General features: G+C 36.0%; 3 protein-coding genes across 5 annotated transcripts; 2 read left to right on the forward strand and 1 right to left on the reverse strand.

Moving 5' to 3' along the window:
* Nucleotides 1–7,710: 7,710 nt before the first annotated feature.
* LOC131145146 (protein ACCELERATED CELL DEATH 6-like) lies at nt 7,711–15,268 on the forward strand. Its single transcript, XM_058094252.1, has 3 exons — nt 7,711–8,417; nt 12,932–13,476; nt 14,349–15,268. Exons 1-3 carry the CDS (start codon nt 7,790–7,792, stop codon nt 14,994–14,996), a joined length of 1,821 nt encoding a protein of 606 aa, XP_057950235.1. The 5' UTR covers nt 7,711–7,789; the 3' UTR covers nt 14,997–15,268.
* A 16,226-nt stretch (nt 15,269–31,494) lies between these two features.
* On the forward strand, nt 31,495–79,655 carry LOC131145155 (uncharacterized). Of its 2 annotated transcripts, XM_058094261.1 has the most exons (20): nt 31,495–31,950; nt 32,070–32,158; nt 32,692–32,801; nt 32,929–32,983; nt 33,600–33,688; nt 38,795–38,861; nt 38,956–39,018; nt 39,640–39,810; nt 39,938–40,031; nt 40,167–40,246; nt 40,355–40,430; nt 40,635–40,678; nt 40,946–41,013; nt 51,753–51,838; nt 51,931–52,088; nt 52,179–53,517; nt 53,632–53,918; nt 56,259–56,465; nt 56,547–56,703; nt 79,161–79,655. In XM_058094261.1, the coding sequence occupies exons 1-20, from the start codon at nt 31,839–31,841 to the stop codon at nt 79,457–79,459; spliced, it is 3,651 nt and encodes a 1,216-aa protein (XP_057950244.1). In that variant the 5' UTR covers nt 31,495–31,838; the 3' UTR covers nt 79,460–79,655. The 2 variants fall into 2 exon arrangements, with proteins under 2 accessions (XP_057950244.1, XP_057950254.1); XM_058094271.1 differs by lacking the exon at nt 31,495–31,950 and having other exon boundaries at nt 32,070–32,180.
* A 1,877-nt stretch (nt 79,656–81,532) lies between these two features.
* On the reverse strand, nt 81,533–87,487 carry LOC131145166 (polycomb group protein FIE1). 2 transcript variants are annotated; one of them, XM_058094283.1, is made up of 13 exons: nt 87,187–87,487; nt 86,175–86,240; nt 85,908–86,030; nt 85,182–85,262; nt 85,000–85,092; nt 84,782–84,857; nt 84,170–84,249; nt 84,024–84,095; nt 82,791–82,850; nt 82,514–82,610; nt 82,235–82,298; nt 82,074–82,133; nt 81,533–81,958 (listed from the first exon to the last, which is right to left on the reverse strand). In XM_058094283.1, the coding sequence occupies exons 1-13, from the start codon at nt 87,361–87,363 to the stop codon at nt 81,895–81,897; spliced, it is 1,113 nt and encodes a 370-aa protein (XP_057950266.1). In that variant the 5' UTR covers nt 87,364–87,487; the 3' UTR covers nt 81,533–81,894. The 2 variants fall into 2 exon arrangements, with proteins under 2 accessions (XP_057950266.1, XP_057950275.1); XM_058094292.1 differs by lacking the exon at nt 82,514–82,610.
* Nucleotides 87,488–144,179: the final 56,692 nt, after the last annotated feature.

Here is a 144,179-nt window from a genome sequence, read left to right on the forward strand (position 1 = left end):
CGCATATGATGTTTTGGATGAGAACTAGTATCAATATATGCAATGGCAGATAAGATTTATCATATTTCTCGGTGAGAAGCTAGATTTTGACATGAGCAAAACTTGAACATTAGAAATCTCTTCAGAATCAGACTCTTCTAAATCTCTACAAGGATAAGGATAGTTTCCTCAGTCGTTTCTTCTTGTTCTATAGGATAGATTCAACATCAGCCTCAAGATCTTCTAATTGCAGTTATTGGGCCAATTTTGCAGATTTCGCTCTATTTTCAAATTTAAGATCTTTTCCCAACATAGAGTTAGGATTGTTTGGATCTAGAATTTTATTTGAGAAAAGAAACAGAAAAAAAAAAAAAGAAGGAAAATTATTTTCCATTATATTCTCTCTCAAAATTATACGCTATTAAAAATTTTAATTTATTCTAATATGATTAAAAATTCAGAAGAAAAAAAAATGCTAATGATGTGTAAAAATTAAACTTTCAAATTTTACTATAATTATAATTTTTTAATTGCATTTTCAATTTCATTATATTTATGAATATAATATGTAATCATTGTGCTCACTATATTATATATTTCTAACCGAAGATACTGAATTGGAGTTGAAGTGGGTAAGAATCAATCTCTTTAAAGTTAATTTTGTGCATAGGAAGAACGTATTTTTGTACAACTAGTTACTTGTGTGTGACCTCTATAATTACTCAACAAGATTAGTTTTGTGCGTACTTACAAAAGTAAAATTTACAAGAACCAGAGTTTAGTTACACAATATAGGTGTGAGGAGATAATTCTACACACAAGCGGTTAAAAGGGTGCCGCTATACAATCTCAAGTAACTAAAACACTAGCTACTAATAGAGCAAAAGAGAGAGGCAAATCATATGAATGTTGCATAAACACCCAAGAGGATAATGTTATGATAGACTAGAGGCGAGGAGAGTGGGAAGAAGATAATGTTTGTAGTTATGTTGTGGGGGTACGAGGTACAACAAGTCCTTTAATTTTATGAGAAAATATTAGGTATATCGGGGTTGGTTGGTACAACCGGCCAATAAAAAATGAATGCTTGTGTCAGGAGCGGACTGAACTATTAGAAAGTTAAATATTAAACCAAGAGAAATCCCTCAACGTGGCCACGGACGATTGGGAGATTTAACACAAATTTAAAATTTTGATTGTTTTTAAACATAATAGCTGGAAAAAAAATAGGGTTAAAGTCAAAAAATTTAATTTTATTGTTATTTTTTTGGGCTTCTTTAACTCAAGAATTAAAATTTAGATTTTAACTTTCTTTCCTTGTTTCTTATGATCTTTTCTTTCTTGTCTTTTTTTTTTATTATATTTTTTGTTGATTTTTTTTTCTTGTATACCCCTTGTATGCTTAATAGAATTATTACTTTTCAAAAAAAATATATTATTAATAAAGCTGAAAAATTGTTACGTCTTCAAAAAATTTAAGAATGAAACATGAAGGTGGACTTAATTCATGCATGCAAGTCATGTTGTGAGGTACGCATATGTCTTATGGGTTAGGCTAAGTGAGAGAAACCCTCTACAAATTAATTTTTTGACTTGGATGGATGAAAGCAAAGTTCAATTTGCAATTAAATGTTTATATCGATCACTAAATACTAATATTAGAGTAATATACACTTTCTATCTTAGCAGAATATACTTTCCATTTTTTCATTCTCTCATGTATATATATACACCCTTGTAATATTCAATAATCAATAGAGAACAAATTTCCTTTCTCCAAATTTAACATGGTATCAAAGCTTTAGGTTTTCTTAACCTAATTTTTTTTTTTCTTTCACCTTCTTTGATGTCGCCGCCGTCGTCCACTCAAAGCCTCCATCTCCAGCTATATCATTCCCTACAAACCCATCACTGTTACTTCTTCATCATCTCCCTCAACACTCACACACGGCTATAGGGGGGGTCTCCAAATCCACGTGTTGCCTCTCTTATTCCTTCACTCTCATCATCTCTCTCTTTTTCCTCCATCTCCCCCTCACTCTTACTCTGTCTCCAGCTACCCAGAACCACAACCTTTTCCTCCTCACCAGCGTCAAGCCAAACCAGCAAATCCTTACCATCTCCCTTGCAACCCTGCAACCCTCCACGACTCCCTCTACGAATATGCCTCAGCCTAGCGTTGCCGACCCTCTCAACCTCCAATGCATGGCCACTCCCTGCAACTTCGAGCATCATCTTCCGGCAACAACAACACCACATCATGACCTCACGCAGTTCTCCACCTTCATCTCTAGCTAGAGCATCCTTGGGTCATCACACCATCCTCGCCATCGTCGTCGCCGGAGTTCATACGGAGACCAGCCACGGTACAGCTCTCCTCCGGCGAACACTCTCTGCCATGTTTGTCAAACCTAGCACTCTTCGGCATCGCTCATCCACGGCAAGATGACTCTCTCTCTGGTCTTTCTGTCTCAACCGCAGCACTCTCCGGCAATAGTAGACAGTAGACAACGATGACGCCCCCCTGCTACTAGCAACGACAGCCACCCTACGTAGGAATATTTTTTTCTCCCTGACTCCCTCGCCTCCAACTTCAAAACCTCCCGGCAAATAGCTCCGGTGTTGTTGTAACGCCCCAACACGGGTCTGTTATGGAGCACTGCATATCTCCTCCTCCACCTGGACCAAACAAAAGGGGGGCGGGCCTTATCGGACTAATGACTGGCCCCACAGATCAACATGTGTCATTTTCAGTGTGTTTTGTCCTCACTCACACACTTCCTGAGAAAACTTCCCAGGAGATCACCCATCCCAAAATTGTTCCAAGCTAAGCACGCTTAACTATGGAGTTCTTATGGAAAAGCTCTCGAAAAGAAAGGTGCACCTTGTTGATATGGGTAGTAACATCTAATCTTTTAAGTCTTTCATCCATGGGGTATCACAGTTGTCTCCATTATTTGCAGATCTCCTAGTCTCTCCTGTTTTTTTTTTTTCGACCATTTGGTTGACCATCCCTTCTCCAGTGCCCATATTCTTCGGCATTTTTTCGGTTGATCGTCTCTGGGTATCCCTCAAGCCTTCGGTCGTCTTCTCCAGCATCTATTCAGTTCTCAATCGTCGGCAGTATTCCTTGTCTCAGTTTTGGCTCACCTTAGTGGTCTCAACACTCCGACGGCACCTTCAGCTTCTCTAATTAAACTCGAAGATTATCAAATCAAAGGTTTATAGTTTTGGTCGTTGCAAAGATCGGATTTAACCCGATTCGATGGTTTGATTCATCTGAACTGATTTGACGTTATGGAAGCATATGATTTTTCAATGGCTACAAATATTGTCATAGGCTGTAACGACCTCAAAATTCTTATCATTTATATATATATATATATATACAATAAACAGTCCTACGCAGCAGAAATACAAATCATAAAACCATTTATACATAAACTGTACAATACCAGATTCCAGAATATACAGACCATACAAAATGCCCCTCCAGTATCATCTACTCAAAAAGATATACAACTCTGATAAAAACTCACCCTATAACCAGGGTGATCTGAGTTACACTCTACTCGCGAGCCTGATCTGCTCGCCTCACTGGCTCACCTGAAAAATGTTAGAGTAATGGGATGAGTCGACGCTCAGTAAATGGAAATATGTTATTGCTAGTATGTGACAACTAAGTTAAGAATACTTAAAAATAGCAACTGATCTGCAAAGCAATAAATAATTTGTAAAACATATCTTTCTTTCTCAATTTAAAATGTACTGTATCGTCTATATTTTCTACTTTTCATACTGATAATATCATACTATACTTATCATATACTGTAAAATTGTATACATATAGATATAACTGTACTTATTCCCTGGTACTCTGTACGTCATGATTTGACCCCTCATGACAAGGTTGTGTGGCCCGTAGGCGGGACTCTATCTGGTCAGCCCTCCAGATAAGTCATCATACTCTACACTACCTCAGCCCGGCCAAACTGTGTCCTCTCCTAAGCTCGGGACTAGCTACTACCTCGTCAAACTGACCCCCTCAAACCAGTGTACTAGGGAGCTACATACTCTCCGAGCGCGGCTGACGGTACCCACATACTATCTGAGATATGTGGTTGCACTCTATCTGTATCTAGCAACGATACCGTGCTCTGTAATCTGTATCTGTTTGTGTATCTTTCCTCAGGGATCTGATACTATATACATATATACTCTTTTACTATTTTCATCATGTTTCTAAAATTACGATAACTCTATCTTTCTATGTACTGTGTCTGTAGCATCTTGATGCTACCTCTGTATATCTATCTATGTATTCTATAGACGTACTCTGTCTGTATGTTCTGTATGCTATGGTAATAGGAAAATGTGGCATGCTATAACACTGTATATATATATATATATTGTTTTGAGTATCTGTATACATGTATATGGATATATGTATATATCTGTTTCATGAAACCATTCATATAAAAGCTGTATAAGCATGTACATTTCTCTGTAAATATAAATCTATATCTATATATTTTGTGTAAACCCATATACTAGAAAAACTATGTAAATTGTATGTACTGTCAATAACTGTGTATTCAGTATAGTATGATACATCACAAAACTATATAAATTCTTTATCTCATGAAAATCTACTCAGGCCACACAAGCATTTAACCCATATTCTGTATAAACTGTATAATAAACTGATATGAATATATGTTTATAAATTCTCTAATAACTTTATAAAAATTTCTAACATAACATATTTCCCTTACCTTAACTTTGAAAAGCCCCTATAAAAATCTGACTTTACACCCGCAGGATTCCTAACTCAACATCCTGAAAATACAATGTCCCAGAACAAAACATCAGTATTTCATTGCCTACGTCATTTCTTATAACTATCATAAGGCCAAAAACTGGATAAAAGACCTTACCCTGAATTTGTGATGAAATCTAACTTCGTTTTTTCAACGATCTGCTCCAACAAACTTGTAAAGAATTCCACCAGGAGCGTTGTCGTAGCTTCAGATCGTCGATCCGACGACTAGTGGGGCCGGAAACGAAGAGAGAAGGGAGAGAGAGGAGAGAGAGAGATTTCTTAAAAATGAGCATTTTTTAATTAAGTTCTTAATTTACTTTAGTTTTAAAAATATTAATCAAACAGGTTGCTGGTTTCTGATTTTTAATTTCTATTTTCTAGTTTTTAGCTTTCATTTCTACAATTTTTGATAGTGATACTAAATGAGCCTTGAATTATTTATCTTTTTTTATCAGAAAAATAACTTTGAAAATTTTCTAATGTCATTTTTGCTACCCATTGAAAGCATGATTTGGGCAATACTCCCTCCAAAACGGTATGAGAAAAAGAGCAAGAAAGTGAGAGCAAATAGGAAGAAAAAAAAGAAACAAATGGCGTGAGAAACATTGGGTGGGAAGTAAAAAAAAAAAAATCAATTTTCATCTTATTGAATTAATATTAATAGTAGTCATGATGGAACAAATTGCTATTAATTCTACATTCAATCTAGTTAAATACTTCTCATAATAATTAATTAGCCAAAATGTAATTTTTTAAGATCGGACAAACTATTTGAAATTGGTCTATCACCAGTTCACTTGGACTACCATCAAATTGTTTTAAAACATTTTTTGAAAAATTTGAATAAGGATAGAGTACATCCAATTAAGGTAAAAAATTTATAGAACCATTTTATAGTGTGGATAGTAATTATTCATTCTTAATACATACTAGTAAAATCAACTCGCGCTTCGCACTGGGTATATATATGTATGTCAATAATTAATTTTAACAATAATATTGAAATTTAATATATTATTTTACATCATTTGTTCAACGAAATTGTCAAATATTTATAAATTTATCTGAATAATATATTATTTATAAAAATTACATGTAGTACATAAAATTTTAAAAATGTTATGGACATATTTGCAGCAAAGCATATTTAAATGCAAAATTAATTGAGAAAAATAAAATACAAATATCGACCATATTAATATTGAATGAGAATTTAAAATGCAAAATTTAAGTAAAATTTAAATATTTTATTTTATGACGTATGGGAAGTGGAACTTATTAAATATACATGCATTTATATATTTATATGTATAAATATATATATTAAAATATAATTTTAATATTTTTTTATTAGAAAATGTTGGTAAGAAAAATTGTGTTGTATTGTAACATCATATTGAATATTGTAAAAATAATTTCAATCACTTATTCTAACTTTAATATATATAATTTATGTAAAGACGAATGTAATACGGTATATATATATATATATATATATATATATATTTCTATATTTTTGAATAATATAAATTTAAAAATTGTTCTATAATTTTTGTGCAAAAAATTGCATTGTGTTGTACATATTGTGTTGAATAATTTAAAAATAATTTCAATCACTTATTCTAATTTTAATGTACATCATGTATATAAATAGAAATATAATATGATATATATATATATATATATATCTATAATTTTGAAAATATAAATTAAAATTAATTCTATTATTTTAATTAATGTAAATATAAATCAAAGATAAAGAAAGTATCAACTAATAATTTAAATTAATTTTATAATATAAATTTATTGAGAAATAAAGTGATAAAAAAATTTTAAGTTGGGACCCATTTAAAAAAATTATTTTAGTAGAATTGATTCATGTTGAATTTTTTAAATTTTGTCTAATAAAGAAGAGAAATGAGTTTAAAGAATAAAAAAAGATTAATGGGCCCCATATGCAGGAAGAGAAAGATAGGAGTTAAAAAAATAAATTTAAAAAAATTTAGTTGCGTGAGGTCTCTCACATAGAGAAGTTTTACAAATAAATTAAAAATAATTAAAAAATTTTTATTGCTGAGCCTACATGGGGCCCCTTTACTAGAGAGAAGGAAAAAGAAAATATGAAAATAAAAAAATATATAGTTAGGATTGTGGGGCCTTTAATTATTTAATAAAATAATTAAATATTTTATTTGATAGGAATAAATAAATAAACTTAATGAATTAATTATACTTAATAAGTTAACTATTTTATTATTATCATTTAGTGTCACAATCAAATGTCTTGAAATTTTTCAAAACATAAAAAATTATTTTGTTTTTGTAATAAAAAGTTTCGTATTTGAATTATGTTAAGGTTTCAAATACCATAACAATGTAGTAGTAGTGTGTACTGTACAGTATCATTTTGGAAAATATATGTATAGAGCATTGCGTGCATGCGCCAACCAATGGATCCCACCTGGGAATTAACAGGGAATAAAGACCACCTTATTATACTTGCAATATTCCAAACACAGCTTGCATTCGGAAGTGGTAAATGAGGAATTAACAATTCATCCTCTCTCTCTCTCTCTCTCCCTCTCTTTCTCTCTAAAAAAAAGATAGAAAAGAAGGAGATTTTAAAGAACACGGCGGAGAGGGAGGATGCAAGGAAGAAGATAGACTACTCTGTAAATTGAAGCTACCTAGAGATCGAAAAACATGAAAGAGAAGAAAGACAGATGTCAAGAGAGGAGAATAATTTAACAATTCTTTTCTTACAACTTAATCCATGCATATATGCATAAGCCAACGCATATGCATATATAATCGAATTGAAAGTACACAAAAGATTATTCCACGCAGTGCTGTGTGGAAGGAAGCAATCCAGGTGCTTTACTGCTCTATATATAATCTCGTGTCCCTGTTCTCCCATGCAGTGCGGTGCAGTGTATACATGTTCTGTACAGACACGGAGAGATTTGAATTAGCCAGAGAGGAGAGGAGATGAGGCAGCAAAAACTGGCCGTGAACGAACTTTACACGGCGGCAGTGAGTGGCGACGAGAAGTTTCTCGATGCCAATAGCGAACATGATTTGCTGAGTTGCCAGACGCCTCTGGGAAACAACATCATTCACCTTGCGGCGGAAGGTGGCAAAACGTCCTTCATTAAGAAAGCTGTAGGGCTGCGCCCTTTTCTTATAACCCAGCAAAACCAGAAAGGAGATACTCCTCTCCATGTGGCCGCCAGGTTTGGGCACACTGATGCGGTCGAACTTCTCTTGCAGGACGGTACTACGACTGCTCCTCCTGATTCTGTGTCGATTAACATTGAAAAGGATGAAGGTGATTTAATATTGGATAGGCGTCCTTGGAGGATGAGGAACTTGGAGGGTTCCATGGCCCTCCACGATGCTATGAGGAATGGTCATGAGAAGGTGGCGCTGCTTTTATTGCAACGAGACCCTCACTTGGCCTCCGTTGTCACCGACGCCGGCGAGAGTCCGCTTTATCTTGCTGCTGAACAGAGGTGGTACCGGAATGTTGTGGAGAAGATTTTAACATCGGGAGCTCCATACAGCACCCAGGGCCCCTGGAGACAGAATCTCTTGCATGCCATGGCGCTTAATATTTGTGAGTTTCCTCCCTAGTCTCCATAAAATTCTAAATGTGTTTTTTATGTTCTCCAAAGAAAAGAAATATGGAAACAGTAAAATTTGAAGATATGAGAATGATTAGATGCATGAGTGATATAATTAATATTATAAAATAAATTAAAGAAGGAAGATATTTGCATTACATAGGTCAAATAATGTGTTGGTTAAAAAGGAGTGGTCTACTTATTGTGTAGGGCAATAAAAATAAGAGTACACTAAAGTAAGTTTAAATGAAATATTAAAGATTTAATATTTCTGAATTTTTTAAAGGAAATTGTACATGATTGCATGCATTGACGAAAAAAAATTATATAATTAATCTCATTTAGTGAGACTTAATATTTGCTTTGTTATTATTGTTACTGATATCTTATTTTATCCGAGTATCATACAGTGAGTCTCACTATTTTTGTAAGTAGTCTTGATTTCATAAAAACAAAAAATTAAATTTCAAAGGGTCTTGGTTCATTCTCTATTTTATTTTATTTTTTTCAAAATAAAAAAAAATCAAAATTTAAAATTAGAGGACTTTCCTTCAAAAATGCAAATTACCCGCCGGGGGTGCCTTTATTTAAGGTCTTTGCCTAACAAGTTGCCGGTGTTTTAATTTTCTCATCCTCATCGCTCTGAAATAACTACCCATTCACTAGGATTGCATCATTATATCCTCTCTTTAAAAATAAAAAATAAAAAATAAATAAATAAAAGGAAAGGAGTCTCGAGCCTCCTTGCGTATTCAAGCCACCCGAATTCCCTTAAGCTGCATCCACCTGCACACACAAGAGACCAATTTCAAGCCAGCGTCAACCCAAAGAAGAAGCCCAAATTTTAGGTCTTAGTTTTTAAATTTGAGGCCCACTGTGGGATTTAAAATCCAACTTGGACTTATTTTAAGTTTGAGGCCCACAATGGGTCTGTGATTTTTTTAAGGCCTACTTGGGCTTATTTCTTTAAAAATTTGAAGCCCAAGCATGTCCAATCTAGCACCTTGGGAATCAAGTGAGTATACCTGTCTGAGGGAGGCGATCCAAGTTTAGGATTGGAAGTAGACTGGCAGAGAACTCGAAGCTGTCTGCCCTGCTTCTGAATCGTAACTGCAGATCGAGAGAGAGAGAGAGAGTGCGAATAAGAGAGTACTAAGACGAGAGAAGATGAGATTTGAGAGAGACACACAACTTGAGAGATGAAAGAAAAAGAAGATGATAGATGAGAGAGAGAGAAAAGGAGAGAGGTCTTTACTCGAGCTGGTGGTGGAGTGAACCAAATATGGCCATGGTGGCAGCCATTGCGAAATTTCTCAAAAATAAAAAAGAAACAAAAAAATCTAATAATTAATTAGTGGTCATGTGTCACCACGAATGGATGACACGTGGTAGGCCTGGGCACTTCCTGCCTTTTCTCTCCCGTTTGAGCCGGGTCAACTTGAGTTGCTCTAGTCGACCTGGTCAAACGAGTTGGATCAGTTCGACCGGGTTGAGCTACTTGAACCGCTCCCTTATTTTAATTTTAATTTAATTCTAAAATTTATGTTTGATTTATTAAAAAAAAAAAAAAAAATAGAAAAAATGCAAAAAAATATCATGAAAATAATGGGAAAAAATCTCTGAATCTTTTGACTTAGAAAGCTCAAAAAAATAAAAAATAAAAAATCACAAAGATAAATAAAATTTGAAAAAATTCCTTAAAAATATTTTAAAATTGTAGTAAAGAAAAATTCTAAAAGAAAATCCTAGGACCCTTTTTGCTTGATGTTAGGTCATTTTCTTTTGTTTTTTGTTTTTTTTCCTTCCCTAGCTTAATGTTTATTGCATGATTTTGTGTCGCCTAAATGTGTGTTTGCCCTTTTCTTTTATATATGTGTGTGGTTGCATGCTTGTGTGTGTGCATACCCCCATGAAGAGGAATATGATAAATTAGGGTTATGTATTCCCCAATTATTGTGTGAGAGGTAAGGATGGGTCGAAACCTGACGGGTGACTTATGACCCACCCATTTAAATCAGATTCAAGTTTAGTAAAAGGTGACCCAGTTATAAATGGGTCAACCCGAACTCAACCTGTTTAATTAACGAGTTTGATGGGTTTGGGTTAGGTACCCATCAGGTGAATCGTTTAATTTGATATATTTATTACATTAAAAAAATATTAATTAAAGAGATGCATTATTTTCTATATTTTCTATTTTTTGTTAAGATATTAATAAATAAAATAAAAGAGTGTTGTTTTAAAAAAATATATATGTCACTTTATATAAATATTTTTAAAAAAATTAAAATAAATTAATTTATATTTTTAAACGGGTTCTTAATAGGTACCTATTCACTAAACGAGAGAGTTTGAATTTATATGTTAGTCACACATTAGTAAACGGGTAAATTCGATCCTGAACCCATTTAACCCCTACCTGTTTATGACCTCACCCAAACCTAATCTGCTAACCCTTTTTGTCACCCCTGTTTTGAACTTAGGGGTTATGCTTTTGCATGCCCTCTAGAAATCAAAGGTGTGGGGGGTTTTATTTTTCACTTCCAATATTTAAAGGTCAGGTAAAGAAAATCCTTAATTTGAAATAAACTCAATAAGCAACTAATCCTCATAGGGATTGTTGGGGCATAGTTTTGATCGGTTAACTTTAGAGGTAATCTTAGGCTAATCAAGTGTCATACTTCTAATGAATGTAAAGAGGTGCTGGTACCTCCTCTTTCCATAATTATATTCTCGAATCTAACCTGATAGTGCAAACTATTAACTATCGGTTTTCCTAGATCTAAGTATGACTTAAAGACTAATGTACTGTTAGTATATTAAATAGGTCTTCTAACCTTAGAGTTAAAAATATATTAGTGGTGATTCCATTGGATTATATTTTGATTTATTTATCACCACACATATTACTCCTTTTGCAGTGCATTTTGTCTAAATCCAAATAAATCTAATCCAAAACATGAAATCCAAACCCTTAAATGTTGATAGTTCATGTTTCTAATTAACTATTGAGATTTTCCAAGAAAACATCATAAAAGAAGTACATGCTATGAATAGTCAGCCAAGTTCACTTTTTAAAACTCGAAAGAATGTGTTTGACTAGAACTTAACACTAGCTTAATTTAAAACAAGAGTATTGATTTTATGAATGCTCTGATATATTCACTAGTACTTAATTAAGTCACAAGTGCTTGACTGGACTAGAAAAGCATCCAATTGTCCAAAAGCACTTGACTAAAAGAGCATCCAACTATCAAAGAGAGAAATTAACTTGAACAATTGAAAGATATTTTTGTTGAAGATAAACATAAAATGTTAATAGTCATGGAGATTAGGATAGGTTTACTTGTAAGAAATACACATATAATTTGTCTACTGTAAATTATGTCTTTATCACTTGAAGCCTTATATCTATATTTTGACATAATATTAAGAGTCTCCTTAGTGGACTTCAATAGCATTGTTTGGGTTCTAATTAATTAATTATCATTTCCTATAAATAAGTCCTATAAATAGGATTGATGCAGTGTTAGTGTCATCAATTCTTAAAAATCACAATAAAATATCACAAGTAATGTGCCATTTCATCATTTCTTAGAACAATATAAATGTATAAAAACAAAACCTAAAGTGATTTAATTATATATATTTTCTAATCTTACTAATTGTTTGATTAACACCTTACTAATAAAGAGTTCAAGTTTAAATTTTCAAAGATATAAAAATCTAAGCATCTAATTCATAACTGATCATTGTTTTTTATAGTAAACAATATCATCCAAATTTATAATTGATGCAAGACAAATGCAAGAAGAATTCAGGATATGTTTAAAAAAAATTAAAATGAAGGGTTCCTTAACTTTACTAGAACACATCTTTGAAATTTACATCCACAGACTAAAATAGCATATACAAATCATTTCTTAATGAGGACATCAATAGCTAAAACTTTGGATTAAGTTAAACTTCAAATCATCTAAATCTATAAAGTGCAAGATACTTGGACCAATAACTAATAGAATTTTGAAACGTTCATATACGATATCACTATTCTTAACATATAAGAACATGAAAGCAAAAATATGTAATTTTGTGTTTTATAATTTTTGGAACAATTTTTTGGTTATTATTATTTTATTCATATCTTAAATCATCAAGGCTTCAAGTTTGATCTCCAAATATACATGTTAGGATATCCAATAGAAAATGTATGTAAGTGTGATAGTTTATGTCAATAATGTCATTGAAATTTCATATTTGGAGCAAGTCAAAAATAAGAAAAACCTACGGCACATTTCCTAAAATAATTATTAAAGAAAAATGTAAATACATAAAAGTTGGGCAACCAAGTACATTCTCTAGTCCAAAAAAAAAACCCAAGATATGCTATACCATCAAATGAAGAAACAAACTTACTCAAGAATCATATGTGTTATAGATGTAACATACTACATTATTAATTTTCTCTTAATCATTAATTTTTTACTTTTCTCTCATTAATTTCTAGACGTATGGGATGGCAAGTGTGTAGAAACTGTAGTGGATGAACATCCGGATCTTGTAAAGCAGAAAGATGAATTTGGAAGGACAGCTCTACACTATGCCGCAATTAGTCGTTGGTCATCAAGCTTTGCTAGTTGGCTATTAAGGAAAGATGTGAGCGCAGCATACGAACATGATGCAAATGGCCTCACGCCTTTGCTTTTAGCTGCAAGTGTGGGTGGAAGGGCTATTATAGAAGAAATATTGAAATATTGTCCAGATTCTATGGAGTTGCTTGATAGAAAAGATCGGCATATCCTTCACGCTGTCATTGAATCAAATAGTTATCGTACCTTTCAAGTGTTATTGAAAAATCCACAGATGCAAAAGCTTATTAATAAGCCTGATAAAGAAGGAAACACGCCTTTACATCTGGCAATTCAAAAGAAAGATTATCCGGTACTTAAGGAACTCTTGACAAACAAAAATGTTGATATTATGCCAGAAATCAAAGTTACTATTCGCGATCATTTGCGAAGTGACCCAGAATTTCAGATTTTTTATGAGAAGGTATGCTATTAACAAATGATGAGCAAATAAATTAATTATGATGATATTGTTCATGTATAATTCTTAAAATATAAATTTAACACTTTTCTTCCTAAATATTTTCTCTTTTGCCTTTTTCTCTGTAAATATTCCTGCTTGTGAATAAAATTCATCATTTACCTATAATAAATTTTTTGCTTGCTTCCATTTTATTGGGACTTTCATCTATCTCTTGTAACTAAATTACTTAAATTCATTAAAAATGTACGTTGACAAAATAGTAATTGAGTAATTAACTATTTTTTTTAGTAAATTTTTTGAAAGGGACTAAACTTAAGTGGACGTTTTATTTAAGGTATCAGTTTTTTTCCACGTGGCAAGAAAATAAAAATAAAATCTCTCACTTAAAATCTTATTTATTTTCAAGTTAATTAACTAGCCGAATTAGTTAATCCTAGTTATGCCTTATAGAGAAACTATAATTCATGTATCCTAAATCTTAAAAAGAAAAAAATCAAAGAGGTCTAATATAACCTATTGAATTTTGGGAAGAGTAGAAAGGGGCTATGAGATGAGAAATAAATTATCTCCTGTTGTTTAGCCTATTTTTACTGTAGATCACCAATTATCCTAAAAAAAAAAAAATTAAATTACCTCTTCTTGCTGCAAAAAACTTTTGAACGAGATACAGAAATTCACAACTTAGGTTAAAGTAGCCTACCATGATAATTTCTTGTGATTAAATATTGTTTATGTATCTTGCAGATTTCATGTCAATATTTGAACAACTGAAATATATATGACAAGAACTTTGAAAACTAAATTTTACGTTTAACATTTTAATTATACCATTGATTTGGATGGATTTGCACGCATGGGGGACTGGGCTGCAGAACGATCTAGTTGACGAGCTCTGGCGACCAAATGAACGCAGCCAGCTGCGAGTCGGGAAGGACTCGAAGGATCCGTTGTCGCAGAAAATTTTATCCATGAAGGAAATGGAATTGTTCAAATCCAGATACTTCAGCAGCGACCCCAGGCCCTTCGGTGAGCTTCTAAAAGAAACATCCGACAATTTGTCGGTGGTCGCCACCCTCCTCACCACCCTGACATTCGCGGCAGCGTTCACCATTCCCGGCGGCTACAACAACAACCCTCCCAGGGAGGGCATGGCGGTGCTCGGAAAGAAGGCAGCGTTTCACGCGTTCATATTGTCGGACACAGTCGCCGTGTGCTCTTCCGTAATCGTGGTGTTCCTCCTGATCTGGCAACAAAGAGACTTCGTGACCTTGAAGCGCCGGATCACCTACAGCATCAGGTTGCTCATCGTTGCTATTGGCGGCACGCTGGTGGCTTTCATGAGCGGTCTGTACGCCGTCATATCCGGTGAAGTGTTGTGGCTCGCCGTCCTCGTCTGCGTCGCCAGCTCCGTCTTCCTGCTCATTTTTGTCATTTTGATCCTCGCGGCTGCTTTTGGCTCTTTCAAGAAAATGTTTAACTTCGTGTTCCTAATTGCAGAAGATATTTTCCTTGAATGGTGAGGCAAGATTTGTAACAATGTGACAGTGATTGGGAAAGTGATAATTTATCAAATCTGTATTCTGGAGTAGGTCCAACTCCCTTTTGTTTCATTTGGATTGGGAAGACTTTTCATATGTTGTTGGGGATTTTTCCTACCTCTCCTCTCTTTGTTCTTCTTTATTGTTGGGGGAGATTTTAAAAAGAAAGGTTTGTGGTCTTGTAATTTGGTTGAATTTATATTTGTATAAATTTAAATCAAAATTTATATTTTATTTAATTAAATTTATTTAAATTTAAATTTAAATACTGAAATTTATTTCTCGCAGTTTAAGTATATATATATATATATTAAGACTTAAATTTGAATTTATATAAATGTAAATAAATTTTGATATAATTTTGTACTATTTTTTATCAAGTTCATGGGAATTTAAATTAGGAGTCCAAAATTCATATTTTTTGATTTAGGATTATTTTGTTTTCTGGAGTGTTTAAAAAACAAAAATTAAAGAGGGGAGGAGGTTAATAATTTATATGACCTTTCTAAAAATTTTACTAGTAGTGAGTTTATTTTTGTATTAACATGGCTAGCTCGGATTTGGATGTATTGCATAGTATCATGGACCCCCAAAATAGGACTCAATTAAAGGCCGCACGTCACTCATTGTGAACTCTCCCCCAACGAGTCAGTCAAATAATCACGCGTTCAAACCTGCAAACACAAACACTAGATAAGTCTCAAGATCCATGAGAAACTAGGAACAACAGGATATCACACGAACAAGATATTCCTATACAAGGAATATTAAGAAAGCAATAAGACACATCCCAATCCAAGGCAACAAAGCACCATAATGAAAGGTACTTGTTTTATTCACATCCAGGAGGATAACCATACAAACATAACACAAGCAAACAAAGATTTATTATAATAAATCCCTGGAGAATACAATTAGAGCAGTCTCTCTCTCCCCATTTACCTCATTACATTGTCATTCCCTAACATCCTCCCCTACTCATTTTATTGACATCCTCGTCGAATTGCTGTAGAAGGATTCTTCAATATTTTGATGTTGGTGTCGTCTTCGAGTTTCTGAACTCTTGAATCTTGTGGCGTGTTGGAGGTTTTCTACTTTTTCCCAACTGTTCTCTTCTTCTCCCAGTCCTATCCACTTAACCAAATATTATTGTTGTTGACGACCTTCTTCATTGACGACTCTGTCTGCAAGGATCTCCTAGACATCTCTGTTAATTTATAGTCTACCTTCTGGAATTGTCGATTGCCTTAACGTCTGTCAGTGTGGATGTAAAGACTCGAAAAATATAATAATAAAAGAAATTGGGAAAAGAGGATTTTTTGCTAGAGGATGAGAAAATCGACGACAGTTTTTTGGAGTAATGAGAAAACCATCAACACTTTTGTAGTTACTACGGGTCGATTACAGGTAAAATAGTAAAAAGGAGCGGGCGAAAACCCAAACCGTCACCGATTTTGTGAGAGTTACATGAAATTAAAATAGTTTTCCCAAGAAGAGGGGTGAATTGGATTAATTAAAAATTTAACCTCTTTTCAACTTCTTACTTGTTTTAATGCAACAACGAGAAAGTAAATCAATCAGCTTATAATCACAACCAAATTACACCACAAAGTATTGAAAAATTAAAAACACAATCCAACCAATCAAAGTATGAAAATCAATCAATCATTCAAAAATGTTATGCTTTTTGGTAGCAGCCCTGTAGTTGTTTGCAAACCTTGCTTTGAATGGAATTTTATTGCGCTTCTCGTAATCAAGATTTCTGCAAATTAATTAACGTACTCCCTTGTGGGTTTCTGCAAACGGTTAATGAAAACGTACTTTCTAAAATCAAGAATCTTCTTTGAATATGGATTTTAAGCCCTACAACCTGCACTTAGCATACACAAGTATATATAGTGCAGAAAAAAAAAAAAAAAGTATGGATGAGAAGAACATCGAGATTTACGAGGTTCGGTTTATCCCCAGTGTAACGACCCAAAGAATAATATTATTTAAATTATGATAAAAAAAAAGAGAAATGAAAATTGGAAACAGAAGAAAGTAGTCAACTTCGTCGACGAATACAGGGGATTCGTCGACGAAGGCTTAATAAAATTCGTCGACGAAGAAATACCGAAAGAGGTTTCTGAGCCGCCTTAATTTCGTCGACGAGGAATGAATTTCGTCAACGAAATTAATGAAGGATTTGTCGACGAAGGACGTGGCTCGTCGACGAATCCAGTTCTATATATATATATATGTGTAAAAATTCGATTTTTTTAACTTACAAAAGAAGCCATTTCTCTTTTCTCTCTCTCCCCCTCAGTTCTCTCTCTTTATTTCGTCGATTTTGGGCCAGAATTATGCCGGATCGACAGTCTGAAGTCACCATGACGCTCCCAGGGAAGTTCTTTCCAAACCTGCAGGAGCAGATCGTTGGTGAAAGCGAGTTGGAAATTATCCCTGAGTTGAGGTAAGGCTTTTTAAGCCGTATTTAGTCTTGCGATAGTTATAGGAAATGATGTACGCATGGAAATACTAAAGTTTAATACTGGAAATTTTCAGTTTCAGGGTATTGGTCAGGAAATCCTACGAGAGTTAGACTAGATTGTTTTGGGGGCTTTCTCAGTAGTCAGGTAAGGGAATAAACTAAAACAGTTGTTTTCTATGCAAATTATTATTAATTATGAGTAAATCTATTTTTAGAAAAGCATATGATATATTTGTTTATTATGAATGAAATGTACGATTGGGAAAATACTGCTATGTTGATTAAAATGTAAATGTATGTATGAGATGTCAGAAAATCATGATTTTAGAATATGAAGTATGACTTTTAACAGCACATGTGTGGCATGAATATTATTTTACATGAAATCTATTATGATATGAAATATTTTACGAGCAAAACATGTTTTTAAGTATTATGAAAAGATGAGTTATGTTGTGATGAATTTGATGAATATATGATAAATGATTTATTTTCAGAATGTATATACCTGAAACGATCCTAGCACGAGGTCATGTATTTATGTTATCGGCACGATGCCGTATTTTTGTTATCGGCACGAAGTCGTATTTATGTTATCAGCACAAGGTCGTATTTATGTTATCGGCACGAGGTTGTATTTATGTTATCGGCACAAGGCCGTATTTATAATAACGGTGCGAGGCCGTATTTATGTATGATTTCGGCACGAGGCCGTACTTATGATATTATGAAAGATACTATATTACCATGTACTATATGTTATCGGAACTCAGATGTTAGTTTAGTTCAGTTCAGGAGCTCGGTACCCTAGCTATATGTAGATCAGATATCTACGTTCAAATAAGTGCTAACCATGCCACGAGGGGATGAGAGATGGATAGTCGATGTGACTTTCAATAGAGTGTGGACGTCCACCTGGCAATCCGGACCAGGGTGTGGTGGGTCCATCGTACTTACAGACATATTTGACTTGGCAGTGGTCTGCCAACCATTGTCGGGTCTCGCCTTCGGGCTGCATAACCCGTCATGGGGGGTAATACATGACACCAGCTAGCTATTCATCCTGGGTATATTTTTAGTATTACAGTTTTAGCAGATGTTTTATGTATGTTATGATTTATTAACAAATATGAAATTATATGATTATCCAGTATGATATGATGAATGTTTACAGAGTTATGAAATATACTATATACGTATAAGTGCCTTAAATATTCATATCACCACATAACTGTATTTAGTTTATTTTCCCTTACTGAGAAGTGTCTCACCCCCGAATATTATATGATTTTCTGGAAACCCAAAGGGACCGGCGGGTCAGGGTCGCCATTAAATGGGTTTAGCTTCCTTACTAAAAGGGTAAGCATTGAACTAGGATCAAGAGATTTTTGTTGTACGATCCTAGTGTTATTTTGACTTTTTGGAAGATTGTAAATAAATACAGTATTTTGGGAATGTAAATAACTCTGGTATTATGTTTCATGGTTGAATGATTGAGATTTTATTTTACTGCTGCTTAGGTTTCTGCTGTGATTGACAAAAGTCCCCGTTACACACGAGTTCGGGTTGACTTTTCCATTTGTTATGTTATATTTATTATTTAGAAAATTGAGCTCGCTACACCCAGCCTATGTCCTTGCCTTTGGTCAATTCCACCAAAGGATTCCACTAAATATGCTCCTTTCCAGGCAGAGCAAGTCTTTTACAATATTTTCTCTTTTTTAGGAAGAGAAACCTTTCCAAGCGATCAATCCCCACTTGGTATAATGATCCAAACAAGCTTTGAACCGTCAATGATACAATGAGAAGGCTACAATAAACTGAGTACAAAGAAACTCTCAAAACAAAGTAGAGTTGTACAAGTTAGAGCACAAATTATACTTCAATCAAATAATAATAAAGAAAGTATGAAGCTCAAGTATAGAGATCACCAAAGGTTCGTTGATTGAGAAAACTTAGAGTAAGAACCGTGGTTTGATGATTCAGTAGTGATTTCAGAACTTTTCTCCCAGATGGAGTGTGAGCAATAGAGAAATTTAAGAGAGATTGTAAGCTTTGAATGCAAAAGTGCTGAGAGATTACTTGGTTTATTGAATTATTGGGATTAAATAAGTATTTATAGGCATTTTAGGATTAGTTTCCTTGTTCCCCAAGCGACTTTGAGTGTCCACCAAATTTTTACAACGTTTATATTTGAAAAACCAAAATTTGAAATTTTCCCATTAGAGTTTAAAAAATCAAAACCCGTGGAGTCAATAGGCTGACCAGGCAACTGGGTAGTGTATTTCCACAGGGTCAGTTGGCTAGACAGGCTGCTGACACCCTTTTGTCTGCTAGAAATTAAAATTAGGAAATTGTCAGTCGGCTGGCATGACACAGTTCAAAATGTGTTAGTCTGTTACGACCCGAGTAATAATGGTATTTAAATAATAAAGAGGGAGGGAAATGGAATCAGTAACAGAAGAAGGCAGTCGACTTGGTCGACGACATTGCATTTTGGACGTGATAATTCCAATAAATTTCCCTAGGCCTCTTCGATAAACACATGGGTCTCATTGATGAGGGTTCTTCAGGACCTCGTCGACGAGGTCCCGTCTCGTCGACGAGAAGATGCTGAGAGAGGAATTTTGGGAAGTCTGAAATTCATCGATGAGGGTTCAGATTCGTCAACGAACTTTCTATAGGACTCGTCGACAAGGTGACGTGGCTCGTTGACGAATCCTACAGTATAAATAGTGCAAAACTTCATATTAATTCAGAAATACAGTGCCGTTCTCTCTCCTCTCTCTCTCTCTCTCCTACTACCCCTATTCTATCTTTCTTCAATTTCAGTCCCGTCAATAGCCGAATCGACAATCTGATGCCACCACGACGCTCTTGGCGAAGTTCTCTTCAAGTCTACCGGAGCGGATCGTCGATGGAACGAAGTTGAAATCCATCCCAAATCTAGGGTAAGGTCTTTTATTTGGAATTTGAGTTTCCAACAGTTGTAAGAAATGTAATAGACGTAGAAATAGTAATGTTTTATTCTGAAATTTATGGTTTTCAGGGTATTGAGTGGAGAACCCTGCGGGTGTAGGACTCGTTACGGTAGAAGGGTTTTAACAGAAATCAGGTAAGGGAAATATGCTATGCTAGGTTATTTGAGTATGATTTCAGTATAAAATTATAAATGTTCCACCAGAGTATTATTCACAGTAGAGACTTGTACAGTTTATCAAGTATGATTTATATGTTTTCAAATTACTATGTGACTTGAGAATATAGATATAGTATAGAAACATACTTTACAGTATTTTTCAGAGATGTGTTTTATAGAATATACAGACAATGAATGTATTTTACAACAATTATAGAAATACCATAATTATATAGTTTTACAGTACCATGACATACAGATTTACAGTTAATTACAGAAACACAGTTGATATAGATACAGTTTTCTATAGCGTCATGGTTTATATAGTTATTACAAAATCATGGTAAAACTAATAGTTGTATATAGAGATGTATTATATAGTATTAGACCTTGTTGGACCATACAGTTACAGAGCACAGTATCGTAGCTACATATAGTATATATAGTGCAACCACCTATTTAGATAATACGTGGTATAAAGGTCGATCGCATAGAACCCATGAGTGGACAGACTCCCCATCAGATATGGGTTGAGGAGGGTTGATCAGACTATAGAGTATAGTGATTTATTCCTGGTTGGCCAACCAGGGTAAATCCCGCCTACGGGCCGCACAATCCTGTCATGAGGGGTTAAATCATGATACACAGTTATCCATAGGAAAGTTTACATTTATTACTATGTTTATACATGTTTACAGAAACAGAAAATATATATATTAGCAGTATTTTGAGTAGAAACCTAAAGTACAGAAATGTTAAACAACAGGTAAAAGATGAAGATTTATATTACTGGTATTGTACTTTACAGATTCAATGATACATGACTATATAGTAATAGATTTTCACAGTATTGTAACTCATTTGCCACACACTAGTAATAGCATATTTCGTCTTACTTAGCGTTGGCTCATCCCAATTACTTTAACATTTTCCAAGTGATCCAGGTAGGCGAGCAGATCAGGCTCGCAGATAGAGGGGCATCGGTATTGCCCTGACAATAGTGTGAGTATATTTTGGGAGTATTTTTGTACAACCCTAGCCAGTTGAGGATATTCTGGAAAACAGACATATATATATATTTTGGAAAACACTTTAGCACTCTGGTATTGTATATAACTACGTATGGTTATGTTTATTTGATTTCTGCTTCTTGTTGCTTAGGTTGATGGTTGGGTTTAATCCAGTTTGGTATCAAAGTATTATAAATGTTATAGTATATATATATATGAAAAAAAAAACCCAGTTAAATAGCAGGTTGTTACACAGTCAGCTGGGTACTGTCAATCGGCTGGGTGTTATTAGTTCATTGAATCAATCGGCTAGACAATTAATTTTCCTGTTGTTTCTCTGTTAGTTGGCTGACTAAACCCAGAGTATTTTTAGTCAATCGGCTGACCAGTCTTCTTACTGATTTTTCATTTTTGGTTTTCAAATTTAGTTTTGCTCTCTTGTTTTGATCTTTCATAAAACATTTTCCGAAATTTTAAAATAGGTCTCTAAGTCAATGTATTTCCCTTAAAGAGCTTCATATTTTCTAAATTATATTTGATACAACTTACTTACAAACAACTTTTCTAAATATGACATTTGAGTACTAAATCTTCAAGTCTCTTGATGATCCTCTTGACTTCAAGTCTCTTTTGGTCTTTAAGCCTTTTCATTTGTCTTTAAATACTCAATGAAGCTTTCTTTTGATTTGTCTTTGATTTCTAGCTTGCTTCCATGATAAATGTAAGTGTTGAGCTATGTATACCTGAAATAAAGTCACTCAACAACACATGTTAAAATATTTTCATTTGTTATCATCAAAACAGGGTTGAAAAGCCTAATTAGGCCAACAGTACAGAAAACCGTCAACGATTTTCTTTGCAGTGAAGGTATTAAGGAAGTCCCGTGAGCATTTGTAATTAAAACAGAAAAATTTCTCTCTCTCTCTCTCTCTCTCGGAAACCCTATGACTCTCTCTCCCTTCTCTCTATGTTTTCGCTCCCACCATAGCTCAGTTTGACGATCCAGAACCACCACGAGATTCGTGGGAGAATTCTTTACAACTTAGGCGGAGCAAATTTTTAATTTGGGGTTCCGGAGTACCATTCTAAAATTAGGGTAAGTGGGGTATTTTAGAGTTTTAATGTTAAATTGGAGTAATTAGGGCCTAGGGAATACTAAATAGTAATATTTTGAAGGTTGCATTGAATAATTTGGGGGAAAATGAATTTCAAACTTTTGAGCTGCGAATGCCATGAAGGGTAGGAATTTGGGTATTTTAGCGAGATCTTAGTAAGCCAGGTAAGGGGAATAAATTATAATAGTATTGTCACGACCTGCTTATTTTCCACCTTTTTTTTTTTTATAATATCAACGTTATACATTCCGGCTTAGCAAGTCACCATCCACCTGAACCCGTGGGTACCAGGGATATAACAGAATATACTCAGCAAAAGCCTAAGCAGCAGAAAGCATATAATCATATACATCTCATCATAACATGCATTACAATATACCAGAGTCACTATACTACTGTATTTTTTTATATATACACCCCAAAATCATATCTAGGGACATTTCCCACAAAATCTAACTGTCCCTATAAAAACTTACCCTTTGCAGAGGGCAGATAAACAACACTAGCTCAGCGGGGCTTTTCCCGCTCTCCTATCTGGGGCTCCTAAAAAATTTATAAGATTTAGGGGTGAGACACCTCTCAGTAAGGGAAATAAACTAATACCAGTGGGTGGCAGCATGAATATTCTATGTTCTACATATATCATGTATAACATATTCAATACTGTTTATCAAATCTAGGAAAACATATGTATATCAAAACATGGCAGAACATACTGCATTTCATAAGCATATCTCATCTCATATAATAATAATAATAATATAAAAACAATCCTGATAGGTTAGCTGATTGTTGTCATGTATTACCCCCATATGACTGGGTTGTGTGACCCGAAGGCGGGACTTGACAATGGTTGGCCAACCACTGCCAAGTTAAACAGTAGTCTATAGGTCCGATGGTTCTGCTAGACCTGGTCCGTACACCAGGGGCGATCACAGCACACTTCTTTAATAACCACATCGACCATTCAATCCACACCACTCCGTACAGTGGCATTAACACAAATATCATGATCACGAGGACCATGGACACATAGCAACGGTACCATGCAAGTGCTAACCTAGACCAAGCCAACCAGGTTCTGATATCATATAGCATATACTAAAACTGTGATACATAGATATTTCATATCATTTATTCTCACATCAATCATAACATTTTGCATATATACGTGTATCATGAAAATCATCGGTCCATATACTGGTATTACACATTTTATCATAACTCGGCCCGTACGCTGGCAAAACATAGCACAGCCCGTACGCTGGCAAATCACAGTCACATAGCACGGCCCGTACGCCGACAAACATAGCATAGCCCGTACACTAGTAAATCACAGTCACATAGCACGGCCCGTACGCCGGCAAACATAGCACAACCCATACGCTGGCAAATCACAGTCACATAGCACGACCCGTATGCTGGCAAATATATCATAAAAATCTCAGCTCGTACGCCGGTTTTTCCATCATAAAAATCCATATCATTCACATTCCCAAAAAGCAGTATTTCATAACATTTATACTCATGCCACACGAATAGGTTTTTCACATATTCAATATACCATCATTTTAACAATATTTTCCAAAACATAAATCATACATATAAATATATTTATTTTATTGAAACCAAATGATACATATATATATATACATGCGTTTTCTCAAAATGAACTAGCTTAGTTTATCCCCTTACCTGATTCCTGAAAAGCCCATAAGAAAATCTTCCCCGCACCCGTAAGGTTCCCGACTCAACACCCTGAAAATGAAAACTCCTAGTATTAAAGTTCAGTATTTTCGTACGTACAACCTTTTCTATAACTATCACTAAGTCAAATTCGGCTTAAAAGTCTTACCTCAACTTAGGGATGATTCCCTACGTTCCCAATTCAACACCCCTGGAAACAACATTGCCTAGAATTAAAGTTCAATATATCTAAGTGTATAACACTTTTTACAACTGTCACAAATCCAAATATTAAGTAAAAAGTCTTACCCTAGATTTGGAATGGTTTCTGCCTAACTTTCACCAACGATCCGTTCCAGCAAATTTGGAGAGAACTTCCCTAGGAGCGTCATGGTGACTTCGGCTTGTCGATCCGGTGAAGATCTGGCCCAAAATCGACAAAAGAAAGAGAGAGAACCGAAGAGGAGAGAGAGAGAGAGAGAGAGAGAGAGAAGGAAACTTGCTTAATAGTGAAGATAAAATCCGGATTTTTCTATTTATAGACAGAGGATTTCGTCGACGAGACACATCACCTCGTCGACGAGTCCTTCATTAAATTCGTCGACGAGACCCTGTATTCGTCGACGAAATTCAGGTTGCCTTAGAACCTCTCTCGGTATTTTCTCGTCGACGAAGCCCTATGTTCGTCGATGAATTTTCTTATGCACTCGTCGATGAGGCCCTGTATTCGTCGATAAGTCCTGGAAATTTCCTTGAAATTATGGTTATACCCCAAAATGCAATGTCGTTGATGAACGCTCCGCGTTTGTCGATGAAGTCTACGACCTCCTTCTGTTTATGTTTCTATTTCTCTCCCTCTTATTGTTAAAATCATATTATTCTTCGGGTCACTACAAGTATTTTCTGAAATTACTCATTGAATGAATATGTGAAAAGGGAAATATGATATTTTACCCGCGAATATTATGATATGAATATTAGACGAAATTGTGTGGCATATGACTTATATCGAAACATGTTTGAAACTGGGTTGTGTAATTTGCACGGAGAATGATGAGACGATGATAAAAACATATATGGAAATGTTTTATACAATAATGAATATAAGAGAAACCCAGTGATGTTTATATACTGAACTGTAAAGATATGAGAATTTGTTTTATTGAGAAACATTGAAAAGTGATATGCACTGAAGAGTACCTTCTGAGGAATGATGAAAAATGAAATATAGAAATGCTTTATCTAGAAATGTGGAAAATTGCAATATGAATGTGAAATGTGAATAGTGGAATTGTGAATATAGAGAAATGTGGAAAATTGCAATGTGATATTGCAATTGTGAATACTGGAATATGAATGAGAAATGTGAATGATGAAATGTGTAAATGAGAACCCTGATGGATGACTATTGATATTGAGTATGGTACCGATGCTAGCGAATGAAAAGTGCAACCACATGATCTCGTGGAGAGTGTGGCGTGGTAGTCGAATGAGCTAGTGAAAAGGGTAGTTTTGCCCCCTAGAGTCCGAACCAGGGTTAGGCAGGTCATTCATTCTATAGATGAGTATATGGATTGTTTATTTTGATCTAACCGGGTAGGTCAACTGCGGTTTAGATCCAACCTTCGGGCCGCACAACCTCGACCATGGGGGGAAACATGGCGTGGAGAATATTATCAAGCAGCATAACCTCGACCATGGGGTGAAGTATGGCGTGGAGATTATCCTCAGGGTAGCCATAAGTTACAAATGTGCATGTATTGGTTATCGAAGACACTTATGAGCTAGATATGAAATGGAAATGAGAATGAGAATGGAAAAATAGAAATGAAAAATGGAAATGAAATATGAAAGAGCGTAAGTTTTTAGGGCGAAGTAAAACTCTCCACCTAAGGGCTTACCGAGTAAGGTGAGTGCCCTGATAAGTATCAGTTGTAGTCGTATGTGAGTTATTCAGGCAGGGTTACAAATGATATCAGAACAGAAGGAAGTTACATGTATGGACGTGTAATCTCTTCTATCCTCGGGAACCTTCGCTGATAAACATAGGCTGCATGTGAATGAATTTGAAAAATGCAATAAAGCTTATAAAAGCTTATGTTGGAATTGGTGTATTCCCAAGAGGGGGGATGAATTGGTATTTAAAAAATTTTCTCCCTTAGGTCAATTATCCAACAGCAGTATTACACAACTTAGGGTCAATCTAAAGCAGATAATGAAATGAATTTACAAATGCAGCTAAAATTTAAATTGCGCAAGTTGTAGTGATCGTAAAAAAAATTAAAATTTTTAAAAATAATAAAAATTATTATTAAAAAAAATTTTAAAAATTAAAATAAAACAAAAAAAATAAATTTAAAAAATTAATTAATTAATTAATTAAATCATTATTATTAATTAAATAATATAATATAATAATAATATAATATTATAATGATATATATATATATTACATAACCTGAAGGATTTGAGGATCCTTCAGGCACAAGACATACAGAGCCCCCCTCTTGTCTCTACATCTTCTCTCTCCCACTCTTCTCCATCTCGTCTCTGATATTCGGCTGATCAGAAATCCGAAAATACCATTGGGCTCTGCTCATCGTCACCGACATTTCTACTAGAGTGGATATGTCGTGGGAGCGGCGTAGGCATATCTTCTGGGGTAAGACTAAATCTCAAACTTACCTCAATTTCTCTAAAACCATAAGCCTAATTAATGAATGAAAATTATTAGGGGACTCATGGGAAGATTCTCTACAATCTAGTCGGAGTGAGTTTTCGAATTGGAGCTCCGAGGTACCAATCCTAAATCGGGGGTAAGTTTAATAATTTAGACTTTTGTTAGGCTATTTAGGGTATTCAGAACCTAGGGAAATTTTAGGAAAAGTTACTTTAGGGATTATGATAAATGATATGGTGAAATTTGAATTTCATGGCTCAAGGGTTTTTGAACACCTAGAGCATAGGCCGGGGTGTTATTGGGCTTTTTCAGGAATCAGGTAAGGGTATTAAGTTAAGTTAGTAATTTTATGAAATTTAAATTAATTTAATTATTATATTTAAATTAATATATTTATTTATTTATTCATTCACTTGGAAATCTAAAGACTATTTTGAAAACTAACCGTTTGAAATGGATTTTACAAACTTACGATATATGGTATGATATTTTTGAATAAAACGAACGGTGGAAAGTTTGTTTGTTTATATGGATTTGTTAAAATGTGGAAAATCGTGTGGTAGATGATTTAATTTATATGGATTATTGTATATTTGGATTTGGAATTTTGAAATACTGAATTGTCTGTGAAATACTAAATTGGTCAATAAATACTGGAAATGCTTGTGAAAATATTGGAACTGTTTATGAAATGCAAGTATTTGAATTAACAACGAAACTTATAAATATATTTAAAGTATGTTTTTATAATCAAAGTAAATAAGGTCTTAAAAGAAGAAGGTTTTTTTTTTTCTTAAAGAATATAAAGTAAAACTAAACAGCGAGGCGACTGCCTACATGTGGCAGGCGACTGTCCAATTTATAAAAGAATTTTTAAAGAAGGCAGTACGGTCCCAGGCGACTGGCTGAGCACAGCCAGGCCCCTGGGTGGTCAAGTCAGGCGACTGCTAGTATTTTGGATCGTTTAGTTTCTTTTATGGCAGGCGACAGCCACTCGAACAGATTTTTAAAATTCTCAACGGGAAGATTTTTTAAATGGATTTCTTGGACACTACTCTTTTGAAAAACTTGAGGATTACTCCAAGTAAACTTGGGGGGCAAGGAATTACTTTTAAACATCTATAAATACCCCAAACTTCAAAAAAGTTTACACTAAGAAATTTTCCAGCAATCAAAGTTCTCTAAAAGCTCTCAATCTCTCTTGTGTTCGTCCTACTTCAATTACTGAATTGCTGCTGATACAAATTCCGAAGTAGAGCCTTCAAAGTCTAAATCTTTCAATACTTTAAAGAAATATTTGGTGATCTAAATTCAATTTGAGCTTCAATATTTTTATATTGATTTACTTTGAAGTATATTTGTATTGAATCTTGTACTAATCAACTCTACTGTGAGAGTGTTTCTTGCACACAAATCTTTCTTTATCTTGTTTCTTATTTATAGACGATTCAAGGCTGTAGAATCGTTGGATCAAATAAGGGAATATCGTTTGGAGAGGCGAACTCTAGCCTAAAGGAAGGAGTGGTTGTAATCGATAACTGAACTAGTGAACCCTTTGGTGGTTTGTCAAAGGCGAGGACGTAGGCTGGGTATAAGCCAAACCTCGTAAAACCTTGTGCCTCTCTCTTTCTTCCTTACTCTTTATTTTTCAGAAAAATTTACAATCTGCGTGGATGCTTTAAAATTGATAAATTATGAGTGTTTGGTTGTTAAATAGATTGGAAGTTAATTGGTTTTAACTCGATCAACATTGATTGGATTATAGTTGACTCTAGTATTATGTATTTTGTGGTTATGAGAATGATGATTTACATTTACTGCTGCTTAGGTTCCGCTGTGTATGACAGGTGTTCCCATTACTCATGGGTTTTGGATTGACTATTTTATTTATTTTATTTATTATGTTTTATTATATGATAAGATAAGCAGGTCGTTACACATTAGGTGTAGAAGTGTGGACTCCCCGTACTTACAAACTGAAAAGAAAGGAAATAACTATTTCGATGAATTCTGGTCCTGATTCAATGGGTGATGTCCTGTTATGTGTGTCCGTGTCATCAAGCGCTTATGTTATATATGTTATATATTACAATTGTTGTGTAAAATGTAAGATTATAATAAGGAATTTTTCACTTTTAACTTATTGGATCTCGTGATTTTGCCTTTTAAAAAGTGCCTTTTAAGATTAAAATCAACTTAAATCTTTGTTATGTAATCAAGATCTCTCTCCTAGTACATGCCTAATGTGGAAACAAGGATTGTGATATATTTGCTTATTCTAGCTCCCTCGATTGCTAGAAGAGCTCACATTTTTGTATGAGAGCCATCCATATGACATTACTTTAGGATGCTCTAATCCAATAAATTAAAAAAAGAAAGAAATATAAAGTATAAAATTAACTTGTTTGTTTAATATATATTTAATGCTTGGTGAGACCTTATCTATTTTGGCCCCGCTTACAATTTCAAAAGCACCTCGTAAGCTTAAAACTTAAACTATAATCTTCAAGATGTTCCTAATTTATACATTTTTAATGTAGGATTGAGTCACACTTACAATGCATGTACGGGAGGTAACCCAACCAATTCACCACTAGACTTTTCTATTACTAAAAGACAGTATATGTATGTAATCTCCTGTACTCCAGTTTCTTCCAATTACTCTTGAGGGTTACTACCAACTGTAAACTAATAGGATTTTAGCATCTGTTTGTTTAAGGATCCATAAAGTTGTATCTGCATCTTTGTTTTTTAAGACAAAAATAGAAAATTATATTATAAGTGTTTTGTATTCAAAAAAGTGTTTGGATGTAAAATTGGATTCAAGTTTAATTTTCTATAATGAAAACACAAAATGTGTTTTTTGTAGTAGCTAGATGGATTGGGGTGGCTAGTGATGCATCTTTTGGTGGTTAATTGGTAGCGGTAGCTTTTGTTTATTAGTGTCGATTAGTGGTGAGATGGTTGTTAAGCGATGGAGGTGATGGTAAGGGGTGGTGGGAAGCGGAGATGAGTAGTGATTGGTTTTGGAAAGTTCGTTCAATGGTGGTCCATAGTTATATAACGTGGTTGATGGTCGGTGGCAGTGACTCATCCTTTTATATAATGTGGACCAATTAATTAAGTTAAATATCAAGAGACAAGAGTTGTAGTTAAAAGAAACAAAAAGTTATCATTATTGAAGAGCCATAGTTATAATCTTTAAAGAAGTAGAATTACAATTTTGAAAGAACTAGAATTAGAATTAATTATTAATGGCAAAATTATAATAATTCTACTAATTTCAGACGATGTTATAAATATATTATTATGCAACAACTTTGTAGTATGGTATGAGGGTGCTGTGCTCTTGAGTTTGAAGCAACACTCCATAATTTCAATAGTTTAAAATTGATGTGACCAATCAAATTTTGGGAATGAGTGTGAAATTCGATTAATAGCTTAGAGTTATAAACTTTCAAATATAAGGGCTGCTAATACAAACTTTTTTTTTCAAAATCTTTCTGACAACAAATCAATGGCTAATGGGTGGGACGATATGAAATTTAATCAATATTAATTTATGAACTATTAGTTTAATTACCCTACAAAGTAAAAAAAAGAATTAGTTGGGAGAAAGACATAAATAAATTACCAAAACTTCAGCCAACTCGCAAAAATATTTAAAAAATAATATAATTGTGCTTCCAACCTTTAGATGTGGGAAGATTTTGATGTGAGTGGACCCTAAAAGATATATCGCGTATGTAGCAAATTGACTTATAGCGTCAAAATTAGGAAAGTAAAAACTGAAGACGAGAGAGTGAGGAGGTTTTACTAGTTGTTTGCTTGTGATATATAACAACAAAAAAGGGAATATATAATGGAATGAAAGGAGAATTTAATCAAATAAAGTTAATTGAGTTTGATTCATAATTTGTTTAATAATATAAATAGTAGTATTTTGAAAGTATGAGTGACATATGAGAAGGTTCACATATAAGTTAGTTTTTAAAAAAAAAAAAAAAAATCAAAAGAAACCAATGGACGAACGACACATAATCAGCCTCAAAGCAAATTCTTCTTTGTCCAATATGGATTTGAAAAAATTTTTGATTTTTCTTTCAGGCCAGTGGCCTTTAATTTTTGATTTTCTTATAGTAGCATATTTGTTTTCAATTTTTACTGTAGATGTATAGTTTAAAGAAAGGCATCTACATCACAATTTTGTTTTATTTTTTTTATAAAGGAGAAAAAGAGAAATTACTAAATAAAAAGAATACACATAACATTTTGAAATGATAGTTTTTTTTTTTTTTTTTTTTTTTTTTTTTTTTTTTTAATTTTTTAATTTAAATATTTTAAAATATAAAGCAGGCGGCGTTTGTTTCCGTCACAGAGGCTGGAGCCTTCCTCCCTCTCATGCTCTCACAACCTCACACCTCCCAAACACGGTGCGCCGACATGCTCTCCTGAGTTGGCGAGATCCAATGCCTTCTCCCACTCACACGCACAACACACTTTACCTGCTGTCTGCTGGCACGTGCCAAGCCACGGCTCGCAGCTCTTCAATTCCCCCGCCCCCAGATGCCAAAACCACCCATTCCCACCTGAAATTCCCAAGAACTCCGGCCTCCGTACCGGCGATGCTCCCACCTCTCCGGTCTTCGTCTAGGGCTTATCTTCAGATCTAGAGCGTTCCGTAACAATCCAGAAAGTGTTAGATTCCTCGAAAGTTCCTCATGGAGTCGATACTGGCTCGGGCTTTGGAGTACACACTCAAGTACTGGCTTAAATCGTTCACCAGAGATCAGTTCAGGCTTCAGGGACGCACCGTACAGCTCTCCAATTTGGGTAATCGTCGTCGTCGTTTTTGCGCTTGATTAGCTTTAAATTTGGTGATTAGATGTCTGATTAGGGAATCATGCGTGATTTGGTCGGTAAATGGTGTTGATGTCGTTGGAACTTGACAGATATAAATGGAGATGCTCTGCATTCCAGCATGGGACTGCCGCCGGCGCTGAATGTGACGACGGCAAAAGTCGGAAAATTGGAGATTCTGGTTGGTAATTAACTTCTTATGGGTATGATTGAATTTTGGGATTTTTGATAGTTTTGTTGATTATTTTTCACTATGCGAGTATGTTATCATTCTGTAAAGAGAAGACTTAGGGCATTGCTTCAATAGAACACTGTTGTTGTTGTTATTTTACAAGTCACATATTTCGAAAGGAAGACGTTAATGCATTTGATTTTAGCTGTCTAAATCTGGAAAGGCTCTTTCAAAATGCTTTGAACGTTGTTAATATTTTGAATCCAAGAGGTTGCATTATTGGGGCTTGGTAAAACAACCGTGCAATTAAAACTGCCTAATGCAATTAAACCATATAATTTTGTTGGGGTGAACTTTCCAGTTCTAGAAACCAAAACTAACATTAAATGTATGATTTGGAACATTCTATGCTTGTTAATTTTAAAATTTTTTTGTAATTCAATGTTTTTTTTGTTTTTGTTTATTGTTGTTTATAAATTGAAATTGATTTATTGATTGTTTTTCAATTAACTTTTTCATATTTGTTGGTGTTCTTTTGTTAGCTGCCGTATGTAAGTAATGTACAAATAGAGCCGATTGTTGTTCAAATTGATAGGCTTGACTTGGTTCTGGAGGAGAACAGGGACTATGATGCATCTGGGAGCTCTAGCAGGCAATGCTACTCAACTCTTGCTTTTATTTATGTTTGAGATTGGAATAAATTTTTGCGGATCTCTGTTAGAGATTGATGTTTGTATTAGTAATTAAGACAGCTCACTCTCCTATTCTATCACATGCAGTGCCCAGTCATCCACTAGCTCAGGGAAGGGCAGTGGTTATGGATTTGCTGATAAGGTTTGTCTCTGTCTCTCGTCGGGTCAGCTTATCTAATTTGGTATCGAGAAAGTTGAAGTACAAGTTTTTATTTTTTGATCAGCTGAAAGTCCAAGTATTGTCCAACATGAAAAGAAATATGAGATTTTTCCTTACCTTCCTCCTATATTTGATGGGTTGAATGCATGCATGTCAACATTGGCATGTAAACCCCCATACCTTTAGAAGAAATACAAGACTCCATTTGTGCTTTGTTTGCCTTCGCTCTATCCCTTTTATTACCTATTGTTTATGCAGTCACCTTCTCAATTGCATTGCCGTTACTCTGCGATATACTTTTAGATTTGTGTGTGCGTGTCTGTGTTTGGGGGGGGGGGGGGTTGGGTAAGTGAGGAGGAGGGCTAGTGAGGTTTGAACTATGCTAAAATATAAGGCAGGATGGGCCCTTGACGCTGCTACTCACTTTGTCCTCAGAATCTTATGAATCAATTCATGTGTATTTGGTGAAGGTCTTATGTTAGGTGCAAGGTTGAGCCAACTCTTCTTCATGTGGGCTCAGGAGTTGGGGCTCCCCCCATATGCAGACATGCTCACATCACAATTTAAGCTAAATTCACTGACCCTTTATGCCTATCAGATTGCAGATGGAATGACTATAGAGGTACACACTGTCAACCTTCTACTTGAAACTCGTGGTGGCTCTCAACACCAAGGAGGAGCAGCTTGGTAATTTCTTGTTGCCTTGACCTCTTATTATATTTATATGTTTAATTATCTTTGTGTTTGTATATGGTCCGTTGTTGTATTCTGTGCCTTGTGAATTCACTGCTACCTCATACCCCTAACTGTTCTTTTTTCCTTTGAATTTTGTTCTTGGTTAATGTTACTATGAATGTTGTTATTTAAGAGAGTAAAATGGTGATGTGTCTGATGTGTGTATATCAAATTATGGAGAAAATTTTCACTGTATGCTCGATGATGCCACACTGCTACTACCATATGAGGGTTTTTAAGTATAAGCAATGCTTAAGTGCAGTTTCAGCTTTTGCTGTTTCTGATTTTTAAAAAACACATTAGCTGCAATTTACAGAGTTATTGTAAAAATATTAGTTACTAATAAGAAGATACCTCTTTTGTTTCCTTTTTTCTTCCTTTTTTTTTTAAAGAACTTATAACAATATTTTCAAAATTATTGTTAATTAATTGTTGCTAATAATTTTAATCTAATTTGATTGCTTTTGAAATATCTAAAATAAAAAAGATCAGTTCTTATGCTGGGATTTGTTTTCTCTCCCAACCAGGGCTTTTGGGGGGGGGGGGGGGGGGGGGTTGTGGTGAAGATATTAGGTTGGAGTTTGCTAAGAGCAGGGACAAAAATGGTCTAGGAGAAATAAACAAGTGCTCCATATCTATGACAACAAGGGTTATGAAGAAGGGCCTCTTCAATCTTGGATAAATTGTTTTAGATTCTTTATTTATTCTTTTCTTTTCTCTTTATTTTATTTTCATTTTTTAGTATTGAAGACTTTTTGTGCTCCTGTAGCTTGTTCCTTTTTCCTCTATATCTTAACAAAGTTTCTTTGCAATACAAATGTTTTGTATATTAAGCTCCTCACAAAATGCTGTTAGAAACCTTTTCCCTACTGATTTACCAAGAGTTCATGTTTTCTCTGTTTCTGCATAGCTGATAGAGTTATAATTTGCACTTGCTGCTGTTGATGGCAATCAAGGTTTTAAATTTATATTTCAACTAAAATTTCACGCTTCGAAAATATGGAAATTTTGATGTCGACATCAATTTCAATTATGAATTTTAAAAATGATGGGCATATTCGTAAAACATGAGATTTTTTAAACAAAAAATTTAGTAGACATAATAATGCAAGATTGAGAACTAAAATCTTGCAAATGAATGACAGTTATGTGGTGCATAGGGTGCAATATATGTGATACAGTAATCATATTAACATTTTCAATTTATAAAAATGAAATTAAAATATCAGTTAAGTGCATAGGGTGGAAGGAGCATTCTTCACTTTAGGTAGTCATATTACCCTTGTAAATGCCTGTCTATCTTCTATCCCTTTGTACTACCTTTCTCTCTTTAGAATCTTTGTGAGATTAGTGAGGAGGCTTGAGAAATTAATGAGTGATTTCTTTAGTGTTGGAGAAGGGTAGTAGTGATCATCTTGTAGGTTGTAAGGCTACTTGTAAGCCTAAAAGGGTGGGAGGCTTGGGTCTTGGTAACTTGGTGTCCAAAAACATCTCTTTGGTGGGGAAATGGTTATGGCACTTCCCTTTAGAACCTATTCTCTTTGGCATAAGGTAATTTGCAGTAAATTTGGAATGCTACAAAATGGATGGGGTGTTAAAGTGGGAATTAACATTACTTATCTAAGTCCTTGGAAGTTTGTATCTTAGATTTATGATTATTTCCTTCCTAAAGTGCATTATGTAGTTATTCACTTTTGGGAGGATCGTTGGGTGGGGGAGATGAGTTTGGCTAGTACTTTTCCTTGTCTTTTTCATTTGTCAAATCTTCATGACACCCCGATTTCTGCTTTTCTTCTTTTGCAAGAAGATGGGCATTCTTGGAACTTCCATTTTGGGAGATATCTAAATGAGGGAGAGATTAATGAGATGGTTCTTTTGACCAGGCTGCTCAATTCTTTCATGTTCATTTGGGTAGTGATAATAGAATTTGAAGTTTAGATCTTTTTGGGGAGTTCTCTTGTATATCTTTTTTCTCCTTCTTGACTTGTGATTCTAACTTTCTGAGGAGGATTCTTTTGCTTTGCATCCGTTGATTTGGAAATCTAAAACTCCCTCAGAAATAAATTCTTTCATTTGGACTGTGATACTTGAAAGAGTTAATACCAATGATTTGATTCAGAAGAAGAAGACCTCATAACGCCGTCCCCTGACATTTGCGCCCTTTGCATAAGGAGTGAAGAGACTTGTGCACATCTCTTTTGTCGTTGCCCTTTCACATAGGCTATTTGGAATAAGTTATTTGGTATATTTGGTGAAAATTGACTCTGTCCATACACTTTGAAGGCTGCCTTTTATACCATAACTTTTAGGGGTTTGGCAAAGGAAAGGATAGGAAAGCTCTATGGCATTGCACCGTTATGGTTATTATTTATTGTGTTTGGTTGGAAAGGGACACTAGCATATTCAAAGGTGTGGCTACTACTAACAATTTTCTCCGGAGTAGAGTGGTATATCTTGCGTCGCTGTGGGTGTCGGCAAATGGTTTATTTTTTTAATCATGTTTTTTTGGAAGACTTGCAACGGGATTGGTTGGTCCTATTACATTGAGTTTAATTCTCTATTTAGGTTGCATTCTTTGTAACTAGTTTTAATTGATGTAAAGGGAGGTTTTCTTATTCTCCTTGTCTTTTCTTTTTTCTTTTCCTTTCTCTTTCTAAATTTCTGATGTACATTCTCATCTCTAAAAAAATTATGTGTAAATGCAACTATTACTTATTTGCAGTAAATACGGACTTCTCCAAAACAGGTGGGATGCTAAAGTTAAGGTTCTAATATTACATATTTGAGTCCATCAAAATTTGTGTCTGAGGTTTTTCACTCTTTTCCTCATCTTTGGTACACTGTTTGCAATGGGGAGAGAAGCTGCCCTTGGGAGGATCATTGGATAGGGGAGGTTCCTTTGGCTGTTGGGTGTCTTTGTCTCTATTGAGTATCTTTCCCCTATCTCTGCTTTCTTTCACTTGCAAGAGAGTGGACATTTCTGGGATTTCATTTTGTGAGGAACCTTAATGAGAGAGAGACCAGCAAGCTTGCTCCTTTGCTTGACGGACTTCGTACTTTTGGCTCAATTGGGGAGTGACAAAAGAGTTTGGGGTTTAGATTCCTCTGGGGATTTTTCTTGTAAATCTTTCTTTCCTTATTTGATTCACATTCCTACTGCTACTCCTTTTGCCCCTCAATCTTTCGTTTGGAAAGCCAAAGCCCTCCTGGATGGAAGGTTTCATGTATAGTTTTCTGTATCCGGAAACACAACATGCAATGAATAGAATTCACCTTTCGTTAAGGTGTTTTCAAAAAACCTTGTTTTTAGAAACATATCAGAAAACACCCATAAAAAATACAGGTGTCAGGAAACAATTTAAAGGTATTTCCATGTTTTTGAGTACAATTTCCCAGATGCAATAAAAACAAGGGTATGGGGGTATAACCCATTTTTTAATAATAATAGTAATAAATTAATAATGATAATAATACTAATAATGATAACTATTACTATTAATTTATTAACAAATTGGTACTTGGATCCAACCTTAACCATACACAGTCCACTGGTTTTTCGTTTTTGGGAACAATTTCAAAAGCAGCTAAACAAACGCAGTTTTGATTGAGTGTAAAAAATACATGATAATTCTGTTGCTTTCATTATACAGAAACTCATTTTTGAATCCTTAACCAAAAGTGCCCTTAAGAACTTGGATACTCCTCTTTAACTTGCTTTGGAATAGAGTGTGGTGTTTCTCATGTTGCTGTGGGTTTTGGAGAATGGTTTCATACACTTTTGGCTGATCTACAGTGGGACTGGGTTGCTTTGCTTGAGTAGAACTTTTTTGTAATTTTGTTTTCTGGCTTTCAAGTTTGTCCTTTTTACTATTGTTTTGGGAGGATATCTATCCTATCTATTTTCTTTTATTTCTTTGCCTTGTTATACTCTTTCTGTCTCTCTCTCATAAATTTCTTTGTTTCCCTAAAAACAAATTGTAGCTGTTGGATTACCACTTCACCTAAAAGCATAAACTATTAGATTGTGGGCCAACAATGTATACCAAGCCTTAACACTCTCCCGTACGTGCTGCCTGATTGCATGTGAAGAGATAAAAAATGATAAACAACAGCAATTTAAGGGAGTAAGGTAATTTTTATCAAACAAACCATAAATGTGGATAACAAGACTAACACCCAGGACCTCTTGGCAACCGTGGCTTTGATACCATGTTATACTGCTTTACCTAAAAACTAAAGCTATTAGGTTGTGGGCCAACCATATATATCAAGTTTTAACAGTTGCTAATATCTAAGTTTAATTTTGCTTAAAATTTCAAAAATCTGAAAGTCATTATTCATATCCTTCTAATAATCTTCATAAGAAAATAGAAGATTTGTTAAAGAGAAATTCAATTTTGGGTTTTGAATCTCAAATTTCAAAATCATGGAAATTTTTATTTCACAAACAAATTTCTGAAAAATTTATCTAAATTTCGAGATTTTGAAAAATTTTGGATGTTGTGGAAATTTTGTAAGACAAAACTTAACTATCATTTCAATTTTGTGGGTGGTGGAAAGCAGAAATTTCCAAGAGAAATTCATGGAAATTTAAAACCATGATTCCATGGAGACATGTTGGCTGGTCAAACTTTTGCAGATGTGTCATGTGAGCAATTCTTGGTTTATTTGCTTCTAGTCTGTCTGGCTTATTAAGCTCCTCGCAAAATGCTGATAGATTCCCTAGTGGCTTGCCAAGAGTTTATGAGTTGTGTGCACTTGGAAATTTGCAATATTTGATGACATGTGTCTTTGTGTTGGTTATATTTTTGCAAATGTGTCATGTGATCAATTCTTAGTTTATGTACCTATAGTCTTACTTGCTTCGCTGGTTCATATTTAATATCTAATGTATGATGCCAAGCAATGCTGTTTACACTATAACTAACTGACTATAGTTTGAGTAATTTTATGACAGAGCCTTGTGCATAAATCTTATGAACTTGCAATTTAGGCTATGTTTGAATTTTAAAATTCTCAATTTTAACAATTTTATGTTGTTCTTTTTCCTGTCACAAGGGCATCACCTCTGGCATCTGTCACTATACGCAACCTTTTACTGTACACCACTAATGAAAATTGGCAGGTGACTACTGCTGCTTTTGCCCATGGCCCATGCAATAATTTGTTAGCTTCTTTCTTATGTGGAATTCCATAAGTGATCAATTTTCCTGCAACAGGTTGTAAGTCTCAAAGAAGCGAGGGACTTCTCCAATAGCAAAACGTACATATACGTGTTTAAGGTAATTATACTACTTCTCTCTCTTTTCTCATGGGCAACGCATGTGGGCCCTGGGATATTTCTTTTATACTAAACATTTTGTGTTATTATTGTGCCGCTCCCTTCAGTTTGGTCACTATATGAATTTGCTTTCTGGTTTTTTAAATCAGTCAATTCGGCCCCTGAACTTCTTCTATGTATCAAATAGGACCTTCCATTCAACGATATTGTAAAGTTAGAGGAGGACAAGCATCAGAGTCCACACCTGTAGACTAATAAGCGACTTGACTAATTATATAAAGATGGATTTGCTTTCATGTTTTCTCTTAAAATCTGCAATATTCTTTATTTTATCTACTGTTCAAATTAATCAAAGAAACTCAAATAAAGGACATATTAGGTTTCATGAGGAAAGATGAGGGCGAATGTACCTTTTCATAGATAGTCAAGTCAACTGTGATTTGCAGATGTGGTATGCCTGTAATCTACAATTTAATAATTTTGTTGGATGAAGGGTCTTGTTTGATATGTAGAAAAAGTTTGGATCCTCATCCATCAATTTAAAACCTTAGGGGCAAATTGATTTAGCGACCAAAATGGGGTACAGTAAGAAATATGCTGAACTTTATTGGGGTGTCTACAGAAACTTGAATGGGAATCTTTATCTATCGACCTTCTGCCTCATCCTGATATGTTTGTGGATCCTCATTTAGCGTCTTCTCAAGAGGGAGCAAATAGGAGAGATGAGGATGGTGCAAAGCGTGTTTTCTTTGGTGGAGAGCGGTTTATAGAAGGAATATCAGGACAGGCTTATGTAATGCAAATCTGACACCATCAGTGACTTTGCTTCTTTTTAAAGAGGATTTTTTGACATGGAACATTGTATTCTTTATGGATTTATATGGGATGTGCATATCTCCTGACATTGTGCTCATGGTCAGATTACAGTCCAGAGGACAGAACTGAATAGCCCTGTAGGGCTTGAGGTTCAATTGCATATTCCAGAAGTTGTTTGTCCTGCTTTAAGTGAACCTGGTAAGTAAAATGCTTCCCGTTTCTAAACCTGTTTATTTATTTATTTAATATCCTGCTTCTTTTTTTGCGTTTGAAGTACCCATGTTTAATTGGTATTATATGGAACGTGGAATTGAGGTACCATCATGTGAGCAGGTCTGCGTGCTCTTCTTCGCTTCTTGACAGGATTATATATTTGTCTAAACAGAGGGGACATGGATCCAAAGGCTCAGCAGGTTTAAGTTGCCACTGTTGTTGATTGAACAATTTTATAACTGAAAAAAATCTACCATTCTGACTTGTCAAGCCTTCCCCTCCCTACACCTCTCTTTTTCTCCACACAGCGATCAACAGAAGCAGCAGGGCGTTCCTTAGTCTCCCTTGTTGTGGACCACATATTTCTCTGCATCAAAGATGCTGGTTAGTTTTGCTTCCCGCTTGAATTATTTTTAAGCTTCTGGCTTACCATAACAAAATATATCTTGACACAAATTAGAATATTAAGCTCATCTTTTTTTAATGCTATTCTAATATGCTTGTTTGTTGCTAGTACATAATATTCTCATCCAGGCTACATTTGTTTACTTTACCAAACACTGTCCAACAGTTACATTTTGCTTGCAGAGTTCCAGCTTGAACTTTTGATGCAATCACTTTTATTTTCTCGGGTATTATTCCATTTCACTTTAATTTTATTTAATTTTCAACTGACAGCATCTTTGCTTCATGGTGGGTAACCATCAATCCTGTCTTAAGCCAACATTGTCAATAAGCATTTTCTGTCCAGTTTATTATCTATCCTCTTAAAGCTCAGTAGATCACTGGATTTGTTTTATGTCTTCTATTGCTTCTGCAGCTTTTTGGCACGATCGTAGATTTTTATTTTATTTTTAAATTTTCCATTTTGCAATTTCACGTGTGGAGTTGTTTTGCAGGCTAGTGTTTCTGATGGAGAAAATTCCAACAACTTGACTAAGATTATGGTTGGTGGGCTATTTTTAAGGTATACTGTGATGTCTTTCTACTCCTAATAATTTCTTGCCTCCCAATACTGGAGTTAGAATTAAGTTAAACTTAATTTAAATTTAAAATTTTGATACATGTATCACAATCATATCGCATCATATCGTGTGAGCAACCGGTATCTTAATTGTTAAATATGTATTAAAATTTTCTTCCTCATTGTTGGTATCAAATGAAAATTTATTTATTTATTATTTTTTTTAAGGGGACCTTTTAGTAAAGTAAATAGAAAAGTCTAGGGAAAATAAGAGAGACTTGCATATGGTTTTTTTGATTTAGGGATCTTCTGGAACCATATGTAGAAGTGCTTTTAGAAAAAGTGCTGAACTAGAAAAGTGCTGAAAGTTATAAGTTGTTTGGTTGTGTTTAAAATAAGTGGTGTTTGGATAGTTACTTTTATTATAGGGTACTATATGATTATTTTTAAACATATTTTAAATTACAAATATTAACATTTTTTAGGGTAAAAGATACCTCCCTTGAGGTTTGGCAAAAATATAGAGACCTCCCTTGAAGTTTCAAAAATGCCACAAACCTCCCCCGAGGTTTCAAAAATGTTATAGACCGCCCTTGAGGTTTGCCAAAAAGACACAAACCTCCCCTAAAAGAGCTTGTCTTTTTGCAAAATACGAAGGGAGGTTTATGTCTTTTTAACAAACCTTAGGGGAGGTCCTTGGGAATTTTAAAACCTCAGGGGAGGTCTCTGAAATTTTTGAAACCTCAGGGGAGGTCATTGTCTTTTTGACAAATCTCAAGGAAGGTTAGTGCTTTTTGCCCTATTTTTTAATTAAAAATTTCATTAATAATTATTTTAATTATTTATAATTAAAATTTAATATTTTCTATTAAAAAATAATAGAAGATTATTATTTTTAGTTAACAATAATTTTGTTATTAATTTATATTTACAACCTATTACTATCGTATTAAATTATGATAAAAATAATATTATTAATTAAATTCAAAATTTTAATTTATTTGATGTTAATTTAAATTAATAAATATCTCTTGTTTAATTTAGAATTGAATTGTAATAACTAATATGTCATAATACATAGTAAAATAATATAGAGTTGTTTTAAAATATATTTTGGATAAAAATATCAATATTTTATCAGTAAAAATTTAAATGATAATTATATTAATTTTATAATTAAAATTTAAATATTTATATAAACTAAAATAATATAATATTTTTTATTAATTAACAATAATGTTGTTATTAATGTATATTTATAACATATGATCATCTCATTAATTTATAAATAGTACTAATAATTAAATTAAAAATTTTAGTATATTTAATGTTAATTTAAATTTATAGATGGTTTTTTATTCATTCCAGAATTTAATTATATTTTATTAATAATTAACAGTTTATAATGCATAAAAAATAATATATGGTCAATTTTTAATTAAAAATTTAATTAATAATTATGTTAACTGTTATTTTAATTAATATTTAAATATTTTTATTAAAAAAATAATATAATATTAGTTTTTGATTAAAAATAATATTATTCTTGATTTATATTTTTAACATATGATTATCATATTAATTTATGTTACAATAATATTATTAAGTATTTTAATTTTTAATAATAATTTAAATTAATAGATGGTTCTTCTTCATTCCAGAATTGAATTTTGTTTTAGTAACAATTAATATATTATAACACATAGTAAAATAGTATATGATAATCTTTTAATGTATTTCTATATTTATAAAATAGCCACTAGATTTTAAAATTGATCCTGACTATGAATAGTGCTACTTATAAGTGGCCAAAAAGCTATCTTAGATTGCTTCTCAAAATTCACTTAAATAGTTATCAAAAAAATGGTTTTGGAAAAAGCACTTTTTTGAATAAGTGTTTGTTGTAGTACAAACCAAACGCTAGTTTTTGTAAAAGTGCTTATTTAAGTGATAAGTGCTATAAAAATTTTTCGTTTTTTTTAAAAGTGCTCCCAAATGGGGGTTTAGAAGAGAGGCTATTATAGGGCACCTAGGGAAGTTCTATAGTAGTTTTTAGGGAAAAGGGTATATGTAGTAGGTATACTGATGGTATTTTGGATATGTATGATAGAACAATGACTAGGGTGAGGACTAGAGGTGAATATTGGGAATATCCAATCACTGTAGGTGTATCTCAAGGATATGCTTTGAGTCTTTATCTTTTTGTCCTAGTGATGGATGAACTTATGAGTATCCAAAATGAGTTTCCATGGTTTATGTTGTTTGTAGATGATATTGTATTGATTGATGAAACTAAGGATGAAGTATAATCTCTTAGTTAGAATTATGGAAAGAAGCTTTAGAATCTAGAGGTTTTAGGATTAGCTGAAATAAGATAGAATGTATTAAATCTAATTTCTATGGTAGGAGGAATGTTGGAGGAAATATTTAATTTGATGGTCAAGAAATTATTATTATTATTTTTGATAGCAATGATCAAGAAATTAATAGCAATATGAGTTCTTGACATCTTGGATTTATTGTGCACGCTCATGGAGAAATCGAGGATGTCTACATAAGAGTTAAAAGCTTGGAGGGTAAAATGGAGAGGTGCTTCAAGCATGTTGTGTGATCATGGAATACCCTTAAAATTAAAAGAAAAAGCTTATAGGACGGCTATAAGAACAATTATACTATATGGATCGAAATGTTGTGCAACAAAAGAAACAACATATACTAAAAGTAAAAGTTGTCGAAATGTGAATACTGTTGAATATTTGGCTAAAATGGAATACCTTATCACAATGATTGGACTCTCCCTCTATTTATAATATATGTCAAAGTACATACAAATAACCGTAATGCTATTATTACTAATTCTCAATTGTTAACATAACACACAAACTAATAGTGCTAAATAACTAATATAATAATCAAGACTCTTCCTCAAACTGATATATCATGCACCTAGCTTGTTACAAATGAATTTAACGCGAGCCTTACTCCCCCCTCCCTCCCCCTCTAAAAAAAAGACTAATAAATAAATTAGCAAGCTGCAAATTAAACTTCACATGAGTGGTGGTAATAAGTTTCTACACAAGTTTCTTCCGAACAACTGGTAATCAACTTCAATGTGTTTTGTCCATTCATGGAAGATTGGGTTGGAGGTATGAATGGCAACTTGATTATCACACATCAGATCCATAGACTGAGAATGTGGAAGACCTAGATCTTCCAACATGTTCTTTAACCAAACAAGTTTTTCACATGTAGTATGATCCATGACCCTATACTCTGACTCAGCACTTGACCTGGACACCGTAGTTTGTTTCTTAGTTGTCCAAGTAACCAAATTTCCACCTACAAAGATACAATATACGGTTTTGGATCTTCTGTCGAAAGCTGACCCAACCCAATCTCTATAAATATATCCTTGAATGTGTGTGATCTCAATCTTAATATAAGAAACCTCTCCCAGGCGCACCTTTGAGATACCTCAAGATGTGAATTATTGCATCCTAGCAGCTTGTTTTTGGAGAATAAAAAAATTGAGTCACTGCACTTGTTGCAAAAGATATATCCTGCGAAGTGAACGTGAGATAATTTTGCGTTCCAACAAATCTCCATTATCGTCCTGGGTTGGGCAACAATTCATCTATATGTGGCACTAGATTGTTGTTATGATCCATAGGTGTATCAACGAGTTTGGATCCCAATAGTCCAGTCTCATCTAAAAGATCAAGAACATATTTTCTATTTGACAAGATGGTTGTGGTACGACCATACGAGATCTCAGTACGACCATACGAGATCTCGATACTTCTATGTCCAAGAAGTACTTCAATGGTCCCAAATCCTTTGTCTAAAAATTAGTTTGTAGGAAATGCTTTAGTCTTTGAATACCTTGATCATCATCACTAGTAATCACAATATCGTTCATGTACACAATAATTAGAATCTTTTTGGTTAGAGTATGACGATAAAATAAAAAATGATCTATTGTACACCGTTGAAGGCCAAACTTAAGTACTATAGTATTGAAGTGACCAAACCATGCCCTTGAAGACTATTTTAAATCATATAGTGGCTTCTTGAGCCAACACACTAAGCCTGACACCCCCTTAACAACAAATCCAGGTGGTTGCTTCATATAGACCTCCTCCTGAAGATCACCATTGAGGCCAATGGCAGGCGGTGTCTAAGGAGATGAATAAATGCATTGAGGCAAGTGTGGCAACAAGGGAGAATCTGTTCGAATAGTCCAAGCCATACATTTGAGTATTTGCCTTGGGGCCTTTTTGGTATCGTTGTTGTTTTTTGTTTTTTGTTTCTATTTCTCCATAGTGAAGAAACAAATTATAAAAATATGTTTGTTTATGTTGTCAGCAATTTGTTTTTGTTGTCGATTTTCAATTGTTTGCCAAATTATTGAAAACCAGATTTTATGGTTTTCAGTTAGTTTGGCAACTTGTTGCCAGAAATTTTAATATCCAAAAATTGTTTTTGGATTTATTTATTTGTTTTATACACTTTTAAATTGGAATCAAAATTATGATCATATGAAGTTAAATATAATCAAAATAAAAATATACGTAAATTTCAAAAAATAACAATAAAATCAATTACAAAATGTTTATTCTATTTTTCAATTATCATGTCTAAAATTTTTATTGTAAAGTGAATTTTGAAAGTAGAACAATTGAGCAAAATAATTATAATAAATTTTATTTTTATTGTACTAATTTTTTAATGTGTATTATTTGTAATTTTATTATTTTAATCGTATTTTTAAATTATTATTTGATTTAAAGATGAAAATGAGATTTTTTAATTAAGTTGTAAATTTGTATTAGTTTTATAAATGTTAACCTAACAGGTTGTTGGTTTCTAGTTTTTAGTTTTTGTTTCTAGTTTTTGGTTTTTATTTCTCTAATTTCTGATAGTTATACGAAACGACGCCTTAGCAACAAGGCATGCCTTCAATCGAGCTGTGGAACCATTTGGATTAACTTTCATAGTGTACACCCAACGAAAACAAACCATAGACTTATAAAGAGGAAGACATACCAATTGCCAAGTATCATTATCCTATAAAGCGTGCATCTCTTTTATCATTGCATTCCTTCACTTAAAATGGGTAGGGCTTTAGAAATAAACTTGGGAAGAGTAATAAAAGACAAAATACTAACAAAACAGTATGAGGGTGACAGGAAATTATAAAAAACAAAATTAGAGATTGGTTGTTGGGTACAAGCGTGTTTACCTTTTTGAACAACAATAGGGGGATCAACCACTTAGGGAAGAGGATCATCTGTTGAGGGAACTGGAGACGTAGAAGTGGAAGCTGGAGGAGGCTTTCCTCCCTTGAGTTGTCGTGTGTAAACTTGCAGATTGGGATGATCAAAGCAACGAGGACTCAAATTGGATGAAGATGAAGGAATACAGGACGAAGGAAATAAGTTAGGATTGGGAAGGCTAGGCAGAGGAAGGGACTCATCAAGGTCAACAAAACTCAAGGAATTAGAATAGTACAGTGTAGACTCAAAAAATGTGATATTAAAAGAGAAAAAGAGTCGATGTAAAGTGGGATATATTTTTTGAGTTAGGAATAATCCAAAAAATACATTTGATAGCACGAGGATCCAATGTATCGTTTCTTGGATTTAACTAATGAACAAAAACACAACCAAAAATACAAAGAGAGGAAGGGTAAACAAAGGAGCCTCAGGAAGATAATTGAATATGGGATTTTAGCACCAAGAACAGAAGATGACATTTTATTGATGAGAGAACAATTGGTGAACACAACATCACCCTAAAAAACTAAGGGGACTTTTATTTGATACAATGGGTTGGAGTGACTTCAAGAATATGTCTGTTTTTCTGCTTTGCAACTCCACTTTGTTGTGGAGTGTGGGCACAAGATAATTGATGGATCATGCTAGAGTTTGTCATATAGGTAGTGAATTGAGTACGGAAGTACTCCTTAGCATTTTCACTACGAAGTATCCGAATTGATATATCAAATTAAGTCGTTATTGGAGATAGAAGGCAAAAAAAATATTAAAAAACTTAGAACAATCTTTCATTAAATATAACCAAGTCATTTTGGAGTAGTTAGTGACAATAGTAACAAAGTATTGATACCCCAACTTTGACATGACATGACATGACTAGGACCCCAAACATTGGAATGGACTAACATAAAAGGGCTAATGGCTCTTTTTTTTTTTTTTTGACTCGGGAGGCAAAGGGAACATGATGATGCTTTCCTAATTGACGAGATTCATAGTCGAGGTTAGACATGGAACTCAAATTAGGAACTAACTGTTTTAACTTGTCCAATGATGGATGACTAAGGTGAAATGGATTTGATGTGGTGTGGCAGTGGCACTGCAGATAAATGAGAGCAGAGTGACTCGAAGTAGTAAAGTCCACCAGCCTCACGTCTTGTGCCAATTGTCTTCCTTGTTTTCAGATCTTGAATGAGAATAGAATCAGGAAAGAAGGTTATAGAGCAATTTAGTGAATTTGTAATACTAACAAACTTGATATTAAAGGGGGATTTAGGAATGTAGAGAATAGAAGAAAGAGGGATGGAGGGAGTAGGATTTACCATGCCTATTCTCTTAGCAGCAATAGTGGGCCCATCAGCAAGGGTAACTTGAGGTAAATTTGTAGAATACTGGAGAGTAGAGGAGAAGTTGGTGACACCTGTTATATGGTCAGTAGCAGCAGAGTCAATAATCTAGGGACTAGTGGGAGGGATACTGGATGATAGACAGATGGCATGGTTACTTTTTGAGCAAAAGTTGCAATGTGATGAGATGCTTGTTGGGATGACTGATACTGCGGGAACCTTGAATAGTTTTCCTCTGAGACAACTATAGTATGCTGCTCACTCAAACAAGTAACTTACGTGGGACACACTTTTGGGATTTGGGAACTCCATCCCAACACACATACAACCTTGATAGAGCAGTAGAATAAAAAAACAAAGAGGACAACATGTTTTTTGAATTCACCAACTTGATCCCAACATACACAACCTTCAACAACTGATGCAAACCACAAGCTCACAACGTATGAATAAAAAACACAGAAAATACCACTATTTGAGCCCAATAAACTCAATAAACATTGACAACAGCTTTGAGAAGCATCAAACAACCATTCCATGGATGTTTTAAATGAGCAACTAAAAAAGGTGAGATTTTGGACAAGAAACATCATGAAGCACTTCAATAATATGTTTATATAGGGGATTTGGGCACCGCTGGAAGAATTCAGGCCAGAAACATTCCTTAAATTGGCTTCAAGTGCTGGCGTGTGGGGCCGGCCCTGGCAGCCTTCGACTGGCACATGAGGGCGCGTGGGGAAGTGTCTGGAGATTGGATTTCAGTGGGGGGCAGATCAGCGGTGTCTGTGGGTGACTATGGTGTTGTTTTTTGCAAAATCTATACTGGATTTTGTGTTCTTGAACTGGAATCGTCATCCAGGAATTTTCTGGCGACAGCTCTGGCTTCCGGCAGCTGCTGACTGTCTTTTAGGGTTATAGTGTTGCTGGAAATTCTTCTATGATGGTAGACATGCAGCGGATTTAGCATTTTATGCTTCAGTTTTGATGGTGACTTTGAAAATTAGGGTTTAGGTCTTAGAATCATGCTCCGATACCATGTTGAATAATTGGGTAAAATGGAAGACCTCATCACAATGATAGGTCTCTTCCACTATTTATAATATATGTCAAAGTACATTCCAATGACCACAATACCCTTTACTAACTCTCACTTGTTAGCTTAACACTCACTAATAATGCTAAATGACTAAGGTAACCATGAACAAGTGCTAAGGCAGCTGAGTGGTATTATGTTAAAAGATAAATTAAGGAATGGAGATGTTCATGGTAGGTTAGGCGTAGCATCTGTAGAAAGATTAGATGGGGAGGGACGACTTAGATGGTTTGCATATGTGCAACATAGGCCAAACAATATACCAAGTGAGGATGAGTGAGCTTGTTACTGTTAGTGGCAATAGAAGGGGTAGGGATAGACTTAAAATAACTTGGAATGAGATTGTAAAGTTTTAACTGCCCGTTCGGTTTGTGGAATGAAATTAAAATAGGAAAGGAATCGAGAGAGGAATGGAATCAAGGTAGGAATGGAATTACTTTTGGAATGTAATTACTGCATTTTGATTACTAAACATTGAATGACCATAGGAGTCCTATTTCAATTTCTTTCCAACATTTGGTATTCTTCAATGACTTTTATAATGGGATGAAAAATACATTATTTTTTATTTAAAATCATGAATACATAATTATTTAATTTTGTATTATTATTTTTTATTTTATAATAGTGACTTTTATTAGTTTTAATATTATTTTTATTGTTATTATTATTATTATTATTTTATTTTTATACTAATTATCATCCTTGAAAGAAAATTAATTATTATTGTTTCTTTTTCTTATTATTATTATGTCCTTTTTGATATTATTATTTTATAGTAATAATTATTATTGCCACAGTAATTATTATTAGTTGTTATTATTATTTATTATTTTTGTAATAAATACTGTCCTTAAAATAGTAGTAATTATTATTATTTTTGCACTTTTATTATAATTGTCGTTGTTGTTATTATTATTTTAATAGTAATAAATATTAATATTAGTTGTGATTATTGTTATTTAATATTAGATGTGATTATTGTTATTTTGTAATTACTATTAGTTGTTATTTTGTTGCAATAATAATATCAATTAGTATTATAGTTAATTCATTGTTGTTTTTGTTTGATAATTATTTTTTTATTATTTTCATAATGTGATTTTTATTAATGTAATTATTATTTTTTATTGTTGTTATTACTTTTTTTTATTATTTTTATAATAATTAGTATCCTTAAAATAATAATAATAATTTTTTCCTTTTTTATTATTATCAACTTATCATTCTTATTGTTATTATTATTTTACAATAATAAATGTTTTTTTTTAATGGTAGTTGTTAGTAGTTTTTATTATTTATATAATAATTGTCATCCTTAAAATAATAATTATTATCATTTTGGCCTTTTTTAGTATTAATATTGTTCTTGTTATTATTATTATTATTATTATTATTATTTTAATAGCAATAAGTATTATTATTAGTTATTATTGTTATTGTAATTATTATTAGTTTTTATTGTTTTTATTATAATGTTAACAATTAGTTTTATAATTATTTGTTGTTTTTGTTTGATTATCATTATTTTATTATTTTCATAATAGTGATTATTATTAGTGCAATTATTATTTTTTATTGTTGTTACTACTATTTTTATTACTTTTATAATAATTATTATCCTTAAAATAATAATAATAATAATAATAATTTTTTCCTTTTTTATTATTATTTCTCTTGTTATTATTATTTTACAATAAATAAATTATTTATTGTTGTTATTATTAGTTGTTTTTATTTTTATAATAATTTTTACCTATAAAATAACAATAATTATTATTTTGGCTTATTATTCATATTGTTGTTGTTGTTATTATTATTTTTATAATAATAAATATTATTATTATTGCAATTATCATTAGTTGTTATTATTTTTATTATAATAGTAGTGTTTTAAAAGGCGAAGGTGTAAGGCGAGGTGTTTTAACCCTTAAGAGGCGAGGCATAAGCGTAAGCCTTCTAAGAATTTTTTAAAAGATAAAAATATGTAAATAAATTTTAGATATTTTAAAATTAGGAAAAATTAAGAAAATCACAAATATAATGGAAGAAAGAAAAATTATATATACTTTGCAAACTGTTTTGCCATTCAAAAATTGCTAACTTGAATACATGACATGAATCATGACAAGAGGTAGCTATACTATTATAATGTTCAAACTATTTTCATGATCTAAGATACAATTCTCAGTTATTTAGGAAAAATTTAGGTGCAAGAGTTCTAGAAATTAACTCATATTATGACATTCCTTTTATTAGAAAATTTTGACCAATTTTTACTAGAGAATGACATACCCAAAATGCGTAAGCCTCAACTTGTAATGCGTTATCTTTTTTTGGAAATTGGTATTTTAGATTGAGTCTCAAGGCGGTTTAGCATACTGTGCCTTAAGGCGAGCCTCGATTGATCCTTTTAAAATACTGTATAATAGTAATAATAATTAGTATTATTAGAATTACTTGTTGTTTATAGAATTTTTTTTTTTATTATAAATTGAGTTTGATTTCATGGAATGAAATCGATTCCAGCCTATTTAGGCTGGGTCATGATTCACCCATTCCTGTCCTTGATTCTGCAAACCAACCGCAGGACTGGGATTCCATTCTTGAGATTTAATTTCATTTGAGGCCTGATTCGGCAAACCAAATGGAGGGTAATAGCCCTCAAGTTGTTGGAGAAACTGCCCACGATCGTGCAAATTGGCAGAGAAGGATTCCTGTAGCATGATATCACTTAGTGGGACTTAAGGCTTGGTTTATTATTTTATGTTGTTTTCGTTTTTGTTTTTTTTTTTTTTGGGGTGGCGGGGTGCGGGGAATATAATTTGATATAGCTCCTGTGAGCTATCAACTTATAACTCATTAGAAGTACTTGCAAATATTCCTTAAATAAAGATTTTTTTTTCACAAAAAAAATTATATTAAGGAGGTGGTTCATGCCTTAAAAGAAGGTTTTTTCTTTTTTCTTTTTAAATTTTCATAACGTATTATTAATTTCACCCATTTTATAACTGGATGGTCTGGATGCAGAGATACCTTTTCACATCCACCATGCACCTTAGTCCAACCATCAATGCAGGCTGTCACAAAAGACTTTCTACGGGCCCCTGATTTTGGTACAACTAATATCAGTAGTTTATAATCTCTCAAGGCTTTTAACTTTCTCAGTACAGGGTATGTCATTTGTTTCACATGTTTGTTCGCATAGGTGAGAATTTTTGCCCTCCAATATATCCCCTGGGTGAACTGAACAGCCTATTGAATGAGGGTGTTCCTCTGCTCTGCCTCCATTCACTTCAGGTCAAGCCATCCCCGACCCCGCCATCTTTTGCTTCACAAACAGTCATTGACTGTCAGCCTCTTGTGGTATGCATTTATTTATTTATAGAAATCCTATTTGAAAAAGTCCATGCAGTTATTTCTAAAAGCTAAATATAATTTCCATTCACTGTACAGATTCATCTTCAGGAGGAATCCTGTTTGAGGATATGTTCCTTCTTGGCTGATGGAATTGTAGTCAATCCTGGTGTTATTTTACCTGATTTCTCTGTTAATTCCCTCGTGTTCAATCTCAAAGAATTAGATCTTACGGTTCCTCTCACCACAACAAAGATAAATAATCAAACTGGCAACAAAAACACTATTTCTCAGTGCTGTTTCGCTGGAGCAAGGCTTCATATTGAGAACCTGTTCTTCTCAGAGTCTCCTATGCTGAAACTCAGGCTACTGAACTTGGAGAAGGATCCTGCCTGTTTCTGTCTCTGGGAAGATCAACCAGTTGATGCCAGCCAGAAGAAATGGACTACTAAAGCTTCACACCTTAGTTTGTCCCTAGAGACGTGCAGTGGCTTAAATGTACTTCAAAATCCTCTTGACTGGTCATCAGGTTTGTGGAGATGTGTGGAGATGAGAGATGCTTGTATTGAGGTAGCAATGGCTACTGCTGATGGGTGCCCATTAATAAATGTTCCTCCTCCCGGGGGTGTTGTGAGAGTAGGGGTTTCTTTTGAACAGTATCTGTCAAATACTTCAGTTGAGCAGTTATTTTTTGTTTTGGATCTTTATGCCTACTTTGGTGAAGTCAGTGAGAAGATAGCTAAAGTTGGAAAGAACAACAGCCGAAAAAAAAGTAGAAATGAGTCCTTGGGTGGAAGGTTCATGGAAAAGGTTCCTAGTGATACTGCTGTAAGCTTAGCGGTGAAGTACATCCAACTTAGATTTCTGGAGGCTTCGTCCTTGAATATCCAGGGAATGCCTTTGGTCCAATTTGTTGGGGAAGACCTATTTATCAAAGTTAGTCATAGGACTCTTGGTGGTGCAATTGCCGTTTCCTCCTCATTGCATTGGGAGAGTATTGAGGTGGATTGTGTAGACGCAGAAAAAAATTTGGCACTTGAGAGTGGCACAGCATTAACATCTGCTGAAAATGGTCTATTGATGGTTGGGGATGGGTATCCTCAGTTAAGGGCTGTCTTTTGGGTACATAACAATAGGAAGCATCAATCCAATAGCAGTGCTCATGCGGTTCCATTTTTGGACATAAGCATGGTGCATGTGATTCCATACTGTGCGCAAGATGTAGAGTGTCATAGTCTGACTGTATCAGCTTGTATTGCTGGGGTTCGCCTTGGTGGTGGAATGAGTTATACTGAAGCATTATTGCATCGGTTTGGAATACTTGGGCCTGATGGTGGTCCTGGGGAGGAGCTCTCTAAGGGATTGGATAATTTATCTGCAGGGCCACTTGCAAAACTTTTCAGAACAGCTCCCGTCATTGATGATGATCTGAAAGAGGGTAAGAAATACTGACTTGGGAAATTTTGTTTTGTAAATCGCACCACTGATTTTGTTTATCATTTATTTTCTTTCCTGCTACTCTTATCTGAAAGCTATCTTTCTCCCTCTCCAGATGGAAGTTCAAGGAATGAGGATGGTTCTAGTTTGCTGCACATGAGGAGACCAGATGATGTAGATGTATCTGTGGAATTGAAGGATTGGTTATTTGCTCTTGAAGGTGCACAAGAGATGGCAGAAAGCTGGTGGTTTTGCGATCAAAAAGATGTAAGCAGAGAAGAGAGGTGTTGGCAAACAACCTTCCAGAGTCTGCAAGTGAAAGCAAAAAGTAATCCAAACCATTTACTAAATGGTGAAGGAAAATCACAAGGAATGCAGAAGTATCCTGTGGAATTGATCACGGTGAGGATTAGTTCATTTTCTGCCATATTGAATAGTTGTTTTTTCTTTTGGTACAAGAATGGCACAGAAACAAATGGAAATTGATTTCATTTTTAGCTTGCTTAAATGAAACATTGTCCTTAAATGCTCCTGTGCTGTTTTTCCTAGACCAACCTATAAAAATGACTTAGGACGTAGGATATTATCTGATCTAGAAAATAGTAGGTGCAATGGTTGGATGATATGCTTCCCAATTAGCAATATTTTCTGATTTCTATTGATCGCCAATCATCATGATTATCAATCCTTGAAGGGGGACCTTCTCAAAGTTACAAATTTTACAGGTCTTGGGACTTGTTAAAAAAGGGGGACTTGTTAAAAATTTTAAGAATTTTACTGACAATAAACCCTGATCACTAGCTCTATTCAAGACTCTGTATTTGGTTTTGTTTAAATCAGAATTATTCTTCTTATTGTTTGCATCTTTAAACTGAGAGAATTGTCTTGATTTTCACTTCCCTTATGAAAAGAAGAGGAAAAGAATAACCGATAAAGGAGAGTAATTTGTAGCTTGAGAGACAAAAGAGATACATTCAAGCAATTTGTCTCTAAAAAGGGTAAAGAATGAGGAAAAACATGGAGGGAAGGAAACTAAATTAGGTCTTACATAAGAAGAACAAAAATTGAAGGGAGACGCTGTAAAACAATATATTTGTAAAAGTGAAAAAGAACGCCCAAAACTGCATAGATTCTCAAGATGATTACCGTCCAACTTGTGAGAACCTGCTGGAAGTCTATAAAATGTTTCATTCTGGAAGCATATGAAATGTTTGGAATGGAAAAAAAAGAAGAGTTGATTTGTGTTATCTATGTTTCCAGGAGCATTTAGGGAGTACACGGCAAGGGGTCAAGTTGGGACTGTCTAAATAACCATGAATAAAATGTGAGAAGCAGAATCTAAAAAGGGGCTTAATTAGTTAAAAGACTGGAAATTTTAATGAATGAAGATCTGTTGTTTTTACAGTTGGATGATCTGGTTGACTTGAATTCAAAAAACAGTACAGTTTTAAACATGCATTGGCTTGATGATTTGTTTTAAAGCTAACTAGTGGACAATCTAGGCTGCTGTCTTCCCTTATTAAGTCCATTTTTTGACATCTCTAGTAGGGGATGTTGTTGATAAGTTTAATTAGAGGTGTAACTTACAAAACCCAGCCAAAACTTTGGTGTGTTTTGATTTGGATACCCAAATTGTGCTCTTCTAGGTTGTCACTGTGATACACCATACTTGTATATGTGAATGGCTCCCACTAACACCTAGGTGTTATTTAGTTTGGTTCTTTTTTTCTGGTGCCCACATGGCATTACGAATATATATATATATATTTTTTTTTTCGGCCATTGGAATGAAAGTTCTTCTTATTCCTAACTTGCTAATCATATTTGGGTCCCATCTGATAACAAGTAGATCCTCATCAGTAGAGTCAAGATTTTACTTCATTTTGAGATTTTGAAATATTTTTTATCATGCTTTAAGTTTGAGCGCATTGATTGAGACCATCCAATGTTGATTGGAGCACAAATTTGACAAGCAAGCTAGGCATGAGATGCATTTTCAGTTTAATATTCAACATAATTTTTTGTGGCTTCATGTGGGCCCTACAGAAAGGTTATCACCAAAATTGGTGACACCTTGGTGTTAGTGGAGCTCTACCATACGCACAGACATGCAAAAGACATGCATATATGGCACATTTGAATCTGAAATTTTTTTATTGTCATCAGGAAATGTTGGTTCAGTGCTGAGACAACGTAAATGTTGGGTTGGGTACATCCATATGCTACTTTTGGGCCCCATGTGTGTTGTTTTTCTTGTTAATGCTCTAGACTTGAGAATTGGGCTATACTATGTAGTCAACCCAACCAGAGCATATGTGTGCTCCTATATTGGTACTTGGATAGTTGTATTTTATGTCAGAAGAAATTGCTCATAACTGTAATCACCTTCACATTTCTGTTCTATGTTTGTAATTTTATATATCTTAAAACACATACTTATATGTATGTATGTATGTATATATTATTTTTTGAGTATAGACCCATTGTGGTCTGCCCCTTCCCTGGAACCTGCATATGTATCTTCTGCTTTGTGCACCTGGCTGCTTTTTTTTTTTTTTTTTTTTGTATCTTTAATGCATACATACATACATAAACATACATTCATACAGACATACATATACATACATACATATACATACATACATATATATATATATATATATATGTATGTATGTATATATATTATTTTTTTGAGTATATATATCTTCTATATATTATCCTTTACATTGCGAAAAATTGCAGGTTGGCGTGGAAGGCTTGCAGATCTTGAAGCCCCAGGCCCAAAAAAGCACCCTTCAATCTGGCTTAAATGTAAAAGGGATCAGAGAAACTGTTGGGACCTCTGGGGGCATAAGTATTGAAGCTGAAATGATGATTGCTGAGGACCAGATTGATGATGAAATGGCCAAATGGATGGTTGAGAATTTAAAGTTTTCAGTTAAACAACCGGTAACAAGTTGTTTCTATAGTTATTTTTCTCTGATTATCTAAGTCGCAAGGGGTTATATTTATGATAATGTTCATATGCAGATTGAGGTAGTTGTTACCAAGGATGAGCTACAGCACCTGGCTTTTCTGTGCAAATCTGAAATCGACTCAGTGGGTCGAATAGTTGCTGGAGTGCTAAGGGTACTTAAGCTGGAAGGGTCCATTGGCCAGGCAGCCATGGATCAACTAAGCAACCTCGGTATTTTTAACAATCTTCAGATTTTCTTTTTTTATCAGTTATTATGAATTCTAATTGGCGGCAAGTGTTCCACAAATTAAATCTCTGGATTTCAAGTGCAGGTATGGAACTTGAAAATGACCAGAGGTGGTTGTTATGGTGAGGGTGATTGATTTGGTTGATGAGCAGTGTTCAAGATCATATCAGGATTCATAACATATTGAAATGGAGATAGTAATCCGAAAAGAGCCCCTAAGAGCAGGCCTAGAACGACTGTAGATAGAGGGAACCCACCATTGACCCCTATCTCAAATTTCTAGCAAGATAGAAAGAGAGAAAAACCCATTAAAGTATCCACTCTGGTAATAGACTGAGTATTCCTCAACATGAGCATGCCACCTGCAGGTCCCCAAGAGGGTACAAAAACCCAATCTTTGCACAGCCGTTCCCAAATCCCTCTAACAACCTCCCTTCAATTAAACCAAGCTTAGTCTCCTGGATTAAGACAATATCGGGAGAATTCCTTTGGAGAACCTCCCTAATCAAAGACCTCTTTCCTAACATCCCCTAGACCCCTAACATTTCAACTAATAATCTTCATAATCTAACACGTTTACCCCCTTTTGAGGTACACTTTTTGCCCCTATAGTTGACGGAAGAAACCAAATTCTTTATATCTTTTTGCACCTTTTTTTTTTAACTCTCTCATATGTTTTTGGACTCATCCGCAACTTAACCTCAACTCCAGAAAGACTCACTAATTTCAACCCCATGCCATTTAAGAGCTTGTTTGGGTCTCTATATGATAGAATGGTTCGAATTGTCCTCTCTTTTGAGAAGGTCTTTCATTATATAGGCAAGACTTCCAGTTATACAAGGAAACTTAAATCTTTATATGCTATTTACACAGAGTGATCTTAGGAAGCTATATATGGTAAACCAACTAATTTACATAGAGAGATTTTAGGAAGCTATACATGGTAGGCTAAATCTCCTCTCCTATGTATGAAAGTTTATACAACCTCGATTAATAGCTATTAACAAGGCATAATTTATGGCCTTCTAACCATTGATTTAAAAAAAAAAGCACATTCCTTGAAACACAAACCTGATTAGAGTTTGAATCATAGCATAAAAAACCCTTGTCTGACACTATATCCCAAGAAGGCACAACAGATGGATTGGGCAGAAAACTTGTTTATGTCTGGTAGGGGAAGATGCATAAAGCATACACACCCAAAAATGTGAAGATTTGTATAGGTAGGATTGTGATGATAAAGCCTGAAATGTGGAGACTCAAAGTCCAAAATTTGGGAAGGAAGTCTTGCTGTGGTAAGTGCTTCTACCCAAAACGTAGGAGGAACCAAAGACTCAATGAGCATGGTCTGGACAACATCTAAAAGATGACGATTCTTTCATTCAGCTACTCCATTTTGTTGTGGAGTATATGGACAAGAATGTTGAGAGACAATACCTTTAGATTGCAAGAAAGATTGGAACTCATGAGACATATATTCCCCACCCAAGTCGGACGGAAGAATTTTAATAGCAGCTGAAAATTGAGTGTCAACAAGAGCTAATAAGAAGTTTGAACATATGAAAAACTTCTGATTTGTGCCACAAGAAATACACCCATGTATATCTGCTGTAGTCATCGATAAATGTCACAAAATATTTTTATTGGGGATGAGAAATAATAGGACTAATACCCCAGACATCACTATTAATGATCTCAAAACTGTGGGTGGCTCTACTTCCTTCAAAAGGAAAGGGTAAAGTCTTACTTTTGCCAAGTTTACAAGTTGCACAATCAGGAAACACAGTGGTAGAAGAATGCTCTTTATTATTCAATAGACCAGATTTCAACAAATAAGATAGAATCCTAGAATTAGGATGACCAAGGCGCTTATGCCAGACTTCATTTGACACTCTAGACTTATTACAAAGTATAGACAGTACAGAGAAAGAAGGTAAGCTTCGTGGAACAGGTAGTTGTAGAGAAAAGAGACGTCCATGCTTAGGCCCCTTCCCTATCAACTGCATTGACATCTGATCCTACACAACACAACCACCATGAGTAAAATGTACATCATAATTTTGGTCCACAAGCTTGCCAACAGAAACTAAATTCACAGAGAGACTAGGTGATACAAGAACATCCTTAAAGGAAGAAGATACATCACCAACTGCCACAATGGGTAGAGCACTACCATTGGCTGTTTGAATATGTGAAGAGCCACAATATTCTCTGACATTAGTTAAACCATGGAGAGAATTAGTCATATGATTAGAAGCACCTGAGTCTAAGATCCAAGAGGGAGATGAAGAACCAGTACCGTGATGACCCAATGCTGAAAATGCACTCGCAATCATTTCTTGCACCGTTTCTTGAGTTAGAAAAGGTGATGGAGGCTGTAAAGCAACAGCAGAAGTTGCAGCAATAGAAGCAGGCATAGCTGGCTGTAAGTCACCAGTAATAACAGCATGATAGACCTTGTTGGAGCGTGAAGGACAAATAGTACAGTCCTTAATAATGTGCCCTGGATGCTTGCAGTAAATTACAAAATTTCTGAGGACAGTTAGGGGCAATATGGCCATATTTCTTGCATCTATAGCACTGTGTGGTGCTCATGTCACAACCCTTCCTCTTGCCATAAGCAGCATGGGCAACTGAGACAGCATTAGAAGCAACACGAGACTGCTCCATAATATTCTGAGTATTGAGGCGTTGTTCCTCAAGCAAGAGTTCTCCAAAACAGGCCTCTAAAGTCGGAACAGAATCTCTATTTACTAGAGAGGCACAAATAGATTCAAAGTCAGGCCTCAATTTCATTAGAAATCGGTCTCTTTGGCTGGTTTTATGTACGTGTTGTACTGTTGCCAATCCTGCCTCCAATCCTTCTGCAAAGACCATGGCTGTAACAAGGTCAGAATAATCATTCCGCAAAATCAGAAAACCAGAGTAGTAGTCTTGAACTGATAGATCCCCTTGAGTATGGTTAGCAATGGCCAACTCAAGCTGGAGGCACCTAGCATTGTTGTCTTGGTTATAAACTTGCTTGAGATAATTCCACATAGCCTTTGTAGACCTATGAGGATGCAGATAAAGAATCAGATGTGGCTTCATAGGATCAAGAATCCAGGACTTGATTTGATTATCTTTGGCATCCCAAGCTGCCTTGTTGGCCACAGGCCTTTCTGCAGTAGATCCCCCTTTGCTGCTGCCATCTATATGTCCCCACGGCTCTTTACCCTTGAAAAAGGTCTCCAATTGAAACTCCCAAGCAGCATAATTTTTGCTAGTGAATCTGACACGAAGATTATTTGACTTCTCCATAAGTACTGAGGCTATGACTGAGAAAACTAGGACTGAGATTTCTTAGAGAATAGCTCTGATACGATAACAGAATGGTTCGAATTGTCCTCTCTTTTGAGAAGGTCTTTCATTTTATAGGCAAGATTGTCAGTCATACAAGGAAACTTAAATCTGTACAAGCTAATTACACAGAGTGATCTTAGGAAGCTATATATGGTAAGCCAGCTAATTTACATAGAGTGATTTTAGGAAGCTATACATGGTAAGCTAAATATCCTCTCCTATTTATGAAATTATATACAACCTAGATTAATAGCTATTAACAAGGCATAATTTATGGCCTTCTATTGACACTAGAGTCCCTCCCACTAGCCCTTAGGCCAACACCAGAGGCACTTCCCCTATCAGTTCCTTCAATGTGACATAAAGAATCAGAAGAAAAAAAGGACTAAACAGAAAGAGGAAGAATACCTTTTCCAAGTTTCGAAGAATTCAGATCGCCCACTAGGCTTGATGGGAATGGGGGATACTAATTTGGGTTCTAGATATTCTTTGGAAGGTCCGTGGGAAGCTATTTCCCCCTAGATTTACCCTTCCTTTATTCCACATACTGAATTTGTGTTGGGTAAGGGCTGTAATATCCGTTTTTGGGAAGACCTCTGGTTGGGGAATGTTGTTTTCTCCACCTCTTTTCCTCACCTGTTTCTCTTATGCTTAGGGTAGAATGATCTCATTTTTCTTCTTTTTAGTGTAGATCCAGGCAGTCCTTTACCTTCTTGGGGTTTTCACTTCATGAAATCCTTGAATGATAGGAAAACAATTGAGTTATCTTCTTTGTTGGTCATTATAGGGTATCTTCAGAAGATGATTGTGGATCCTGGTTGTTAGATCCTTGAGGGTTTTATTCTTGTAAATCTTTTTGTGATTTCTTGGTTGGCACCTGTTTCTCCTTTCTACTTTACAAAATTATTTAGAAGGTCAAAATCCCCCTAAAACTCAAAGTGTTTCTTTGGTTGGTTGTGCTTAATATAAATACTAATAACTTGCTACAGATTAGGAGACCTTCAAGGGCTCTCTCTCCAAATATATGCATGCTTTGTTTTGATTGCTCAGACTCTGCTCCACATCTTTTTTTGCATTGCGATCTTGCATGGAGAGTTTGGAACATGGTATTCAATTATTTTGGAGAAAGTTGGGTTTGTACAAGGACAGTGGAAGAGTTTTTGGCAATATCTTTTGTTAGGTTTGGTATGAAGAAGGATGGAATTGCATTATGGAATTGTGCTTTATTTGCAATGTTTTGGGGTTTGAAGAAGGAACATAGCTTGCGTATATTTTCAGGGAAGAAGTTATCACATTTGCTGGTGTGGGAAAAGGTTCATATTCTGGCTTCTTTATGGTGTGTGGGCAATGGAAACTTCAAGGGGATGTGCTTTCTAGATGTTCAACTCGATTGACATTCTCTTCTTAGAGCGTGCTGATTTTCTTTTGTTGTCCTTCACACTGTGTTTCTTTATATGTTTTCTTTGGGGGTTCTCAGATTTCGTTAAGGAGATGTCTTTGCTCTTGATTGTACATTCTTTCTCTATCTAATGAACTCCTTTATATATATATATATATATAAAAGATGATAGGTTGTTTTTATATATTTTTATAATCGAATGCTTGTATAGGGAGTAGTTATGTAGATATGCCCCCATTTTAGACTTAGGGTGGCTGTTTGGCATTGCAATTGTTGTTGGTTGCTGTTTTTGTGATTGGTAGTTGCATTTGCTATTGCAATTGGCCGATTTTGTTTCTAGTTGTGGTTTGCTAAAGCCCCTGTTGGTTTGTTTTTGGATGGTTTTGAGGGCTTCAAGAGCTTTTGGTGCAATACCACAGTTAAAAAAGCACTTAACCTTAAGCTAAGCACTTAACCAATACCTGGGATATCAATGGTTAGCCATTGATCAACTGCAACCTCAAAATTTTCTACTCACAATGTTGTATTGTAAACATTACATGGTTCCCCCTCTCCTATGCATGCATGTGTGCATACATATAAGTTCAATTAAAATGTCCTTTTTTAAAAAAAAAAAAGAATGTTGAAGACGGTAAACATGAATACGTAGAGGATATATGTTTGGGCCTAGTAACAAATTTGGATTTTTTGTGAAAAAATTATGTAACCCCATCAAGGGGTGTCATAGGCCGAACACTTTACACCTTGTGAAGGGCTGTGCTGTTATAATACTTTGGTTAACTAGTCAGCCGAAAATATGCCTTGGTTTCACCACATGAACAAACTCTTAACCATTGCATACAAAGTTAAGTGGAAGCAGTTAACAAGCATGAAAATACACAAAAGTTATGCGGTAAGCTTTGAAGCAATGTAATTCATTATTAACACCTTCATAGGGAACGTGTGTTTAGCGAGGAAGACAAGTAGGCTAAACATGTTCACAAAAGCTAGTGAGTTTTACAATCACTGATGAACATTCACCCTCCCCTACGGAGCATTTTACACTATTCTTGCTCTAACACTAGAAACATCAAACTAATCAATGAGCCATACTCCCATATTACCCTAAGGATTATCATACTTAAAAAATAAAACCTACATTGCTATTTACATGATGGTTAATCATTCCATGTAAACAAGACAAGTAGTTTGCAAGCATGATGCCCTGAACTAGCTTAGCTTATGACATATTTCCCCACTTATGTGGTTGATGTTCTCATTTACTTTGATGTTAGGTACTCTTTAACTTTGTTCACAAATGGTTCCATGTCTTTCATTGACATCCAGCTAATTTATTTGTCTTTAAAGCCTTCCCACTTCATCAAGAACGCATATTGCTTCCTTCACATGTGAATTTTTTGTTTGCAAGGATGATTTTAACTTCTCTTTTGTTAGGTGACAATATCTTTAGTGGTTCTTTGGTTGGCCAACTTCTACTTGGATCTTTAGTGTTAGCGATGAATGGCTCAAGGTAGTTAACATGAAACACAAGATGTACCTTTATCCAAGCCAGTGGATCAATCTTGTAAGAGGCCTTCTTGATTTTAACCAAGATAGGGGCTGATCCTTCATCTTTGCGAAATAGTCTCCTACGTTGACCTCATAGTGACTTGATCTATTTTGTGTGGAGTTTAACAAGCACCAAGTCAACCACATTGAGGTGCAATGGTCTTTTTCCTTGAATTGCCCACTTGTTCATTTACTTACAATATTTCTCCAAGTAAGCTCGGGAAATCTCCTTGTTTTGTCTCTATTACTTGGCGAAGATTTATGTACGACTCATCTACTGTGTGAGGTAACAAAAGTTGCTAGCTTGTTGCATTCTCAAAAGGACATTTGTTGGTTGTTGAGCTCTTCTGGGCATTAAAACAAAGCCACGACGAGTAGATTCACCTAGTTCTTTTTTGTTGACCATGACGAAATTGAGTAAGTAATCCTCTAATAGCTCATTGAATCTCTCTGTCTGTTCATCTTTCTATGTGTTGGTAGCTCAAAGGGATGTCAAACTGTGAATATAGAATTCTAAAAAGTTTTGTCTAGAAGTTTACTGTGAATCTTGTGTCACAGTCACTGACAATGTCTTCAAGAACATCCTAGTACACATGTTTGAAAAGCAAGTGGGCTATCTCTTGTGCTACATAGTACTTGGTGTGGGCATGAAAGTATCATACTTCGAAAAATGCCTATAATCATGAGTATAGACCTTGCGCCCCGACTCTCGAAAAGTTGGTGATGAAGTCAATTGAGACACTCTCCCACGGTCTTGTTGGTACTTGAAGAGTCTCCAATAGCTCTACATTCGTTTTTTGCTTGATCTTGTCTTGCTGGTAGGTGAGAGTAGTTAGGGTATACTCAACCATCTCATCATGCATGTGTAGTCAACAATACTTTGCTTCAACAATGCCAATGTGCGATGCTATCCTCGGTGGCCTATCCACATGGGTGTCATAACATAGTCCTAGCGATATCTTCCTCGAGTCTCTAGCTTGGGTCACAAAGAGTGAGTCCCAATTTGTCCACAACAATCCATCCTCTATCTAGAACTTGCCTACTTTGCGGTCTTCAACCAACTTCATTAGGTTTCTAACAACTAGATCTTTGACAAGGTTCTCCTTAATATGCTTTTGTATTGTTGAGGTAACCTTACTTACTGTTAAGTGTGTTACTAGTTATAAGACGCAAGTTCGGCCTTCTTGCTTAGTGCATCTATGACTTGGTTCATTTACCTTGTCTTATGCTAGAAATAGAAATCAAACTCTTACCATAAATTCTTGCCCATTGGTTTTCTTGATGGATAACTTAAAGTTGAGTAAAGAAATGACTAACAAACATGTTATTAATTTTCACTATAAACTTTGACCCAAATCGGTTGTGTGCCCACATGTAAATATTGTGTATTACCACTGGCATTTCCTTCTCTTGAGTTGTGTATTTTGTTTAGTTGCACTAAGTTTATAGCTCTTATACACAATAGAATACCTATCTTGTAATAAGACTCCACCAAGTATATAGTTTGATGCATCTATTTGTATCTTGAAGAGTTTTATGATGTCCAAAAGAGCAAGTAGTGGAACTCACATCATAGCTTCTTTCAAGTTGTCAAAGGTTCTCTAACACACCTCCATCTAGTTCCACCTATGACCCTTCTTTAACAGTTCGATCAACAAGGTACTCCTCGAATATTTGTCCATGAACTTGCGATGGTAATTGGTGAGTCTAAGAAAGGAAAGCCACTTCTTTACTAACATTGGGGTCTTCCAATCTTGAATAGCTCTCACCTTCTCTATATCCATCCAAATATGACCTTATTCAACCACATGACCAAGAAATTTGATGCTCCGAGTGAAAGAGCAATTTTCCTTTTTCATGTAAAGGTTGTTCTCCTTTGGCCTATCAAACACCTTACATAAATGCTTTTCATGTTCCTTTAGATTAAAACTGTAGAAAACAATGTCATCTAGGTACACCACGACAAACTTGTCGAGGTAGTTATGAAACACCAATTCATCAGCGTACAAAAAGTTACTAGAAAATTCGTCAACCTATAGAGTATCATCAAGAATCTATAGGCCCCGTACTGTGTTACACAAGTAGTCCTTACCATTTGCTATCCTCACCTGATAGCAGCCTAACTGTGTGTCAAGTGTGGTGAAGTACTTGGCTTGACTTAGCTGATCAAACAAATCAACAATCAATGGAGTGGCATAGTGGTAGTCAACACGCACCCGTATGCTCCGATAATGTTTCCCCTAAAACAGCACTAGTGCTCTGAGTGGTGCTCCAAAGGGACATATATAACATGCTTCCAGTAACTCATCAAGTTGCTTCCTCAATTCTGCGTACTCTAGAGGAACCATCTAGTATGGTCCTTTAGAAAGATGCGTCACCCTTGGTAACAACTTGGTCTTGTGCTTCACACCTTATTGTGGAGGTAAGTTGTGTGCTAGCTTGTCCAACATCACATTTTGTATTCACCGAAGACATTGGATGCAATAAGCACTAGATCTTGACCTACCTCTTCATTCACCATTGTGGCTAGGTATGTGTGCTCATCCCTTCTCAATCTCTTCTTAAGTTGTGTGGCTGAGAGGAACTTCTTATCATCTCCTTTATTTGCAATGGTTTGCACCATATAAAGGTGATCTCTTGTCATACAAAGGAAACTAGCCAACGACATTTGTATCACCTTAGTTTCCCATAAGAATTCCATCCTCAACATCATTTGGAAATCATCAATCGGCATGACTGTGTCGCATATCTTGCCTATTGTCCAAGATTTATAATCACTTGCTTGGCTACTCCTGGAGTAGGTTGAGTAGTGGAGTTAACTGCTTTTACTCATTCTAAATCCTTCTCCAAGCTTATGTCGAATCTTTGTGTATTTGCTTGTGAGACAAAGTTATTGGTAGCTTGGTATCTATAATAGCACGGGTCTCTTCTATTTGATCAAACACTAATCCTTTAGCTTGGGTAGCTTTTAGTTATTTTGCGTACCTCTCCAATGCATTGAGTAACTATATGGCACCCATTCTTGAGGTTTCCTTCTCATCCTCATATTGTCTTTGTGCTCACTTTGCAATGGAAGCTTGCAAAGTACTGAGTGATGTGCGGGCAATCAACAACTCTATGAGGGATTCGACATAAAAGGCATGCCAGCTTATTTTTACCACCAATTGTGTTCAAAGACCGAGATGATGAAACTTCTTTTAAAGTGGATGCCTTGGTGTCAGTTCCTCCACTTTGCCCATTTTGAAGGACTTTTTTCTATTTCCACTTAACATGCCACTATCTTTGGACATTATGGAACTCTCTTTTTGAAAGTAATGGTGTAGTCCCAAGAGGGGGGTGAATTGGGTATTTTAAAATTTTAATGTGCAGAAGCTTGATTAATTTTAAAACTTAATTACCACGTGCCCTCATTATTTTAATCACAACGAAAAACTAAGCAGCAAACGGCTATACCAATGAGCAATCCTAAATATATGTAATCAAACCACAAGGCTTATTTTATTTCCAGCAAATTAATATAGGTGACAAGATATTTAACCATACACATATTAATCTTGTGTTTAATCAATGAATATGTCAATATCAAACAATCCCAACAAATTTAACCAAGAAAATACTCTTCATGTGTTTAACAATTAATCAACCAAAATCAAATTATCTCAGCCGATTAAATCAATTCAGAATTTACAATTTCAGCAGCGTTTGATTTACAATGGAAATTTAAATCATTCAAGATATCCACAAATTTACCCCAGCATTCATACAATTCCCAAATCAATTTTAATTCATTCACAGCAGATAATAATCAATTTATAAGTGCAAGAAAGTAAAGAGATTAAGGCAAAGAAGAACATTAAGATTTTTACAAGGTTCGGTGGCATGCCTATGTCATTGCCTCAAGCAACCCGCTGTGAGGATTTCCTTTACTCTCTCTGTTCAATAGGTGGAGTTCGCTCTCTCTTTTCAGTAGGTAGAGACACCTCTCAAGCAAAAAAACCCTCTTGCTTGTTCGATTCTATCCCCGAATCGAAAGTTCAAAAGCAATATAGCAGATTTTTGTACAAGTAGAAAACTCTTTAAGAAGAGCAGATTTTCATAAGATGTAATGAAGCTCAGGAGAATCTAGGGTTTTCTGGAATGAGAAATATGAAAACGAAGAGCAAAAACCAGATTTTGAATTTCAGCAGAGAAGCACGGCGCACAGCAGCTATGAAAGTTTGAAATTAATGAATAATGTGTGCGATTCGTTGCCCTAATGCGTTTAGGGTTACCCTTAAGTAGTGGGTTTTGAAATCTGACCATTTCCCCAAAGTTTGGAAACAATATATTCTGAAAACAGTAAGAAACCGCGCTGTTTATAACTTATGCCATGATACTTTGGTCGCCCGAACTCTTAAGAAATAGGAATTTCAAAACAGGCAGTAGCACTTCGGTCGCTCGAGCCTATGCCTTCGGTTGCTCGAACATGTTCGGTCGACTGAACTTATTAGTTCGGTCACTCGAACCTATACTGTTTGGGTTATTTCAATGGCAGTACCAATTCGGTCGCCCGACCCAAGAGTCCGGTCGCCCGAACCTACTGATTCCAGACCAGTTAGTTGAATTTCTTGTGAAATTCAATGTTCTTTATTTCAAAACTCATTTGTAATCTTTTTGAAAAGATATTTAAACTTTGAAAAGACATTTTCCGAGTTTTTGAAATAGGTCTTTAAGTCCAATTTTATTCTAAGAGCTTCATAAACATTGAGAATAAAAATTGGGAATTACTTACATGAGACTTCTAATGCATTACATATCAAATAAAAATTAAGTCTTCATGTCTTGAAGCTTTAACTTTATCCAAGCTTCAGCCAATCTTCATTTAGATTTTGTTCTTCATGGTTTTTAAGCTTTAAGTATGATCCATTGTGCTTGTGAATCAAGATACCTGTGAATTCACTTGAAACACAATTAGATTCCTTAGTTTGTTAGCATCAAAACAGAGATGAAGCCTTGTTAGGCCAACAATCTTCTCCTTTTTGATGATAACAAATAAGGTGCAAAATAAGGTAGCCTTGAAAAGGCTCCCCCTCACAATAAGCATAATCATCATACAAATAAGAATTTCAGTATTCTCCCCCTTAGGAAAATACAAGGATGTTTTCAATACAAACATATTTTCAGTAAGAGTATATTTTCAATACAATCAGCATATTTTCAATTTGCTTTCAGTTCATTTAGCTTGTTCTCTCAGTTCATAGTACTCACATCAAGTCCATTTTTCCCAGTATAGTATACACAACAAGTACACACAAGTACACATCACATATGGTATATTTTGCTTTATTCTCCCCTTTTTGACATCAGCAAAAAGGATATTCAAGAACACATGCATATCAAACATGAGTTTGTCAAATATCTAGCATGCAGTTCACAATTATGACATCATTCAATATTCAGCATGCAGATCTCAAAGATGACATCATTCAATAATCAGCATGCAATTCACAAAGATGACATATTCAGTATTTCTCAACAACTATATATTCAGATAAAATAGATAGCAATATATACATACATTATGAAGCTGTTTTCAAAACAAAAACGAACAAATAATTACAATCATAGTTATAATGTCTCAAAGAACTGTTCTTAACAACAAACAACAAATCAACCAACAACTCTCATCTAATCTTCCTCAGTAGCATCGTCACCGGATGAGCTTCCGTCCCTTCTCATCATCTTCTTCCTCTTCATTAGAACTTGCTACAATGGGAGCTTTCCCTCTAGATGAGGAACCACTACCTGTGTTGCTTTCAATGCGGGCGAGTCGTTGATCAAAGGAGCTAAAGCTGGATTGGAAGGTCTGCTGAAGTGCATTATACTTAGTTTCTATATCAGCATGAATTGCACTATACTGCGCATCCATATCTTGAAGATAAGCAAAAAACCAAGCAGGAGCATCATTAGAAGCACCAGACTGAGCAGGTGGTACTTCTTGGGGTGGATCATTTCGTTGTTCAGGTTCATTTCTTGCCTCCATTTGTACATTTGCATTTTCTCTCGGAGATGGACGGTATTTGGGAATCCAACCAAGTACATTGCCATACTCATATCCCGTTAGCTTAACAGTAGTCGATGAGAATTGATCTGTGGTTTTTCTTTTGACAAAAAGAGTTGTAGAACATGCTAGATTTAGTGCTCAAAAATGAGGTTCAAAATCCCTCCATAAGGGAGTATGACCCGTCTAGTCTCTTCTTTGGTGATCATCCATTTTAATATTAGGGTAGGAAGATTGAAACGCTTGCCTTTGTAAATACACCACATAATGAAACAATCTAAATAAGAGATATGGTCTCTGGATCCACTCTTAGGTAGAATGTTGTACGTTATAAGCAAGTGTATAATCTTTGCTTCTAAAGTCAATTGCCTATACAAAGGTGGATGACCAAACTGAGTTGGTGGATTGTTAAGATTAACGGCAAAAATTCTTGAGGGGTAAACCCTTGATCCATAATCCAAGTTTGTTCAAGGTTTGGACATTCCAATGCCCTAAATTGAATACGAAATCTTTGAGCTACTGTTTGCGAGGTTAGGGCAATAGCTTTGTCCATGATTTGGGTCGTGTACATATCACCTTGTCTTCCTAACTTTGCGTAAAATAAACGGACAAGGTTCGGATAAACCCATTTGGGTTGATAAGAAACGAAATGATCCCAACCTAAAACAACAAACATCCTAAGAATATTGGGAAAATGTGTTTCCATAGAAGGCATATCTAAAACCTTACCGAGAATAGGTTCTATGGTACGAAGGTGTTCGTTGTAAATTTTCTTTGCTCCTGGAGTCAAGAGCCATTGTGTGATATGCTCCAAGTCATCTTGGCCTGAAGATTTGTTTTTGTTAGCAGTTTGTTTCGTCTTGGGCATGATTTCTAAGGTGAAGACGAGAAAATTGAGAAATCCAAGTGTAAACAACAATATCTAGGTCTGAAGAATTGGAGCAAAATTGAGTGGGAGAAGGCTCGAAGATGGAAGGACGCAGCTTCGGGTGAGAGTGAATGAGGGTTCGGGCGGCTAGAGTTCTGAAAAGTTAGGGTTTTTTCGCGAAAAACACCTTTTATATCTGCGAAGTTTGGTCGCTTGGACGTTTTGTTCAGTCACTCGAACGGATTCTAGAAATCAGAAACTCGAACACAATAGGCGTTCGGTCGCCCGACCAAATAACCTTCGGTCACTCGAAGTCTTCTGAACCTCTCAATGATCACTTTAATGAGGGTTCGGTCGACCGACTTATACCCTTTAGTTGGCCAAAGCCCTGAAATTTTTGAGTCACTTAAGATTTTGTCCAAAAACACTCAAATTAATGAACACTTTCTTCTCAAATTATTTCCTGAGCATGCAATAAGCCTAATTCACGTCTTATTGAAATAAAACGGTCCTTTTGAAGAGGTTTCGTGAATATATCAGCTCATTGTTCATTTATGCTTACAAATTCAATAGTGATATCTTCCTTTTGTACATGATCTCTAAGGAAATGGTGTCTTATGTCAATATGCTTAGTCCTTGAGTGAGATATTGGATTTTTGGAAATGTTAATGGCGTTAGTGTCATCACACTTTATAGGTACAACCTCATATTTCAAATTGTAATATTTGAGTTGTTGCTTCATATACAATGCTTGTGCACAACAGCTACTTGCTGCAACATACTCAGCCTCAGCAGTAGATAATGCCACTGAATTTTGTTTCTTCGAAAACCAAGATACCAAATATCATCCTAAGAAGTGACATGCACCACTTGTACTCTTGTGGTTAATTTTGCACCCGGCATAGTTCGCATCAAAGTAGCTGATCATTTCAAAAGATGTATTCTTAGGATACCATAAGCCTAAGTCTATAATACCTATCAAATACCTTAAAATTCTTTTTATAGAAATTTGATGTGATTCTTTAGGTGATGCTTGAAATCTAGCACACATGCAAACGCTGAATATAATGTCTGGTCTACTGGCTGTTAACTAGAGCAAACTACCAATCATACCTCGATAGTATTTTACATCTACTGGTTTTCCTTGCTCATCTCTAAGACTAATAGAGGTGCTCATTGGGGTTCCCAATGCCTTGCCACCTTCTATGTCAAACTTCTTGAGCAGGTCTTTTATATACTTAGATTGGTTTATGAATGTTTCATTTTTGGTTTGTTTTATTTGAAGTTCAAGAAAGTATGTCAGTTCGCCCATCACGCTCATCTCAAATTCGTCTTTCATGCATGTAACGATTTTTTTGCATAAATTCTCATTTGTAGTGCCGAATATGATATCATCCACATATATTTGAATAGCATATCATTGGTTTGGGTTTTGATGAAAATAGTACTATCCATTTTTCTTCTTGAAAATCCACTTTCTAGTAGAAAGCCACTCAATCTCTCATACCAAGCTCTAGGAGCTTGCCTTAATCCATATAAGGCTTTCATCAATCTAAACACGTGGTTTGGAAAATGGAAGTCTTCAAAACCAAGGGGTTGTGCTACATATACTTCTTCATAAATGTAGCCATTTAGGAATGCACTTTTCACATCCATTTGATATAGTTTGAAGTTTTTATGGGATACGTAGGCAAGTAGCATACGAATATCTTCCATTCTAGCTAAAGGAGCATAGGTTTCCTCAAAATCAATACCTTCTTCTTGATTATAATTTATAACCTTGTGCTACCGATCTAGCCTTGTTACGGACAACAATGCTGTTTTCATCCTTTTTATACCTATAAATCCATTTAGTGCCTATCACCAAATGACCATCGGGTCTAGGAACTAACTTCCAAACTTTATTTCTCTCAAATTGATTTAATTATTCTTGCATGGCTAATACCCATGAATCATCGTTGATTGCTTCATTAATGTTCTTAGGTTCCTCTTGAGACAGGAACGCACAATGATCACACAGGTTCTTAAGTGAAGATCTAGTGGACACCCCTCGTGATGGTTCACCAATGATTTGGTCCTTAGGGTGGTTCTTCACAAATTTCCATTCTTTAGGCAACTCAGCTTGTTCTAGAGAGTCATTATTAGAAGGTTCTTTGGTTTCAATGCTCTCATCTTTGATTTCATGAATTACTAGGTCTTCTAAACCCTTTCTTATATCTAGATCATCATTATCAGTAGTTTTAGAAGAAAATGGATTTGCTTCATCAAATACGTGGATGGATTCTACAATAGATAATGTTCTTTTGTTGTAGACTCTAAATGCTTTGCTATTTAGAGCATATCCTAGAAAGGTTCCTTCATCTGATTTTGCATCGAATTTTCCTAGATCCCTTTTATCATTTAAGACAAAACATTTACATCCAAATACATGGTAGTATGAAATGTTTGCTCTTTTTCCTTTCCAAAATTTGTAGGGGGTTTTATTTAGGTTAGCCCTAACGGAGACTCTGTTAATTACATGACAGACGGTGTTTAGCGCTTTAGCCCAAAAGTATTTAGGCAAGTTATGCTCATTTAACATAGTTCTAATCATTTCTCGTAGGGATCTATTTTTTCTTTCAACAACTCCATTTTGTTGAGGTGTTCGTGGTGTTGAAAAGTTGTGTGATATTCCATTTTCATCACAAAAGTTTTCAATGTCTTCATTTTTGAACTCTCCACCTCTATCACTTCTTATGTATAAAACACCATACCCTTTTTCATTTTGAAGTTTCTTACATAGGTTGGTGAGCATTTTACACACTTCGTCTTTGGAGGATAAGAATAACACCCAGGTGAACCTGGAGTAGTCATCAACTATGACGAATGCATATTGCTTTCCTCCTAGACTTTGTGTTTTAGTGGGGCCAAATAAATTTAGATGAATTAATTTCAATGGCCTTCCAGTGGAAATCAATTGCTTCTTTTTAAAGCTTGTCTTGATTTTCTTCCCAAGTTGGCAAGCATTACAGACTTTGTCTTTTGTGAACTTTGTGCTGGGTAAGCCCTTAACTAAGTTCTTCCTAGCTAACTTGAATAAGAGGTCCATGCTAGCGTGTCCTAATCTCCTATGCCATAGCCAACTAGATTCATTTAGGGTTGTAAAGAATTTTACATCTTGTGATACCAAGTTTTCAAAGTTTATACAATATACGTTCTCAACCTAATTTGCAATGAATAGTGTTTCATGTTTTTCCATATTTCAACTATGCATTTTTCCTTTTTAAATGTTTTGTCAAATCTTTTATCACTGAGTTGACTAATGCTAAGCAGGTTATGCTTTAACCCTTCAACTAACAACACATTTTTAATTATTAAAGAGGGTTCCTTACTGACTTTGCCGATGCCGATAATTTTACCTTTAACATTGTCTCCAAAAGTGATGTGTCTCCCTTGCTTTAAGGTTAACAATGTGAACTTGGACTCATCTCCCGTCGTGTGCCTTGAGCATTTACTGTCCAAGTACCACTCGTCTTTTGAAGGGTGGACCTAAAACACACCTACGAAAGGATTCAAGTTGTTACTTTAGGTACCCAAACCTTCTTAGGTCCTTTTAGGTTAGTTTTAGAGGTTTCTTTGACTCTCCACACCTTTTTGGTTTTGACATGTTTTCTTTTAAATGGATAATCAAATTTTATGTCCCTTTTTTCTTACACAAGAAACATGTTGTGTGCATATGCATTGGTTGAGGAGGTGCTAGCATAGTTTTTAGAAGCTTTTACAATACCCGATGTAGAGATTCTTTTTCCTCCTATTTTCCATTCCATTAAATCCAATGCATTCTTTGTCTAAAGACATCCTTTGAGATCCAACTAGTTTGTCAAAAATTTCCTTTCCTCTTGTGAAGTTGTAGATTATTTTAGTCTGATCTTCTATCTTTCTTTCTAGACTTGTTATCTTTAAATCTTTCTCACTTTCACTAGTGGCTTGTAATTTCAAGTTCTCTAATTCTTTTGACATCTTGTTGATTTTACTTTCTAGTTCAACAATATATGAGTCCTTTTCTTTTTCAAGTAAGTGAGCTGACTCCAATTTGTTCATTAACATGTCATTCTCGCTTTTTAGTGTGTTGTTTCTTTTAGACACTCTAACAAAGCTTTTATGCAATTTAAATAGTTCGATTTGTATTTCGGTGTATGATGGCATGCTTTAGCAAGATTCATTACAAGATTCATCACTAGAGTCATTGAATGAATTTGAATAAGAATTTACCTCATTATTCAATGCTATGAAGCAGAGATTTGCCATCTCCTGATCACTCGAGTCGCTTTTCGAGCTGCTTGAGCTGGAGTCATCCCAAGTCGTGGCCTTCATTGCCTTCTTCTTCTTCTTCTTCTTCTTCCTAGACTCCTTGAGCTGTGAACAATCATGTTTAATGTGTCCTACCTTTTGCAATTATAACATGTTGGAGGTTCTAATTTAGTTTCGTTTTTGCTAGTTTCTCCTTTGTCCATTTTAGATCCTCTAAATCTTCTAGTTAACTTTATATTCTTCATAAAGAATCCACCTAGTCGTCTGGTAATTAAAGCTAGGTCTTCATCTTCCATCTCTTCATCTTCCTCGTCATTCGAGTTTTCATTTGAAGCTTTGAGTGCTATGGATTTCTTGGTTTTGCCAACTTCATTTGTTCTTTCATTAATGGCCATCTCGTACGTGAGAAGTGACCCAATAAGTTCATCTAAGGTTATATAGCTTTTAGATTCCTACCTTCAGTTATGGCTGTGGCCTTGGGTTCCCAAACAGGTGGAAGTCCTCTAAGGATTTTCCTAATAATTTTGTAAGTTGGGTAGCTTTTCCCAAGTGCATTTAGGGAGTTTATTATGTGGGTGAACCTAATATACATACTTGATATAGATTCTTCTGGGTTCATCTTGAAGGCTTCATACTCACTAGTGAGCATGTCTAATCTACTATCCCTAACATCTACGGTTCCCTCATATGTTATCTCTAGCTTTTCCTAGATTTCCTTGGCTGTCTTACAGCCCATTATCCTATTAAACTTGTTTGTGTCTAACGCACAATATAGGGCATTCATTGCACTAGAGTTTATCTATAATTGTTTCATTTCAGCTTCATTCATTTCGTTTTCTTCCTTAGGAATTTCCTTATTTTCGCTAATCTTAGAAGGAACAAAGTTTCGTTGGACTACAACTCTCCAAATTCTCCAATCCATCATGTTGAAGCTTGATATACATTGTTTGCCCACAACCTAAGAGCTTAAGCTTTTAGGTAAATTGGTAATCTAACATGGTATCAGAGTTGTGGTTATCCGGGGGTCTTGGGTTCTAGTCTTGTTGCCCGCTTTTATTCTGTGGTGTTATTTATCATTTGTTTATCTCTCCACGTGCTATTGGGCTGCACGTGCGGGGGATTGTTAAAACTTGATATATTGTTGGCTCATAACTTAAGAGCTTAAACTTTTAGGTAAAGCGGTAATCTAACACATCGTTTGTAAGAATATTCTCATTCTTTGTTTCCAGATAGTGTAATTTACACCGCAAAAGATGGGGGTCTAGTGGAGGATTGTCCTTCACCGAATGGGGATACACCTAGGTTGGCCATTGTGATCTTTGTGCAACTACCTATTTGGATATGTTACAACCTATGCTCTAATACCAATTGAAAGTAATGGTGTAGTCCTAAGAGGGGGGTGAATTGGATATTTTAAAATTTTAATGCGTGGAAGCTTGATTAATTTTAAACCTTAATTACCATGTGCCCTCACTATTTTAATCACAACGAAAAACTAAGCAGCGAACGGCTATACCAATGAGCAATCCTAAATATATATAATCAAACCACAAGGCTTATTTTATTTCTAGTAAATTAATATAGGTGACAAGATATTTAACCATACAAATATTAATCTTGTGTTTAATTAATGAATATGTCAATATCAAACAATCCCAACAAATTTAACCAAGCAAATACTCTTCTTGTATTTAACAATTAATCAACCAAAATCAAATTATCTCATCCAATTAAATCAATTCAGAATTTACAATTTCAGCAGCATTTGATTTACAATGGAAATTTAAATCATTCAAGATATCCACAAATTTACCTCAGCATTCATACAATTCCCCAATCAATTTTAATTCATTCACAGCTGATAATAATCAATTTATAAGTGCAAGAAAGTAAAGAGATTAAGGGAAAGAAGAACACCAAGATTTTTTACAAGGTTCGGCGGCCTGCGTATGTCCTTGCCTCAAGCAACCCGCTGTGAGGACTTCCTTTACTCTCTCCGTTCAATAGGTGGAGTTCCCTCTCTTTTCAGTAGGTAGAGACACCTCTCAAGTGAGAACACCCTCTTGCATGTTCGATTCTATCCCCGAATTGAAAGTTCAAAAGCAATACAGCAGATTTTCGTACAAGTAGAAAACTCTCCAAGAAGAGCAGATTTGTACAATATAAAACTCAAATAACCTCTCAATAATAAGATGTAATGAAGCTCAGGAGAAATCTAGGGTTTTGTGGAATGAGAAATATGAAAATGAAGAGCAAAAACCAGATTTTGAATTTCAGCAGAGAAGCACGGCGCACAGCAGCTATGAAAGTTTGAAATCAATGAATAATGCGTGCGATTCGTTGCCCTAATGTGTTTAGGGTTACCATTAAATAGTGGGTCTTGAAATATGACTGTTTCTCCCAAGTTTGGAAACAATATATTCTGACAACGGTAAGAAATCGCGCTGTTTATAACTTATGCCGCGATACTTAGGTCGCCCAAGCTTATGCCTTGGTTGCCCGAACTGTTAAGAAATAGGAATTTCAAAATAGGCATAGGCACTTCAGTTGCCTGAGCCTATGCATTTGGTCGCCCGAACATGTTTAGTTGACTGAACTTATTAGTCCGGTCGCCTAAACCTACATTGTCTGGGTTATTTCAATGACAGTACTAGTTCGGTCGCCTGACCTAAGAGTCTGGTCGCCTGAACATGTTCGGTCGATTGAACTTATTAGTCCGGTCTCCTAAACCTACACTGTCTGGGTTATTTCAATGACAATACCAGTTCGATCGCTTGACCTCAGAGTACGGTCGCCCGAACCTATTGATTTCAGTCCAGTTAGTTCAGTTTCCTGTGAAATTCAATGTTCTTTATTTCAAAACTCATTTGTAATCTTTTTGAAAAGATATTTAAACTTTGAAAAGACATTTTCCGATTTTTGAAATGGGTCTTTAAGTCCAATTTTATCCTAAGAGCTTCATAAACATACTTAACATTGAGAATTACTTACATGAGACTTCTAATGCATTACATATCAAATAAAAATTAAGTCCTCATGTCTTGAAGCTTTAACTTCATTCAAGCTTCAGCCAATCTTCATTTAGCTTTTGTTCTTCATGGCTTTTAAGCTTTAAGTATGATCCATTGTGCTTGTGAATTAAGATACTTGTGAATTCACTTGAAACACAATTAGATTCCTTAGTTTGTTATCATCAAAACAGAGATGAAGCCTTGTTAGGCCAACACTTTTGTGTTGTCAGTCAAGTGTTCCACGGCAGCCTATGCAATAGGCAAGTCTTGAACTCTTGGTCGATGAGGATTTGCCCTTGCCCACGGTTTCAATCCTTTTAAGAAATGGAACAATTTGTCTTTCTTTAACATGTCTTAGATATTCAACATCAAAGTAAAGAATTATTTCACATCCTTCCTAACTCTACCGGTGTAGTTAAGATCTTGCAATTTGCACTGAGCATTGTACTTAACATCTTTAGGAAAGAATTTGGCCTTGAGCTCTCTTTTCAAGTTTGCCTGACTATTAAAAACACATCATTTAATTTGAATTTCATCATACATTATGTGCATCCTTATATGCTTGGGGTTCTGATACCCTTGTCCTTCCATACTCTTGGGTTGTAGAGTTAGGAGTGTTTAGCAGCACAAACCATCAGGTTCATCTTGGTGGTAAGATTCCTCATCTGGATGTGTAAAGGTTCTACTATACTGCGGATGTCCTCTGACAATCCATGACAGTACCTTGTTGATGTTCTTGTAATCTCTTTAATGCATCAATACGTTTAGCAAATGTAGCTATCGCCACAACAACATGGTTGGCTGTCTTAGCTCGAGCTTCTAGCAACTCCAATCTCGTGGTATTGATTGGCATGGTCTCTTACCAATGTTTCACACAATCCAATAATTCGGGGGCAACCAAATTCACAAAGTAATTAACCAAAACTCTGATACCATTGTCACGGACCAAACTCTTGCAGTCTTGCTTAACTAGTCAACCAATCACCACATGAACAAACTCTTAACCATTGAATACAAAGTTGAATAGAAGTAGGTAACAAGCATGAAAGTAGACGAGTCATGTGGTAAACTATAAAGCAATTTGTTGTTAGCTCCGCCATAGGTAACTTGTGTTTGGCGAGGGGAGGCAAATAAACTAAACATGTTTGCAAAAAGTAGTGTACAATGACTGATGAACACTCACTCTGCCTTAAGAGAGTTTTTTATACTATTCCAGCTTTGACACTAGGAAACATCAAATTGACAAGGGAGTAATACTCTCATTTTACATTAAGGCATTATCATACTGAAAGAATAACACCTACACTATTATTTAAATGATGGTTATGCATCCCATGTACATAAGACAATCAGTCACGGACAAGCATAATGCCCTAAGCACGCTTGGCTTGTGACTAGGGGCTATAAAGGGGGGCAGCTCGGTGCACAAAGCTCCCGTGTATGCTGGGTCCGGGGAAGGAGCGGACCACAATGGGTCTATAGTACGCTGTCTTACCTTACATTTTTTGCAAGAGACTGTTTCCACGCCTCGAACCCATGACCTCCAGGTTACATTTAATATATGAAACACGTTTTTAAATTTTAAAAATTCACAGAGTTGAAATAAAAAGTTAAAATTTGCTAATAAATTAGATTTCATGTTTTAGCCCATAAAATAAAACCCATTTGACTGCTACAAGAACTTGAATCTAAAAATGAAATAAATGTTTTTCTTTTTATGGGAAGGGATATATTCAATTTAAAATATAACTTAAATGGGAGGATACAAAAATAACATGGCCACAGGATCAAATGAATCAACTGTCTTTTTGTAGTTTGACAATTAAAATTTTGCTTTCTTATTAGGTCTCACTTTGTTATCAATGTCACTATTCTGACTTTTGTGCTGCTAGAATCTTTTGTCTTGAAAGGTAGTCAGAATTTATGAAATTGATTATTTGCAGGAAGCGAGGGGTTTGAGAAGATTTTCTCCCCTGATAAGCTCAGCAGGGGTAGTAGTGTTGGCAGTATGGGGTTCCCTCCCTCTTCAAATATGATCAATGAAAGTACACACCCCACCTTTGAAACAACAGTGGCTTCGCTTGAGGAATCAGTCTTGGATTCACAAGTTAAGTGTACTGCTCTTATTGCCGACTTAAGAATTTCAGATTCTTCGGCACAGCATCTTGCTAATATTAAACAGCTGAATCACAAGCTAGAGAAAATGCAGAGTTTGTTGGCTCAATTGCGGACTCAGATTTAACTGGCCTTTTCCTTGCCAATTATTATTGTTCGCTTTTGGGACAAATGCATCCCAATGGTATAGGTTTTTCCTTTTTTTTCTTTTTTCTTATTTCCTTTTGTAATTGTACATATTATACATATGGACGTTGAGTGTATGTACCATTCAGGCGAAAGTAACACAAGTTTGTTTATCCAATTGAAAAAAATTTTGTATCCGTTTCTTGGTACAGGGGAATTTTGTTTCTTAAAGCTGACTCGGCAGTTTGTAAGCATTATTTTTATCTTATTGTGAGGAAATACATTTTGGGCTGTGTTTGGGAAACTAGATTTTCAAGGCATATGATACATGTCAGAATAAATATAGCTGCTATTGTTTTTCATGTTCTTATGCTTGGTGTTTTATTGTTTCAGGCACTTCGTCATTTGTACCAAACTGTAGCACCATCAGGGCCATCACGGGTGGGGCTTTCCTTGCATTTCCCTGTTGAATTGCTCACCCGTGGAGCACTCTCTTTTAACCCCACGTGTTTAAAAAAAAATGTGAATGTGAAAGGAGCTGTTAACTTTGGAGAAAATAATGAATTATGACCACATGAATGAATTTGTGAGGCCATCATTTGCGTGAGATAATGAGTTGAAAGAGGGATTGCACTAGGGTTCTTACTATTCCTTTGTTGGCTGGCCCAAGGGATCTCCCGTTCAGCCATCTTTCTTTAAGTTCAATTCTTTTCTTTGAAGAAAGTCACTTTCTTGTCTCTCATTTCATTGTTCTACGCATGCTTTAGATACCCGTGACAATTTGTGCTTCCTTCAAAGCTTGGGCGTCATTACGGTTGAATTGGAACATCCTTTGCTCTCATTTTTCTTACTCATGTTGATGGTGGCAAAGAAGGCGGATGAACCAGATGATTTTTCCTTATTAAAGGTTTTCTCACAGAAATATCAGTTTTGATTATTAAGTGATTTATAACATAAGAAACAGGGAGGATTCTGTGTATAGAAAGCAAAACTTTGAAGACAATAGATCAACCCATCTCTCCGCTTGCCTTGCACACACATGCTCTAATGTTTCCAAAATTTGATGCGGGTTGACAAAGCTACGACATCCTCTGTTATCATGTTATGCCCCGATTAAAATTGACAGGCATTGTAAAAAGGAGATTATGTATACTTCTGATACTATTTGATAGAAAATTTATAATAAAAAATCAATTTCCTTCTTTATTTTCATTGTTACAAATGGAGCCTTCACCATTTTTTAGGCCGCTGCCAACCTCTTCTTTTCAGTAATTTGAAAACCAAACATGTAGTTGTAAGGATCAACTGCATATTTAACCCAGACCATAACTCAGTTTAATCACACGGATAATTGTCCATCTGTACTGCTTACAGTTTGGCATCATTTGCAAGGATCAACTGCATTTAATCCAGATTATAACTCATTTTAATCGCACGGATAGTTTTTCATCTGCAGGCAGTTCAGCATAATTCTCCTATGGTGAAATTAGTGATTAGTCATTAATAATGCTCCATTAAATCTTAGGTATGACTCTATGACAAACATGCGGCAGTAGCACACAAGCTACATTATTAGCCAACTGGAAAAATTGCTAACAAAATACCATCATGACTTGATTATCAAAATCCCGGATCAGCTTCACTGCTTCACAGTACCCCTTCAGCACATTGTCAAGAGTCTGTACAGTACTCCTGCACATTGTCAGTCAATGTGTATAGGTGGATCTTGGGCTTATAAACCCGTACAATTAATGGGTCAAAGCGGATAATATCATACATGAGTTGCACCCAAGATTATCACATTCAGTATCAGAGCCACTCTAGAGGTACTATCATTTCAGTAGATCCTACTACAAGGGCATCAGAAATAGAACAGGAAAGCAAGTTATAGTCCCACGTCAAATGTGTATTAAGGGGATCTCGAGCTTAGAGAGGATGGTTTAAATTTCAACTATGTGAGGCACCTTTTATTGGATAAGTCCGCGTCATCAGTAAGTCAAAACAGATAATACCTCATCAAAATTGTGCCCAACATGCATGTATGCTGTGACTGAACATTCCCTAAGCAAGGATCTGATCAAGTGAGTAGAATTAACAGAAAGGAGTATTCAAGCAGAATTCACTGGCCAAAAGAAAAGAAAGAATGGATACATCATAACAAAATACAGCAGCCCGTAGGCAACAAATGTACAAAAAGGCTTCTGGCATACAAAACTACAACTCATCACATTTAAAGTACTTGGGTTAGCTGAAGTAAATGTCAATAGAGCAAAGATAAAAATTCATAATATAAGGACCAGATAAGAACAAGGTCACCAGCCGGCCAGCCCACCCCCTTTTCAACAAGCTTAATCAGCACAAGATATTTTCTGGGCAGAAACTGCATGCTTCAGGGAATCATATAAAATCCTACAGATGGATGATTTAAATAAAGCTTTAAGACGCTGCAACTGCATCCCAGCGCCATATTGTGCCATCCTCGCAGCAGCTGAGAATAGTGCTGAAACATGTACAAACAGTGGGAATGTGCAGACTTGTAACATAAGCTTACTATTGGTTTCCAACATCGAGTTTTACACATGCATACAAAAAGTCTAATGAGCTATGAGAGGTACCTTCCATCAAAGGACATGGCAGTCTGTCTGATTGGAGATTTTGATTGAACGTGGGACAACCTGAAGAGAATAAAAGCTCAGTTACAAAGTATACTTGTGTTGCAGAATCTTGACTTCCTATAACAAAGATTTTAACAAAGATAAACTAAAACACAATAAACCTTGCAATGAGAGCAGGTGGGCTGGATTGCAGCTCCCAAACATATATCTTCCCTTCCCTATTCCCTGATAGGCAACAAAATTTTGGCCAACTATAACACAGAATACTGAAAATGAAAATATATATGGATGCAGTCTTTCTAGTTGAATTTGGAGTCTACAAAAATTGTAATAGCAATGTCTGCTGGATGTAAGCACAAAAGTAATTCAACACGTGAAACCACTAAAATAAAATAAATGATGAAATAAAGTAGGGCAGTTAAATTTCACCCCCTCATTACCTATAGCTGCTGCATTGAAATGGAAATCACACGAAAACTTGATGAACCAAATATCACACTCAGGAACAGGATATTTTTGAAGGATGTCTACGGAACCCTAAACAGAATATGTTGCACAATTTCAATAGTGACAACATGAAGACTTAAGACTTTTACAGAGTCAATAAAAATTAATGATTGGAGTAAAGGGAAAAAAAGATTCACAAAATGTAACTGAAATCACAAACATAGATATTGTCATTTTGGAAGCGAAGTGCGAGAAAAAGGAAATTCTAACCTCACCAGGTGACTGTTCCTTCATTTTTGGTTCCCACAATACAATTTCATTATCAACACTCTGACAGTTATACCAAAAAACAAACTTACATGAGCATAATGATTTCCCAGCTTGATGACAAAATTACTAATGCATCAGAAAGAAATTTTTTAAAGAAAAAAAAATTCATGCTTTGCAAAACAATGCAGCATGCAACCAAGGGCTGTTTTAATTGTCTAATTTTTACTGAATTTTCTTTTTTTAATTATGAGGATTTTTATTATGATCAATTCTTCAAGATTCTGGGATATTATTATGTAGGAAACAAGATAGTAGGGTATTATTTTTTAGGAAACCAGTATTTTATTTTATTTCGATTTCCTAAATTAGTTTTACTATTCTACAAGGCATTATAAGCCCATAAAAGGCCTTCTATGTTTTATTCAGATTGGAATCAATAGAATTGAGAATTAAGATTGCCGGAAGTTGGTCCTGCATAAAAGAATTTCCCAAAGTGTATGCTACAATATTCTAGTTGAATATCATTAAGCAATTCTCAAACAATTTAGCTCCTAAGGAAAAAATGTGCAAAACTAGGCCATTGTTGCATCATTCTAGTAATTATCTGAAATCAAGCTTCACTGAAATTTCTTCCACGTGGACCATGGCAATCCTAGAAAATAAAGATCAAAGGCTTAAGGTTCAGACAACTGATATAATTGACTTCTTGAACAAAACTTATCAAACTGAAGTCAGTTCCCTAATTCAAATGCAGCGACAATTATCAGAACAAAATATTACCAAACTGATTGTTACCTAATTCAAATTGTAATGTCGATAGGTACTAAAGCCAAATATTGCTTACCATGCATTTAGTGGGAGTGAACAAGGAAGGAGAAGGCAAGTGGAAAATCCTTTTTCCTTTGTTTGCCAGGGTGGAAAGTCAATCCAGGAAACGGAAACGTGACTTTCTTATCCTTCCAAAATAGTTCCCTCCAGCATGGGGAAGAAAATGGGCAAAAGAAATCTCAGTTGACTGATAATCATTTTCATTCCTTCAATTTTCCTTCATTCAACCAAACAATAGGGAAAGGAAAAAATACAGTCTTTCCTTCCCTATTGCTTCCCGTGTACTATTCCGTTCTTAGCACACCCAATGTAACTGTTCCCCCCCCAAAAAAAATAAAAAATAAAACATGAGCTTGATTTTTATACTCTATTCACAGACCAACTCTAGATAAACAGATACTTCACCTTTGAAAGGACAAAATCACCAAGCCACCTATTACAGTCAACATAGTTCGAATGCACAGAAGCTATGAACACCTGAAACAATAGAAGTAACCTCAGATACAATGAGAACAACTACTCATCTGTATAATAAAAGCAAAGCTACTCACAGGAAACTGAACATATTTTGTTGGGAATTTTGATGGAAGATCAGTCCATGTGAAAGATTTCTCCACATATGTCCAGAATTCTGCAGCAAGCTCAATAGCATTAAAAATGAATCAAGCAACTAAATGAACATGCATTTGGCACTAATACATGCACCAAGCCATCAAACACACGCCCAGTCATTTAATCGAGTAGGCCATGTCTTAAATGACTTATATGATATAACCAATGGATCAAAAAGAAATGACACAAGCAAAAGTTAGAAGGTAATAGCCATCCAAAATTGTTTGAGGAAAGAATTAGAGTGATAGAAACATTAAAAAAAAAAAAAAAAGAGAAAAATATAGCATAAGCCATATGGTTATTCAGTGCAATTCGGAAGAAGAGAATGGAACAGTTATTTAACTAATATTCTTCTCAAAATTTTATGCATATATATTTTTTTTTTCCAAAAGCATTCAAATTATCATTATTTCTCTCTTTTTAGATTGTTAACAATGTATATTTAAAATGTACGAGTTGGATTGAACAAGATTATCCCCTTTCCCTACAGTCCAATTCTCTAGTCTTTGTTTCATATAATATTGGCAAATAAGAATGGGTATCTGTTCTACCTTTCATTGACCAAATCTTAACAGTGTTATCCATGCCACAGCTTGCGATGCGATATATGTCAGAGGGATGAAAGTCCTGGAAGAGCCAAGAAAATATTCTTGGAGTTTAAACTCCACAGTTCTAACTCCAATTATAACCCATAGAATAAAAAATTAAGGCCTACGTCACTCTTTAAAATACAGGGAAATAGTGACAATTCTCTGTAGATAACACCTACCACACTCAAAACTTCATTACGATGACCCCCAGCTCCAGCAAATATCAAAATGCATATTCCTGTATGAACATTCCATAGCCGGACTGACTCATCCTAGTCCAATTTCAAATATTAATAATATATATCAAATAACATTTGAAATAAATTGTTATATATATATATATTTTAAATAAGAAGCATACTTTGCTTGCAGAGACGACAAGTGCTGGTTTCAATGCCTGAGTTCTAATTTCATTTATTGAGTCCCCATGGCCAACAAAGCTCTGTGTACATGAGCATGCCAGGGAATGAAAAATATTAATAGAGAAAGCCAAATATATTAATGATTACATTACATGAAATGCATATATCACATTATTATACAAAATTCCAGTGATGTCAAAGATTTGATAGACAGATAATTGCATGTGAAATAGCAATAATACCAAGTGGCACAGGTCAAACCCTAGAGATTTTGATGTCAGATTATGGATTTATTTTCCAGACAATAACAGAGAAAGAATAAGAAAGCAAGTTTCTTCTTGAAACTTGCAATGTTCCTCTCCATTGGTGCTTGCACCATTTAATAAATGGGTGAATGTCAAAATATAGAAAGATAAAATGATGAAGATGTGCTTCATATAGCTGTCCACCACTAGTCAAGTAGTTCTTTCAGGTATGTTCCACTCCAGGGGAATAAAGCTATGCACTTAGCCAGCTTCTTCTATCACCAAATCTACTCCTACCAATTACCGCACTTGCTCTTACTTTAGACATGCTGCTGTTACTATTGATACCACAACTCCTGCAACCTTTACTAATACCCGTGGAGTTGCTAACTGGTGGTGCTACTACTTCTACTACTACTGCCATTACTCTATTTCTTCTTTAAAACCACTGCAAAATAAAATCCAAACTGAAATGCATACCTTGTGTATCTTCTCATTGCCGGCATCAATAACGCGAAGTATACCATTGATTCCTCCAGCCACTATAAATGGGGTCCCATCAATATTACATGCCCAGCTCAAAGTGTAAAATGATTCATCCTTCTGGTCTACAAAGCACATGGAAATCCCAAATGTTCTTCAAGAACACTAAAAATGTTTCTTCCTTTTATTTTTTATTTTTTATTTTTTATTGAAAAAGCAGTAGAAACAAGAAGAAATTATTTGGTTAAAGGACTCTATTCTTACGTCTTCATCAATGTAAGACTGCAATACAGCAATGACACCCCCCTCTAGGCATTGGTAGACAGTCACCTGAGAGAACATTAAGAATCAAGTATTGTCATCACACAATTATTGAAGGGGAAAATGAAACATAGGGAAACACACATACACATGTAGCCACCATGTTAAACTCGTGAAAAAAGAAGCAGCAATAATCCCACAAGAAACAAAGGGGAGAGGAATCAAAAAACCAACTATTTTCATTTTGGAAAATTTATACCTTCAATTACCACAAAAGATCAAAACAAAAGGTATTTTTTACACACGTTTCTGCCATCTAGCTTTCTCCAATCACAGCACAAGGGATTTAACATTTGATAAAAATAAAGGTGCATTAAACGTGCAAAAACAAAACCCAAAAAAATGCCTGAAACAATTTGCTTTTATGCTTTTGTTTTGTTTTTATTTTTTTCCCTCATAGGTGAAGCATGAAGACCAGTATTATCCAATGGGAAGTGGCCAATTAGTTGCTAACAATGGAAAAGACTGAACAAATCATTCTAGTGATGGGCGAGATACCTGCACATCTGCGAATTCACTTCAATTAAATGCGCCGATGATGCTACGACTGCAGATAGAAAAAGGGTGTTTCTCCTAAGACCTGCTTGTTTAAACAGGCCAACGAGGTTGATCGTGCCAATTGACAAGACATGGTCGAGCTATTAATCAGCAGTTCGTTTCCTTAGGATTCCTAATTCGCTCCAATATACAAAACCCTATTCATCACCAATGCGAAAACTGAAATTCTGTTCGGTGTAAGAAACCCTAGATCATAAGTTACAAATATATAGATAAATGGTTCGTTTGGCTGGTTATTCAAAGAAGAAGGAGATAGAACAGGGAATCGAAAAGGTGATAGGGAGGTGGGTGGCCCTTGGTAGTGGGGACATTCCAAGTTATTTTTGTTATATCAATTATATTTCCAGCGGTTTCTCGGGAACCAAACAAGGGAAGAGAGGGAGGTGGAGGGAATTACCCGATTGCCGCCAACTGTGGCGAAGACGTTGTAATAGCGAGAGTCGATGAAGTTGAAAACGACGGCGTAGAGGGGGCGCTTGCCCTCCTGGAGTCTGTTGGTGACTCTGTACTCTCTCTTCTTCGATGGAGTTAGCGAACCCACCACCGGTTCGCACCCGAGCGGCGTCTTCGCCATCGCCGCCAAGGATGAAGCGGCTGCAGATGGTGGAAGTCCTCCAGCAACGGAGCCCAATGACTCGGTGCAAAAGAGCAACGATTATATCGGTTCAGCAAAATAGTTTGATTTTAAAATTTCAGATGTTAAAAAATTTAAGGGCATTAGGTATCCACGTCAAGACATCAAAACTAGAAACAAAAATGAAAAATAAAAAATAAAAAATAAAAAATAGAAATTAGTCAAATATTTAGTTAATATATATAAAATTAATATAAACTAAAAACTTAATTAAAAAAAAAATACTCATTTTCATCTTTAAATCAAATAATATTATAAAATATAATTGAAATAATACAATTACAAATAATACACATTAAAAAATTATTATAACAATATTAAATTTATTATAATTATTTTACGTAGTTGTTCTATTTTTAAATAAAAAATTTATTGGATATGACAATTGAAAAATAGTAAAAGTATTTTGTAATTAACTTTATTATTATTTTTTAAAATTTATATATATTTTTATTTTTATATATTTAAATTCATATGAACATTTAATTTTGATTTTGATTTAATAGTATATAAAATGAATACTTTAATTCAAAAAATTATTTCTAAATATTAAAATTTTGATAATAAGTTGTCAAAACAATTGAAAATTATAAAATGTAGTTTTCAATTTTTTAACAAATAGCTAAAAATCGGCAACAAAAACAGAAAATTAAAAACATAAATAAATATGTTTTTATAATTTATTTCTTCATTATGGAGAAACAAAAATAGAAAACCAATAATAATAATAATACCAAACAAACTCTTAGAATATCATATGTCAAATAATAGCGGATATCACCGGGCCAGACTCATGAGGGGTATTAGACTATAAATGAAAAAAATTAAATTGACATTTAAAAAAAAAAATTTAAAAATAAACATGGAATTGATTTAATTTTTAATTAAAAAATATTTGTAATGAATTACTTTTATACACAAGATTAGGAACTTACAAATCATAACATTTTGATCTATTAAAGTGCCATGAGGCTAATATCAATTGTGAAAAATTATTAGGTTATACATTTTAATCATGTCATGTTTAAACAAACGATTATTGTAACGAATTGATTTTATTTATTTTTTTCTATAAATATATATACTGTGAAATTTCACCGTTCAGATACCTTTTAATATAAACCAAACCCTCATCACGGTCCAGATAGGACACATAGAATCGAGATACAACAAACAACCTAAGCAGCGAGAAACTGAATTCATAAAACCATAACCATATATATATATAATACCAGAGTGTCAGAATATTTTCCAAAATATACCCACAATTGAAACTAGGGTTATACAAAAATAACCTCCCAAAATACTCACCCTATAGATAGGGCATTACCGTAGTCCCCTCTTTTTGCGAGCCTGATCTGCTCGCTTAACTGGATTACCTGAAAAATATTAAATCATTGGGATGAAACAATGCTCAATAAGACGAAATATGCTATTACTAGTGTGTTAAATGAGTTACGTATTTGTAAAATCTGATTTAGAAATACCATAGATAACTGTACATAAGAAAACGTGCATAAATAACGTACAGTATAACTCATACCTATGTTACTTAACATAACTGCCTTTATGGATTTTCTATTCATAATACTTTTAATATTCATAGATACATCTACTATTTCTATAAATCTGAATATACATATAATAATTGAGAAACTTTTCCTGGATGGATAACTATATGTCATGATTTAATTCCTCATGACAGGGTTGTGCGGCTCGTTAGCGGGACCTATCACTGGCTCGCCTACCAAGATAAGTCACTATACTCTGAAAGTCAGATCAACCTTCTCAACCCTAACTAACGGGGAGCCTGTCCACTACATAGGCATGACCGACTGCTGTAAATCTACATACTATCTGAGTTATGTGGTTGCACTCTTAACTGTAAATAGCTACGGTATCGTGCTCTGTAAATTGATCTGTAATGGTCCATCAGGGTCTAATACTATATAATACATTTCTATATAAAATCTATCTGTTTTACCATGATTCTGTATCAACTGTATTAACCATGACGCTGCAATGAATTGTATTTCTGTATCAACTGTATTTCTGTATGTCATGGTTTTATGATCTACATCATGGTTCTATTAAACTGTATAATCATGGTACTATGAAAACTGTAAAAACATCTTCCTGTCTGTATATACTATAAATCATGATCTTGAGAATACTATAAAACCATCTTTCTGTATATATATTGTAAATCATGATTCTGTAAGTACTAGGTAGCCATAGTTTTGTAATAAAACTGTATAATATGTATCTCATGATTCTGTAGAAACTATATAATCGTAATTCTGTAAAAAAGCTGTGTAGAATTTTGTACTATATCAATGTTCTCATGCCACACAATAATTAAAACTCATCAAATATAATTTATAAAACTGTATAATTTCCTACTCTGAAAACCCATAAACATATACTATATTTTATTGGTAAAAATCTCTATTTTAACTGGCATAACATATTTCCCTTACTTGACTACTGGAAAGCCCCTAATATGACTGGTCCTACACCCGCAGGGTTCCTCGTTCAATACCTTGAAAACAACATTCCCCTAAACAAAACTTCAGTATTTCTTCGAGTACTACATTTTCTACAACTATAGGAAACTTAACATAAAGCCTTACCCTGAATTTGGGATGAAGTCCAAGTTAGCCCCACCAACGATCCACTCCAGCAGACTTGAAGAGAACTTCTCCAGGAGTGTTGTGGTAGCTTTGGATCGTTGATCCAGCAAAGAATGGGCCCCAAATCTTAGAGAGGAGGGAGAGGGGACGAACAAGAGAGAGAGAGAGAGAGAGAGAGAGAGAGAGAGAGAGAGAGAGAAAAAGTTTTTACGTGAAAGTTCCGCTGAAAAATCGAGTTTAAGCTATTTATACACTTGCATTCGTCGACGAGCTACGTCACCTCATCGACGAGGTCACGAAGGGAGTTCGTCGACGAACGCTTACTCCTCGTTGACGAAATTTAGAATTTGAAAAATAGCCTTTTGGTATCTTCTCATTGACGAGACACACCCCCGTCGACGACCCCAATAACCAACTTCGTCGACGAGGACCTGCTGTGACCCCTTTTTCAATTTCCTTCCTCTCCTCCCGTTATTATTTAATTCACTGGGTCCTTACGTTCTCCCCTCTAAAAATTTCGTCCTCGAAATTACTATTTGAGTGATTCACCATCCCTTAATGAAAATAGGTTACTTATTTTATTACTTACTTTCACTTATGGCAGAGGAATACCGTGGTTACATAAGCAGTTCTCGGAGATTACAATTATACCCATAAAAGAAAAATTCTCCCAAAACCAAAAACACTATTGTAGACACCCTATTTTTGCCTAGGGCCCAATACATTATTATTATTATTATTGTTATTATTTTCTTGCTATTATTATTATTACTTATATATTATTGTTACCTTATTATTATTATTATTATTATTATTTTTACTATTATTACTATTTTTTTATTAATAATAATATTATTATTATTACATTATTAATATTCTTAGTATTATTATTTATTATTACTTGTCTATAATTATTGTTATTATTATTATTATTATTATTATTATTATTATTATTATTATCATAGTATTTTATTATTATTACCATTACCATTCTCATTACTATTATTAATATATTATTATTATTATTATTTCTCTTATTATCATTATCATTATTTTAAATATTATTTTATTATTAGGGTATTATAATTATTATTATTATTTTTCTTATTATCCTTATTATTATTATTTTTAAATATTACTTTATTATTATTATTATTATCGTACTATTATTATATTATTATTATTTTCAAATCTTGTCATTATTACATTACTATTATTATTATTATTATTATTATTATTAGTTACCATATTCATCATCACTATAAAAGTATAAAAAGAAAAAAAAAAGAAGAAAAAGAAAAGAAAAGAAAAGAAGTAGCTTTAGGGTTTAGTTTGTTTTATAAGTAGGAAGATGAACAAGAACACAAGAGCGGGCGCAGTGAAGCGCATCAAAAAGGAAAAAAAAAAAAAAGCACCTTCTTCTTCTTCTTCCCGGAGACACATACAGCCGCCGCCACCCTCTCCCATCACCACTCTCCTACTGCCGAGCCACCACACAGCTTCCAAACCAGCCACAGATCTGCAGCTCCTCCATCCGCAAACACCAGCCATACACTAGCTGTAACGTCCCTCAATTTCTTAACATAAAATATCACATAGTAAATAAAATGGTCAACTCGAACTCGTAGGTAGTGGGGACACCTGTCAAACACAGCAGAAAACCTAGCAGCAGTAAACCTAAAATCTCGAACATCCAATCATAAAACATAATACCAGAACATTCTATACATCCTCACATACATCAAAATATCTCTAGGGTCAAACACAAAATAATTCTGACCCTATTACAAAATCTTACCCTTCTCACAGGGTAACCTCACTAGCTCAACGGCGGCCTTGACCCGCCGGTCTCTCAGGGGCTCCTGAAAAATTAATTAAGTTTGGGGGTGAGACACTTCTCAGTAAGGAAAAATAAACTAAATACAGCTGTGTGGTAACATGAATATTCAATAAACATCATCATATCGTACTGGGTAAACATATATTTTCACATATGTTAATAATTCATATCATACATAAAATCATTTGTTATAACTATAGTACTGAAAACAAACATAGGATGAATAGCTAGCTGGTGTCATGTATTACCCCCCATGACGGGTTGTGCAGCCTGAAGGTGAGACCCGACAATGGCTGGCCAACCATTGCCGAATCAAATATGTCTGTAAGTACGATGAGCCCGCCACACCCTGGTCCGGATTTCCAGGTGGACGTCCACACTCTACTGAAAGCCACATCGACTATCCATCTCCCATCCCCTCGTGGGACGGTAGCACTAATAAGGCCTCGTGCCAAAATTAACCCATAGCTACGGTACCGAGCTCCTGGTCTGAATTAAACTAATATCCTGGTTATGAAAACATATAATACATGATCATACGTAACATCATTATGGCCTCGTGCCGAAAACATAGATACGGCCTCGCGCCGAAATCATTCATATGGCCTCGCGCCAAAATCATAGTAAATATGGCATCGAGCCAATAATATAAATACGGCCTCATGCCGATAGCATAAATACGGCCTCGTGCCGATAACATAAATATATGGCCTCGCGCCAAAATTGTTTCAGGTATATATATACTGAAAATACATCATTTATCACATAATCGTCAAAACTATCACAACATAACTCATATTTTCATAATACCTGAAATCATGCTTGGTTCGTAAAATCTTTCACATCATAATACATTTCACATAAAATAATATTCATGCCACACATATGCTGTTAAAAGTCATACTTCATATTCTAAAATCGTGAATTTCTTACATCTCATACATACATATACATTTTAATCATCATAGCAGTATTTTCCCAATCGTACATTTCATTCGTAATACACAACATAACATATGCTTTTTTGAAAATAAATTTACTCATAATCAATAATAATTTTTATGGAAAATTACTGCTTTAGTTTATTCCCTTACCTACCTACTGAGAAATTCGTTAGGATCCAAAATTTCACACCCTTGGCGTCCGAAATTTAACTCCTGTAATTTACATTTTTTCTTAGATTAATTAATCTATTTCTCCAAAATAATACTCATCTAGCCTTCCTTAGGTTCCATATACCTCAAATTAACATTTAAACTATTATTTAACATCCTCACTTAATTTTCCAAATTTTGCCTGCGGGTCCCAAAATTAGACCCGCGACGCTCACCCGGGCCCTAAATTTCAGAAATCCTACTTTAATCCTAGATGCTTAATATTTTAACATTTCTAAATTAATGCTAATTAATTAAATATAAGCCCCTTAATAATCGCCGCACCCCAAATTTGGGGTTTTGGCCTGACACCCCTACGAGAATTCCGTCCCACTAGACTTGTAGAGAATCATCCCTAGATTCTCGTGGTGGTATCCGTTCGTCAATTGGACTTATATTTTGAAAGAAATTAAAGAAAAAGGGAAAAATGGCTTACCCCAGGGAATACGCTTACGCCGCTCCTACCACCGATCCGCTTCGGTAAAAATGACGGCAGCAGTGAATGGAGTCGAGAGGTATCTTCGGATTTTCGATCGGGCGAAAATCCGTCACGAAATCGAGGAGAGAGGGAGAGAGAACGTGAGGAGAGAGAGAGAGATTGCAGGTTGCAGGAAGAAGAAAAAATAAATAAATAAATAAAGAAGAAGAAGAAGAAGAAGAAGATAGAAGATAAGGTGGGGGGGCTTTCAATTTAAAACAATCCTTCCTGAAGGATCTCAGGAAGGTATATAATAATAATAATAATAATAATAATAATAATAATAATAAATATATATTTAATTAATATTAATAATATATTTTATTAATAAAATAAAAATAAATTTTAATTAATTTTTTTTCTTTTTCTTTTAAATCTGATTAATTAATTAATTATTTTTTTTTTGGGTTTTTACATTCTCCCCTCCTTATAAAAATTTCGTCCTCGAAATTTGCCATTCTCCTATTTTCCTTCGTTAGCGAAACACTTCCAATTTTTATTGATTACCCTCACTTATGGCGGAGGAATACCGTGGTTACAACGAGGCTTTGAGAGATTACAACTATTCAAAATTCTCTCAAAATCATTCACGTTTCAAAACTAAAAACTCTATCTTACGTTACACTATACAAATAAAAAATACAATACTATTCCATTCACTTGACTGGCTCAGCTCTAAACTCCACTGAATAAGTGCGGATATCTTTGGCGCATTTGATCCTCTAATTCCCAGGAAGCCTCTTCAATGGCATGGTTGCGCCACAGAACTTTTACCAGTGGAATCTTCTTTGTGCGTAGCTCCTGTTCCTTCCAATCAAGAATCTCCACTGGCACTTCCTCAAAAACTAAAGTATCACCTAATTCCAATGCTTCATATCTAATCATATGGGAGGGGTCTGGGACGTATTTCCTCAGCATAGAAACGTGGAATACGTCATGGATCCTAGATAGGACCGATGATAATGCCAAACGATAGGCAACTGGACCCACTCTCTCAAGAATCTTGAATGGTCCAATATACCTAGGGCTCAGCTTACCCTTCCTCCCGAACCTTATAACACCCTTCAGCGGTGCCACTTTCAGGAACACATGATCTCCTGTGTCAAACTCTAATTCTCGCCGACGAGTATCAGCATAACTCTTCTGCTGGCTCTGCGCTGTCCTGATCCTGTCTCTGATGAGTCTGACTTTATCCTGAGTCTGCTGTATCAGCTCTGGCCTCAATACCTGTCTCTCACCAACCTCATCCTAGTACAATGGGGATCGGCACCTCCTGCCATACAGTGCCTCATACGGTGCCATCCCAATGCTGGCCTGGTAGCTGTTATTATACGCAAACTCAACTAGTGGCAAATATTGCATCCAACGACCTCCAAAATCTAGCACATATGCTTGCAGCATATCCTCCAAAATCTGTATCGTCCTCTTTGTCTATCCATCTGTCTGAGGATGAAAAGCTGTGCTGAACGACAACTGAAAACCCATGGCCCCTTGCAGACTCTTCCAAAAACGAGATGTAAACGGTGGGTCTCTATATGAAACTATGGACACTAGGACGCCATGGAGTCTAACTATCTCCTGGATGTATAACTCAGCCAATCTGTCCATGGAGTAGCTAACTCTGATCGGAAAAAAGTGGGCAGTCTTCTTCAATCGATCCACCACTACCCAAATAGCGTCTTGTCCATACAATGCTGGCGGTAATCCTGAGACGAAATCCATCGCTATATGCTCCCACTTCCATTCAGGAATGTGGAGTGGCTGCAACGATCCCGTCGATCTCTGATGCTCAGCCTTCATTTGCTGGCACGTCAAACACTGACCCACAAACTGAGCTATCTCCCTCTTCATGTTGCTCCACCAGAAGGACTCTCGGAGATCCCTGTACATTTTAGTGCTACCCGGATGTACAGTATATAGGGATCGATGTGCTTCCCTCAGAATGACTTTCTTGATCTCAGGATCGGCAGGAACACATAACCTGGTATGGAACCTCAGGGCTCCATCATCTGAAATGCTGAACTCTGGTTCCTAATCATCCTGTACCTTTCCCATAAGCTCTACTAGTTCTGCATCATTCCTTTGAGCTGCTTTAATCCTCTCCTGTAGAGTTGGCTGCAAAACCAAGTCAGCAATGAACGCCTGGTGATCGCCCTCTACCAACTCCACACCGAGCCTATCCAGATCCATCTGAATCAGATGCTGAATCTCCACTGCAGATATAGATGATTCCACTAATTTTCGACTTAAAGCATCAGCAACCACATTAGCCTTTCCCGGGTGGTAGATAATAGTGCAATCATAATCCTTTATTAGCTCCAGCCATCTCCTCTGCCTCATATTCAATTCCTTCTGCGTGAAAAAATACTTTAAGCTCTTATGGTCAGTAAATATCTCACACCTACTCCCATATAGATAGTGCCTCCAAATCTTCAGCGTGTAAACAACCGCCGCCAACTCTAGATCATGGGTAGGGTAGTTCTTCTCATATTCTTTCAACTGTCGTGAGGCATAGGCTATCACTCTCCCCCGCTGCATCAACACGCATCCGAGTCCTTTATGGACGCATCACTGTAAATTACGAACCCCCCTTCTCTTGAAGGAATCGTCAACACAGGCGCAGTGATGAGTCGCTGCTTCAACTCCTGGAAGCTCTGTTCACATTCATCAGACCACTCAAACTTCGCTCCTTTCCTGGTCAATCTGGTCAACTGGCCTGATAATCGAGAGAAGCCCTCAACAAACATGCGGTAGTACCCAGCCAATTCCAGGAAACTCCTGATCTCGTGCACGTTCTTTGGTTGTACCCAGTCAACTACTGCCTCAATTTTACTCGGATCAACAGAAATACCACCCTTGGATATAACGTGTCCAAGGAAGGTAACCTGTTCCAGCCAAAACTCACACTTCTTGAGCTTCGCATATAGCTTCTTCTCTCGCAACACCTGCAACACTATACTCAGATGCTCCTCATGCTCCTCTGGACTCTTCGAATACACCAGTATATCATCAATAAATACTACCACAAACCGATCCAAGTACTGGTGAAAAACCCTATTCATAAGATCCATAAACACTGCAGGAGCATTCGTCAACCCAAACGGCATAACTAGAAATTCATAGTGACCATACCATGTTCTGAATGCCGTCTTCGGAACATCTTCCGCCCTGACTTTCACCTGATGGTACCCGGAGCGTAAATCTATCTTCGAAAAAATCTGTGTCCCCTGTAACTGGTCAAACAAATCATCAATACGTGGGAGCGGGTATTTATTCTTGATAGTTACTTTATTTATTTCTCGATAGTCGATGCACAATCTCATCGAGCCATCCTTCTTCCTCAAAAACAAAACTGGTGCTCCCCAGGGTGACACACTGGGCTGAATGAACCCCTTATCTAACAGCTCCTGCAACTGCTCTTTCAATTCTTTCAGCTCTGCCAGTGCCATTCTATACGGTGCCTTCGAAATCAGTGCTGTCCCCGGAACCAGATCAATAACGAACTCTACCTCACGATCAGGAGGTAGTCCCAGCAAATCCTCGGGGAATACATCAGGAAAATCCCTCACCACTGGGATATCCTCCACCCTTAGTTCCCCTTCTGATACAGCCTTCACATAGGCTAAATATCCCTGACAACCTTCTGATAGCCATCTATGCGCCTGAATAGCAGATAATAACTGAGGTGGGGTGTGCACACGTGATCCCACGAATCTGTACTCCTGTCCCTCTAGAGGTCTAAACACTACCACTCTCTGATGACAATTAATGCTAGTATAGTGGACAGCTAGCCAATCCATGCCCAAGATTACCTCAAACCTATGCATTTCTAAAACCACCAGATTAGCTAACAAAAACCTCCTCTGAATATCCACTGGACAGTCCCTGAGTACCTTTCTACATACCCTTACGGTCCTAGTTGGCGTAGCAACAGACAAACTAATTTCTAACTGCTGAGGCTCAAACCCACACAATTTAACATAATTCCGAGCGATAAATGAATGTGTCGCCCCAGAATCAAACAAAACAGTAGCTTTAAATGACAGTATTGAAATAGTACCTGTCACCACATCTCCTGATGCCTCAGCATCTCCTGGCGTCAAAGCGAAAACTCTGGCTGGGGCTGTATTCCTCTGTTGGCCTCCTCGTGGTGCCTGGTAACCTCCTCGTATAGGTCTAGGAGCAGTACTAGTCTATGTCGGACACTCTCTCATCATATGTCCTGGCTCCCCGCACTTGTAGCAGACACCTCGCCCAGCATGACACTCTCCCAGGTGTCTCTTCTCACAAGATGGGCAAGCTGGAGATGGCTGCACACCCTGGAAACCATGATTCCTGGTCTTCTATCTCTAGTTCCTATAATAGCTACCTCTCTTCCACACGGCACGGCCAACTCCCTACTGGAAACTAGAAGGTATGGATCTCTTCTTTTGCCTCTGCTCCTCAGCCTCCAATCGCTCTCCAGTATCTGCTATAGTGGCTTTATCCACTAGTTCAGTAAAATCCTGCAACTTCAGAATCGATACCTGCTTATAAATTTCTCTCCTCAAGCCTCTTTCAAACTGTCATACCTTCTTCGCCTCATCTAGAATAATGTACGGGGCGAAGCAAGATAGCTCGATGAACCTCGCCACGTATTGCTGTACTGACAGCTGTCCCTGCTTCAGATTTAGGAACTCCGTAATCTTAACCTCCCTGGAAGAGACTGAAAAATACCTGTCGAAGAATGTCTCTCTAAATCGCTCCCAAGTCATCTCTACAGGTATTGTCCTCTGCTGCTCTAATACTCTCATCGCCGACCACCACCTCTCGGCCTCTCCAGTCAGTCTGTAGGTGGCAAACAGCACCTTCTGCTCCTCTGAACACTGCAGAACTGCAAATATTTTTTCCATCTCCTACACCCAATTCTCAGCGACTCCAGGATCCGTTCCCCCTGAGAAAGCTGGAGGATTCATCTTTATGAACTTTTCGATCGTACAACCGTGGCCTATAGATGGACCACCCTGTTCTCTCGAACTCTTGGCAATTTCTGCCATAACCTGCTGTGCTACACTGCGTAAGACTGCATCTGAATCACTACCCGCAGCGCCTGAGGGTCCAGCACCCTCACTCCCACTGACGTGGGCACTAATTCCACCGTGGTCCATCCTGAAAGAAGAAATAACTTAACTCAAAACATCTTTCTTTATACATATCACTCAACTCATATGGTATATTTTCCTAATTAACTCATCACTCTTGATCTTAATTCAAGGTTCAATCCTGAAATCTAGATACCCAACCTGACGATAGTTTACAATGAATTTCTTGAAATCGTCACCCCAGGAAAATCATACAAACCACCATGGAAGTCCTGCATCTAGACTACAAAACCAGATCTCAAGTTCTCTTATCCTATACTCTGATATTATTACTACTGCACTCTAGAGTCTACAGAACCTAGTATCCTAGGCTCTGATACCAAATGTAACGTCCCTCAATTTCTTAACATAAAATATCACATAATAAATAAAATGGTCAACCCGAACCCGTGGGTAGAGGGGACACCTGTCAAACACAGCGGAAAACCTAGTAGCAGTAAACATAAAATCTCAAACATCGAATCATAAAACATAATACCAGAGCATTCTATACATCCTCACATACATCAAAATATCTCTAGGGTCAAACAAAAAATAATTCTGACCCTATTACAAAATCTTACCCTTCTCACAGGGTAACCTCACTAGCTCAACGGCGGCCTTGACCCGCCGGTCTTTCAGGGGCTCCTGAAAAATTAATTAAGTTTGGGGGTGAGACACTTCTCAGTAAGGGAAAATAAACTAAATACAACTGTGTGGCAACATGAATATTTAATGCATTTATACGTATATAGTACATTTCATAATTTAATAAACATCATCATATCGTACTGGGTAAACATATATTTTCACATCTATTAATAATTCATATCATACATAAAATCATTTGTTATAATTGTAGTACTGAAAACAAACACAGGATGAATAGCTAGCTGGTGTCATGTATTACCCCTCATGACGGGTTGTGCAGCCCGAAGGCGGGACCCGACAATGGCTGGCCGACCACTGCTGAATCAAATATGTCTGTAAGTACGATGAGCCCGCCACACCCTGGTCCGGATTGCCAGTTGGACGTCCACACTCTACTGAAAGCCACATCGACTATCCATCTCCCATCCCCTCATGGGACGGTAGCACTAATAAGGCCTCGTGCCAAAATTAACCCATAGCTACGGTACCGAGCTCCTGGTTTGAACTAAACTAACATCCTGGTTGTGAAAACATATAATACATGATCATACGTAACATCATTACGGCCTCGTGCCAAAAACATAGATACGGCCTCGCGCCGAAATCATACATAAGGCCTCGTGCCAAAATCATAGTAAATATGGCCTCGCGCCAATAATATAAATACGGCCTCGTGCCGATAGCATAAATACGGCCTCGTGCCGATAACATAAATACATGGCCTCGCCCCAATAACATAAATACGGCCTCGTGCCGATAACATAAATATATGGCCTCGCGCCAAAATTGTTTTAGGTATATATATACTGAAAATACATCATTTATCACATAATCGTCAAAACCATCACAACATAACTCATATTTTCATAATACCTAAAATCATGCTTGGTTCGTAAAATCTTTCACATCATAATACATTTCACATAAAATAATATTCATGCCACACATATGCTGTTAAAAGTCATACTTCATATTCTAAAATCGTGAATTCCTTACATCTCATACATACATATACATTTTAATCATCATAGCAGTATTTTCCCAATCGTACATTTCATTCGTAATACACAATATAACATATACTTTTCTGAAAATAAATTTACTCATAATCAATAATAATTTGTATGAAAAATTACTGCTTTAGTTTATTCGCTTACCTGCGTACTGAGAAATTTGTTAGGATCCAAAATTTCACGCCCTTGGCGTTCGAAATTTAACTCCTGTAATTTACATTTTTCCCTAGATTAATTAATCTATTTCTCCAAAATAATACTCATCTAGCCTTCCTTAGGCTCCATATACCTCAAATTAACATTTAAACTATTATTTAACATCCTCACTTAATTTTCCAAAATTTACCTGCGGGTCCCAAAATTAGACCCGTGGCGCTCACCCGGGCCCTAAATTCCAAAAATCCTACTTCAATCCTAGATGCTTAATATTTTAACATTTCTAAATTAATGCTAATTAATTAAAAATAAGCCCCTTAATAATCACCGCACCCCAAATTTGGGGTTTTGGCCCGACACCCCCACGAGAATTTCGTCCAACTAGACTTGTAGAGAATTATCCCTAAATTCTCGTGGTGGTGTCCGTTCATCAATTGGACTTATATTTTGCAAGAAATTAAAGAAAAAGGGGAAAATGTCTTACCCTAGGGAATACGCTTACGCCGCTCCTACCACCGATCCGCTTCGGTAAAAATGACAGCAGCAGAGAATGGAGTCCAGTAGTATCTTCAGATTTTCGATCGGGGGAAAATCCATCACGAAATCGAGGAGAGAGGGAGAGAGAATGTGAGGAGAGAGAGAGAGATTGAAGGTTGCAGGAAGAAGAAAAAATAAATAAATAAATAAAGAAGAAGAAGAAGAAGAAGATAAAAGATAAGGTGGGGGGGCTTTCAATTTAAAACATCCTTCCTGAAGGATTCAGATCCTTCAGGAAGGTATATAATAATAATAATAATAATAATAATAATAATAATAATAATAATAATAATAATAATAATAATAATAAATACATATTTAATTAATATTAATAATAATATATTTTATTAATAAAATAAAAATAAATTTTAATTAATTTTTTTTCTTTTTATTTTAAATCCGATTAATTAATTAATAATTTTTTTTTTTGGGTTTTAACACCGGCCATGTGCTCTAGCCTCCATCCATACCAACTTCCCAGAACACCCGTAGTCAACCTTCGCAGCGGCAGTAGCAACCTTGTCACCATCGCCCCCTGATCCACGCCACCGCCGTCGCCAGTAGCCACCGAGAAGACCCTCCAAACAACCACCGCCCCCGGCTATCAATCCTCCACCATCAAAGGCCAACTTCTGCAACTCCCTCCCTCTCTCTCTCTCTCTCTCTCTCTCTCTCTCTCTCTCTCTCTCTCCCGCAGGACATCCTTCGGCGACTACAGTCCAGACCAAAACTCCCTTAGAAACCACCACTGAGGCCATCTTCAAACACTGCATGTGCCCGAGCCACTCCGTCCAACTGCCAGCCGAACCACCAACCCAAACAGACACCAGACGGCTACCCCCTCTGTTCTAGCTGCTCCAAGCCCCGTGCCTCCAGCAACACCGAGGCCACCTACTCCCCACTCCAACAGCCATACTAGTCTCCATCCTCTGCAACTCCGACGGCCTGTGGTAAGTTCCCCTGCTATATACACACATACACACACCTTATGTAAAGCTTGAACTCTTCTTTGTTTATTAAATTAAAATTGTGGGTTGCAAGTTTCCTTTTTATTAATGTTCATGTTAAAAAAAAAAAAGGATTTTATTGTTGCTTAACCTTTTATTTGGTGTAAACACTAATTGATTTAATCTTCTTGGGTGCAGGATTTTTGTTCATATTTAAATTTTTATTGTTTTTGTTTATGCATATTAAAGACTAATTGATTTATTCTTCTTGGGTGCAGGATTTTTGTTCATATTTAAATTTTTATTGTTTTTGTATATGCATATTAAATACTAATTGATTTATTCTTCTTGGGTGTAGGATTTTTATTCATATTTAAATTTTTATTGCTTTTGTTTATGCATATTAAATACTAATTGATTTATTCTTCTTGGGTGTAGGATTTTTGTTCATATTTAAATTTTTATTGTTTTTATTTATGATATTTGTTCTTGTAATTAATATTCATGTTCATCCTCTTTATTATTATTGTAGTTATATACTCTATGCTTAGTATATTATATGTTATATTTAGTATTTAATATTAAGGTGTTATTGTGGTTATATACTTTATTATTGTGCTTACTATAGTATAGGTTATATCTATTATTTAGTATTATAGTATTATTGTAGTTATATACTTTATGCTTAGCAATTATATTATAGGGTGGAGGAAGTGGAAAAAGAGGTTAGAGGGAGACCAGGCAGGGGGTGGAAGGGGGACGGAGGGTGAAAGATGGGAGGGGGCAGAGTGCGGGGGGAGAGATGGGGTAGGGGGGGAGGGAAGGGATGAGGGGATCTAGTATTTATATTTAGTGTTTATTGTGTTATGATCCTTTAATATTGTGCTTATTATAGTATAGGTTTCTATCTAGTTTTAGTTGATGGTATTATTGTATAACTTTATGCTCGTATTTATATTTACAACATCTAGTATTTAATATTAATGGTGTTATTGTGGTTATATACTTTATTAATTGTGCTATTATAGTATGGTTATAATCTAGTATTTAGACTTATGGTATTATTGTAGTGATCTACTTTAGGCTTAGGTTAGGGTATTATATGTTATATCTATGTATTTAGTATTATGGTGTTATTGTGGTTATATGCTTTATTATTATGCTTATTATAATATAGGTTATATCTAGTATTTAGTATTATGGTATTATTGTAGTTATATACTTTAAGCTTAGTATATTATATGTTATATCTAGTATTTAGTATTACGGTGTTGTTGTGGTTATATACTTTATTATTATGCTTATTATATTATAGGTTATATCTTGTATTTAGTTTTATAGTATTATGGTATTTTATTATTTATTTTGACATTCGTAATCTTTTAATAGGTATATATTGCTTATTACCCTATTACCATATATTAAAACCTCCCATATTAGTATTTTCCTATAAAAAAAAAAATCTATAAGATTTCCAAAATTTGGGAGCGTATTTTCTTAACTATTTTCTTGATTTTTTTATCACTATGATTTTAATGCTAGGGTATGAGCTTTCGGACTTCACGTACCTTTAATTCTGAGGGAATATATATAGTACATATATTTTTGTATGATTTATTTATTTATTTATATATATTGCATGTATATTTGTAAATTCACTAATAGAGGAGTAATGTGAAAGACTTTTTAAATTAACTTAGGGATAATTCCAAATTAGTTAGGTATCGTTCATAAGAATGGGTGCGTAGGGGGTGCTCGTACATTTCCCTCATGTAACTGAACTCCCGACCCTAACTTTGGTAACGTAGACCCACTCTACCCTTAATGGGGTAGTAATCATGTGTTGTAACCACACTAAAAGGTTAGTGGCGACTTCGATACTCATTGTTTTCCCCGAAAATATGAAAACACATTTTCATTTCGCCGCCCAAGGCACACGCGCGTTCCGGGACGTCACGACAGCTTGGCGACTCCACTCGGGAAATTTGAGAGTTGAGTTAATAATTAATTAGGAATTATCCCAATTTAAATCTATTAATTCTTTTAATTACTCCACTTTTGTAAATAAAATACCCCTATATTTGAATAAAATAATTTGTTAATACGTTTGACTTAGTAAATATATATATGTTTCCATAGTTGTATATAACTTGGAGTTAATAATCATAGATACCTTAATTAATGTTCCTATATATAGAGATACTTTCATTAATGTGAATATTACTTCCCATATAGGTACATACCCTTTATTAATGTGAATATTATTTCCCATATAGGTAGATACCTTCATTAAGGTGAATATTACTTCCTATATAGGTAGATACCCTTCATTAATGTGAATATTATTTCCCATATAGGTAGATACCCTCATTAATGTGAATATTACTTTCCATATAGATAGATACCCCTCATTAATGTGAATATTACTTCCCATATAGGTAGATACGCTTTATTAATGTGAATATTACTTCCCATATAGGTAGATATCCTCATTAATGTGAATATTACTTCCCATATAGATAGATACCCTTTATTAATGTAAATATTACTTCCTATATAGGTAGATACCCTTAATTAATGTGAATACTTGGTTTCCATACAGATATTAATGTGAATATTTAGTTCCCATACAAGTAGATATCTGTAATTATGTGAATATTTAGTTTCCATATAGGTAGATTGTGAACATTTATTCCCTATACATGTGAATATCCTCGCTTCAATGTGAATGTTTGTTACTATATTTATAAATATCCTAGGTTTAAAGTGAACATTTTATATCCCTGGTGTTGAATTAGGTGTAATCCCAAGAGAGGAGGGGGGTGAATTGGGTATTTAAAAAATCTTTGACATTTATTTACGGCTTAAACCCTTCTTATATATTTACCAATAAATTCTTGTTATTCAATTACTTAAGTGTAAGACTATCCAACCTATGTATGCAACATACACAATTTAAATACAGTACTGAAAATAAAGAGTAAAGGGAAGAGAGAAGACAAACACAGTTTTACGAGATTCAGCCGACTTGGCCTACGTCCTCACCTTGAGCAACCGCTCAATGATTTACTAAATCCCTGCTTCTTAAATTGGTACGGAGCTTCCCTTACAATCCGCTGCTTACAAGAGACATAGCTCCCTCCTACTTTGCTGCTTACAAGAGATACAACTCTCTCCTCACACACCGGTTCACACACCGAACTATGTATACAATAGAATCTGAAAAATAACACTCAAAAATGCTTATAACAAAAGCGTGTGAGTACAAATCAATTTCCTAATACATTAACATATGATATAACCTAAAGCTCATGCATGTATGAAAAAAAAAAAAAACGATACAATCGTTTTAATGTATGATATGTTTAAACACACAAATCCCTATTTAACCAAAACTCCCAAGTAAAGATATATTTAAAATGTTTTGGAGTATACTAGGGTTCTTGGTTCACTTTACAAAAATGGACAAATATATTTAAAGTGAACTTGTTAACAAAAACTTTGTCTTGAATATTAAATCAATCAAAATCACAAAGTTTTTCTTTCAAGTATTCAATCACAAACTGAGTATATTGCTTTTCAGAAATTATCCCTCAAAAATATATAATTATAAGTACCAAGGATATTTAATCAAGCGTTAAAATATATCTAAAATATAGATCCTTTAGAAAACACACACTTAAAACAAACTTTTCAATCAATCGCACAACTTAAATCAAGTAATGATCTTGTTTAGAATAACTATGTATATGTATAGGCACTTTCAATATCAACCTTTTAATCAAAATAGGGTTTTCAATAATAAGCTCAATGAATGATATACAAGTATATTTATATACTATTGAATCAAAAATCAATCAACCAAGTTAAATAAACTTTCTTAAGTAATGATCTTTTCAAAAATCAATTTTTATACAAATATGCTCACTCAAGATCAAAACTTTTCTAATGATAGTTAAGAGCACGTAATGGGATGAGATGAGAATTTCTTAAGAATAAAAACTTGAAAGATCAAACCTCAATACTAAATTGAAGTACAGTTGAGTAAACAAGTTCCTTTTGAGAATCTGAGTTGATTTGCTCAAACTTGAAGATTAGAGATTGAAGTGTAGGCAATCGTATAGCAATAGGAGCAAATTTTCAATATTTTTTCAACAAGGTGTGTTCTTCTCTTTCTTGTGTCTAACCTCTTTTCTAGGGTTTAGATATTCAGTATATATATTGTCTTACCCTCAGGATTGATCTCAGCCGTTAAATCAATGAAATATCTCGTGAGTCCTTTTAATAAAATTTTGATTTTTAAACTTTCCCGCGACTTCAGGTAACCAAAGTGGGGTTCAGGCTCCTGAAGTGGCAAGTTCAGGCGCCTGAGGTCCTCAGTTTAGGCGACCGAAGTGCCTCTGCCAGGTTCTGTGTTTCCCATTAATTCTTCAGGCTATTGAACTTAATCTTCAAGCAACCGAAGAAATTCTTCAAGCGACTGAAGTTGAGTTCAGGCTACCGAAGTCCCTTGTTTCTCAATTATTCATTTCCATTTTAAAATTCTGCTTTGTTCCTTTTCTTGGGTCTTTTATAAAACAAATTTTCCATGATTTTAAAAATATTTCTAAGTCTATGGAAGTTCTCTAATGATGTACATGAAATGCATGAATCCTATAATCATTCTAAGTTATGTTGAGCCTCAAATTAAATCATATGAAAATGTAAGTACATGAGTTCTAAATACCCATTCCCAAGATGTTCTTGAACTTTGCGGCTTGCATCTTGATTCTCGTACTTTTTGAGTTCCATGGAGCTTGCCAAGATTTGTTAGCTTTACTTTGTGACTTCCATGACTTGTTATCCTTTTGTACATGCTTAATATAGTTCCTGTTCACAACTCAATGCACATATTAAATACCAAGCGATTCGTCATTATCAAAAACGGATTGGACTCGTAGAGTCAACACCTGGTGTAATGTGAATATTTGTTTCCATGATGGTTCAAGCATGTGATTGCCTGCAAATATTCTATTGCTATGATTATTGAATAAGTATGTGATTAATAGCATGTGCATGCAAGTGGGGTAGCGGGGTTAGGTTAAATTTAGGGTTCATACACTTTCACGCTCTATACTCGGGCTTTCCCTACTAGGATTAGAAAGGAGTGTAATAGCGTCGGTCCCTTTGTGGCAGAGCTTGATGGGACCCGCGAACCACTCTACTCAGTGCGGGCTTTATCTGGACCCCTATGGGGGAGGATGGAAGTCCAAACTGGGAACCTTGTCATCAATAAGGATTAGAGCCTACCCACACGTACTTGTATATAGTTTTCCTTAACTAAGATAGTGCCATGAAGAACCCTATATATATGTACCTACCCTGGGTTGGGATATCCTTCTCCCCATACCATCTGTTGTATATATGTTGTGAGATACCTTGTATTATACCATGCATTTTTCATTCATTTTAGACTTACATACTACTTAACCAGTATTCTAAAAAAGCCCAATAATGAGACCATGGCCCATCCTTTCAAAGAATGAAGAACTTGGCCCAGGCATTTTAAAATATGGGTCGGCCCAACCCTTTTCAAATAACTCGGACCCAATTCTTTAAAAACAAACTTAGGCCCGACCTTTTCCTAAGAAAAACCTTGGCCCAGACCTAATTTTCAAAAAGGGTCAAACCTAGATTTCAAAAGGGGGCCTGGACCTTATCACCTACAAATCTAGGCCAATATTTTTTTAAGCAATCCAAGCCCAATTTCTTTTTCAACTAGGGTTTGATCTCATCATGAAATACATTGAAACCCATATTTTAAAATACTCGAGGCCTAAGTGCACACTAAATTGCACAAGTCCGCATTGAACAAATCCAACGGTTGACTACCTTGGGTCAACCCCAACCTCATATTATAATCTGAAATTTTATAGAATCTGAGGTACATGAATCATCAACAAGGAAATGAATGGTTGAAGGAAGATTTGAACTGAAATTGTGGCCCATCAATAGTCGTGTTAATCTTGAAATCTTTCATTAGTGGAATTTTTCTAGAATTCTGGCTAAGTAGTCATTTAGGTTACATCGTATTCATGCACTGCATTTCATACATAGTCATGCACGATAGGCTACATGCATGCTCATATCTTTGTTTATATGTATAAGTGCATAAGTTACATCCATGCATAAACACCTATTGCATCCCCTGTTCATGCATCAAAACATATTCACTTATGCAGTACATAATTGTGCATTCATGATTCTAAAAAGGAAATTTTTGGTTTTCAGTTCCTAATCAAAGAGGCCGTTTGAGTAACATAAAGCAATAATTGAGACCACCACGCATTAGTACAACACTAAGCGAAGACCAAGAGAAATGAGTGAACAATTGGAAAACAGGGTCCTGGGTCTGGAATAAGGACAAGAAGAGATAAATGATAAGATAAGTAAGGTCCTGGAGTTACTGATGAACAAAGAAAAGGCAGTGCAAGTTGATCCCTAAGTAGATGTGGACCCCACTTATCCCCCAGGGTTCACCCCAGATCATGGACAAACATCAGTTCCACCACCTGGTGTCATGGGGGGTCCACTGCCAAATATGCCTCCTTTTATCCCTACTGTGCTAGCACAGGAGTTCCCAGTGGCAGGAACTCCTCCATTAGTACCTTCTGATATGGGGATAAACAAATCTGAGACCGAGCGTCGCTGTGACGTATTGGAAGAGTGCTTGAAAGCAATGGAAGGATTTAATACTTTCGATTCCGTTAATCCAAATAACCTTTGCTTGGTGCCAAAAGTTACCCTGCTGCCAAAGTTCAATATGCCAGACTTTGAAAAGTTTAACGGGACCTGGTGCCCTCGAACGCATTTAGTGATGTACTGCCAAGCAATGACCGCTTACTCAGATGATGAAAAACTAATGATGCATTGTTTCCAAAGCAGTTTGACTGGGTTCGCTATCCGTTGGTACATTCAGCAAGATAAGGCCCGGATCCGCACTTGGAAGGACTTGGCCAATGCCTTTGTCACTCACTACCGCCATATGACGGAAATGGCGCCTAATCGAATGACTCTATAAGAAATGGAGAAGAAATCCACCGAAACATTTATAGAATATGCTTATAGGTGGAGAGATATGTCGATCCAAGTGGACCCTCCGGTGAGTGACCGAGAAGCCATCTATTTGTTTGTAAGCACATTAAAAGACCCTTACCGCACGCATCTTTGGGGAGCAACTCCCCACGATTTTATGGATATTATGGCTGCGGGAGGAAGAATTGAGGGCGATATCAAGGCGGGCCTAGTTAGGGATAGTGGCGCAGAAACTGGTCCGGGCAAAAGGTGGACTAATAGGAAGAAGGAGGAAGAAGCACAAGTGATACAGGGACAATTTAACTGGAAGAATTAGTACCTAAAAGGTGGGAACCAATGGTCCAAGAGAAACTTTGGTTTTGAGCCCGCAGTAAATCAAACAGTGCATACGGGCATGAGGCCCCAATTCATGAATCCTAGGCTTATTCCAATCCCACCGAATCAGCAAGCACAAAACAGGAATGTGACCAGAAACTTCCGAAGGGTGGACCCCATTCCCATGACATATGCCGAATTATTTCTTCAGCTGTGGGAAAGGGGGATGGTATTTGCAATCCCTGAGATGCCCGTCCTCCTCCACAGTGGTATGATCTTGGGGTTCGTTGTGAGTACCATGCTAACTCTCCCAGCCATACTATTGACTGATGTTGGGCCTTCAAGCATAAGGTGCAATCATTAAGAGATGCAGGATGGTTAGCATTTGATGACAAACAACCGCGAGTCTAGGATAATCCTTTGCCCAAACACGAGGAAGGAAGTGGTTAACATATTAGGGAGGCTTCCAAATCAGTGGTTTTAGTTGTTATCCATAGAGGCTAAAGTGCTGGAGTAGCAAACTTTTGACTATCTAATCCTTTGATGTTCTTTTGTTTTCCCCATTGTTATTTGCCTTTTGTAATCCGTGGACACCTGTGTCTCGGAAGATTTTCTATCTTTCGTGAGTCCAGTTGCCAAATTTTGTTTGTTTATGTTTTATGCAGGAATAGGGAAAGTAATATTACCAGTATTCACAAGCCAGAAAGAGCCGTTAATTTTGAAAAATTTAACCCAAGAGGCGAAAGTAGAGAAGGATGAAACAATCATCAAATTCAAATGTTATGAAGAAGTATCTTACTTTCCAAGGAATTCAATGAAGCGGCTGCCCTGTTCTAATAATTTCCTGTCAATTCATCACTCATGTTTTGATCAAATGATGGATGACCCTCTTTGGCTAACCAGTTATCCCTAAAAAGAACCCAAACAATGATTTACCATTTGTTAACCAAGTTGAGCCTGAATGTTAAACCAACTTTTTCTTAAAAGTCAAATTACTAGAAATCTAACTTGGGCATGTGTACCTTAGCGTTTGAAAAATCATTTGAAACAATAATCATTACTAAAAGGATGGCAGACCATTTTTTTACTACCCAAAAGAAAGTCAAAGAAGAAATTCTTTGCAAACCCTTTTTGAGCCTGACAAATTCATTCCTTGATTAACCTGTTGAAGGATCACACCCCACACTGGAGCAGTTTTTTAAAAGATTGGTATCAATTGAAGTTCAAATGAAAATGAAGTCAAGATTCTTTTATAAAAGGAAAAGTGAAAGTTGCAGTAAAAAAAAGGAAAAGAAGATTAAAAAGGAAAGAAAAAAGGAAAGTGGAAGGAAGAAGAAAGAAAAATAAGGGACATGACTCATATGTGATCTTTGACTAGAAAATATTTGTGATAAGATTAATAAATTTTGAGCCTGATTCAAATCTTTCTTTCATTAACCCATACCCTTAGCCTACATTATAATCCAAATGAAAGTCCTGACCAGATTGGTATACATTGTTGTCTCAAATGATTTGTCAGACTCAATATTGAGTAAGAACTACGTAATGACCTGATCCTGAAAAGGTACGTAGGCAGCTTGTTTAAATAACAAGTTCGGTCAACATCTTGCAAAGCGCCTCAACTCGAACTAGGGGCATAAAATATCATTTGGGGTGGTATTTTTGAGCCTTAGTTTTCCTTTTATTCTAAAAGCCTACATCCATAAGCCTACGTTTCGTCCCGAGTCTTAAAGACCATCTTGAGATTAAAGCATGGGTTGATGAAACTGAGGCAGTCAAAGAGAAAGATAATTATCTAGGCTGGGAAATCAACGTTATACAACTTTTGAATACTAGTATGAATTTTCCCTTTGATAACATTGAAACATGGTAAAACAATCTATTTGGTGTGGGTGACTTTTTGATTTAGTAAGTTGATTTCATAGCTGCATAATCATTTATCGTCCACAAAAAAAAAAAAAAAAAAACCCTTCTTACTCTTCAGAGCGATAAAAGATGATGGATAGTCAAAGAGTTTCAAAATCCCTAGTAGTTTCTACAAAAAAGATACCTATGGAGAAAGAGCAGTCTAACTGGGGCAAATGTTATGTCAGGTTTCAAAGATCTACTTATTCAAGAAGAACCCAACAATAGAGTCAAAATCAGTGGCAGATAAATTTAACTGGGGCAAATTTCGAATTGAGTTTTAGTGAGACCCATTCAAGCGCATTCTTATCAGATTGGAATATGAAATCAGGGTCAAGATCAGCTATAGATCCTTTCAACTAGGGCAGATTTTATGATTTTCATTTGAGTCGAGTCAATCACTTCCATGACTAGATGGATCAGGAAGATCAAGCCTCATGTAGAGATCAAAGATGAGGTCATTGACCACAAGCATGTAGGGAGAAAAGATTCATGCATCGCCATGTATTTTATGCATTACCCTACATATCGTGCATTGTCATGTATTTCATGTGTCACCTTACATTTCATGCATTGCTATGCATTTCATGCATTGCCAAAATTTCATGCATTGCCATGCATTTCATGCATTGTCACGTATTGTCATGCATTACTCAAATTTCATGCATTGTCATGCATTACTCAAATTCCACACATTACCATACATCTCATGCATTGCCATGTATTTCATGCATCACCTAAATTTCATGTATTGCCATGCATTACCATACATCTCATGCATTACCATGCATCTCATGCATTGCTATGCATTTCATGCATTGCCTACATTGCCATTCATTACTCTATATGACATGCGTTGTCCAAATTTCATAAATTGCCTAAATTTTATGCATTGGCATGCATTTCATGCATTACCTAATTTCATGGATTCCCATGCATTTCATGCATTACCTTATAGGTCATGCATGCATTGCCATGCATTACCTACATTTCATGCATTGTCATGCATCTCATGCATTATCTTACATATCATGCATTGTTATGTATTTTATACGTTACCTTACATTTCACGCATTACCATAAATGTCACACATTTCATACATCATTATGCATTTTATGCATTGCACAAAAAAATAAAAAAGAATAAAAAAATAATAAAAAATAAAAAATAAAAAAAATCACAAGTTAGTAGCATGCATATTGATAGCAACATATTACTGCATTCTAGTATCATAAGTTATCAACATGCATACATATAGCAGCATATCATTGTATTCTAGCATCACAAGCAGCAATAGAGCACCCTTCATACTTGTCGTGTTGAATAAGCTTTCAAATGATCATTTGACATTTTTAATTGAGAGATTCCTACTATGCTAATATCTGACCTGGGGTAGCTGACCCCAAGCGCACATTAATTTACTTGGAAACTGGGACAGCTCACCCCAGACACACATTGGTTTATTTTGAAATTGGGGCAACAGATCCCAAAGGCAAAGGGAGTCATTCATTGACATTTAGAACTTACCCCAAGTGCATTTTCCAAATAGAGTAACCACTTTCCAAACTTTGCTTACACACCTTGTTACTAGTTGAGGTGGCTCGGATCATCGTATCCCTATGGCTCGAATTCTTACATTCAAAGCAAGCCATCATTGTGTTCCATGGCTTGGATCATCGTATCCCTATGACTCAGATTCTTACATTCGAAGCAAGCCATCATTGTGTCCCGTGACTCAGATCATCGTATCCCTATGGCTCGGATTCTTACATTCGAAGCAAGCCATCATTGTGTCCCTTGGCTTTGATCATCCTATCCCTACGAATTGGATTCTTACATTTGAAGCAAGCTATCATTGTGTCCCATGGCACGGATCATCGTATCCTTATGGCTCGGATTCTTATATTCGTAGTAAGCCATCATTGTGTCCCATGGCTTGGATCATCGTATCCCTATCTCGGATTCTTACATTCGAAGCAAGCCATCATTGTGTCCCATGACTTAGATCATCGTATCCCTACGTTTCGGATTTTTACATTCGAAGCAAGCCATCATTGCGTCCCATGGCTCGGATCATCGTATCCCAACGGCTTGGATTCTTACATTCGAAGTAAGCCATCATTGTGTCCTATGACTCGGATCATCGTATCCCTACGGCTTGGATTCTTACATTCGAAGCAAGCCATCATTGTGTCCCATGGCTCGGATCATCGTATCCCTACAACTCGGATTCTTACATTCAAAGCAAGCCATCATTGTGTCCCATGGCTCGGATCATCGTATCCCTACGGCTCGGATTCTTACATTCCAAGCAAGCCATCATTGTGTCTCATGGATCATCGTATCCCTACGGCTTGGATTCTTTCATTTGAAACAAGTCATCATTGTGTCTTATGGCTCGGATCATCGTATCCCTGCGGCTCAAATTCTTACATTCGAAGTAAGCCATCATTGTGTCCCATGGCTCGGATCATCATATCCTTGTGGCTCGGATTCTTACATTCACAACAAGCCATCATTGTGTAGCATGGCTCGGATCATCGTATCCCTACGACTCGGATTCTTACATTCGAAGCAAGCCATCATTGTGTCCTATGGTTCGGATCATTGTATGCTTACGGGTCGGATTCTAACATTCGCAGCTAGCCATCCCTGTGTACCTCAACATGGATTCTTACATTTAGTACAAGTCGTCCTTGGTTGGCAGAAATAAACAACTCTTGATTAACCTAAAAAGCCATAGGGAGATTGAATGACTTGGTTAAAATAGGCGTTTTTTATCTTTGCAGGCTTGTTGCTACAAAAAATGTAGGAGAGTTCTTATCGTTACATTGAAGCAACCAAGCCTACAAAGAGGGGCAGCTGTAGACACCCTATTTTTGCCTAGGACTTAATACATTATTATTATTATTATTGTTATTATTTTCTTGTTATTATTATTATTACTTATATATTATTGTTACCTCATTATTATTATTATTATTATTATTATTACATTATTAATATTCTTAGTATTATTATTTATTATTCCTTGTCTATAATAATAATAATAATAATAATAATAATAATAATAATTATTATTATTATTATTATTATCATTGTATTTTATTATTATTACCATTACCATTCTCATTACTATTATTAATATATTATTATTATTATTATTATTATTATTATTATTATTGATATCATTATTTCTCTTATTATCATTATCATTATTTTAAATATTATTTTATTATTAGGGTATTATAATTATTATTATTACTTTACTATTATTTTTAAATATTACTTTATTATTATTATCGTACTATTATTATATTATTATTATTTTCAAATCTTGTCATTATTACATTATTATTATTATTATTATTAGTTACCATATTCAATATCACTATAAAAGTATAAAAAGAAAAAAAAAACAAAAAGAAAAGAAAAGAAAAGAAAAGAAGTAGCTTTAGGGTTTAGTTTGTTTTATAAAAAGGAAGGTGAACAAGAGCACAAAGGAGGGCGCAGCGGAGCGCAGCAAAAAGGAAAAAAAAAAAGAAAAAGAGCGCCTTCTTCTTCTTCCCAGAGACACATACAGCCACCGCCACCCTCTCCCATCACCATTCTCCTATTGCCGAGTCACCACATAGCTTCCTAACCAGCCACAGATCCGCAGCTCCTCCATCTGCACACACCAGCCATACACTAGCCACGTGCTTCAGCCTCCACCCTTACCAGCTTCCTAGAACACCCGCAGTCAACCATTGCAGCGGCAGCAGCAGCCCCGTCGCCGTCGCCCCCTGATCCACGCCACCGCCGTCGCCAACAGCCATCGGGAAGACCCTCCAAACAACCACCTCCCCCGGTTGTCAATCCTCCACCATCAACGGCCAGCTTCTACAACTCCTTCTCTCTCCCGCAGGATATCCTCCGGCGACTATAGTCCAGAATAGAACTCCCTCAGAAACCACCACTGAGGCCATCTTCAAACACTGCATGTGCCCGAGCCACTTCGTCCAGTTGCCAGCCGAACCACCAACCCAAACAGACACCAGACGACTGCCCCCTTTGTTCCAGCTGCTCCAAGCCCTGCGCCTCCAGTAACACCCGAGGCCACCTACTCCCCGCTCCAACAGCCATACTAGTCTCCATCCTCTGCAACTCCGACGGCCTGTGGTAAGTCCCCCTGCTATATACACACATACACACACCTTATGTAAAGCTTGAACTCTTCTTTGTTTATTAAATTTTTCCTTTTTTTTTGGGGGGGGTTTTTTTTCGTTCTTTTTTTTTTTTCTTCTTTTTTTTTTTTTTTTTTTTTTTTTTTTTTCCTCTAAGGTTTCTGTTTTCCTCTTTTTATTTTTTTTTTTTTTTTTTTTCTTTTTTTTTTTTTTTTTTTTTTTTTCTCTCTTTTTCCCTTTTTTTTTTTTTTGTTTTTTTTCCCTTTTTTTTTTTTTTTTTTTTTTCCCTCCCTTTTTTTTTTTTTTTTGTGTATGTAAAGCTTGAACTCTTCGTTTTTTTAAAAGTTGTATAGGGGTTGCAGGTTTCCTTTTTATTAAGGTTCATGTTAAAAAAAAAAGGATTTTATTGTTGCTTAACCTTTCATTTGGTGTAAATACTAATTGATTTATTCTTCTTGGGTGCAGGATTTTTGTTCATATTTAAATTTTGATTATTTTTGTTTATGCCTATTAAAGACTAATTGATTTATTCTTCTTGGGTGCAGGATTTTTGTTCATATTTAAATTTTTATTGTTTTTGTATATGCATATTAAATACTAATTGATTTATTCTTCTTGGGTGTAGGATTTTTGTTCATATTTAAATTTTTATTATTTTTATATGATATTTGTTCTTGTAATTAATATTCGTGTTCATCCTCTTTATTATTATTGTAGTTATATACTCTATGCTTAGTATATTACATGTTATATCTAGTATTTAATATTATGGTGTTATTGTGGCTATATAGTTTATTATTGTGCTTACTATAGTATAGGTTATATCTAGTATTTAGTATTATGGTATTATTGTAGTTATATACTTTATGCTTAGTATATTATATGTTACATCTAGTATTAAATATTATGGTGTTATTGTGGTTATATACTTTATTATTGTGCTTATTATAGTATAGGTTATATCTAGTATTTAGAATTATGGTATTATTGTAGTTATATACTTTATGCTTAGGGTATTATATGTTATATCTATGTATTTAGTATTATGGTGTTATTGTGGTTATATGCTTTATTATTATGCTTATTATAATATAGGTTATATCTAGTATTTAGTATTATGATATTATTGTAGTTATATACTTTAGGCTTAGTGTATTATATGTTATATCTAGTATTTAGTATTACGGTGTTGTTGTGGTTATATACTTTATTATTATGCTTATTATATTATAGGTTATATCTTGTATTTAGTTTTATAGTATTATGATATTTTATTATTTATTTTGACATTCGTAATATTTTAATAGGTATGTGTTGCTTATTACCATATTACCATATATTAAAACCTCCCATATTAGTATTTTCCTATACAAAAAAAAAACCTATAAGATTTCCAAAATTTGGGAGCGTATTTTCTTAGCTATTTTCTTGATTTTTTATCCCTATGATTTTAATGCTAGGGTATGAGCTTTCGGACTTCCGTACCTTTAGTTCTGAGGGAATATATATAGTACATATATTTTTGTATGATTTATTTATTTATATTGCATGTATGTTTGTAAATCTACTAATGGAGGAGTAATGTGAAAGACTTTTTAAATTAACTTAGAGATAATTCCAAATTAGTTAGGTACCGTTCGTAAGAACGGGCGCGTAGGGGGTGCTTGTACATTTCCCTCGTGTAATTGAACTCCCGACCCTAACTCTGGTAAAGTAGATCGACTCTACCCTTAACGGGGTAGTAATCATGTGTTGTAACTACACTAAAAGGTTAGTGGCGACTCCGATACTCATTGTTTTCCCCGAAAATATTAAAACACATATTCATTTCGCTGCCCGGGGCACACGCATGCTCTGGGACGTCGCAACAACTACCTATCCTATACTCTACATTACAATTACACTGTGCTAAATAAAATAAAATTATCATTACTTTAACTTACAAATCATTGTTGTATCCCACTAAATAGGTGTGGGTATTTTTGTCTGATTTCATCTTCATCCCAAAAGCTTTCTTCTGGCCGGCGTGATCCTCCACAAGACTTTTCACTAATTGTATCTTCTTACTTGTGGCAATCCTGTTCTTTTTATCTAATGTTTTTGTCACCACGTTCCCTGCCTGCTTAGGGGTCCTGCTAGAGGAAGAGAGTATACTCAGCCGTGATCGGTATTCGGCTGAGGATTTCGCCTAAGCTCGTTCTGGTTGTCTCCCTCGGTTCCCACTAACTGCAGGCACCCTCTCGCTCGGGGCACGACAATCAATGAACTGTGGCGTGGCTGGCTCACAGTTATTTAGTAGTTACCCCAAATGCCGACACTCACCTCGTGCCACCTGTGGCATCTGGTATCAACGACCACTAGTTGGCTCCCCTGAGAATACTAGGGCACTCGGTATTCTGACGTACCCAGCCTTTGCTTCTCTTCTTCCACATCCTTAGGGGGGGACGAATTCCTAATCTGACAACCAGAAGCAAGTGTCCCTTCCTCGATTTCCTGATCCACCTCGTCCTCCTCGGATACCGGTCTCAATCACCGTGGCTTTATGCACCAACACCGAGAACTTGTGGATCTGAAGCATACCCACCAGTCTGCGGATATCCTTCCTCAGGCCCTTCTTAAATCTCTGAGTCTTCTCACACTCGCTCGAGATCAAACATGGTGCAAAGTCAGACACCTCTATGTACCGCGCCGCATACCCTTGCACCGTCATACTCCCCTAAGTCAGAGCAAAAAACTCATCTGCCTTCGCATCATGTACTGAAGCCGGGAAGTATCAGTCATCGAACACATCCTTGAAATGGCTCCACGTCATCTCCTCAGGACCACCTCTCTACTTCTCCAGCAGATTCACTGCAGTCCACCATCGACTCGCCTCCTTAGATAGCTGGAGTGGTCATAAGGACTTGGCTGCCTATCTGTGTAGTGCAGGACCTCCAAGATCCTTTCCGTCTTCTCTACCCAATCCTCTGCTATCATCGGGTCAAGTTCCTTCCAGAGAATTTGTGAGATGCATCGTGTTGAACTTCTCAATGGTGCACGCTGGCATCAATAGGGAGAACGCTCGCATCCTCCTCACACTCCGCCCGCTCTCCCGTAAATCGTGCCCGTCAAACCTCGAGGTCACTAAGGAGACTCATCACCTCGCAGTCTTCCCTCGAAGTCACTTCCAGATCATTCTCTTGGGCTCCATCGCAGCACAATAGGAATCTATCAGTATCACTATGACATATACAGTCAACACAATGATCTACACTAATCGTGTTAAACTAATCCCGGCCAGGTCAGTCTGTCTATCACACCGACACGAAAATCATCAATGATTTGCCCTGCCTTTTATTGGAATCGTATCCAGGAAAAACACAGAATACCATGAACAAATCTCAGTCTAACAACTGAAACAACCCTCAACCAACTCTGCCTATATCCACATGTTATTACTCTAGTATTCTATATAGCTAAGCCTACCCAAGTTTAACAGATCTAGTAAACTGGTTTTGCTCTGATACCAAGCTGTCACGTCCTGAAACCCCGTAATGGGACCCAGGGGATGAAAATGTAACCTAAACCTGTACCGTATCATACAAATCATCCACAGAACAGCATAAAGGATGGAGGGTCCCCCCCGTGGGCGTCCCAGGCACCCTAAACACATCCCAACTCAGAGGATGCAGCGGAAGTGCTATTCTATATATACCATATGCAGTACCATGACCAGAGTCTATACAAGAGCAGAACAGGCTCTATCAAAACGTACGAACGAGGTGCCAAATAATCTCAAAATGGCAACCCACAAAAAACACAGTCCTAAACACTTACCTAAGCGCTTAACTGTAGCACCGGCCACTACGCTCCTTACACCAGGACGCTAGTTTGATTATTCAAAAGACCTATAAAAATGTACGTACAACAGGGGTGAGACACCCTCTCATAAAGAAGAACACATGTTATATCGGTGTGTGGCATTGCGTGTATTATGATAACACATACATGTATTTAAATGCAATCTAGTACTAGTTTACACAGTGCATGCATTTGCAAACATACACATAACATGATCAAAAAATCTAGGTGTGTCAACCTATCAGCCCGAAACCGGCCACGCAATACGGCGTTGGCTCGTAGCCAACCCACGAACATGGTGCACCGGCACCTGGCTAGTCCCCGACTCCCATGCATCGTACCGGCTCTAACTGGTGGATCCACACCCGAGTGCTAGTGTCCGAACGAGCTCAGAGGTGACAGTAGCGACGAAACCGAAAGAAGAGGAGATGAGTACGAGGAACAGAGAGTGGACCATGAGAGGGAAGCGATGCCCGTACGAGAAAATAGTAAACACAAGTACTCGGCCCTTAGAGAGGTGAGAATACGAAAGGAAGACACAATGGTTTCAGTACCAGGGATCGCAACATCAGTGAACCGAACACCACGAAAGGATAGTACAAAAGGGGAGGGGCCCGGGCGAAGGAAGACGACGGCTCCCGTTATGCGCCTACTCGACCTATTTCACATATCACCACCTATCACCTGCCACCACATAGCCTCGAGTACGAGGCGCAACTAATAACAACAAGAATGAACCGAGAGAAGCAACCCATTTGGCTCATCACATAAATGACTCATGAGAGCCAAAGTAGGCGAATATCTTTCCGCGTACAACAAATAGACAGTGGAAGCAGTGTGCAAGAATGTGACAGCGTGAGAGGCGACGAACGCACCCAGTCCCAAGAAAATAGACACAGTATAATCAACAGATAGGTAGGAGGCGTTTTCGCAGACAAATCGGGCGAGATAGCCAAGCACCCATGAGACGCTAGTCGCATCACCCTGTTTTCGCGTGCCAAACATTGTATCAAGTAATAAAGTAGAAGAAAGACATTATAGTTTCCTCGTGCATGATCCCTCACAGAAGTCAGTAGCCAGAAACACAACACAGGACATGATGACGATCACAGTGTCACACGCGCAGTAGTAACCGGATCTGTTACAAAACATAAATCAATCAAGTAAACACAGTTCCCCCCTGAACGGATACATTGTCAACTCAAAGACGAGTTCCCCGTTACAATGAAACCTACGACAATCAAGGAACCGAAGAACAATCCTTAAGGCCGGTCTGATGCAAGTCGATAAACTGCAAGCATGCGACAGATGCCGGATAGATAGTCCCAAAACCTACAATTCATCGTACGTCTATGAAACAAATAGTACTCACAACACAGTATTCCTACAAAAACGGACGCAGTAGAAGTGAACGAGACTTACCTCGATTTTACACCAAAACTTGGAAATCTCTGAAACGGATTCCAATCCATAAGAACCGTAGAGAATCCTGCACGATCTCATGCGGTAACTTCCGATTCATGATTGCAACAAGAAGAAATAAATTTTTTCTGAAGAAGACCTCAAAGCAGTGACCGTATTGATCTTGGAACGATCCCTTGAATTTGATCGACTTCTCCCTCACTTTCTTTGGAGATTTTTTCTGAGCAGTGGAGGCTAGGAGTGGGAGGAAGAGGGCGAGATGGAGCGAGAGAGAGAGAGGAGAGAGAGATTTAAGTTTCGTAGCGGCGAAAAGAAGTAGAAGTAACATGAAAGTTATATTTATAGCCCTTCGACCCGGCAAATCGTCCGACGAAATGGCACCTTCGTCGATGGGCCCGTATAGTTTCTCGTCGGACGAACAAACTAGGAATTCGTGACGAACTTGTGATATTCCCGGTTTCCGAAAACTCCTCTGCTTCTCCTTGTCGATTGAGTCTCTGAATTTCCTCGAAAGAGACAAAGACTTCGTCGATGAAAAATCTAGGTTCCGTCGACGAAGGCCAGATCTTTTACCAAAAATTTTCCCTCTCTTTAAACATTAAACACACTCATCACAATTCGGGTTCTTACATAAATCTCTCTCTCTCTCTCTCTCTCAATCTTCTACTCAAATCTCCAACCAAAATTGATGATCAGGCAACACCACAAGAGTCCTAAGTTCGATCCTCATCATGTTAGTTGGAGTAAGACTTTTTGTTTCGGGGATCTAGGCACCACTTCTAGGCTAATGTGAGGGAGTGATCCTGTGAGAGATATGCAGAACAAGGTGTGTTCTCTATTTCCTTGGGTGTCTAACTCTCTTCTAGGGTTTAGATATGCAGTTATATATTGTCTTACCCTCAGGATTGCTCTCAGCCATTGGATCAATTGAAATATCTCGTAGCCTTTTAATAAAAACTTGATTTAAACTTTCCGCGACTTCAGGTAACCAAAGGGGGGTTCAGGCTCCTGAAGTGGCAAGTTCAGGGCCGGAGGTCCTCAGGTTTAGGCGACCGAAGTGCCTCTGTCAGGTTCTGTGTTTCCCATTAATTCTTCAGGCTATTGAACTTAATTTTCAAGCAACCGAAGAAATTCTTCAAGCGACTGAAGTTGAGTTCAGACTACCGAAGTCCCCTTTTTCTCAATTATTCATTTCCAGTTTAAAATTCTACTTTACTCCTTTTCTTGGGTCTTTTATGAAACAAATTTTTCATGATTTTAAAAACATTTCTAAGTCTATAGAAGTTCTCTAATGATGTACATGAATGCAGGGGGGGGGGAATCTGTTAAAATCATTCTAAGTTCTGTTGAAGCCTCAAATTAAATCATATGAAATGTAAGTACATGAGTTCTAAAATCCATTCCCAAGATGTTATGAACTTTGCGGCTTGCACATCTGATTCTCGTATTTTTGAGTTCCAGGAGCTTGCTAAGATTGGGAGCTTTACTTTGTGACCTCCATGACTTGTATCCTTTGTAACATGCTAATAATAGTTCCTGTTCACAACTCAATGCACATATAAATACCAAGTGATCGTCATTATCAAAACGGATTGGACTCGTAGAGTCCACCTGGTGTAATGTGAATATTTGTTTCCCATGATGGGTCAAGCATGTGATTGCCTGCAAATCTCTATTGATATGATTATTGAATAAGCATGTGATTAATAGCCTGTGCATGCCTGTGGGGTAGCAGGATTAGGTTAAATTTAGGGTTTCATACAACTGCACCGCTCGATAATCGAGCTTTCTCCTGCCTAGGATTAGAAAGGAGTGTTAATACGTCAGTCCCTTCGTGGCCAGAGCTGATGGACCAGAGAACCACTCTACTCAGTGCGGGGCTTTATCTGGACCCATATGGGGGAGGATGGAAAACAACAATAGTTCAAAATGGGAACCTTGTCTCAATAGGATTAGAGCATACACCACACGTACTTGGATATAGTTTCTTAAACAAGACCTCTAGTTGCATGAAGAACCCCTAATATATGTCCCTACCAATGGGTGGGGATATCCTTCTCCCCATTACAATAGGTTGTATATATGTTGTGAGATACCTTGTATTATACCATGCATTTTTCATTCATTTTAGACTTAAATATACTAAGCCAGATATTTCAAAAAAGCCACCCAATAATGAGGAACCATGGCCCCTCTTCAATAGAATGAAGAACTTGGCCCCAGGCATTTTAACATATGGGTTCGGCCCAACCCTTTTCAAATTTAAACGGACCCATCTTAAAAACAAACTTAGGCCCGACATTTGCCTAAGAAAAAACCTCGGCCATACTAATTTCAAAAAGGGTCAAACCCAAATTCAAAAAGGGGGCCTGGCCCTATCACCACCAAATCTCGGCAACAATTTTCTAAAGCAATCCAGCAATTTCTTTTCAAATTAGTTGATTCATATGAAAACATGAAAACCCATATTTACAATACTGGGCCTCACGTGCACCACTAAATTGCACAAGTCCGCATGAACAATCCCAACGGTTGACTACCTTGGGTCAAACCCTCAACATCAGATCATAATCTGGAACCTTTATGAGAATCTGAGGTACAGGGATCATCAACAAGGAAAATTAAAGGGTGACGAAGATTTGAACTGAAATGTGTGGCCCACAATAGTCGTGTTAATCTTGAAAATCTTCATTAGTGGAATTTTTCTAGAATTCTGGCAAGTAGTCATTTAGTTACATCGGTATCATGCACTGCATTCATACATAGTCATCACGCTAGGCTGCATGCATGCTCATATCTTTGGTTGTATGTATAAGTGCATAAGTACATCCATGCCTAAAACCTATTGCATCCTCGTTCATGCATCAAAAACATATTCACTCATGCAGTACCTACTGTGCATTCAGTTCTAAAAAGGAACTTTTGGTTTTCAGTTCCTACTAAAGAGGCCGTTTGCGTAACATAAAGCAATAATTGAGACCACCACGCATTAGCTACAACCCTAACGGAAGGACCAAGGAAATGAGTGAACAATTGGAAAAAACGAGTCCTGGGTTGGAACAAGGAACAAGAAGAGATAACTGATAAGATAAGTAAGGTCCAGGAGTTACTAAGAACAAAGGACAGGCGGTGCAGGTTGCTCTCCGTAGATGTGGACCCCATCATCACCCAGGTTCACCCCAGATCATGGCAAATATCCGTTCCACCACCTGGTGTCATGGGGGGTCCCTTGCCAAATATGCTCCTTTCATCCCTACTGTGCTAGCAAGGGGTTTCCAGTGGCAGTAAACTCCTCCATTAGTAACTTCTGGATATGGGGATAAACAAATCTGAAGACGAGCGGCGTTGTGACGTATTGGAAGAGCGCTTGGAACAGGCCAAGAAGGATTAATACTTCGATTCAGTTACTCCAAATAACCCTTTGCTGGTGCCAAAAGTACCTTGCCGCCAAAGTTCAATATGCCCGACTTTGAAAAGTTTGACGGGACCCGTGCCCTAGAACGGCATTTAGTGATGTACTGCCAAGCACTGACCGCTTACTCAGATGATGAAAAACTAATGATGCCTTGTCCAAAGCAGTTGAATGGTTCGCTATCGTTGGTACATTCAGCAAGATTTCAGGCCAGGATCCCACTTGGAAGGAACTTGGCCAATGGCCTTGTCACTCACTACCGCCAATATGACGGAAATGGGCCTAACGAATGACTCATAAGGAAAATGGAGAAGAAATCCCCGAAAACTGATAGAATATGTTATAGGTGGAGAGATATGTCGATCCAATTGGACCCTCCGGGAGTGACCGAGAAGCCATCTATTTGTTTGTAAGCACATAAAAGACACCTGAACGCACGCATATTTGGGGAGCAACTCCCCACGATTTTATGGATTATTATGCTGCGGGAGGCTAGCATTGAGGGTGATATGAAGGAGGGCCTAGTAGGGATCGTGGGAGGAAACTGGGTCCGGGCAAAAGGTGGACTAATAGGAAGGAAGGAGGAAGAAGTACATGTGATACAGGGGACAATTTAACTGGAAGAATCAGTACCCAAAAGGGGGAACCAATGGGTCCAAGAGAAACTTTGGGTTGAGCCCGCAGTAAATCAAACAGTGCAATACAGGCAAGAGGCACCAATCATGAATCCTAGGCTTATGCAATCAGCCGAAGCAGCACAGCACAAGACAGGAATGTGACCAGCAACTTCCGAAGGTGGACACCATCCCATGACATATGCCAGGAATTCTTTCTTCAGCTGTGGGAAAGGGCGGATGGTATTTGCAATCCCTGAGATGCCCGTCCTCCTCCACAGTGGTATGATCTTGGGGTTCGTGTGAGTACCATGCTAAAAAACTCTCCCAGCCATACTATTGACTGATTGTGGGCCTCCAAAGCCTAAGGTGCAATCATTAAGAGCAGCAGGGATGGTTAGCATTTGATGACAAACAACCGCGAGTCTAGGATATCCTTTGCCCAAACACGAGGAAGGAAGTGGTTAACATATTAGGGAGGCTCCAAATCAGTGGTTTTAGTTGTATCCAAGAGGTAATAAGTGCTGGAGTAGCAACTTTTGACTATCTAATACGTGATGTCTTTTGTTCTCCACATTGTTATTTGCTTTTGTAATCGTGGACATCTGTGTTTTTCTCTGGAAGATTTTTATCTTCTGAGTCCAATTGCCAAAATTTTGTTTGCTTATGTTTCATAAGGAATAGGGGAACGTAATATTGCCAGTATTCACAAGCCAGAAAGAGCCGATTAATTTTGAAAAAATGTAACCCAAGAGGCGAAAGTAGAGGAAGGGTGAATCAATCATTCAAATTCAATGTTATGGAAAGAAGTATCTTACTTTCCAAGGAAATTCAATGAAGCGGCTTCGCTTTCTAATAATTTCCGTCAATTCATCACATGTTTTGATCAACTGAATGGATGGACCCGCTTTGGTGACCATATTCCCTAAACGAACCCAAACAATGATTTACCATTTATTAACCAAGTTGAGCCGAATGTTAAAACCAACTTTTTCTTTAAAAGTCAAATTACTAGAAATTCTAACTTGGGCATGTGTACCAGTAGCATTTGAAAAATCATTTGAAAACAATAACATTTAACTAAAGGATAGCAGACCATTTTTACTACCCAAAAGAAAGTCAAGAAGAAATTCTTGCAAACCTTTTGAGCCTGAAAAATTCATTCCTTGATTAAACTATTGAAGGATCACACCCCACAGTGGGAGCAGTTTTAAAAGATTCGGTCCCCATGAAGTTCAAAATGAAAATGACGTCAAGATTCCTTTATAAAAGGAAAAGTGAAGTTGCAGTAAAAAGAAGGAAAAGAAGATTAAAAGGAAAGAAAAAAGGAAAGCGGAGGAAGCATAAAGAAAAAAAAGGGGACATGATCATATGTGATCTTCGACTAGCAAATTAGTTTATACGGATGATAAATGTTGAGCCTTATTCAAAATCTTTATTTCATTAATCATGAACCTAGCCTACATTATTGTCCTCAATGAAAGGTCTTGACCAGATTGTATACATTCGTGTCAATGATTTGTCGACTCAATATTGAGTTAAGGAAAATACGTATGACCTGATCCTGAAAAGGTACATAGGCAGCTGTTAAATAACAAGTTCGGTCAAACATCTTGCAAGCGCTCAACTGAACTGGGGCATAAACATCATTTGGTTGGTATTTTCGAGCCTTAGTTTCCCTTTTATTCTGAAAGCCTACATCTTAAGCATACGTTTCGTCCAGAGTCTAAAGACCATCTTGAGATTAAGCATGTGGTTGATGAAATTAGGGCAGTCAAGAGAAAAGACAATCAATCTAGGCTGGGAAATCAACGTAAACGACTTTTGAATACTGGTATGAAATTTTCCCTTTGATAGCATTGAAACATGGTAAAAACAACTATTTGGTGTGGGTGACTTTTTGATTTAGTAAGTTTATTCATCGCTGCAAATCATTTATAGTTCACAAAAAAAAAAAGAAAAATAAAAACTTCTTACTCTCAGAGAGATAAAAGAGGATAGATAGTCAAAGAGTTTCAAAATTCCCTAGAGTTTCTACAAAAAAGATACCGTGGGAACGAGCAGGCCTAACCTGGGGCAAATGTTATGTAGGTTTCAAAGATCTGCTATTCAAGAAGAAACCAAACAATAGAGTCAAAATCAGTGGCAGATAAATTTAACTGGGGCAAATTTCGAATTGAGTTTTCGTGAGAACCCATGCAAGCGCATTTCTTATCAGATTGGAAATATGAAAATCAGGGTCAAAGATCAGCTAAGATCCTTTCAATTGGGGCAGATTTTGTGATTTCATTTGAGTTGTCAATCACTTCCAGGAACTAGATGAATCAGAAGATCGGCCTCATGTAGAGATCAAAGATGAGGGTCATGACCACAAAGCCTGTAGGGAGTTGGTGAAAAGCATTCATGCATCGCATGCCATTCATGGCATTACCCTTACATATGTGCATGTCATGTATTTCAGTGCACCTTACATTTCATGCATTGATAGCAGTTCATGCATTACCTAAATTTCTGCATTGCCATGCATTCATGCATGTCACGTATTGTCATGCATTACTAAAATTCATGCATTGTCATGCTTCTCATGGCATTACTCAAATTCCACGCATTACCCTACATCTTCATGCAGGACCATGTATTTAATGCATCACCTAAATTTATGTATTGCCATGCATTACCATACATCTCCTGCATTGCCATGCATTTCATGCATTGCCTAAATTGCCATTCATTAATCTATAGGACATGCGTTGTCCAAATTTCAAAATTGGCTAAATTTTATGCATTGGCATGCATTTCATGGCATTTACTAATTTCATGGATTTCCCATGCATTTCATGCATACCCTATAGGTCCTGCATGCATTGCCAGATTACCTTACATTTCATGCCTTGTCATGCACTCAGGGCATATCTTACATATCATGCACTGTAATGTCTTTTATGTGTTACCTTAATTTCCACGCATTACAATAAATGTCACACATTTCATGCATCATTATGCATTTCATGCATGCACAAAAAAATAAAAAAAATAAAAAAATAATAAAAATAAAAAATGAAAAAAATTCACAAGTTAGTAGCATGCATAGCGATCGCAATATATCACATGCATTCTAGGCATCATAAGTTCTCAAACATGCATACATATAGGCCGCATATTCATTGTATTCTAGCTCACAAGCAGCAATAGAGCACCCTTCATAATTGTCGTTTTGAATAAGCTTTAAAATGATCATTGGACATTTTTAATTGAGAGTTCCTACTATGCTTAATATCGGACCTGGGGTAGCTGACCAAGCGCACATTAATTACTTGGAAAATGGGCAGCTCACCCCAGACACACATGGCTTTATTTGAAACTGGGGCCAACAGATCCCAAAGGCCAAGGGGGTCATTCATTGACATTTAGAAACACCCAAGTGCATTTCCAAATAGAGTAACCACTTTCCAAACTTGCTTACAAACCTTGTGACTAGTTGAGGTGGCTCGGGATACATGTTATCCCTATGGTCGAATTATTACTTCGAAGCAAGCATCATTGGGTCCCATGGCTGGATAATAGTATCCCTATGAATCAGATTCTTACATTCGAAGCAAGCCATTCATTGTGTCGCGTGGCTCAGATTATATGTATCCATTACGGCTCGGATTCTGCAATTCGAAAGCAAGCCATCATTGTTTCCCTTGGCTTTATCATCCTATGCCTACGGCTTGGATGTTTAAATTGAAGCAAGATATCATTGTGCCCATGGCCGAATCAATCGTAGCCCCTACGACTCGGAATTCTTATATTCGAAAGTAAGCCATCATTGTGTCCTAGGGCTTGGATATCGTATCACTACGACTCGGATTCTTACCTTCGAAGCAAAACCATCATTGTGTCCCCATGGCTCAGATCAAGTATCCCTAAGTTCGGATTTTACATTCGAAGGCAAGCAATCATTGCGTCCATGGCTCGGATATAGTATCCTTACGGCTCGATTCTTACATTCGAAGCAAGGCCATCATTGTGTCCCATGGCTCGGATCATCGTATCCCTATGATTCGGATTCTTACATTCGAAGCAAGCCATCATTGTGTCCCATGGTTCGGATCATCGTATCCCTTCGGCTCGGATACTTACATTCGAAGCAAGCTTTCATTGTGCCCCATGGCTCAGATCATCGTATCCCTACGGCTTGGATTCTTACATTCGAAGTAAGCCATCATTGTGTCCCATGACTCGGATCATTGTATCCCTAACGGGCTGGATTCTGTACATTCGAAGCAAGCCATCATTGTGTCCCATGGCACGGATCATCGTATCCCTACAACTCGGATTCTTACATTCAAAGCAAGCCATCATTGCGTCCTATGGCTCGGATCATCGTATCCCTACGGCTCGGATTCTTATATTCAAAGCAAGCCATCATTGTGTCCCATGGCTCGGATCGTCGTATCCCTATGACTCGGATTCTTACATTCGAAGCAAGCAATCATTGTCTCCCATGGCTCGAATTATCGTATCCCTACGGCTCGGATTCTTACATTCCAAGCAAGCCATCATTGTGTTCTTAGGCTCGGATCATCGTATCCCTACGGCTCGGATCTTACATTCGAAGCAAGCATCATTGTTTTTTTTTATGTCTTATGGTCGGATTCCAATCGTATTCTGTGGCTCAGATTCTTACAATTGAAGGTAAGTCATCATTGTGTCCCATGGCTCGGATCATCATATCATTCGGCTTCGGATTCTTAAATTAACAACAGGCAATAATTGGTGTACCATGGCTCGGGTATCGTGTTCAACGACTCGGATTCTTACATTCGAAGCAAGCCACAGTGTGTCCCATGGTCGGACATTGTATGCTTACGGGGTTTTTGTGTTTGGATTCTAACATCGAAGGAAGCCATCCCTGTGTACCTCAAACATGGATTCTTACAGTAGTACAAGTGTCCTGGTTGGCAGAAATAAACAACTCTTGATTAACCTAAAAAGCCATAAGGAGATTGAATGGCTTGGTTAAAAAAAGGCGTTTTTTATCTTTGAAGCTTGTTGCTACAAAAAAACGTAGGAGAGTTCTTATCGTTACATTGAAGCAACAAGCATACAAAGAGGGGCAACTGTAGACACCCTATTTTTGCCCAGGGCCCAATACATTATTATTATTATTATTGTTATTAGTTCTTGTATTTATTATTATTTAGATATTATTGTTACCTTATTCTTATTCTTATTATTATTATCTTATTATTATTTTTTACTTTATTAAGATGATTTTAATATTATTATTATTATCCTTATTAATATTCTTAGCTACTTATTATTTTTATCCTTGTCTATAAGTATTGTATAATATTATTATTATATTATTATTATAGTATTTTAATTATTATTACCATTACCTTCTCATTACTATTATTAATATATTATTATATTATTATTGATATATTATTATTATTATTATTATTTCTCCTTATTTCATATCATTATTTTAAATATTATTTTATCTTAGGGTATTAGTAATTAATTATTATTACTTTACTATTATTTTAACTAGTACTTTATTATTATGATGTATCTTATTATATTATATTATTTTCAAATCTTGTCATTATTACATTATTATTATTATTATTATTATTATTATTATTATTATTATTATTATTATTATTATTATTATTATTATTAAGATATTATTATTATTATTAGTTATCATATTCAATATCACTATAAAAGTATAAAAAGAAAAAAAAAAAGAAAAAGAAAAGAAAAGAAGTAGCTTTAGGGTTTAGTTTGTTTTATAAAAAGGAAGGTGAACAAGAGCACAAGAGAGGGCGTAGCGGAGCGCATCAATAAGGAAAAAAAAAAGAAAAAAGAGCTCCTTCTTCTTCTTCCTAGAGACACATACAGCCACCGCCACCCTCTCCCATCACCATTCTCCTATTGCCAAGTCACCACACAGCTTCCAAACCAGCCACAGATCCGCAGAGTCCTCCATCCGCAACCACAGGCCACGTGCTTCAGCCTCCCTCTTACAGCTTCCTAGAACACCCGCAGTCAAACCATAGCAGTGGCAACAGTCAGCTCGTCGCCGTCCCCCCTGATCCAAGCCACCGCCGTCGCCAACAGCATCCCCCGAAGACCCTCAAAACAACCACCGCCCCCGGCTGTCAATCCTCCACCATCAACGGCCAGCTTCTACAACTCCCTCTCTCTCCCGCAGGATATCCTCCGGTGACTACAGTCCAGACCAAAACTCCCTTAGAAACCACCACTGAGGCCATCTTCAAACACTGCATGTGCCCGAGCCACTCCGTCCAGTTGCCAGCCGAACCACCAACCCGAACAGACACTAGACGACTGCCCCCTTTGTTCTAGCTGCCTAAAGCCCTGCGCCTCAGTAACACCCGGGCCACCTACTCCTCTCCCCACATCCATAATAGTCTCCATCCTCTGCAACTCCGACGGCATTTGTTGGCAATCCTCTGCTATATACACACATACACACACCTTATGTAAGCTTGAAATCTTCTTGGTTATTAGATTAAAATGGTGGGTGGCAGGTTTCCTTTTTCTTAAGGTTCATGTTAAAAAAAAAAAGGATTTTATTGGGCCTTAAACCTTTATTTGAGTGTAAATACAATGATTATTATTCTGGGTGCAGGATTTTTGTTCATACTAGTCTCCATCCTCTGAAATACGACAGGCCTTGGTAAGTCCCCCATGCTATATACACCAATACCACAACACACTTATGTAAAGCTTGAACTCTCTTTGTTTATTAATAAAATGTGGGTTGCAGGTTTCCTTTTTTATTAGGTTATGTTAAAAAAAAAAGGATTTATTGTTGCTTAACCTTTCATTGGTGTAAAATACTAATGATTTATTCTCCAACCCCCAATCTTGGGTGTAGGATTTTTGTTCATATTTAAAACTTGAGTGTTTTGTGTTTATGCATATTAAGACTAATTGATATTCTTCTTGAGAGTGCCAAGGCAAGCACGAGCGATTTTTTTTGCTTCTATTTTACAATTTTATTGTGTTGTCATAGGACATATTAAAACTAATTGATGTATTCTTCTAGGGTTGCGCGGCATTTTGTTCAATATTTAATTTTATTATTTTTATGATGATAGTTGTCTTTTTGTAATTAATATTTATGTTCATCCTTCTTTTATTATTGTGTAGTTATATACTTCTGTAGTATATGACAGTTATATAGTATTTTTCGAAATATTATGGTTGTTATTTGTGGCTATATAGTTTATTATGTGCTTACTATAGGTAGGTTATATCTAGTATTTAGTATTATGGTATTATCGGTAGGTATATACTTTATCGCTTGTAGATTATTATTATGTTACATCAGTATTAAATATTATGTTTCGTTATTGTGGTTATATATACTTTATTATTGTGCTTATTATAGTATAGGTTATATCTAGCATTTAGAATTATGGTATTATTGTAGTTATATACTTTATGCTGAGGGTATTATATGTTATATCTATGTATTTAGTATTATGGTGTTATTGTGGTTATATGCTTTATTATTATGCTTATTATAATATAGGTTATATCTAGTATTTAGTATTATGATATTATTGTAGTTATATACTTTAGGCTTAGTGTATTATATGTTATATCTAGTATTTAGTATTACGGTGTTGTTGTGGTTATATACTTTATTATTATGCTTATTATATTATAGGTTATATCTTGTATTTAGTTTTATAGTATTATGATATTTTATTATTTATTTTGACATTCGTAATATTTTAATAGGTATGTGTTGCTTATTACCATATTACCATATATTAAAACCTCCCATATTAGTATTTTCCTATAAAAAAAAAAACCTATAAGATTTCCAAAATTTGGGAGCGTATTTTCTTAACTATTTTCTTGATTTTTTATCCCTATGATTTTAATGCTAGGGTATGAGCTTTTGGACTTCACGTACCTTTAGTTCTGAGGAAATATATATAGTACATATATTTTTGTATGATTTATTTATTTATCTATATTGCATGTATGTTTGTAAATCCACTAATAAAGGAGTAATGTGAAAGACTTTTTAAATTAACTTAGAGATAATTCCAAATTAGTTAGGTACCGTTCGTAAGAACGGTCGCGTAGGGGGTGCTCGTACATTTCCCTCGCGTAATTGAACTCCCGACCCTAGCTCTCGTAAAGTAGATCCACTCTACCCTTAACGGGGTAGTAATCATGTGTTGTAACTACACTAAAAGGTTAGTGGCAACTCCGATACTCATTGTTTTCCCCGAAAATATTAAAACACATTTTCATTTCGCTGCTCAGGGCACACGCGTGCTCTGGGACGTGGCAACAACTACCTATCCTATACTCTACATTACAATTACACTGTGCTAAATAAAATAAAATTATCATTACTTTAACTTACAAATCATTGTTGTATCCCACTAAATAGGTGTGGGTATTTTTGTCTGATTTCATCTTCAAGGTCCCAAGAAACTTCTTCTGCCGCATGATTCCTCCACAAGACTTTTACTAATGGTATCTTCTTACCGTGCAATTCCTGTTCTTTTTTTATCTAAGGTACCTGTCACCACGTTCCCTGCCTGCTTAGCGTCCGCTAGAGTAAGAGAGTATACTCTAGCCGGAGCTGTATTCGTCTGAGCAGTTCCCTAAGGTATCTGGTTGCTCCCTCGGTTCCCACTGAATGCAGGCACATCTCGCTTCGGTGCACGACAATCATGAAACATGTGGCGTGGCTGGCCACAGTTATAGTAGTTACCCCCAAATGACCGACACTCACCCTCGTGCCACCTGTGGCATCTGGTACAACGACCACTAGTTTGGCTCCCCTGAGAATCCTAGCACTCGGTATTCTGACGGTAACCCGAGCCTTTGCTTCTCTTCTTCCACAATCCTTGACGAAATCCTATCTGACAACCAGAAGGTAGTGTCCTCTTCCTCGATTCCTGATCCACCTCGTCCTCTCGGATACCGGTCTCAATCACCGTGGCTTTATGCACCAACACCGAGAACTTGTGGATCTGAAGCATACCCACTGGTCTACGGATATCCTTCCTCAGGCCCTTCTCAAATCTCCGAGTCTTCTCATACTCGTTCGAGATCAAACATGGTACAAAGTGGGACACCTCTATGTACTGTGCTGTATACCCCTGCATCGTCATACTCCCCTGAGTCAGAGCAAAAAACTCATATGCCTTCGCATCATGTACTGAAGCCGGGAAGTATCTGTTATAGAACACATCCTTGAAACGGATCCACGTCATCTCCTCAGGACTACCTCTCTACTTCTCTAGCAGATTCACTACAGTCCACCATCGACTCGCCTCCCTAGATAGCTGGAAGGTGGCATAAAGGACTTGCTGCCTATCTGTGTAGTGCAGGACCTCCAAGATCCTTTCCGTCTTCTCTACCCAATCCTCTGCTATCATCGGGTCAAGTCCTCCAGAGAATTTTGGAGGATGCATGGGTGTGAACCTCTCAATGGTGCACCACGCAGCAACAGGAGAATGCTCACATCTCCTCACACTCCTCTCGATCTCTTGTAATACCTGCCTCGTCAAACCTCGAGGCACATAAGGAGACTCATCACTCGCAGTCTCCTCGAAGTCACTTCCCAGATCATTCTCTTTGGGCTCCATTCTGCAGCACAATAGGAATCTATCAGTATCACTATGACATATACAGTCAACACAATGATCTACACTAATCATGTTAACTACTCCCTGCCAGGTCCAGGTCTGTCCTATCACACCGACACGAAAATCATCAATGATTTGCCCTGCTTTTATTGGAATTGTCATCCCAGGAAAAACACAGAATACCATTGACAAATCCCGGTCTAACAACCGAACAACCCTCAACCAACTCTGCCTATATCCACATCCTATACTCTAGTATGTACTCATAGCTAAGCCTAACCAAGTTTACAAGATCTAGTAACCCGATTTGCTTTGATACCAAGCTGTCACGCCCTGAACCCCGTAATGGGACCCAGGGGTGAAAATGTAACCTAACCTGTCCCTGTATCATACAAATCATCCACAGATACAACATAAAGGATGAGGGTCCGCCCTCGTGGGGTTCCCAGGCACCCTAAACACATCCAAACACAATCATATATGCAGCGGAAAAGGTCATTCTATATATACATATGCAGTACCATACCAGAGTCTATACAAGAGCAGAAACAGGCTCTATCAAAACGTACGAACGAGTGCCCAAATACATCTCAAAATGGCAACCCACCAAAAACACAGTCCTAACACTTACCTAAGCGCTAACTGTAGTACACCGGCCACTACGCTCCTTACACCAGGACGCTAGTTTCGATTATTCAAAAGACCTATAAAAATGTACGTACAACAGGGGTGAGACACCTCTCAGTAAAGAAGAACACATGTTATATCGGTGTGTGGCATTTGAGTGTTATTATGATACAACATACATGTAGTTAAATGCAATCTAGTACTAGTTTACACAGTGCATGCATGCACACATACACATACACATGATCAAAAATCTAGGTGTCGTCACACCTATCAGCCCGAAACCGGCCCACGACATACGGCGTTGGCTCGTAGCCAACCCACGAACATGGTGCCACCGGCACATGGCTAGTCCCCGACTCCCATGGCATCGTACCGGCTCTAACTGGTGGATCCACACCCTTCGGCCTAATCTGTCGGCATAGGCTCACGCCCTCGGATATAGAGTCGGACACTCTTGCCTATGTGGTAGGCGATAAACACACGCCCTCGGACATAGAGTCGGACACTTTTAGTACCTGGAACAATTTGGAACCGCGTTCCTACTAGCATTTCAACATATCACACACACATGCATGCTCATATAACCAAAAAAACCACACCCATTTGGTAATCTAAATCATGGTTTTCCAAACAAATACAGTTTGAAAAAGTCAAGGCACGACCATCCCAATAACACAGTATAAATCAACATATATGTTCGGTTTTCAGCAAAATCGGGGATGCAGCCTGTCGCTCCTTTTTTTTCCCAAAACTGTAATAATGAAAAACTTATAATTTTCCTCGTTAGATCCCCCCAAATCAGTAGCCAAAACACACACAGGACCATGGACCACAGTTCCACCGAGTCCGATTTCAAAAATAACTAATATAAACACAGTTCCCCTTACATTTTCCCTGAATAGCAAATCCCGAATTCTAAGGTCCCTGAACAGGGAATCGAGTTCCAAAACCTACAAATCATCGTATAGAATATACTCACAACACAGTTTCCTACAAAACTACCAGATTAGAGTTGAAAACCGAGCCTTACCTCGATTTTACACCAAAACTTGAAAATCTCTGAAACGGGATTCCAATCCATAGAACCTGTAGAGAATCCTTCCACGATCCTCATGGTAACTTCAGATTCATGATTCCAACGACGAACCGCGAAGAAATCTAGAGAGAGAGAGAGTGTGTAGGGAGAGTTCTAGAGAGAGAGAGAGTGTGTGTAGGGAGAGTTCTAGAGAGAGAGAGAGAGAGATTTGAAGTTTCTTAGCGGAGAAGTAAATGAAATTTCTATTTATAGCCCTTTGACCCGGGCAAACTCGTCGACGAAATGGCACCTTCGTCGACGAGGCCCTATAGTCTTCTCGTCGACGAAACTAGGAATTCGTCGACGAATTTTGATATTCCCGGTTTCCGAAACTCCTCTGCTTCTCCTCGTTGACGAGTCTCTGAATTTCATCGATGAGAAGGACAAAGACTTCGTCGACAAAATTTGGCTTCATCGACGAGGCCCGCTCTTTTACCAAAATTTCCCTCTCTTTAAACATTTAAACCCACTCATCACAATTCGGGTTCTTACATAATCTCTCTCTCTCTCTCTCTCTCAATTTCTCTCAAATCTCCAACCAAATTGATGATCAGGCACCACCACAAGGTCCTAAGTTCGATCCTCATCATGTTAGTTGGAGTAGATTTTTGATTTGGGGATCCTAGGCACCACTTCTAGGCTAATGTGAGGAGTACAAATTATGTTAATTATTTTAGAAATTCAACTAGTTAAATTACAATATGTGATTATTAAATTGGAGTATTTGATTATATCATATTTTTGGGGAATATTTTGAAATTAGATTAAACTGCGGGGATTTGATCATATTGGTATTTTTAAATATGATAGAAATTAAATTTGAATATGGAAAGTGGATTGAACACACGTTTTTAGAATTTAACCGGTTAATGGGAGAATGTGAGCGTAAGAATATTAAGATAATTGTAATTCTGGGGTTGTGCTGATTGAACTCGGGAAATGTTATTTTAAGGTTTTGAGCTCCAAATGCCGCGGGTGTGAAATTAAGGATTTTAGGAGACATCTCAGTAAGTCAGGTAAGGGGAATAAATTATAATAGTAGTTTTTGGGGAATTAAATGATTGATTAAAATATGTGAAATGTGAATATGGTAAGTAGTTTTGGAAATTAAGATATGGATATTTTCCCTATGAATAAAATATTATGATTATCAGTTAAAAATTGTGTGGCATGAGGAATAATGAAATTACTGTTTTATACTGGGAACATGATGAAATGGAATGTGTATATGTATTATGTGATTATGTTTTTATACAGAAATGATAATGTGAGATATACTAAGTATTTTATATGGATATGAATATATGAGAAACTCTCATATGTTTTATTCAGATATGAGATTTATATGGATATGGTTTTTGCAAAGATATGATAAAATGTGAGTACAGATATGTTTTACTGGGAAAATGATGATGTATGGTTATATACATATATGTTTACACAGAAAAATGATAAAATGTGTTATACATATATGTCTTACTGAAAGGATGATATACGTGAAATAAAGATATGTTTGTACAAAGATGTTTTATACCGAAATATTGAATAGAGTTATATACTGATATGAGATGAAATGTGCACTAATATGATGAAAATGAAATAGAAAATGATGAAAATATTGCTAATATGATGAGGTGTACAAACATAATGAAACGTGAATACAAAAATATGAAAATGAGAACCCTAATGGACCATAGTATACATAGTACGATATCGTTGCTAGTATTGTTTTAGTTAAACCACACGTCTAGTACAGCGTGTGGCAAGACAGTCAATTGGGCCTGAAAGGGGTTGTGTTACCCCCTAGGGTCCAGACCAGGATTAGGTAAGCCAATCATACTACAGATGCGTTCCCTGTTTTGATCTAGTCGGGTAAACCAACCGCGGTTAGGTCCAGCTTTCGGGCCGCACAACCCAGTGATGTGGGGTGAATACATGATGATGTGAATATCCTCAGGGCAGCCATGAGCTATAGACACAACGTGTATTATATACTGGTGGATGCTCATGAGCTAGGAAATGTAATGAAAAGTGAAAAGTAAAATGAATAGCCATGGGTTACATACGCGTCATGCTATAGGCTGGTGGATACCCATGGGTTAGAAAATGTGAATATGAATATGAGAAATGAAAGAATGTGAAATTGAAATGAGAAATGAACAATCGTGGGTTACAGATGCGACGTGCTATATGCTGGTGGACACTCATAGGCTAAGAAATGTGAATATGAATATGGAATATGAAAGAATATGAACATGATTGTGAGGAATGAGAAAGTATGTAAATGAAATGAGAATAAATGAGTATGTATATGATATGAGATTTGAAAGCACATGAATAAGATTTGCAAAAATGAAAATGCATATATTTCCTAGCTAATATACTTATTTAAATGGATGTGTATAATATATAAAAACACATGTGCCATACACTATCAATAATTTATTCTGTCTTACTGAGAGGTGTCTCGCCCAAAATCTAAATATTCCAGGAAATCAAGACAGATCAGTAGAGAGAGCTCCGAGATAGAGGGGAGCTGGTACCCTGATAGACAGGATAAGTGTTTTGAGTCAGGAAATGTGATTTGTGAAATTCTCTAGTATATTTGGGTTGATTCTTGGAGTTGTATATGTGTATGTATAGATGGGTAGTACTCTGGTATTGTATTGTATTTGGTTGGTATTGTATATTGGGTTCAGTTATGATATGTATTCCGCTGCATTAGTATTATGATTCTGGATGAGCTGATCACCCGGTACCGCACTTCGGGTCGGGTCATATTAACATATGGTATCAGAGATGTTTATGATATTGATTAATTATTGTTGTTTATTAGAAAAAAATATATAATGGTAGAAAAATCAGGTCGTCACAATTTGGTATCACAACCTAGGTTGTTAGGTTCTGTAGACATTAGCGGAATACAATACCAGAGTATAGGAATGGATTTTGAGGAGAGTAGAGATGGGTGGACAAGGATATTGTTGATTTAGGTGTAATCCCAAGAGTGGGGGTGAATTGGGTATTTTAAAACTCTTTAAAACTATTTACCAATTAATCCCTATTTTTATATTTAACTAATTAATGGTAGGGATTTGAAGTTGATTTAAATTACTATATCAATGACTTCCTTTTTACTCAATTAAGTGTGTGTGAAGTTATTCAATATACACAAGCAAGTTAGATATTGAAATGCAATGCGGAAAATAAAGAGATAAGGGAAGAGAGAATGCAAACACAGTTTTTACGAGATTCAGCCAACTCGGCCTACGTCCTCGCATTAAGCAACCCGCTCAAGGATTCGACTATAATCCCTGCTCCTTAAATTGGGACGGAGCTTCCCTCACAATACACTGCTTACAAGAGGCACAACTCCCTCATAATCCGCTGCTTACAAGAGATACAATTCTGTCCTCAAACCCAGTTCATAACCCGAACCGTAAATACAATGAAATCTATAAAACACTCAAATTTGCTTCCAAAAAAAGCTAGTGAGTACAATTCAAATTCCTAATACATAATCATATGATCAAATTTGAAGCTCAGAATGTATGAAACGATACAATCGTTTATGAATGATATGCTTCAACACGCAAATTCTCTTTTATCAAATCTTCCAAAATATTTGTACGAGTAATAGCCTCGAAGACAAGATGCACAAATATCAAATATAATATTCTTAAAAAATTTTCCTTGAATATTGTACAGATCTAAATAAAAAATTTTTCTTTCAAATATTCAATTACACCACGATCTTTGTAATACACAAATATATATATACGATATGTATTCCAAAGATCAAAAATCCAACGTAATATCTTTTAGAAAATATCCCTAAATAAAATATATATTTATGAGTACTAAGGATATTTAATCAAGTGTTTTAATATCTAAAATACAGATCCTTTAACAGAACACACACTTGAATCAAATCTATTAAACCAATGATGAAACCCTTTATCAAGTAGTGAGATTATCTAAATAATCTATATAAAAGTATACTCACTATCTATTACTCAGTCTATTTCAACAATAGATTTTGAAATGAGAAGTTCTTTGACGAATATATATATATATATATATATATATATATATATATCAATGGCAAAATAAAACTTTCTCAAGTAAAAAACTTGTCAAAAAAAAATCTTTATGTGGTTAGGAACACTCAAGATCAAACACTCTAACGATATTCAATAACTGATGATGATATGAGAAACTCTTGAAAAACACAAAACAGATTTACCAAACCTCAATACCAAGTTGAAATCAAGATGTGTAAATGAATCCCCTTTGATTTTCTGAGTTGATTTGCCCAAACTTGATGAGTATGTGAAAGAGTGTAGGCAATCGTATATCAAGACGTTCAAGTTTCTCAATTCTCGTTTCAACAAGATGTTCTCTTCTCTTATCGTTTGTCTTGGCTTTTACACTAGGGTTTAGATATTCAATATATATAGTTATCTTGCCCTTAGAATAGATTTTGACCGTTGGATCAAAAGATAGCTTGCGTGTTTGCTCATTAAAAATTAGATTTTTAAGTTTTCCCGCAGGTTTAGGCGACTGAAGTGGGGTTTAGGCTCCTGAAATGGCGGGTTCAGGCACTTGAAGTGCCATGTTTAGGCGTTCGAAATGCCTCGGCTAGATTCTGTGTTTCACCATAAAATTTTCAGGCGACTGAACTTAATCTTCAGGCTCCTGAAGAAATTATTCAGGCGACTGAGGTTGAGTTCAGGCTTCCGAAGTGACCTATTCCTGGTTTTCTTCTTTTTGATTCAAAAAATATGCTTTGCTCTCTTTCTTGGCTCTTTCATAAAATTATTTTTTGGGGTTTTGAAAATATTTCTAAGTCCATGAAAGTCCCCTAATGATATTCATAAAATGCATGAGTCCTAAGGTCATTCTAGTTCATGATTTGAGCCTCAAATTAAATCATATGAAAATATAAATACATGAATTCTATGTACCCATTCCCATGATGTTCTTGACCTTGTTGCTTGCATGTTCATTCTTGTACTCTTTGAGTTCCATGGATCTACCCAATTGTGTAAGCTTTACTCTTCATGGCTTCCATGACTTGTTATCCTTCTGTGCATGCTTAATATAGTTCTTGTTCACAATCTCAATGCACAGATCAAATACAAAGCGATTTGTCATTATCAAAACAGGATTGGACTCATAGAGTCAACAATCTCCCTATTTTTGATGATGAGAAATACACGAATAAAAATATAGGATAAAAATGGGTTACGCCTAACAAGGCTTCCCCTCAATTAATGCATCAAATATTCAGTAAGTGAAATGTGCTCATGTTCATACACACATTATTTAGCTTGATTCCAAATGAAATATTCTCATATTTATACACAAGTAGTTTAGCCTGATTCTTCTCCCCCGTTGCACAATTAGATTTTCCAACAAATTTTGCTCCTGATTTTTCAAACAATTTTTGCTATTTTACTTCTCCCCCTTTGCTTCTGATTTTTATTTAGTGATGCCAACAACATTTTTGCTCCTTCTAATTTTTACTCCTTAATTTTCTTCCCCTTTTGGCATCAACAAAAAGGTGTATAAAAAAATAGTGCACGAGTGAACATAACCTTATGTTCTTCTTCCATTTGAAATCTTAAAGTTTTAAACTTGTTCAACTAGCAGATTTGACCAAGAAAAAAATTACTTCTCCTTTTTTTACATCAACCATCGCTCTTGCTAATGCATAAAGTTGTGTTGTGAAATGTAAATTGCATTGTGAACATACACAATGTGTCAAATTTTAAAGATTATACGAGAATACCAAATGTTAATTAATGTGATATCAAATGTTTATATCTTAAGTAACGTTGGTCCCCCCCTGAATTGTCATCTAATATAATTCTAGATAGCCTCTCAACTATGCATCAGACCTAATTCATGTCTAATTTCGATAAACCTATCCTCCGCAAGTGGTTTTGTGACTATATCTGCCCATTGTTCATCCGTGCATAAAAACTCAAGTATCACATCTCCTTTTTGCACATGATCACAAAGAAAATGATGTCTTATCTCTATATGTTTAGTTTGTGAATGTAATATAGGATTCTTTGAAATGTTTATTGCACTCGTATTATCGCATCTTATGGGAATTATTTCATAACTTAATCCAAAATCCTTTAGTTGTTGCTTCATGTATAGCGTTTGAGCACAACAACTACCTGCCGCTATGTATTCAGCCTCAGTTGTGGAAAGAGCAACTAAATTTTGTTTCTTGGAAAGCCAAGAGACTAACGAATGTCCTAAGAAATGACAAGTACCACTTGTGCTCTTCCTATCCACTTTGCTACCAGCAAAAACATCATCTGAATAGCTGATAATCTCAAAAGATGTGTACTTAGGATACCATAACCCCATTTCCACGGTTCTTATTAGGTATTTAAGTATTCGTTTAACAGCTAGAAAATGTGACTTTTTGGTGCTGCCTGAAATCTTGCGCACAAACATATGTTAAACATTATATCAGGTCTACTGGAAGTCAGATATAATAAGGTACCAATCATTCCACGATAAAGCTTGACATCTACTGGTATACCTCGTTCATCTTTGTCTAATTTCAATGAAGCGCTCATAGTTGTACCTAGTATTTTTCCATCTTTCATATTAAACTTTTTGAGCAGATCTCTAATGTACCTTGATTGATTTATAAATATTCCATGTTTTGCTTGTTTGATCTGAAGTCCTAGGAAGAATTTTAGTTCACCCATCATGCTCATCTCAAATTCATTTTGCATAATATTAGAAAATTCATTACACAATTCTTTATTTGTAGCTCGAAATATGATATCATCTACATATACTTGAACTAGGAGCAAGTCATCTTTCTTAAGCTTTATGAACAAAGTTGTATCTATCTTTCCTCTGATAAATCCATTTTCTAGTAGAAAACCGCTTAACCTTTCATACCAAGCTCTAGGAGCTTGCTTTAAACTGTACAAGACTTTTGTTAGTTTGTAAACATGATTTGGATTCTTGTGATTTTCAAAGCCTGTGGGTTGTTCTATATACACTTCTTTATTTATGTAACCATTTAGAAATGCGCTCTTGACATCCATTTGATATAACTTGAAATCCTTAAAAGCTGCATAGGCTAAAAGCATTCGAATGACTTCCATTTTAGCTACAGGTACAAAGGTTTCTTCAAAATATATACCCTCTTCTTGGTTATATCCCTAAGCTACTAGTCTAGTCTTCTTTCTTACAACTATCCTATGTTCATCTTTCTTATTCTTATATATCCATTTTGTTCCAATGATTGTTTTATCCTCAAGTCTAGGAACTAATGTCCATATTTTGTTTCTCTCAAACTGATTTAACTCTTCTTGCATGGATAACACCCACGATTCATCCCCAATTGCTTCACTCACATTCCTAGGTTCTTCTTGAGATAGAAATGTAAAGTGACTCATCATATTCCTAAGTGAGGATCGTGTGGCTACTCCACGTAATAGTTCACCTATTATTTGATCAATGGGATGATTCTTTATGTACTTCCATTCTCTAGGTGGTTCATTAACCTCATTTTCAATGTGATTTGTTTCAATGGATGGTTCCTTAATCTCATTTTTATTTTCTGAATCGTTTTCAATAGATAGTTTTTCAAATTCCTTATTTGTCTCAATTTCATATTCATTAATTCTTTTTTAGAAGGGATTTGACTCATCGAACACTACATGAATAGATTCTATAACCGTTAATGTTTGTTTGTTATATACTCTGTAGGCTTTACTATCTAAGGCATACCCTAAGAAGATACCTTCATCTGATTTCACATCAAACTTTCCTAGATACTCATTGTTTCTAAGTACAAAACATTTACAGCCAAAGACATGAAAATATGATATGTTTGGTCTATGGCCATTCCATAACTCGTAAGGGGTCTTATTAAGTGATGGTCTAATCACCACTCTATTTAGAACATAACAGGTGCTATTTACTGCCTCAGCCCAAAAATACTTAAGGTAATTTATGTTCGTTAAGTATAGTTCTGGTCATTTCTTGTATAGACCTATTCTTCCTTTCAACTACACCATTCTGTTGTAGTGTTCTAGGAGTTGAAAAATTATAGGCAATTCCTAATGAATTACAATAGTTTTCCA

Source organism: Malania oleifera, chromosome 1, assembly GCF_029873635.1.
Source record: "Malania oleifera isolate guangnan ecotype guangnan chromosome 1, ASM2987363v1, whole genome shotgun sequence".
NCBI classification, from domain to species: domain Eukaryota; kingdom Viridiplantae; phylum Streptophyta; class Magnoliopsida; order Santalales; family Ximeniaceae; genus Malania; species Malania oleifera.

Bases quoted from the DNA above. Each gene is read 5' to 3' on its own strand.
- LOC131145146 (XM_058094252.1), top strand. From the start codon at position 7,790: ATGAGGCAGCAAAAACTGGCCGTGAACGAACTTTACACGGCGGCAGTG. The intron at 8,418-12,931 runs GTGAGTTTCCTC...ATTAATTTCTAG, and splicing joins TGCCATGGCGCTTAATATTT to ACGTATGGGATGGCAAGTGT. The intron at 13,477-14,348 runs GTATGCTATTAA...ACTGGGCTGCAG, and splicing joins TTCAGATTTTTTATGAGAAG to AACGATCTAGTTGACGAGCT.
- LOC131145155 (XM_058094261.1), top strand. From the start codon at position 31,839: ATGGAGTCGATACTGGCTCGGGCTTTGGAGTACACACTCAAGTACTGG. The intron at 40,032-40,166 runs GTAAGTAAAATG...TCATGTGAGCAG, and splicing joins TCCTGCTTTAAGTGAACCTG to GTCTGCGTGCTCTTCTTCGC. The intron at 56,704-79,160 runs GTATTTTTAACA...GATTATTTGCAG, and splicing joins GGATCAACTAAGCAACCTCG to GAAGCGAGGGGTTTGAGAAG.
- LOC131145166 (XM_058094283.1), bottom strand. From the start codon at position 87,363: ATGGCGAAGACGCCGCTCGGGTGCGAACCGGTGGTGGGTTCGCTAACT. The intron at 82,611-82,790 runs GTTAGAATTTCC...TATTCTGTTTAG, and splicing joins AGGAACAGTCACCTGGTGAG to GGTTCCGTAGACATCCTTCA. The intron at 81,959-82,073 runs GTACCTCTCATA...TACATGTTTCAG, and splicing joins GCCATGTCCTTTGATGGAAG to CACTATTCTCAGCTGCTGCG.